The sequence below is a fragment of the Salmo salar genome, chromosome 03 (assembly GCF_965601325.2).
Source record: "Salmo salar chromosome 03, fSalSal1, whole genome shotgun sequence".
Lineage (NCBI taxonomy): Eukaryota > Metazoa > Chordata > Actinopteri > Salmoniformes > Salmonidae > Salmo > Salmo salar.
In genome coordinates this window covers 50,925,273-51,069,451 of record NC_138293.1, presented here as the reverse complement: position 1 = coordinate 51,069,451, position 144,179 = coordinate 50,925,273, and the positions used below count along the sequence as shown (strand labels likewise).

At 42.4% G+C, this 144,179-nt stretch overlaps 3 protein-coding genes across 5 annotated transcripts; all 3 read right to left on the bottom strand.

The window, feature by feature from the left end:
• Positions 1 to 11,047: 11,047 nt before the first annotated feature.
• On the bottom strand, positions 11,048 to 22,917 carry LOC100380866 (protein-lysine N-trimethyltransferase SMYD5). Its single transcript, XM_014192144.3, is given in 14 exon segments — positions 11,048 to 12,038; positions 12,040 to 12,138; positions 14,372 to 14,442; positions 14,934 to 15,028; positions 15,175 to 15,231; positions 15,520 to 15,626; positions 15,742 to 15,812; positions 17,560 to 17,622; positions 17,920 to 18,024; positions 18,299 to 18,368; positions 18,655 to 18,776; positions 21,515 to 21,654; positions 21,892 to 22,000; positions 22,779 to 22,917. Coding segments are annotated over 14 exon segments (1,251 nt in total). The 5' UTR covers positions 22,872 to 22,917; the 3' UTR covers positions 11,048 to 11,989.
• Positions 22,918 to 23,841: 924 nt separating this feature from the next.
• LOC106600641 (sideroflexin-5) lies at positions 23,842 to 48,565 on the bottom strand. 2 transcript variants are annotated; one of them, XM_014192143.3, is made up of 14 exons: positions 48,394 to 48,565; positions 34,257 to 34,325; positions 33,798 to 33,875; positions 33,580 to 33,606; positions 31,891 to 31,945; positions 31,769 to 31,794; positions 31,483 to 31,509; positions 31,290 to 31,346; positions 30,777 to 30,842; positions 30,383 to 30,473; positions 29,381 to 29,496; positions 26,713 to 26,798; positions 26,293 to 26,410; positions 23,842 to 26,089 (listed from the first exon to the last, which is right to left on the bottom strand). In XM_014192143.3, exons 1-14 carry the CDS (start codon positions 48,448 to 48,450, stop codon positions 26,012 to 26,014), a joined length of 951 nt encoding a protein of 316 aa, XP_014047618.3. In that variant the 5' UTR covers positions 48,451 to 48,565; the 3' UTR covers positions 23,842 to 26,011. The 2 variants fall into 2 exon arrangements, with proteins under 2 accessions (XP_014047618.3, XP_014047617.3); XM_014192142.3 differs by having other exon boundaries at positions 31,483 to 31,536; positions 48,394 to 48,564.
• Positions 48,566 to 77,809: 29,244 nt separating this feature from the next.
• Positions 77,810 to 130,316, bottom strand: LOC106600640 (rab11 family-interacting protein 5). Of its 2 annotated transcripts, XM_014192138.3 has the most exons (6): positions 129,268 to 130,316; positions 101,821 to 102,365; positions 100,939 to 101,560; positions 97,303 to 99,987; positions 96,180 to 96,330; positions 77,810 to 78,941 (listed from the first exon to the last, which is right to left on the bottom strand). In XM_014192138.3, the coding sequence occupies exons 1-6, from the start codon at positions 129,645 to 129,647 to the stop codon at positions 78,681 to 78,683; spliced, it is 4,644 nt and encodes a 1,547-aa protein (XP_014047613.1). In that variant the 5' UTR covers positions 129,648 to 130,316; the 3' UTR covers positions 77,810 to 78,680. The 2 variants fall into 2 exon arrangements, with proteins under 2 accessions (XP_014047613.1, XP_014047615.1); XM_014192140.3 differs by lacking the exon at positions 97,303 to 99,987 and having other exon boundaries at positions 77,811 to 78,941; positions 129,268 to 130,313.
• Positions 130,317 to 144,179: the final 13,863 nt, after the last annotated feature.

Sequence of the window (144,179 nt, the reverse complement as noted above, 5' to 3'; positions counted from 1 at the left end):
AGCCTGGAGGTGTGTTTTAGGTCATTGTCCGGTTGAAAAACAAATGATAGTCCCACTAAAGCATGCTGGTTAAGTGTGACTTGAATTCTAAATAAATCAATGACAGTGTCACCAGAAAAGCACCATCACACCTCCTCCTCCATGCTTCACGGTGGGAACCACACATGCAGAGATCATCCGTTCACCTACTCTGCGTCTCACAAAGACACGGCGGTTGGAACCAAAAATCTCAAATTTGGACTCATCAGACCAAAGGACAGACTTCCACCAGTCTAATTGCTCGTGTTTCTTGGCCCAAGCAAGTCTATTTTTCTTATTGGTGTCGTTTAGTAGTGTTTTTTTTGCAGCAATTCGACCATAAAGGCCTGATTCACGCAGTCCTCTGAACACATCGACCTGGCCCTGGTATCCTGGAAGGATATTGACCTCATCCCGTCAGTAGAGGATGCCTGGTTATTTTTTTTAAATGCCTTCCTCACCATCTTAAATAAGCATGCCCCTTTCAAGAAATTTAGAACCAGGAACAGCTATAGCCCTTGGTTCTCCCCAGACCTGACTGCCCTTAACCAACACAAAAATATCTTGTGGCGTTCTGAATTAGCATCGAACTGCCCCCGCGATATGCAACTTTTCAGAGAAGTTAGAAACCAATACACACAGGCAGTTAGAAACGCCAAGGCTAGCTTTTTCAAACAGAAATTTGCTTCCTGCAACTCAAACTCTAAAAAGTTCTGGGACACTGTAAAGTCCATGGAGAATAAGAACACCTCCTCCCCACTGCCCACTGCACTGAGGATAGGAAACTCTGTCACCACCGATAAGCCCACTATAATTGAGAATTTCAATAAGCATTTTTCTACAGCTGGCCATGCTTTCCACCTAACTACCCCTACTGCATTCAACAGCACTGCACCCCCCACAGCTACTCGCCCAAGCCTCCCCCATTTCTCCTTCTCCCAAATCCATTCAGCTGATGTTCTGAAAGAGCTGCAAAATCTGGACCCCTACAAATCAGCTGGGCTTGACAATCTGGACCCTTTCTTTCTAAAATTATCTGCCGAAATTATTGCAACCCCTATTACTAGCCTGTTCAACCTCTCTTTCGTGTCGTCTGAGATTCCCATAGATTGGAAAGCAGCTGCTGTCATCCCCCTCTTCAAAGGAGGTGACACTCTTGACCCAAATTGCTACAGACCTATATCCATCCTACCCTGCCTTTCTAAGGTCTTCGAAAGCCAAGTCAACAAACAGATTACCGACCATTTCGAATCCCACCGCACCCTCTCCGCTATGCAATCTGGTTTCAGAGCTGGTTATGGGTGCACCTCAGCCACGCTCAAGGTCCTAAACGACATTGTAACCGCCATCGATAAGAAACAATACTGTGCTGCCGTATTCATTGACCTGGCCAAAGCTTTTGACTCTGTTAATAATCACCACATCCTCATCGGCAGACTCAGTAGCCTTGGTTTCTCAAACGATTGCGTCGCCTGGTTCACCAACTACTTCTCTGATAGATTTCAGTGTGTCAAATCGGAGGGCCTGCTGTCCGGACCTCTGGCAGTCTCTATGGGGCTACCACAGGGTTCAATTCTTGGGCCAACTATTTTCTCTGTATACATCAATGATGTCGCTCTTGCTGCTGGTGAATCTCTGATCCACCTCTACGCAGACGACATCATTCTGTATACTTCTGGCCCTTCTTTGGACACTGTGTTAACAACCCTCCAGACGAGCTTCAATGCCATACAACTTTCCTTCCGTGGTCTCCAACTGCTCCTAAATACAAGTAAAACTAAATGCATGCTCTTCAACCGATCGCTGCCTGCACCTGCCCGCCTGTCCAGCATCACTTCTCTGGACGGTTCTGACTTAGAATTTGTTGACAACTACAAATACCTAGGTGTCTGCTTAGACTGTAAACTCTCCTTCCAGACTCACATCAATCATCTCCAATCCAAAGTTAAATCTAGAATTGGCTTCCTATTTCACTCATGCTGCCAAACATACCCTCGTAAAACTGACCATCCTACCAATCCTCGACTTCGGCGATGTCATTTACAAAATAGCCTCCAATACCCTACTCAACAAGCTGGATGCAGTCTATCACAGTGCCATCCGTTTTGTCACCAAAGCCCCATATACTACCCACCACTGCGACCTGTACGCTCTCGTTGGCTGGCCTTCGCTTCATAATCGTCGCCAAACACATTGGCTCCAGGTCATCTACAAGACCCTGCTAGGTAAAGTCCCCCCTTATCTCCGCTCACTGGTCACCATAGCAGCACCCACCTGTAGCACGCGCTCCAGCAGGTATATCTCTCTGGTCACCCCTAAAGCCAACTCCTCCTTTGGTCGTCTCTCCTTCCAGTTCTCTGCTGCCAATGACTGGAACGAACTACAAAAATCTCTGAAACTGGAAACACTTATCTCCCTCACTAGCTTTAAGCACCAACTATCAGAGCAGCTCCCAGATCACTGCACCTGTACATAGCCCATCTATAATTTAGCTCAAACTACTACCTCTTCCCCTACTGTATTTATTTATTTTATTTATTATTTTGCTCCTTTGCACCATATTATTTATATTAACTTTGAACTTTCTTCTAATTATAATTCTACCATTCCAGTGTTTTACTTGCTATACTTTATTTACTTTGCCACCATGGCCTTTTTTTGCCTTTACCTCCCTTATCTCACATCATTTGCTCACATTGTATATAGTCTCATTTTTGTCTACTGTATCATTGATTGTATGTTGTTTTACTCCATGTGTAACTCTGTGTTTTTGTATGTTGTCGAACTGCTTTGCTTTATCTTGGCCAGGTCGCAATTGTAAATGAGAACTTGTTCTCAACTTGCCTACCTGGTTAAATAAAGGTTAAATAAATAAAAATAAATAAAAAACAGTTGATGTTGAGATGTGTCTGTTACTTGAACTCTGTGAAGCATTTATTTGGGTTGCAATCAGAGGTACAGTTAACTCTAATGAACTTATCCTCTGCAGCAGAGGTAACTCTGGGTCTTCCTTTCCTGTGGCGGTCCTCACGAGAGCCAGTTTCATCATAGCGCTTGATGGTTTTTGCGACTGCACTTGAAGAAACTTTCAAAATTCTTGAAATCTTCCAGATTGACTGACCTTCATGTCTTAAAGTAATGATGGACTGTCGTTTCTCTTTGCTTATTTGAGCTGTTCTTGCCATAATATGAACTTGGTCTTTTACCAAATAGGGCTATCTTCTGTATACCACAACTACCTTGTCACAACACAACTGATTGGCTCAAACCTATTAAGAAGGTAAGAAATTCCACAAATTAACAGGCACACCGGTTAATTGAAATGCATTCCAGGTGACTACCTCATGAAGCTGGTTGAGAGAATGAGTTTCCATACGGCAAAGCTGTCATTAAGGCAAAGGTTGGCTACTTTGAAGAATCTCAAATATAAAGTACATTTTTATTTATTTAACACTTTATTGGTTGCTACATGATTCCATGTGTTATTTCATAGTTTTGATGTCTTCACTATTATTCTACATTGTAGAAAATAGTAAAAATAAAGAAAAACCCTTGCATGAGTAGGTGTGCCCAAACTTTGACTGGTACTGTATGCTAATAAATTGTATTTGAGTCACTTCAAACTGCCAGTGTAAACAAGGCTTTAGAACACTCAATCACACCCCAAACATTTATTGAAAAAAGCATGGTCCCAAAATGTATGCTCTCACAGAAATAAACTTAGACAGCACATACTACACATGGCCTTCAGGTACAAAATCTCTCACATCTACTGGGTGGTTATATGCTATTTTAAATGTTCCCCAATATTTAGGGTCCCACAGGAAACATTAACCCTGTCACAATACTGAAGTACAAATGTTTTTCTCAACTTCCAGCCCTTTGAAAACCATGTACCCATACTAGTGTAACATTTTCCATTTTCAAGCATCAATTTGAATGAATCACAACAATCCTTCCTATCCTGTTTCATTGGCTTAGAATGCACAATAAGATTTATATGATGCCATTGCAGTCCCAAATGTTTTCTCCAATGATAAATGAGAGGCCATTGAGCAGCCCACAATGTTTCCACAAGACAGTTATTCCGAATGACTTTACAGTTGAGGTACTTTTGACACATTTCAACCCCATTTTGACTTTGCCAGGGAAATTATTTGGAAAAACTAACCACAGATACAGTTGAAGTCGGAAGTTTACATAAACTTAGGTTGGAGTCATTAAAACTCGTTTTTCAACCACTCAACAAACTATAGTTTTGGCAAGTAGGTTCGGATATCTACTTTGTGCTTGACACAAGCAATTTTTCCAACAATTGTTTACAGACAGATTATTTCACTTATAATTCACTGTATCACAATTCCAGTCGGTCAGAAGTGTAAATACACTAAGTTGACTGTGCCTTTAAACAGCTTGGGAAATTCCAGAAAATGATGTCACGGCTTTAGAAGCTTCTGATAGGCTAATTGACATAATTTGAGTCAATTGGAGGTGTACTTGTGGATGTATTTCAAGGCCTACCTTCAAACTCAGTGCCTCTTTGCTTGACATCATGAGAAAATCAAAAGAAATCAGTCAAGACCTCAGAAAACAAATGTGGACCTCCACAAGTCTGGTTCATCCTTGGGAGCAATTTCCAAACACCTGAAGGTACCACATTCATCTGTACAAACAATAGTACGTAAGTATAAACACCATGGGACCACGCAGCCGTCATACCGCTCAGGAAGGAGACGTGTTCTGTTTCCTAGAGATTAACGTACTTTGGTGCTATAAGTGCAAATCAATCCCAGAACAACACCAAAGGACCTTGAAAATGCTGGAGGAAACAGGTACAAAAGTATCTATATCCACAGTAAAACGAGTCCTATATCGACATAACCTGAAAGGCCGCTCAGCAAGAAAGAAGCCACTGCTCCAAAACCGGCATTAAAAAAAGCCAGGCTACGGTTTGCAACTGCACATGGGGACAAAGATCGTACTTTTTGGAGAAATGTCCTCTGGTCTGATTAAACAAAAATATAACTGTTTGGCCATAATGACCATCGTTATGTTTGGAGGAAAAAGGGGAGGCTTACAAGCTGAAGAACACCATCCCAACCGTGAAACACGGGGGTGGCAGCATCATGTTGTGGGGGTGCTTTGCTGCAGGAGGGACTGGTGCACTTCACAAAATAGATGGTATCATGAGGGAGGAAAATTATGTGGATATATTGAAGCAACATCTCAAGACATCAGTCAGGAAGTTAAAGCTTGGTCACATATGGGTCTTCCAAATGGACAATGACCCCAAGCATACTTCCAAAGTTGTGGCAAAATGGCTTAAGGACAACAAAATCAAGGTATTGGAGTGGCCATCACAAAGCCCTGACCTCAAGCCTATAGAAAATTTGAGGGCATAACTGAAAAAGCGTGTGCGAGCAAGGAGGGCTACAAACCTGACTCAGTTACACCAGCTCTGTCAGGAGGAATGGACCAAAATTCACCCAACTTATTGTGGGACACTTGTGGAAAGCTACCTAAACGTTTGACCCAAGTTAAACAATTTAAAGGCAATGCTACCAAATACTAATTGTGTATGTAAACTTCTGACCCACTGGGAATGTGATGAAATAAATAAAAGCTGAAATAAATCATTCTCTCTACTATTATTCTGACATTTCACATTTTTAAAATAAAGTAGTGATCCTAACTGACCTAAGAAAGGGAATTTTTACTTGGATTAAATGTCAGGAATTGTGAAAAACTGAGTTTAAATGTATTTGGCTAAGGTGTATGTAAACTTCCGACTTCAACTGTATCCAAAGCATTCCATCTGAACCCTAAAAGTGTTATTTTACTACGGTACTGACAGTGATCATGATATTGCTCTCCATCATGTTTGTATTCATACATGGTGAGCTATGGTGCAACCGCCCTCCCTCAGGTTGGCTGGTCCCAACTCGACTGGTCATCTATCACTCCCCCTTGGAGTAGCCTTCCAAGGCAGTCATGGTATCCATTGCGGAAACCGATTTTTGGATGGGCCTAATGTGTATATAAATTGTAGATTGTTTCCATACGGTACCCATTTCAAGCCCAGTGACTCGTTCTGGTCTCAAACAGCTTCCATTTCAGCACTGACCCGTCAATCATGGTGTGCCCACTTCAAACAAGTTTTGGTAGAAATGTATAGTATTGGCAATTATTAGTAATATCACTGTCCACCTAGAGGAAAGGGACTGACAAAAGAGAAAATGTTTTCCAAAAATATAAGAAAAAGTAATCTGATGCCCAATCCAATCTGAACATAATCCAATATGTTACAAGTAGGTGCAAATTCAGTCAAAAAAGAATGGGAATCATAAAACCTACATCTGTAAGTGATTCATTTGAATGTTTGTGATTACTAGTGTGTGGGACTCCTGGTAATTGAAAATGTCAGTTATTTAGATGCACCATTGATCTCCATCAAAGAGAAAACTAATTTCACTGTGACAAAGAGAAAACTAATTTCACTGTGACAATCAGCATAACGCCATGCTTTTCATATAAGTGATGCGTATTATGGAATTTGGCTACGTTTCATAGTTACCTGTGAAAAGATGAACCTTTATGTATGAATATTTAATCAGATACTGAAGGGTTTATATTATGAATTACAGTTTGAATGTCAAGCCTGCACATGTAAGTCTGACATAATTTTATGATTTAACCATGTTTTAAATCATGAGATGTTAATTTTATAATTTCTCTCCATCTGCATGACTTCCTCTATCTGCATGGCTTGGCAATGATTATGTTCCCACTTCTCTTCCTTTCCAATCTCTTTATTGAAATGTAGATTATTAGTGTTTTGGCCTTGGTTAGATAGAATAAAGGCCTCTTTCTCTGTGTGCATAAAATTGCCTTTTATTTAGACACCACCACCCCCTTCATCATCCTCCTCCACCCCCCTCAACCCACTTCCTGTCCCCTTCTATCTTCAAATGAAGATCTGGGTCAGCCCCTTTCTCCTGGGGCGTGTCCATTGACCTTCACACTTTCTCCATTTGTAGGGACAATGCTGTGTGTTGTGTATGTGTGTGGCTGCCTGCATTCGACCCCTAATGTGGACAAAATTGGACCGCCCCGCCAAAAGCCCACATTCCAAAATTGCAATGTGTGGCACTGCCTGCACTCAAACCCTACAGAGGTCCAAACAAAGTTAAAGTGCTGTTGTGCATGTGTGTGGCTGCCGACACACCAATCACGAAAAACCTTATCCGGAGGGTTTTCAGTGGTTAGCTTTGCCCACAGTTGTCTGCATGTGAACAACCCCAATCCTGTGTTTTAACATTTAGAAATGTAAATAATGATTGCTTGCAAAACGGTTTTTGAAACATGTGCTGATATGTCCCTTATTTTTCATATCAGCGAGAAAGATATTTACTGTAGCAGTTTTGCACAGATCCATACGCTGTGTGTGCCTCGTTGATGAAACACACTTCCTCCCCAGTTATACGCTTACACCACAGGATGCTGCTGAAGGGTGGACAGCTCATAATAATGGCTGGAATGAAGTATATGGAATGGCATCAAACACATGGAAACCACTTGTTTGATACCATTCCATTTATTCCCGTTCCAGCCATTACTATGAGCCCGTCCTCCCCCAATTAATGTGCCGCCTGCCATCTGTGGCTTACTGTGGCTTACTTCACATGAATGGGCAGTTGTGCAGCCATGGGTGGGCCTGGGAGGGCATAGGCCCACCCACTGGGGAGCCAGGCCCAGCCAATCAGTATGAGTTTTTCCCCACAAAAGGACTTTATTACAGACAGAATGAGCCCTCCCAGACGATCCCACAGGTGAAGAAGCCTGATGTGGAGGTCCTGGGCTCGCGTGGTTACACGTGGTCTGCAGTTTTGAGGCCGGTCGGATGTACTGCCAAATTCTCTACAACAATGTTAGAGGCGGCTTATGGTAAAGAACTGAACATCCAATTTTCTGGCAACAGCTCTGTTGGACATTCCTGCAGTCAGCATGCCAATTGCACGCTCCCTCAAAACGTAAGACATCTGTGGCATTGTGTTGTGTGACAACTGCACATTTTAGAGTGGCCTTTTATTGTCTCCAGCACAAGGTGCATCTGTGTAATGATCATGCTGTTTAATCAGATTCTTGATATGCCAAACCTGTCAGGTAGATGGATTATCTTTTTTTCCCACCTTTATTTAACCAGGTAGGCAAGTTGAGAACAATTTCTCATTTACAATTGCGACCTGGCCAAGATAAAGCAAAGCAGTTTGACACATACTCCATGTGTAACTCTGTGTTGTTGTAAAACAAACATACAGTCAATAATACAGTAGAAAAATAAGTCTATATACAATGTGAGCAAATGAAGTGAGATAAGGGAGGTAAAGGCAAAAAAAAGGCCATGGTGGCGAAGTACATACAATATAGCAAGTAAAACACTGGAATGGTAGATTTGCAGTGGAAGAAAGTGCAAAGTAGAAATAATGGGGTGCAAAGGAGCAAAATAAATAAATACAGTAGGGGAAGAGGGAGTTGTTTGGGCTAAATTATAGATGGGCTATGTACAGGTGCAGTAATCTGTGAGCTGCTCTGACAGCTGGTGCTTAAAGCTAGTGAGGGAGATGTGTTTCCAGTTTCAGAGATTTTTGTAGTTCGTTCCAGTCATTGGCAGCAGAGAACTGGAAGGAGAGGCGGCCGAAGGAGGAATTGGCTTTGGGGGTGACCAGTGAGATATACCTGCTGGAGCGCATGCTACGAGTGGGTGGTGCTACGGTGACCAGCGAGCTGAGATAAGGGGGGACTTTACCTAGCAGGGTCTTGTAGATGACCTGGAGCCAGTGGGTTTGGCGACGAGTATGAAGCGAGGGCCAGCCAACGAGCGCGTACAGGTCGCAGTGGTGTGTAGTATATGGGGCTTTGGTGACAAAGCGGATGGCACTGTGATAGACTGCATCCAATTTATTGAGTAGGGTATTGGAGGCTATTTTGTAAACGACATCGCCGAAGGATCGGTAGGATGGTCAGTTTAACGAGGGTATGTTTGGCAGCATGTGTGAAGGATGCTTTGTTGCGAAATAGGAAGCCAATTCTAGATTTAACTTTGGATTGGAGATGTTTGATGTGAGTCTGGAAGGAGAGTTTACAGTCTAACCAGACACCTAGGTATTTCTAGTCTAAGTCAGAACCGTCCAGAGTAGTGATGCTGGACGAGCGGGCAGGTGCAGGCAGCGATCGGTTGAAGAGCATGCATTTAGTTTTACTTGTATTTAAGAGCACTTGGAGGCCACGGAAGGAGAGTTGTATGGCATTGAAGCTCGTCTGGAGGGTTGTTAAGTGTCCAAAGAAGGGCCAGAAGTATACAGAATGGTGTCGTCTGCGTAGACGTGGATCAGAGACTCACCAGCAGCAAGAGCGACATCATTGATGTATACAGAGAAGAGAGTCGGCCCAAGAATTGAACCTGGTGGCACCCCCATAGAGACTGCCAGAGGTCCGGACAACAGGCCCTCCGATTTGACACACTGAACTCTATCAGAGAAGTAGTTGGTGAGCCAGGCGAGGCCATCATTTGAGAAACCAAGACCAAGATCTTGACAAAGAAGAAATGCTCAACATTTGAGAAAAATTAAACATAGGATCAACACTTTACATGTTGCGTTTATATTTTTGTTCAATATAATTAACAAAGGTGGCTGCCTATTGATTTAATCTAACTTCCTTAAACAAGCACTGTAACATGGAGATATGTTCGTACCCGAACACTAACCCTATAAAAGGTGTGCAGTAATTTAACCTTTTGTTTTTTGAAAAGTATTTGTCGCTGATATGAAAACCTTACTGCAAGCGATGCGTTTAACGTTCAGAACTAGCATCGGGGCCCATAACAAAACTCCCCTGACCAGAATATACAATTATCAATAGGCACTAAAGGTAGTAAGGGTCTATGAATGGGTTATTAACATGACCTCTATACAGTGGAACAAACTAAGCAATAGTGCTGTGTGTTGTGCATGTGTGTGACTGCCTGCCCTCGGCCCCTTCAAATGGACAGCTCTGCCAAAAGCCCGGCCACATTCCAGAGCTGAAGAGGTCCCGTGGGGATACTGGCATGAGCTCTGAGGATGACGACCAATGGGTGTTGGACTTGTTCAGAGGTCCAGCCTCCCACCATGCCTGGCTCCAGCTATGTGCATCCTCTCATGGAAGAAAAACATGCGTTCTCTTCCATGGAAATTTGCATTTGACTCATCTAAACCATTCCCATAGGGAAGATAGGCTGACACTGATGAACATTTGTGTTACTGAAAAAAAAAAACATGGGAGCTTGTGTGAAATCACAAAATAGGTCACTCAGAAAAATGTGGCTATCAGTCACATTAATCTAGTATCAATTTGCCTGGCTACCCAAAATCTTTGCTTCGGCCAAACACTACGCCCATGGACGTTAGTTTCTTCTGAGTCTGGATCGGGTACTTCCCTGAAGATTTTTATAATGGAAATCCATTATGATAGAAAAAATGATGGGCTGGGCCAGAGCAAGAACACATTAAAATTAGTCATGGGCTTTGATACTCTGATTGGTTAAAGATGATCCACTCGCTGATTACTTTGTTTTGTACAACACCCCTCATTTTGACATCACCAAACAACTTCAATGATGGCAGTCTGACTAATGTATCAAACGATAGAGCAGCAGAATAATTCAGTTGAGTCATCAGGCAAATAGATAGCCTATAATAACAGGCACACAAATGAAACCATGATTAAAAGACCAACTAATGAAGTAGAAAATAACTAGAAAGGAATACTTGTCAAATCTTCATGCTCTCACAGATGTTGGCGACAACTCACAAATAAGACTTAATGACTTCAGAATATCTAGTTATCCACAGGGTATCGGTCTGCTTCAACAATGTTGACTTGTGGTTCATATTTGATGAAGACTGAGAAATTGCCAGTTGGCTTAACTTCTGCATAAAACCAAATTGTACTAAGGAGAATACAAATAAAGCAAATAAGAGACAAGACATTTTAATCTCAATAGTTTATGCCAGAGCAGTAAAAATTACAATTTCTAGGATTCTCATACAGTATTTACTGCTGTTCTTATATTGCAGCATTTCATTGTGACACCAAAGCAATTTGTTCTCATGCACCACTGCTCTGAAATGCCAACTGAGATAATTGAAGTTAGTCATTCGATGTTAGCCATATTTGTCCGGTAACATTGAAAATGTTGGCACTGAAGATTACAGTCATTGCGGTTGTACTGATTCATGTGTGGGCAGTAGCAGCAATTTCATTTGTCAAATAACAGTGAAAATCTGCTCTACTCAAAGGGCAAATAGTTAACTGACAAAAGCTTTCTACAGCTCAAGGTCTCAGAGTAATATCTTGGCTGATGGTTACCTCATAGCTTGCAATGACCGTTTCTAATCTCATATGAAAATATATGTACTTAATTAGGGTCAGTTACTTCTTCTACACTGTCCATATCACTACTAGGTTGGCCAAGTGAATTATCCTTCACAGAACAAGCACCACATATTCTGTCTGATTTAATCTATACCTAATGCACTCAACACGAGGAATAAATGACATCTTGCCAATTTAATGGTTTCTACCATTCTAGAGGTACTAAAAACTGTGATAAATGAAAAACATTAGTGAACTGGATGTCTTCCATGTAAACTTTTCTAATAAGCAGAAGATAAACAAGAGGTGACAGCCAAAACGTCTGCTACTGTACAGTAACATGAGCAAACGCTTTCAAGGGGGAGATCCAAAGCATAAGGCCAGTGAGTGACTTATTTTCCTTGAAAAAAATATTTAGTTACACAACGAATTTGATATGTTTGGTGATATGCAAGGTCTTCTTTAAGGTTGGTTTTCACTGTGCAGTTAACTTGCATGGCTGAGTGAGTGGATTAGGGAGGGGGTGAGAGGGAGCAGAGTGGGTCTTTTTACCCCCTCAGACGTCCGTCATCTCATCCTCCATGTCATCCCCCTCGGCCTCCCCCCTCCTCCTCCTCCTCCTCCTCCTCCTCGTCTGACGTCAGATCCAACTCATCCATCTGAGACACACATTTTGGACACGAGCAGATGAACAGGTAGTTATCCCTGGGAAGAGAATAACGATGTTACATAAGTCACATGGCTGCCTGTCTCGTTCTGGACAAAGATTGCCTTAGCGAGAGAGCAAAAGGAAGAATAAAGAATATAACGCAGACTGATGAAATAAATGTGTCAATCTGTGAGCTCCTCAAAAATAAATGCCATGATTCAACGCTGTAAACATACTGTTTATGTAAGCGTAATACAATCTGGGTCTGAATATGAAGAGGAAGCGAGACACCCTATTTGCTGTTTTTTTCTGGTTCAATGAAAGTCAATGAACTAAGTAGAACAGACTCAGCTGCTATTGCATTGGTATCTATGTGGGAGACAACCAGTTACAGGTTTAATGCAGACGTTTTAATCTCAATATCAAATAATTTCAGGGTAACAATTAAATACGTTACTGTGATTGTTATAAATTAAAACAATTGAAAAGAAGCAAAGAGCAATTTCTTAAGCAAGAATTTAGCTAGGACTGTCTGGGAGGGTCTGAGTTGGCAGGGGAAAACTGAAAACTAGCTCTTATTGGCAGAGGTTTAGAACTCTTTGTTAATGGTTTACTAACTAACCAATGTCACCAGGCAGGCCAAAACGCCATCCCACAAAAACAGACAAATTTCCAAACAGCTCTTATACCAAAGGGGCATTATCATAATTTTCAACATTTCACAGTATTATTCCAACTTCAGTGTGGGAATATATAATACATGCGAAAAGTATGTGGACACCTGCTCGTCGAACATCTTATTCCATAATCATGGACATTCATATGAAGTTGGTCCCCCCTTCACTTCTATAACAGCCTCCACTCTTCTGGGAAGGCTTTAATGTTGGGTGATGAGGCCTGGCACGCAGTCGGTGTTCCAATTCATCCCAAAGGTGTTTGATGGGGTTGAGAGTCTTACACACAGATCTCAACAAACCATTTCTGCGTGGACCTCGCTTTGTGCTCGGGGGCATTGTCATGCTGAAACAGGAAAGGGCCTTCCCCAAACTGGTGCCACAAAGTTGGAAGCACAGAATCATCTAGAATGTCATTGTATGCTGTAGCATTAAAATATCCCTTCAGGGGCCTAGCACGAACCATGAAAAACAGCCCCAGATGATTGTTCCTCCTCCACCAAACTTTACAGTTGGCACTATGCATTCGGGCAGGTAGTGTTCTTCTGGCATCCGCCAAACCCAGATTCGTCCGTCGGACTGCCAGATGGTGAAGCGTGATTCATCACTCTAGAGAACGCATTTCCACTGCTCCAGAGTCCAATAGCGATGAGCTTTACACCACTCCAGCCGACGCTTGGCATTGCGCATGGTGATCTTGGGCTTGTGTGCGGCTGCTCGGCCATGGAAACCCCTTTCATGGCGCTCCCGACGAACAGTTCTTATGCTGACGTTGCTTCCAGAGGCAGCTTGGAACTCAGTGTTGCAACCGAGGACAGATGATTTTTACACACAAAGCGCTTCAGCACTCGGTGGTTCCGTTCTGTGAGCTTGTGTGGCCTACCACTTTGCGGCTGTGCCATTGTTGCTCCTAGACGTTTCCACTTCAAAATAATAGCACTTCCAGTTGACCGGGGAAGCTCTAGCAGTACAGAAATTTGATGGACTGACTTGGAAAGGTGGCATCTTATGACGATACCACGTTGAAAGTCACTGAGCTCTTCAGTAAGGCCATTCTACTGCCAATGTTTGTCTATGGATATTGCATGGCTGTGTGCTCGGTTTTATACACCTGTCATAATTGCCGAATCAACTCATTTGAAGGGGTGTACACATACTTTTGTATATACAGTGTATATAAAGCACAGGAAACGTTTGACTGCACTGGGCCTTTGAGTAGACTGGAATGGACTTATTTTTTACGGTAAACCGCCTGAGTGAACCATCTTAATTTATCCACCATCTTTGGTTCTCATTTTCTGAGAAAAAAGACCGAGACCCGTCTTTGGTCAAGCTTCACTACCTTCAGTTTCTGGGAGTTGCAGATTTTCAAGGTGAAGTGCCTTTCAACAGGATACAGTGAATATGAACCCAAAATGGGTTCCCGGAGAGCAAACCAGCCCTGGGTTTAAGGGGGTAAAAATCAGTACCGTAGGTAGGCACCGGAATAAACGCCAGACCCCCTTGGCTGTGCTGGCCCAGGACTGCCTGGAAGGGTGGCCATTGATCTTAACTGAACTAGGAACAGTTTGAGTCTGTCAAAAGGATTGGTACACAGGGGATTTCAGTTGTTTACCTCAGGATTTTGTGTCTGCTATGACGACTCCTGTCACGCTGACAGCAGTCCAAGTAACTGATACCGATCTCCTGGAGATGTGAGGAAACAGAGTTTAACATGTTAGCAGATGAGGACATTCACATCAAAAGACCTCCCATTACAGTTACTATATCGTGATTAATTTACACAACAATGAATGACAGTCAGCCTCTTCAAACTACTGGAGTTATTGTTCAAGTTTTGTTACTTTCATGTTTCATGTTTATTCAGCAGCAGGCGCAAAATCTCGTCACTATCCTGCCAAGGTCATAAGAACGACACTAAAGCGCTCACATTTTTTGCCAGAATTTAATCGGCTGGCAAAACATTTCTCTGGCCCCTTCTGACGCTTCTGTAACGGGCAGATGCAAGCCTTCTCAATCTCTCTGACAGCCTGACACAACCGCTCTAATCCTTAAAGTCTCAGACCCCTAATACCGGCTGACAACAGAGCACACGAAGAGAGCAAGCCAGGATGTTCTGTTCCATCTATCCACGGCCAAAATTTATCACCCCCCCCCCCCCAGCATCCTCTTCTGACCTCTCCAGGGCTGATGTCACTTAGGGCACTGAGATGAAGCAAGAAGTTGTTGCTCGGGAAAGATGCCGCCGCATTCGGTATGCAGCTATGGTTACCTAGAGAGTAGAAGAAATAATCAAACAATCAAACTTTTGACCAGTGAAAACATTTATTTGTAGTTAATTTAATTGATTCTGTATGTTGTGCGAGTTTGAGGATTCTGGGAGCTGGGGTTAGAAACCATCTGATAGTGACGACTCACATGCGCTTTGCAGTAGGAAGAGCCCGGAACCCTCGCAGTTCAGAAAGTCACCGGTCTCTGCAGAGACAAATGTAATTCAGCTCTGACCTCCATTGTCAGTAGAAGAGATTCATTCCATATTAGTAACGATTTCAAATATGCTTGAGTCAAGCCACCCCAATTCAGAGGCGCCAAGTATTATTTACGATCCATCATAAAATGTGAGCTGTACAAAGCCTCTGAAGAACTTTCTTGGTAATGTAGGTTTCGACTATTTATCAGACAGTTTTCCGCAGTATTCCTCATAAACGGTACAGATGTCACAGGAAACGGCACTGTTTTTGAGTGTAGGGAGGGAATTGTGACCTTTCTCGACATCCTTGTATAGTTGGTCAATGAAGGAATCCAATTGTTCCCTCTGCTGGCTAGTCAGTGCCAAAGCATCACATGCATGAACCCATTGGCTGAGAGAACTACATAATGAGACATAAGAAAACAATGTCAGCACTTTAAATTGAATGATATTCAGACTAATGGCACTTTGTCAGTGCATTATTTATGAGTTGGAGATTTAGAGATTAACCTTACCTGGTACCTATACCCTGTCCATTGGTCCCCACAAGGGAGAAGAGAGAACGAAATCCCTCAGGTGTAAACCACTGTAACATGCAAGGACACACCTTATAGCATAAACTATCTGCATCATAATCACACATGTTCATAAGAAATTATTCAAACAAAGACATTTTACAGTCTTTTCTACTGGGAGCGAAGAGGTAGCCAAGAATCAGCTCGAAAAACATGTACAGTCATGTACAGTCATGGTCAGCAGACTTAATTTTCACAAAGTCTGCTGCCTCAGTTTGTATGATGTCAATTTGCATATACTCCAGAATGTTATGAAGAGTGACCAGATGAATTGCAATTAACTGCAAAGTCCCTCTTTGCCATGCAAATGAACTGAATCCCCCAAAAACATTTCCACTGCATTTCAGCCCTGCCACAAAAGGACCAGCTGACATCATGTCAGTGATTCTCTCGTTAACACAGGTGCGAGTGTTGACGAGGACAAGGCTGGAGATCACTCTGTCATGCTGATTGAGTTCGAATAACAGACTGGAAGCTTCAAAAAGAGGGTGGTGCTTGGAATCATTGTTGTTCCTCTGTCAGCCATGATTACCTGCAAGGAAACACGTGCCGTCATCATTGCTTTGCACAAAAAGGGCTTCACAGGCAAGGATATTGCTGCCAGTAAGATTACACCTAAATCAACCATTTATCGGATCATCAAGAACTTCAAGGAGAGCGGTTCAATTGTTGTGAAGGCTTCAGGGCGCCCAAGAAAGTCCAGCAAGCGCCAGGACCTTCTCCTAAAGTTGATTCAGCTGCGGGATCGGGGCACCACCAGTACAGAGCTTGCTCAGGAATGGCAGTAGGCAGGTGTGAATGCATCTGCATGCACAGTGAAGCGAAGACTTTGAGGATAGCCTGGTGTCAAGAAGTACAGCAAAGAAGCCACTTCTCTCCAGAAAAAACATCAGGGACAGACTGATATTCTGCAAAAGGTACAGGGATTGGACTGCTGAGGACTGGGGTAAAGTCATTTTCTCTGATGAATCCCCTTTCCAATTGTTTGGGGCATCCGGAAAAAAGCGTATCCGGAGAAGACAAGGTGAGCGCTACCATCAGTCCTATGTCATGCCAACAGTAAAGCATCCTGAGACCATTCATGTGTGGGGTTGCTTCTCAGTCAAGGGAGTGGGCTCACTCACAATTTTGCCTAAGAACACAGCCATGAATAAAGAATGATACCAACACATCCTCCGAAAGCAACTTCTCCCAACCATCGAGGAACAGTTTGGTGACGAACAATGCCTTTTCCAGCATGATGGAGCACCTTGCAATAAGGCAAAAGTGATAACTAAGTGGCTCAGGGAACAAAACATAGATATTTTGGGTCCATGGCCAGGAAACTCCCCAGACCTTAATCCCATTGAGAACTTGTGGTCAATCCTCAAGAGGCGGGCGGACAAACAAAACCCCACAAATTCTGACACACTCCAAGCATTGATTATGCAAGAATGGGCTGCCATCAGTCAGGATGTGGCCCAGAAGTTGATTGACAGCATGCCAGGGCAGATTGCAGAGGTCTTGAAAAAGAAGGGTCAATACTGCAAATATTGACTCTGCATCAACTTCATATAAATGTCAATAAAAGCCTTTGACACTTATGAAATGCTTGTAATTATACTTCAGTATTCAGTAGTAACATCTGACAAAAATATCTAAAGACACTGAGGCAGCAGACTTTGGGAAAATGTATATTTGTGTCATTCTCAAAACTTTTGGCCATGACTGTGTCTATAAATAATTTGGTTGTGAAAGGGGAAATGGTGCCACACTCACCCGATTGAGATGATCGTCGTAAAGTGCCGTTGTAAACAGGGTTCGTAGTAAGGTCAACTGCCCCTACAAACCCAATACAATATGTCAAAATGAAGGTAAGTCTATAAGTAACCGTTTTGAAATCTATTCCAATGGTGACTCAAAGCTAATACTGACCACATTTTTTTTAAACCAAATTTGAAGCTCAAACCTTGTTTCCTCAATTCTTCTCAAAGCACATTGGAGGAGTGTTCCAAGGTCCTTTCCTCAGACCTCCTCCAATGAGCCTTAAGGGGAATTTAGGCAACAAGGATGGGGGAAGCAAGGATTTAACAGCTTGTAGCTAACATTTTTAGACACAGCCATTATCTCTATGCTTACCTGGAACTTCTCTCCAAGCAGCTTATGTGCAATCTCCTCCTCCTCGTTGGCCGCACGGCTGCAGAATTGAGAGAACAACTTCTGCCAGTGCCCTTTGTCTTGGGCCTGCATGACACAAATGATTCAAACATTTTTATTATTTTTATTATTATTATTATGTTTGAGAAATACATATTATGCACAGGTATGCAAAGAATATAGGATTATTATAGCAAACTGACAGGTTAAATGCTTCTCCAGGCATTGTGAAGATCTTTCAATCCCCAAAAACCTTAATCTCAAACTAACATTCACTACAAAGACAAAACGCAAATACAAAGTGCAACGCACTTTGGAATTGGAGAAGCTCAACAAAAAAAGGCTGAGGCAGGAGGCTCACCTGTTTGACAGTGGCCACCATCCTGGCCATGAGCATGATGCTGGAGGTCTCAGGAGGGTAGTGCATGCTCCTAGGGGACAGATAAGGGACAATGTCAATTCATACTGCAGCAATCACAGACAAAATATTACTGGGGCTGGATCTGAAAACGTTACTAGCTGTCAAATCCTTGCTTTCTCGCCCTCATTTACTCAAATCTAATTGAAAGCGGAGTTGCAAGGGAGGGCGCTTTGAGAGGGAGGTGAGGAATTAGAGGAAGCAAGGATTTGACAGCTAGTAAAAATGTTAAATCCAGCCCAAGAAAAATATGGGCCCCATCTAGTGGTACTCAATTAAACAGAAATTCCATCACTCACTTCCAAGCATCCTTTAGTTTGCTGATGGGGTGGTTTGGGTCCTCTTGGGAGGAGCCTAGGCACAGGGCCCGATGGTACTGGTCTGCCGCAGCCTGCCGACATTCGTCGCTACAGTACATCACCTGCAGGGGGACACAAAGTCTCACTGAAACCCAAAGCGAGACACTGGAATAGATTGGAGGAAGTAGCTACAGTATATCAACACATCTCCATGTGGTGGTCACACGGGCATTGGGTAGGTGCATCTCATTTATCTTATTTAAGTGGCTTCTAATCCTTCATCTTTACCCCCCTCCCCTAATTGGAGTACACTAATGGACAACAATACTTAGGCCTCTACTTAAAGCTTATACATAAAATAAACAGTCACAGAATATTTGACATTCGTTTTTTTTTGTCCCACCCTTCTGTTACCCTCAAATCCTCCCATCAATCTCATTCCCAAATATTTTTTAACTCTGCTGTAATGTTTCACAAAAGTTCTGAACCTTTCAATTCTCATGGAAAGAAATTAAAGATTAACATTTTCACTAAGAATATTATTAGATTGATCGATTGACTATGGCTTTAAGTCACCCAGCAGTGCTATTTGCAGTGCTATCTCTTCCAGGTAAATATTGTAAATCTTCAGCCATTTCTGAACCTGTAACCAAAAACAAGCTACATGTGGACAGTACCAAAACAAGTGATCTAATGATTCTGCATCTTCACAGCAAAATCTACAAAAGTGGGATGGATGTTTCCCCCATATATATAAAATTCTAATGGTTGCAAGAATTTAGCAAAATAATTTAAAATGGGAAAACTATACATTTTGAATCCATCAGTTCATAAACCATGTGCCATGGAATCAGCACATTGAAAACCTCTTCCAACTATTTTGCAACCTTTATGGCGCAGCTGTTAATTTTTTGGTCCTTAAATGAAACTGGTATACTTTATTTATCACCATTTTTTCTTTAACCAATTTTGGTCAAATGTAGGGCCGACAGACAAGTTCCTTATTTTCTCCCCCTTCCCGCGGTAATGCTGCAATCAGTTGGCTGTAATTTTGAATATATTATTGTAAGCTGTATGTGTGACATAACTCCCCCAGCTGATATCATTAACAAAGTTTATACAATTAATAAACAATTTTTCCAAAAATGAAATATATATTTTTTGTATCAATTAGTATAGGAGTTTAACCATAATATTTGTTGTAATATTTGTTGTCTTTTATGGTGGATTAAACCAAAATTGCAACCAGCTTTCCATGGCTTGTTTCAAAAATAGGGATATTCTAGAGATTATTTCATTTTCAAATACCTGACAGTGAGAGGTGATGTTATCTGAATAAAGGGAAAAAGGGCGATTTCTGAACACGGGATGAGCTATTCTTACTAATCTGCTGGAAAACCAGTTCAGATTGAAGTACAACTTTTGTATGACTGAAGCCTTTAGTGAAAGGTTCAATATTTTAATATTTAAAATTTCAGCCCTCTGAATTCATATTAATTATATAAATAAGCACGTTTAATTTTGTCTGGCTTGCCGTTCAAAATAAAGTAGAATATTCTTTGCTCATATAATTTAAAAAACAAGTCGTTCAGTGTAGCCAGGGCCATAAGTAAATCAAAATCAAGGTGATTTTTCCACAAATAGACAGTTATTTACCTTTTCATGGTGCAATATATCTAATTTTGCTAACTTTCTATTAAAATGTATTGTGGTGAGAGTTTTTCTTTCGGGATACAAATACTGATTATGTCCACTTCACTGTCAGACCATTTTATTGGTAAACTACACAGTAATGTAAAACTTGTATTTTTTGGCGATCCAATATAGTACACTTTTCAATATTTGGTTGCAATCCAGAGAGGTTAGAGAAATTTTCTAGATCCTCTATGAGACTGTGCAGGGATCCAAATTGCGCATTTAAAAGAAAACATGAGTCGTCAGCGTACAATGACACCATTTTTTTACGCCCCGGATTTCTAGACCCTTATTATTGTTGGATCAAATTTTAATAGCTAACATTTTGATGGCCATAATAAATAGATATGCTGATAGTGGACAACATTGTTTCACTCCTCTTGACAGTTTAATACTTTGAGAAGTAGCCATTATTTACTCTTTTACAACTGGAGTTAGTATACATAACTTTAACCCATTGTATAAGAGATCCTTCAAAATTAAAATAGTCCATTTATATATAAATTCTAGTCGTACTTTTCAAAATGAACACTAGGCCCGGTTTCCCAGATTTTTCATAGTGTTCTATTGTTTCCAGTACTTGTCTTATATTATCTCATATGTATCGTCCATGTAAAAAAAAAAAACTTGTCTGACATCACTTTTTTAAATTCTATGCATTTTGCTAGAATTTTTGCATCACAACAGTGAAGTGTAAGGGGCCTCCAGTTTGTTAGGTGGGCTGGATCTTTACATTTACCACCTGGGTCCTGTTTCAGTAATAGTGAAATCAGACCTTCTTGCTGAGTATTCAATAGTCTACCATTTTTATAGAAGTGATCAAATCATGCTAATAATGGAAAAAGGTTTGATGTACCTCAACTGGTATGCCTTCCAGCCCTGGAGTTTTACTGAATTTAAAGGCTTTAACTGCATCAAGAAGTTCCTCCTCTGTAATTTGGCCTTTACATGAGTCTTTCTGTACATCTTAATTTTACGCTATTAATAGAAAAAAACATCCTTACAATTAAACTTCAGTTTGCGAAGATGCAGGAGACAAATGAAAATATATGCTAAAAGTACTTTGCTTCCACTTTCAAAAATTGGTTACAATGTGTTTTTAGATCAGTACTGTTCAGTCCTTAATTGGCAGTGCAGATGAGGAGGACTTGTGAGAGGCACACACCTGGCATTGTGGGCAAGCTTGGTGCAGTTCTGGATGCACTTTGCACAGCTCGGGGTGGGGTAGACTGAGGTCAGGGATGCCACTGAGTCTACGGGCATTATCCTCGGCTGTCTCCAGAGCACGCAAGCAGAACTCACAGGCTGGAGAAGAGACAGGGATGGTTGATAAATGAGAGAACTAAGGGTCATATCACTAAATATGAAAGACCATTCAAAGACTCAAAATGTGAGGTTTGCCCCTTGGCCTATGTTAATCTAAAAAGCAAAGCATGCAAAAGCAAAGCATGCTGGAACATTTTGCTCCACGATTTTAGGAACATAAAAGGAGGATGTGTTCAGTCTGTCAATCACCTAAATCTTGAACCTATAACACCTCACCTTTGTACTTGTACAGGGAATTCCACAAGAACTGGGCAGAGACAAGAGGGCGCTCAATAAAAATGGTGTCTCCTTTCTTGAAGGCCTTCTTGGCAAATAATCCCTTGCCCTAAAATAAAACCAAATGTTTAGATATAAAAAGCAATGTCAATTTCAGTAATATGCACCTACCAATACTTTATCCACACAAAGTGCATCCTATTGACTCAGAACAGGCTAGCCTTTGAACTTTATTAGCCGCCCAAAAGTTATCTCTGTACATACCTAGATAGCTAACGTTTCAAGATGCTAGTTGTTTAACTAGACAAAAAGCTTAGCTAGATTTTAAAGGAATCAGATAGCAATCCATGTGGCATGACGATGGTGACTAATTGGTGGTGAATGTAATTTGCTAGCTAACTACAATAAGCCATTGTAACAGTATACCTCTCCATCCCTCTCCTCGCCCCTACCTGGTCTCGAACCAGGGACCCTCTGCACACATCGACAACAGCCACCCTCGAAGCATCGTTACCCATCGCTCCACAAAAGCCTCAGCCCTTGCAGAGTAAGGGGAACAACTACTTCAAGGTCTCAGAGCAAGTGACGTCACCGATTGAACCGCTATTAGCGCGCACCCGCTAACTAGCTAGCCAATTCAGTTACACCATTCGGTTACACCATGATGAATCTAAAACATTAACACAGCTAGGAAGTAACCACGTAGCTATAGCCAGCCAGAAAACGTCAACAAAATGACAAGAGATTATGTTCTGCGCATAATTTTTTGATTTGCCCAGCCAGTCCACACAGATTGACAGCATGCGTTCCAATTTGGCATCAAAACGGTGCTAGATCCGAAAAACTTGAAATTAGCCTTTTTTAAATAATCATTGTCTGCACATTACCTTAATCTTGTCAATAAATCGGACTTCCACACAACTGCTAACTTTAGTAGGGTCGACGCAGAGAGAAAACATGTCATCTTCGGGGGCAGCCATCTTCAAAAGAACCTTCGCCCTTTCAACTCTGACGTTTTTAGAAGCGTCTACCCGTAGGCATTTGGTGGCCTCTAGCGGTTGATTTAGCTAGTATTTTTCTTGTATACAGATTGACTACAATTAGTGCCTTGCAAAATTCTGACATGATTTTATCTTCGATGAGATGTAATGAATTATATCATGAACGCCAAACTTTTTCCAATATTTTACAGCACCTGATAAATGAATGAATTATGCAGAAGCTGACCCTCATTGTCACGCAAAGGCAGATGGCTCACTGTCACAGATACATGCATTTGACAGAAGACAAATAAAAGTTTATATTATATAATATTACTAAACATTTTGATATGCCATTGAATCATAGATAACATTTAGTACATTTTGAGTAGCAGAAAATACATAGAATATAATCCTTAATTGAAACAATAAAGCGGTCACCCTACCTCTGATTTGGTTAAAAGCTGAGTGATGATGGGTCTGGAAAAATGTCACCACTTTCAAATTCATAGACAGAGCTATTGATGCAAGGACTGACCATCCATGATATAACAATTATAGTTTTAACCATGTTGAGGCTACACAGTATTTGTTAACATTTACATTGATTACAAACATTGGAGTAAAACAGACTTATATTTTGGGTTCTGATGGGGTACAGTTGAACTAAACTAATGAGGCATTTATAAGTTATATTCTTCAAGAATTAATGGATATATATAATTAAGTTATAAGTCCAAAAATGGATGTAGCAACTAAGGATTCCAGTTTTAAATATGTGCAGGAGGTAATGAATAACACATTGGTTAGTACAATATATTCTGGTAATAATGTTATATACACACACAAAAACATTTTACTGTGCAATATAACTGTGCACCAGTTATAACTTCTTCAATCAGTCAATACTGTATTGTACCCTTTCTCATACAATTATCATCGGGAAAGGAATGTACAAAAATCTAAAACGTAGAATAGAAAACTTTATATTAAGCAACCATGGTCCACAAACCAACTTCCTCTAGAAAGTCCTAGAATGGCCCTAGTCAAGAAACAGACCTAGGCTGCATCCCGATTCTCCACCCTTCTCCCCAAGTGTGCACTTGCACATTCCCCATCATAGTGGTGGAATCTTATTCCAGCCAACGCTTACACCAATCCAATTATTTTAAATCCATGATGGTGCACACCTAGGAAGGAGGGTGGAGAACCAGGATTCAACCATAGCCTGTGGTACAGGGTGTAGAGGCTAGGGGCTGTTTCTGGACAGGGCCCTCTTTGTAATCTTTACATCAGACTCAAGTAGCCTACAGAGTAGCCTAGCCTGCTCTTTCACATTATACAGTGCTTTCATAAAGTATTCACACCCCTAGACTATTTCCACATTTTGTTATGTTACAGCCTGAATTTAAAATGGATTAAATTGATATATTGTCTGTTTACAGACAATATATTTTGCCATGAACACAGAATTAAATAGAACAGTAGAATGGAGATGATTACAGGATGGCCATCTTTTGATATACAGTGACTTCATAAAGTATTCACACCCCTTGACTTATTCCACATTTTGTGTCACTGGCCTACACACAATACCCCATAACATCAATGTGGAATGTTTTTAGAATTCTTTACAAATTCATAAAAAATGAAAAGCTGAAATGTCTTGAGTCAATAAGTATTCAACCCCTTTGTTATGGCAAGCCTAAATAAGTTTAGGAGAAAATATTTGCTAAACAAGTTACATAATAAAGTTGCATTGATTCACTCTGTATGCAAGAATAGTGTTTAACATGATTTTTGAATGACTACCTCCTCTCTGTACCCCACAAATACAGATAATTGTAAGGTCCCTCAGCCGAGCAGTGAATTTCAAATACAGATTCAAACACCAGGGAGGTTTTCCAATGCCTCAAAATAAGGGCACCTATTGGTAGATGGGTAAAAAAAAAGAAGAAACAAAGCAAACATTGAATATTCCTTTGAGCATGGCGAACTTAATAATTACACTTTGGATGGTGTATCAATACACCCAGTCACTACAAAGATACAGGTGTCCTTCCTAACTCAGTTGCCGGAGAGGAAGGTGCTCGCTCAGGGATTACACCATGAGGCCGGCCAATGGTGTCTTGAAAACAGTTACAGAGTTTAATGGCTGTGATAGGAGAAAACGGAGGATGGATCAACAACCTTTTAGCAGGTCAATAACCTAAAACACAAGGCCAAATATATGCTGGAGTTGCTTACCAAGACAACATTGAATGTTCCTGAGTGGCCTACTTCCAGTTTTGACTTAATTAGGCTTGAAAATCTATGGTGATTCTAACATGTATTGACTCAGGGGTGTGAATACTTATGTAAATGAGATATTTCTGTATTTAATTTCCAATAAAGTTGCAAACATTTCTAAAAACATGTTTTCACTTTGTCATTATGGGGTATTGTGTGTAGATGAGTGAGAGAAAACAAATCTATCTAATCCATTTCGAATTCAGGCTGTAACAAAACAATGTGGAATAACTCAAGGGGTATGTAACAGTCTATCAGGATCTATCACTCAACACTGATTGATGTGATTGTAAAACTATTTTAGATTTGATCTTTTACTTAAAAAAAATAAAAAAAACTTTGGGTCAACAATAAAAACATCTCATAAAATTTTTAACAATTGGGTTGATCAGCACGGCCAATTGCGAAATAGCTGGTATGGGCATAACATTATAAAGTTCCATCATAACATATTACTACGATATTGTTCCGTTAACCTCCCTCAACCTTACTGATTTGCATAATTTTCACATTCCATGGAATGTGTTGTATTAACACCATTGATTAAGACAGTACATTATTTATGCTACACTATTTTAATGCAGCAAAAAGTGCCTGGAGCTGTTACCATGTTAGGCTATGGGAGACAGAGATCCAGGGTGAAGTTTCCCCTAGGTTCAGATCTGGGATAAGCTTCCCCTCCCCAATCCATTAGTGGGAAATTACAAAACTGAGCCAAGATCAGCGTCTAGGGGCAACTTCACCCTACACCAGAGAGAGACCTGGAGTGTCCGTTACAGCCAGTCAAAAAGGAGGCTAATTTGCACCGCTGTTCAGTGCCCTGTCCTCTCTCTCTCCTCGAGGGCCAGTCATCACAGTCCCTTATTGTAGGTCACCACCTTGCAATCGGTTGCCATTGCAATCTCCGGCTCAAGCTGAGACACCTCTATCTGTTGAAGTTGAACCAGAGAAAGATGTAAGCACACAATATGCATACCAACCACCTGCAACACCTAATAGCCCTTCACAGTACCTCTAAACCCAGAACCTTTATTGTTCGTTCTTAATTACAAGAGAGACAAGTGAAGTGTGTGTGAGGTTAATTCCTTCCAGCTGTCCAGCCAGCCTTCAGGGATAGCAGCAGCAGTAGTACCTGAGACATCTGTGGGAATAGGCTGATGGCCAGGGGCAGGGAGAGGCTGAAGGTAGCCAGACACACCAGGCTGTGGATGGGCAGCAACAGCCTCCGATTCGTCTGCAGCAATGGAAGTCTAACAGACATGAAGGGAAGCACACATTTGATATTGGCATTTGTATTGAGTACAATCTCAACACTAATACAACATTTCTTACACATGATTACAATAGTAATTGTCAAAACCTCCACCCTTCCAAAAAATGAAATGCCACAGAATGTTCATCTGTTGAAAACATTGTCCTATCCAGGACCCTATTTTTCAGGCTTTAGGTATTGGGATGACCATAACTCAACTGACACTATTCTGACATTAATGCAGGGACTAGACAAGGCAGTACACTAAATATTTCTGACCCATATAGAAGCATGACATACTTTTCTAGGTAGGACATAATGATGGGAGGAAGGACAAAGATTGGCATCGGGAGGACCACTCTGGTAAAGGCTGTCTCCATAATTGCCTGGGGGGAAAGAACAATATTGTGCACATGCTTCAATTAAAAATATTGCAATATGTTGGATTAAATCCCCCCCCCCCCCCCCCCCCCCCCCCCATGAGGTTTGAAGGATGCAGCATATGGACATATGAGGAAAAACATAAATATGTTAGACTAATAAAAAATTATTAAATAAACCTGTTCTTACTTTATTGAACCTCATAGGAAGAATTGTACTGACTTCAGTCACAGACAGACTATTCAGAAACTGATCCTCCACACATTAAAAATACACATTTTGCATAGAATATAAAATATCAACAGTTTGCAGACAAAATATTTGGCAGGAACAGAGAACTAAATAGAACACTAGAATGGACATGATTACAGGATGGCCATCTTGGTCAGGGTATCTTTCATTCTAAATACTGATTGAATATACTTAAACAATGAATCTGATATACAGTGCTTTCAGAAAGTATTCACACACCTTGACTTTTACACATTTTGTGTTACTGCCCGAATTTAAATTGTCTGGCATACACACAATACCCAATAATGTCAAAGTGGAATTATGTTTTCAGAATTTTTTACTAATTAATTAAAAATGAAAAGCTGAAATGAAATGTTATGGCAAGCCTAAATAAGTTCATAAGTAAATATTTGCTTAACAAGTCACATAAGTTGCATGGATTCACTCTGTGTGCAATAATAGTGTTTAACATGATTTTTGAATGACTACCTCATCTGTGTACCCCACACATACAGATAATTTTAAAGGTCCCTCAGTCGAGCAGTGAATGTTAAACACAGATTCAACCACAAAGACCAGGGAGGTTTTCCAATGCCTCACAAAGAAGGGCACCTATTGGTAGATGGGTCAAAATAAAAAAGCAGACATTGAATATCCCTTTGAGCACAGTGAAGTTATTAATTACACTTTGAATGGTGTATTAATATACCCAGTCACTACAAAGATAAAGGTGTCCTTCCTCACTCAGTTGCTGGAGAGGAAGGAAACCGCTCAGTGATTTCACAATGAGGTCAATGGTGACTTTAAAACAGCTACAGTTTAATGGCCATGATAGGAGAAAACAGGATGGATCAACAACATTGTAGTTACTCCACAATACTAACTTAAATGACAGAGTGAAAAGAAGGAAGCCTGTACAGAATACAAAATATTCCAAAAACATGCATCCTGTTTGCAGTAAGGCACTAAAGTAAAACTGCAAAAAATGTGTCAAAGAAATTAACTTTATGTTCTGAATCCAAAGTGTTATGTTTGGGGCAAATCCAACACATCACTGAGTACCACTCTTCACATTTGAAAGCCTGTTGGTGGCTGCATCATGTTATGGGTATGCTTGTCATCGGTAAGGACTAGGGAGTTTTTTTTAAATAAAAATAAATGGAATAGAACTAGGGGAAATCCTAGAGGAAAACCTGTTTCAGTCTGCTTTCCAACAAACACTTGGAGATAAACTTACCTTTCAGCAGGACAATAACCAACAACACAAGGCCAAATATACAATGGAGTTGGTTACCAAGACAATATTGAATGTTCCTGAGTGGCCTAGTTACAGTCTTGACTTAAATCGTCTTGAAAATCTATTTGCAAGACTTGAAAATGGCTGTCTATCGATGATCAACAACCAACTTGACAGAGCTTAAAGATTTTTGTAAGAATAATGTACAAATATTGTCATAGTAGGGGCACCCGCTGAAAAATCTAAATTCAAAAAATATATTAATAAAAATATACAGTACCAGTCAAAAGTTTGGACACACCTACTCATTCAAGGGTTTTTCTTTATTTTAACTATTTGCTACATTGTAGAATAACAGTGAAGACATCAAAACTATGAAATAACACATACGGAATCATGTAGTAAGCATAAAGTGTTAAACAAATCAAAATATATTTTATATTTGAGATTCTTCAAAATAGCCACCCTTTGTCTTGAAGACAGCTTTGAACACTCTTGGCATTCTCTCAACCAGCTTCATGAGGAATGCTTTTACAATAGTCTTGAAGGAGTTCCTACATTTGCTGAGCACCTGTTTGCTGCTTTTCCTTCTCTCTGCAGTCCAACTCATCCCAAACCATCTCAATTGAGTTGAGGTCGGGTGATTGTGGAGGACAGGCCCATAACCTGGAATGCATTTCAATTAATAGGTGTGCCTTAATGCGTTTCAGCCAATCAGTTGTGTTGTGACAAGGTAGGGTTGGTATACAGAAGATAGCCCTATTTGGTAAAAGACCAAGTCCATATTATGAGCTGTTGTTACCATAAATATTATTCTACAATGTAGAAAATAGTACAAATAAAGAAAAACCCTTGAATGAGTAGGTGTGTCCAAACTTTTGACTGATGCTGTATATTAGCGGACCGATTTAGTCATCTTTTTTTCTGGCTTTAACACAACAAAATGTGGACTAAGTCAAGAGGTATGCATACTTTCTGAAGGCACTGTATCTGCACAGTATGTTTGATAGCTAGCTAGTGGAATGACTCCATTCATTTTCTCTCTATGGCCAGGAAGGAAACAGTGTTTTTTATAAAGGCTTGTGTGAGAGGTCTCACTGATGACCAGCCACTCACATGTTTGGCAGCAATCTTTGAGGAGCCCAATATGTTCCCATTTTCGTCCAGCACGTCGATGCCCTCCGACAGCTCATTGTGCCTCATGAGGCCCACGTTGCAAATGTTGGCACTGGCTGAGTAAGCAGAGAATACTGGTTGTGACAGTGGCAATGCCTGACATTCAGCTGAGATTGAGACCTACACATTTGAATACTCTAAAAACGTATCTTTCCTTCCTCCCATTCTTGAAGTAATCACTAATCTGACACTACTAGACAACTAGAATAGTCGGATAGGTGCAGTGAAATGTTTATTTTTTTACAGGGTCAGCCATAGTAGTACGGCGCCCCTGGAGCAAATTAGGGTTAAGTGCCTTGCTCACGGGCACATCAGATTTTTCACCTCTTTTTGAACCACCGACTTTTCGGTTACTGACCCGACGCTCTAACCGCTAGGCTATCTGCCGCCAACTACTTTAGGGATGGCAGGAAGGAAGGATGCATTTAAGAGTATTCCAACAGGGCCAATGCATCTATTTCATCTTGATTTGTTTTGAGTATTCCACTTCAGCATGTGAGGTCTATAGACAGGCCCTTAGTAAGCACATAGGTTTCACATTTACAACTGGGGAGAGCTTATAGTACAACCTTGACAATATTGAACAGAGATCTATGTAGTAGGAGAATAGCTATTAGCTACACAATGCTAACCATACAACGCTTATAGAGGAGAAACCAGCAGCAAAACTCTGCCTCCTCTGACACCAATTTATCTGCAGCTCTGGTTAAAGGTGATTTATCCCTGTGATTGATGCATTTATAGCAAAGCTCTATTAATAAAAAGGAGGAAACCTACATACAGGACAGACGGAATATGAACCCAAAAGTAAACGCAGTGCAGCCTATTAATTTGCACCTGTAGCTCATATTACATTGTGATAAACTGATTTTAAATCAAGTCTAGATGTTCACATTAATACTATATTAATGTGTTTTTATTTAAATATTTACGAATACTTACCCACAGCTGGGAAAGGGATGAGTCTCTGTATTATCATTCGGGTTGCTGGACTCAACCTGTTGGCTTTCTGAATCAGTACATTCAGTCCTACCTAAACAACACAGCACACACTTTAGGATACACTCTAAACCACAGGAGGCTGCTGAGGGGAAGCCGGCTCATAATAATGGCTGGAATGGAATGGTATCAAACACATGGAAACCATGAATTTGATGTGTTCCATACTATTCCATTCCGTTTCAGCCATTACTATGAGCCTGTCCTCCCCAATTAAGGCTATTGGCCACCTGTGCTCTAAACCCATTTAAAACGTTACATATAGCAGAAATAGGCAGGACAGAATCGCTGAAACTGAATATTCCTAAGCATAAATGTATAATAATCATCAACTGACCGCAAGGGAGACAGCACTGGTCACAGCTCCGAAGTAACCTTGAAGAAACGTGGATGACGGTGTAGGCTAATATGAACAACAACATGAATGACTTAGTATCTCACAGCCTCTTACGTAAGACTAACACTGGCTAAAATCACTCTCTTGAATACCAAAACCGTGAATGGAAAATGTACACTTTGACATCAGTCATATGTTCAAAACACTTTCTATACTGTACATCTGGGTGGTGTTAATTAGAGCAAACCATAGCTAAACGTTTTGCAGCGGAAAACAAAAATGTGTGTTTCTTATTGCACGCTGTTTCAGTCCATTTTCTTCTATTTGGTGCCTAATGGACATGAGCCATGGCTAAATGGAAGGAAATCTACAGTACCAGATGCAGGAGATGCAGTGCTAGTTGCTATGGAGCAGCACAGTATGTGGACCAAAAACACTTACACAGAATTGTAATTCAATAGCTTTTCTGAAAATCAAGCCATAAATAATATAAATGATCCTCTCATACACTACCTTAGTAGCATTGCGGTTTGAGTAGTTGACACAGGCATTGTGACTCTGGTTAAGCCACTGAAAGGAGAAAAAAAAAAAAAACAGTGAAATTCAATTACATCACTTTACCTCACTGGGAAGGAGAGCGTATCCAATGTGGATATTAACAACATGGGACCGTTAATGTTGAAAAGGTTGCTTGTCATGTCTTTACCTGCCAGAAAATGGTGGATACCACAGTCTGATTTGGAAGAAGAAGGCCCACAACCTAGATTAGGCCAGATAAGGAGACAATAGTGCAACTGTTCTAGTCTTGCAAGGTCTCCAGAATGGCTGCTTCCCTCTAACCCAAAGTCAGTACAACCAACAGTGTATTATTAAACAAATGACCATACCAGATGTTACACGTATTTACATACAGTAATCAACTTCAGGACAAAGTTGAATATTGTATCCATAGATACATATGAAATACAGTAATAATTTCATATAAGACTTACAATTGGTGTTCCAAATGGGACATAACCTGTTTAGATGCAAAAAATATATATAAATCAGTGTAAAAATCAGCATTAACAAAATAAAAGTCACTCTGGTGAAAATCTTCACTTGAAAGTCATACCTGACATTCGAAAAGGCATGAAAATCTTCTCTCCTGTGTCAGGATGAATGATGGCCTGCATTCAGATATGAGAAAGAGTGTGACATCATCATCATGCTTCCAAGAGGAAAGGGAAAACGTATGTATGGCAATGCATACATTTGAAGTCGGAAGTTTAGATACACTTAGGTTGGAGTTATTAAAACTCGTTTTTCAACCACTCCACAAATTTCTTGTTAACAAACTATAGTTTTGGCAAGTCGGTTACGACATCTACTTTGTGCTTGACAAGTAATTTTTCCAACAATTGTTTACAGACAGATTATTTCACTTAATCACAATTCCAGTGGGTCAGAAGTTTACATACTCTAAGTTGACTGTGCCTTTAAACAGCTTGGAAAATTCCAGAAAATGATTAGAAGGTTCTGATAGGCTAATTGACATCATTTGAGTCAATTGGAGGTGTACCTGTGGATGTATTTCAAGGCCTACCTTCAAACTCAGTGCCTCTTTGCTTGACATCATGGGAAAATCAAAAGAAATCAGCCAAGACCTCAGAAAAAAAATTGTAGACCTCCACAAGTCTGGTTCATCCTTGGGATCAATTTCCAAACACCTGAAGGTACCACATTCATCTGTACAAACAATAGTATGCAAGTATAAGCACCATGGGACCACGCCACCGTCATACCACTCAGGAAGGAGACGCGTTCTGTCTCCTAGAGATGAACGTACTTTGGTGCAAAAAGTGCAAATCAATCCCAGAACAACATCAAAGGACCTTGTGAAGATTCTGGAGGAAACAGGTACAAAAGTATCTATATGGGGACAAAGATCGTACTTTTTGGAGAAATGTTCTCTGGTCTGATGAAACAAAAATAGAACTGTTTGGCCATAATGACCATCATTATGTTTGGAGGAAAAAGGGGGAAGCTTGCAAGCCGAAGAACACCATCCCAACCGTGAAGCACGGGGGTGGCAGCATCATGTTGTGGGGGTGCTTTGCTGCAGGAGGGACTGGTGCACTTCACAAAATAGATGGCATTATGAGGTAGGAAAATTATGAGGATATCCTGAAGCAACATCTCAAGACATCAGCCAGAAAGTTAAAGCTTGGTAGCAAATGGGTCTTCCAAATGGACAATGACCCCAAGCATACTTTCAAAGTTGTGGCAAAATGGCTTAAGGACAACAAAGTCAAGGTATTGGAGTGGCCATCACAAAGCCCTGACCTCAATCCAATAGAAAATGTTTGGGCAGAACTGAAAAAGCGTGTACAAGCAAGGAGGCCTACAAACCTGACTCCGTTACACCAGCTCTGTCAGGAGGAATGGGCCAAAATTCACCCAACTTATTGTGGGACGCTTGTGGAAGGCTACCTGAAACGTTTGACCGAAGTTAAACAATTTAAAGGCAATGCTACCAAATACTAATTGAGTGTATGTAAACTTCTGACCGACTGGGAATGTGATGAAATAAATAAAAGCTGAAATAAATCATTCTCTCTACTATTATTCTGACATTTCACATTCTTAAAATAAAGTGGTGATCCTAGCTGACCTAAGACAGGGAATTTTTACTAGGATTTAATGTCAGGAATTGTGAAAAACTGAGTTTAAATGTATTTGGCTAAGGTGTATGTAAACTTCCGACTTCAACTGTACATGGGGTCAGACTGCTTTATACAAACAGACGTGTGCCACAACTTACCTGCTTGACCTTTTGGGCTTCCCATAGCTAAATAGTAAAATAAAAACAGCTGTGTCAGTTCAGAGCAGTGAGGGGAAATGTTGGGCAGCTGAATGTATGGAGTGTGTTACAGCTACATATTGCAAGTGTCAAACATTATGCTTAAAATAAAATTACATTTTGGAAAAGTATATATTCTGTAACACTGACAAAGGAATTTCTGATAACAAAAAGCTAACCTGTAGATCAGAAACTCCAGGTGGTAGTGTTCCATGTTTAAATTCATCCAGGAGCTTAATGCATTCTGTCAATCGTCTCTGGAGAGATAAGAGTCATTTGAGTCAACAAGATAATTAATAATAGGTAGTTAGGTTCCGAGTTAATGTGTTATCTCATACAACGAAATAGGGCATCTTTAGCCAAGTGGGCCTGTCCCAAAATAATTTTGAGCAGAATTAACAATGGGCTAACAATGGGGCCTTTGAGGGAAAAATGGGCTGGTGTATGAGAAATTTGTGGGCCAATTTCTGTTCCCCTTCCGACCCTGTTATCTGATTTCATTCCAGATCTAAAGTATTGGACGGTATTCTCCTGTTGCCACAGTTCCCAAGTCTCATATATAAATCCGGTCTCTTACAAAAACCAATTGCTGAAGTAGTAAAACAGTACATGGATTGATGTTTTCAACTGTACCTTACCTCAGACACAAAGAGTGTGCTGGGGTCAATGATCTCTACAAAGTGTTTCAGCCGGCCAAAAAATGAACTCTGGAAAAGACAAAGCAAGTAGTTAATTGTTGATGAACTAGCCATAATGCAATACCAAATCTTAACACCCCATCTCTCTGTAAATAGGTAGCACACTTGTACGTGAGGGGGACAGAATGAGGGGGAAATCAGGGGAATGAGGGAGAGAACATCTTCAATGGCTATGTACGTTATCAGTGGTGGAGAGTGGGTGGGACCTCGCAGGACAAAATTCAAACCACCCAATTCATTCCTTTATTGAATACCATTAACTATAGTAACTAAATTGCTTATGCACATCTTCAATAATCCAGTCCCACTCTAAACAAAATATAACTTTTAAGGCTCAATGAAGCCTTCATAAACCCTTCATAAGGCAAATATGGATGCCTCAGAAATCCTCCATAAGCAAATCACATGTTATGTGAAGGGTGACAAAAAGGTTATGCCACATTTTCCAAAGCAGCAGACGTAAGGACAATTTATATCAACCTTTACGTAGTATTATATTACTTACAAATGATTTGTGAAGCTATGTAGGGCTTATGAATACTTTATGAATGCCTTAATACATTTTAGTCGTATAGTCATTAAGCAGATGATCTTTAATAACGTGTTGTTTGTGGTTCCCAAATTCAACTGTAATCGGCCTGTGTGTAGCTGGTGTGGAGGAGTCAGGCGCAGGACAGCAGAAATGAGTAAGGAACATAATTTACTCAAGGAATCAATAAATACAACACAATAAACTAGCCCACAATAACGGACCGTATACATACAAACAATCACTCAGAAAAAACCATGGGGGAACAGAGGTTTAAATAATGAACAAGTAAGTGGGGAATTTAAACCAGGTGTGTAAAACAAAGACAAACCAAATGGAAAATGAAAAGTGGATCGGCGATGGCTAGAAGGCCAGTGACGTCGACCGCCGAACGCCGCCCGAACAAGGAGAGGGACCGACTTCGGCGGAAGTCGTGACATCAACATTTAAATAATGAATCAACGTCTCAATTTCAAATGATGTCGATTGAAGAAAAGTGGTTAAGCTGCTAACTGTTGTTTAGAGTTAAATTACTTGAAAATATTTGAGGGATACAAAGTAAGACAGAACAGATGTATGGGTTGACTCTTAAGACACAGTGCACTTGAGCATGTTTTCGTCACCCCTCTATCGCAGAGTCCTTCTTACTTGGTTACATTCATGCCTAGTGTCTCTTGGTATCTTTCCAATATATAACTGTTATTCAGTGGTGTAAAGTACTTAAGTAAAAATACTATTTAATTCATTTTTTGGGGTATCTGTACTTTTTATATTTGATATCTTTTACTTCACTACATTCCTAAAGAAAATAATGTACATTTTACTCCATACATTTTCCCTGACACCCAAAAGTACTCGTTACATTTTGAATGGCTAGCAGGACAGGAATATTGTTAAATTCATGCACTTATCAAGAGAACATCCAAGGTCATCCCTATTACCTCTGATCTGGTGGACTCAATAAACACAAATGCTTCGTTTTTTGCAAATTATGTCTGAGTGTTCGAGTATGAACCTGGCTATGCGTAAATAAATAAAAACAAGAAAATGGTGCAGTCTGGTTTGCTCTTATTTTATATTTCTTTTTAGAATGAGATATACACTACCGTTCAAAAGTTTGGGGTCACTTAAAGAAATGTCCTTGTTTTTGAAAGAAAAGCACATTTTATGTCCATTAAAATAACATCAAATTGATCAGAAATACAGTGTAGACATTGTTAATAATGTTGTAAATGACTATTGTAGCTGGAAACTGCAGATTTTTTATGGAATATCTACATAGGCGTACAGAGGCCCATTATCAGCAACCATCACTCCTGTGTGCCAAAGGCACGTTGTGTTAGCTAATCCAAGTTTATCATTTTAAAAGACTAATTGATCATTAGAAAACCCTTTTGCAATTATGTTAGCACATCTGAAAACTGTTGTTCTGATTAAAGAAGCAATAAAACTGGCCTTCTTTAGACTAGTTGAGTATCTGGAGCATCAGCATTTGTGGGTTCGATTACAGGCTCAAAATGGCCAGAAACAAAGAACTTTCTTCTGAAACTCGTCAGTCTATTCTTGTTCTGAGAAATGAAGGCTATTCCATGTGAGAAATTGCCAAGAAACTGAAGATCTCGTACTGGCAGAGTTCCTCTGTCCAGTGTGTGTTCTTTTTCCCCTTCTTAATCTTTTCTTTTCATTGGCCAGTCTGAGATATGGCTTTTTCTTTGCAACTCTGCCTAGAAGGCCAGCATCCCGGAGTCGCCTCTTCACTGTTGATGTTGAGACTGGTGTTTTGCGGGTACTATTTAATGAAGCTGCCAGTTGAGGACTTGTGAGGCGTCTGTTTCTCAAACCACTCCACTTTCCATTCTGGTTAGAGCCAGTTTGTGCTGTTCTGTGAAAGGAGTAGTATACAGCGTTGTATGAGATCTTCAGTTTCTTGGCAATTTCTCACATGGAAATGCCTTCATATTTCAGTTTCTTGGCAATTTCTCACATGGAATAGCCTTCATATATATATACACACACACAGTGGCAAGAAAAAGTATGTGAACCCTTTTGTAGGGGTTGATACATTCTTCGTAAGGTAAAATCAAGTCTGAAATTTCGAAGTGTAAATTACTAACTTCAGAAGCCTTTTTCATCCTCAAATACACTACAAGTTATCCAGCAACAGGGTGATCAAATTAAGATCCTACATCTGTACACATGGGCTGTGAAGACATTTATATATGGGCTGTGAGGACACTGAATAACAAAATGATTCACAGATTACGCAGAAGTCCAGGTAATTCCAAAGGGTTCACATACTTTTTCTTGCCACTGTATATATAAAAATCCTTGTCTAACTGTTCTGTGTATTGTATTTGTATGTTTATGTGGGCCCCAGGAAGAGTAGCTGCTGCATGTGCAGTAGCTAATGGGGATCCTAATGAACTAAACTAAACTTGGTGGTGAAACATTTTGTTTTTCCCTTCCCCTTACTACATGGGCCCGGCCGTACATTGTGTGCCAACAGTTTGAAAAAGCCTGATGGCAGTGCATGCCAAGATTCAATTTGGCAAACCAGATGGACTGAAACATGGCAGCTTCAATCAAATGCCTTCAAGCCATGTATCACTTATGAAAGGCAGGACACGAAAGGCAAGACAGGAGAGCTCATCCCTCCATCTTCATTATCTTTCCTACATTCAGTTTTAATTGAAAACACTCTCCTCCACCTCTAATGACATGTAATTATGAAGAATGCAGTAGCTACCGTTCTGTAAATCTATGTATGCTTTTGTTATTCAGTGTCCTCACAGCCCATATATAAATGTCTTCACAGCCCATCTGTACAGATAGTTGTAGTGTATTTGAGGATGAAAAAGGCTTCTGAAGTTAGCAATTTACACTTTGAAATTTCAGACTTAATTTTACCTTACGAAAAATGTATCAATCCCGACAAAACTGTCCATTAATTATAGCCCACAAAATAATTCAAATTTCCTGTTGCTGCAGGATTGTTTTACTGCTGTAGCAAACTGGCTCAAATTAAGTTCCTACATCTGCAGTGCTGCTGTAGCTCCAGTTTTGTTTGGGAGAAGAGCACAGGCTGCATGTGAGAAGACTGCTTTAATTATGCATGTGCTTCAGTTCTCCAGAGAATACACAACACACAGCTAGCAGAGATGTATCACGGGCAGCAGCAAAAGGAGTCAGTGAGATTCAAGACCTGGCCTAATTTTAACTGGTATGATGCAACGAACTGAAAATGTTACTGAATATGCCTTTTTTACTGTAAGCCAACCTGTACTGAAGATTTTTGGCCCACAAAATATGGACGGATGCTCTATTCGTGAAACAATGAAACCTTCCATCACCCATTGATAAATGCCGCGTTTGACATATGACTGGATGCTTGTAATGATAAAAATCAAAATTGCTATTGCAGGATGATTCAATGTTTCACATGAACAAAATTATTTTTGTTTTGCAATTGCATCAGAGGTTGCGAAATGGAGGTTTAAATAGACTTAAGCCTCTTGGAGCTGTGAGAAGAGACTACTTGGAGCCATGCAATAGCCCAAGTAAATGACTATCTTTCAAGTATCAAGTTCATTAGTCTTATGTATGGGATACACATGGTATACATCGTCCTACGGAATTCATACTTGAAGGTTCCTTCCCGACAATACAACAATAAGAAAACAAAGTAATGGCTCAGTAGAATAAATATTTTAGCATAAGTATAATACAGGAAGGCACAATTTTGTCCAATATTTACACATGTTTTGGGGAAGGGGGATTGTGTGTGTGTGTGTGTCATAGTGCTGAGCGATTGGTGTTTTTTGAGGTCGATTCGGTGTTGGTTGGATTATTTAAAAATAATCACGGTTTTCGATTTCGATGTTTTTTTTCTCAACATTAAATGCACTATGCACTAATATAAGTCCCATGATGGTAGTGACGGCCCATTACTGCTTATCACTTATTAACTCCAGTCTAATTTATTCACATTACTTTAAAATATTTAAAATGTGTATATTACATTTGTTATATTTGATGACTTTATTATTTCATTCCAAGTCATCATCTCTATAGAGCTGCTAGCTATGCTGTCTGACAAAAATCACAATTTTAGTAGTTCTTCAATATATATAAGGCGTACTTTTATGACTGCTGAATACCATCTATTAATCACTTAGATAATGTATTTTCAGGTAAAGATACTTCATGAAGCAAATACTCTCTACCCTCTTATTATACCTGTGTCAATCCCTCTCGATCACGCATTCTGTCTCTTTTACATAGCAGGCATAAAAGAAACACAGAACGGACAAGTAGACGCGCAATGGATTATGGTCATTGTAATTAATTACCACATTTTCTGTGCAAAACTATGTAGAATATTGGCCTATTGGAATCTACAACTCCCTACTACATCACACAGTTCTGGTTTGATCTGATATATCTCTAGAGAAGCTGTCCATTGACCTCAGAAAAAAACGAATTGACATTTTGGTTAATCGCACTAGTGTTGCATGAATGTGTGTGTGTTTGTGCTAAGCAGGGTTGGGAAGGTTACTTTCTAAAAATGTAATCTTCTACAGTTATTAATTACCTGTCCAAAACTGTAATCAGTAATAACTTTAGGATTACCCAAACTCAGTACTGTAATCTGATTACTTTCAGATCACTTTCCCCTTAACCTGTTGGGGATAGGAGGCAGTATTTGCACGGCTGGATAAAAAAGCGTACCCGATTTAATCTGGTTACTACTCCTGCCCAGTAACTAGAATATGCATATAATTATTGGCTTTGGATAGAAAACACCCTAAAGTTTCTAAAACTGTTTGAATGGTGTCTGTGAGTATAACAGAACTCCTATGGCAGGCCAAAACCTGAGAAGATTTCAAGCAGGAAGTGGCCTGTCTGAGAAGTAGTGTTTCATCTTGGCTCTTTTTATTGAAGACTCAGGATCTGTGCAATAACGTGACACTTCCTACGTCGTCTATAGGGTCTCAGAGCCCGGGAAAACGTTGAACGATATCGAGGCAGGCTCTGGCTGAAACACTTTATCGCTTTTGGCAAGTGGCCACTCAGAGTACTATGGGCTTAGGCGCGTGCCCGCTTCGACCGAATGGTTTCTTTTCCTTTGTCTGTTTATCTAAACGCAGATTCCCGGTCGGAATATTATCACTTTTTTATGAGAAAAATGGCATAAAAATTGATTTTAAACAGCGGTTGACATGCTTCGAAGTACGGTAATGGAATATTTAGAATTCTTTTGTCACGAATTGCGCCATGCTCGTCACCCTTATTTAGCCTTTAGGATAGTGTCTAGAACGCACAAACAAAACGCCGCTGTTTGGATATAACGATGGATTATTTTGGACCAAACCAACATTTGTTATTGAAGTAGAAGTCCTGGGAGTGCATTCTGACGAAGACAACAAAGGTAAGAACATTTTTCTTATAGTAAATCTGACTTTGATGAGTGCTAAACCTGCTGGGTGTCTAAATAGCTAGCCCTGTGATGCCGGGCTATCTACTGAGAATATTGCAAAATGTGCTTTCACCGAAAAGCTATTTTAAAATCGGACATATCGAGTGCATAGAGGAGTTCTGTATCTATAATTCTTAAAATAATTGTTATGCTTTTTGTGAACGTTTATCGTGAGTAATTTAGTAAATTCACCGGCAGTGTTCGGTGGGAATGCTAGTCACATGCTAGTCACATGCTAATGTAAAAAGCTGGTTTTTGATATAAATATGAACTTGATTGAACAAAACATGCATGTATTGTATAACATAATGTCCTAGGGTTGTCATCTGATGAAGATCATCAAAGGTTAGTGCTACATTTAGCTGTGGTTTGGGTTTATGTGACATTATATGCTAGCTTGAAAAATGGGTGTCTGATTATTTCTGGCTCGGTACTCTGCTGACATAATCTAATGTTTTGCTTTCGTTGTAAAGCCTTTTTGAAATCGGACAGTGTGGTTAGATTAACGAGAGTCTTGTCTTTAAAATGGTGTAAAATAGTCATATTTTTGAAAAATTGAAGTAATAGCATATCTAAGGATTTGAATAACGCGCCACAGGATTCAACTGGCTGTTGAGTAGGTGGGACGCAAGCCCACCTAGCCCAGAGAGGTTAAGAGGCTCAGGTTAGTAGCTGGCACAGACACAAAGTCATACAATTTGATTTTAAACCTAACCTTAACCACACTGCTAACCCTAATGCCTAACTATAACCTTAAATTAATACCAAAAATACTTTTACAATATATCTTATTTTGACTTTGCAGCTGGCCCAACTAACAGAAATCGCTCAGTTCTGCCTTTATCATGGAGGACTGATTGGAAAATAAATGCTGCTCTCAGAATGGCATGCTTTAAACACTACCGAAAAAGTGCTATTTGCGCGTGAAAAACAAGATGGTAATTTTCCATGAAGAAAATAAAAGCCCCACTCCTGGTCTTCTTAAATTAAACGTGTTTTTGACAGTATGGAACTCAAACTTTCATTACATAGCCTGGCATCCGGACTATGCAGCTGTTGCAACAGCGTATTTTTTACTGGGTGTCCACCGGAGGCATATTCATTACTCTGATTCTGATGCAAAATGTTTCTTAAACAGAAGCAAACAGAATGAAACAGGGAGGGACCTACCTGAATTTGTTCAATAGAAATTATTGTTTCTCTTCTTGCTTCCGTGTGATTCTTAAACTGTAAATGGTTTCTCTAATAAATATACCCCTCGTCGCAAAAACAAGGGTTGATAGGCAGCTTAAACTTCTTCAATTCAACCATTATTGGGTTAAAATACACATACATTTGTGAACAGCAATCCACAACAACCACAATCCGTAAGGCGCAAATCAATGAGAGCAGCAGTGTGATTCACATCAATGTGCTATGTAGTCTAGATATCAATAATAAGAGATATCAGTATCGTCCGTCCGTTGGTTACGTACCACAGCTGTAGCCCTTATCTCCAAACGTTTATTCAAGTAGGATTATCTTTGGATGCTGACAGCAGTCACACCATTGGAATACAAAAGCTTGGACTGTAGCCTACAAAAGCCTATTCCTTCTCTTTTCCCGCAATCCATCAAACGCATTTGGTGCGTCGTCATAGTGGTCTCTGATTTGTGGTCAGACTCACTCAGGCAGAACAAACTTAAAACATGTGCCTTTTTTTAAATGCTGATTGGAATGTCATTGAGAAAACAGAATGGTGTCCTCAAAATAATTCTGAATTGAAAAGTTATCCTAGAAGTAATAATCTAGTTTTTCAAAAATATCTGTAATCTGATTACAATATTTTAGCTGGTAATGAATTGCAGTTAGTTTTTTTGTAATCCGTTACACCCCAACCCTGGTGCTGAGGTGAGGAGAGTCAGTGCAAGTGGTCATTCTAGTTGCTTGTAGATGGAAACTGTCTCTGAGCATGTTGGCATCAGACCTCATGGGCCGATACTGTCTGCCCAATGGTAAGGGAGTGAATAGCTCATGGCTGGGGTGTGTGGGTCCTTGATGCTGCAGGCCTTTCTCAGGCACCTTTTCGAGTAGATGTCCTGGATGGGTGGGAGCACGGTCCCAGTGATGTACACAGATGTCTTCACCACCCACTGGAGGGCCATGTGGTTGTGGATAGAGCAATTCCCGTATCAGGCCGTGATGCAACTGGTCAGGACCCTCTCGATTTTGAAGAGGTAGTATTTGGAGAGGACTGGGTAGCATGCCGATTTTCTTCAGCTGGATGTAGAGACGCAGTTGCACCCTCTTGACAAGAGTGGTGGTGTTGTTGGTCCATGTCAAGTCCTCGTGAGGTGGACGCCAAGGAACTTTAAACTGCTGACTCCCTCTACTGCAGTCCCGTTGATGTGGATCGGGGCATGTTACCTCCTCTGCTTCCTGAAGTCAACAATCAACTCCTTGATTTTGCTGAAGTTGAGGGAGAGGTTGTTGTCCTGGCACCACAATGCCAGTTCACATACCTATAGGCTGACTCATTGTTATTGGTTATCAGGCCTACAACCATGGTGTGGTCAGCAAACTTGATGGAGTTGTGTCATTCAAAACCACTCAGTTGTGGGTGAACAAAGGGTACAGCTTGGAGATCACAATAGTGTTGAATGCTGAACTGTAGTCAATAAACAGCATTCTCACATACAGTGCATTCGGAAAGTATTCAGACTAGGGATGCACAATATATCGGGTGAGCATATCGGAAATCGGCCAATATTAGTGGTACGTGCAACGTGCTAACGTCCAACCTCGAAATATACTGAACATAAATCTAAACGCAACAACTGCAAATAAGTAAATCAGTCAATTGAAATAAATTAATTAGGGCCTAATCTATGGATTTCACATGACTGGGCAGGGGCGCAGCTATGGGTGGTCCAGGGAAGGGCATAGTCTGTCTAAGGGTAGACAGACCATTAATCTTGCACACATTGCAACGGGATGACCCAGATTCTTAGGAGCTGAACTATCTGATGTTTGCCTGGATATCAAAACTCCTTGCTCCGGCCGAACACTACGCCACACCCATGGAGGATAGTTTCTTCTTCGCAATGAGTCTGGATAGTCCCAGTCGGTGTTAGATAGAACGTCGCGGTCCTGCCGCCTATGGGGAAAACAACCTGTGGTTACCCCATTGGCTACGTGTAGCCTAATTGGACACCGGGTCCCCACATTTCCCATGCAGAATAGCCTGAAGCCACAGGGCTCTTCTCACAGGCTCTATTTCCCTATGTGGGAGCATTGTGAACCATAGGTCGGGATTTTTGACCTGGTTACATTGAACAACACAGCAGCTTTTCGGTATGTTTTGTTATTTCTGTGTAACAAAAAATCAACAGAGAAGTTGGCTCTTTTACAATGCAGGGTCAATGGGAAAGAATGTTTGCTTTCTCCAATTTGGGGGAGTAGTCAAGGGGAATTCCTTCTTATGACCTGAATACCTCCCTGACGATTTCTAGAACGCTAACACATTCTAACCGTTCTGATTGGTCCCAGAAACCGGTTTTTCAGATGTTGCCCTACCGGAGTTAGATGGTAAGAGCATCACTGCTATTAGCTTCACGACATACACACTATGGACCGCCGTTTGGTTCTTTGCGTGTCAAAAAAGATACAATAGCACTGGCAAAGCTGTACAAAAAAGTCTGCAAACAAGCGAACACCGGCCACGAACGATGTGTTTACAATACCGCGTTGGTAATAAAGCATCATTTGTTCGACCGCAACTTCTGAGGTAGCTAGCTTTAGCTTGGTACCTACCTATACAACCAGCCTGAAAACAATGACCAGTAAAAACTGCAATCATTTTCATTATTTTTAGCAATGTTTTAGGAATCCTTGTGAGTAAGTATTAGCTAGGTTGCCACCTGTTGTTCGCCAATTGAAATTGAACTTCAGTTCATGAAAATAAATAGCTAGCTATCAATACTTAACCCTGTTGCCCAAAGCTAACGTTATATGCAGCCAGCCAGCTTCGTCTGGCTAATGAGGCGTGACCGGACCATGTCATGTGTTGTGAAGCTAGCCACAAAAAGGATTAGGCACAATAGTGGAAACATTGAACCAATGTAGTTTACATCAATTATCATTTCTAAAGTGGAAGTTGGAAAAGTTATATTTGAGTGTTTCAGTGAATGGTTAGTGAGGGAGGCCCTGCTCTCTCACTTCCCCAGTTGTTTAGTTAATTTTCATTCCAAGCTCCTTTGCATTAGCGTAGCCTCTCCTGTAGCCTGTCAACTATGTGTCTGTCTATCCCTGTTCTCTCCTCTTCCATCCTATCATCTCTTCCCTCTGCTCAATCCTTCTCCAACCAATCTCCTGATTCTGCTTCCTCAACCCTCCTCTCCTCCCTTTCTGCATCCTTTGACTCTCTATGTCCCCTATCTTCCCAGCAGGCTCGGCCCTCCCCTCCTGCTCCGTGGCTTGACGACTCATTGCGAGTTCACAGAACAGGGCTCCGGGCAGCCGAGCGGAAATGGAGGAAAACTAGCCTCCCTGCAGGACCTGGCATCTTTTCACTCCCTCCTCTCTATATTTTCTTCCTCCGTTTCTGCTGCTAAAGCCACTTTCTACCACTCTAAATTCCAAGCATCTGCCTCTAACCCTAGGAAGCTCTTTGCCACCTTCTCCTCCCTCCTGAGTCCTCCTCCCCTCCCCCCCCTCCTCCTCCCTCTCTGCGGATGACTTCGTCAACCATTTTGAAAAGAAGGTTGACGACATCCGATCCTCGTTTGTTAAGTCAAACGACACCGCTGGTCCTGCTCACATTGCCCTACCCTATGCTTTGACCTCTTTCTCCCCTCTCTCTCCAGATGAATTCTTGTGACTTGTGACGGCCGGCCGCCCAACAACCTGCCCGCTTGACCCTATCCCCTCCTCTCTTCTCCAGACCATTTCCGGAGACCTTCTCCCCTACCTCACCTCGCTCATCAACTCATCCTTGACCGCTGGCTACGTCCCTTCCGTCTTCAAGAGAGAGAGAGTTGCACCCCTTCTCAAAAAACCCACACTCGATCCCTCCGATGTCAACAACTACAGACCAGTATCCCTTCTTTCTTTTCTCTCCAAAACTCTTGAACGTGCCGTCCTTGGCCAGCTCTCTTGCTATCTCTCTCAGAATGACCTTCTTGATCCAAATCAGTCAGGTTTCAAGACTGGTCATTCAACTGTGACTGCTCTTCTCTGTGTCACGGAGGCTCTCCGCACTGCTAAAGCTAACTCTCTCTCCTCTGCTCTCCTCCTTCTAGACCTATCTGCTGCCTTTGATACTGTGAACCATCAGATCCTCCTCTCCACCCTCTCCGAGTTGGGCATCTCCGGCGCGGCTCACTCTTGGATTGCGTCCTACCTGACAGGTCGCTCCTACCAGGTGGCGTGGCGAGAATCCGTCTCCGCACCACGTGCTCTCACCACTCGTGTCCCCCAGGGCTCAGTTCTAGGCCCTCTCCTATTCTCGCTATACACGAAGTCACTTGGCTCTGTCATATCCTCACGTGCTCTCTCCTATCATTGCTACGCAGACGACACACAATTAATCTTCTCCTTTCCCCCTTCTGATAACCAGGTGGCGAATCACATCTCTGCATGTCTGGCAGACATATCAGTGTGGATGACGGATCACCACCTCAAGCTGAACCTTGGCAAGATGGAGCTGCTCTTCCTCCCGGGGAAGGACTGCCCGTTCCATGATCTCGCCATCACGGTTGACAATTCCATTGTGTCCTCCTCCCAGAGTGCTAAGAGCCTTGGCGTGACCCTGGACAACACCCTGTCGTTCTCCGCTAACATCAAGGCGGTGACCCGATCCTGTAGGTTCATGCTCTACAACATTCGCAGAGTACGACCCTGCCTTACACAGGAAGCAGCGCAGGTCCTAATCCAGGCACTTGTCATCTCCCGTCTGGATTACTGCAACTCGCTGCTGGCAGGGCTCCCTGCCTGTGCCATTAAACCCCTACAACTCATCCAGAATACCGCAGCCCGTCTGGTGTTCAACCTTCCCAAGTTCTCTCATGTCACCCCGCTCCTCCGCACACTCCACTGGCTTCCAGTTGAAGCTCGCATCTGCTACAAGACCATGGTGCTTGCCTACGGAGCTGTGAGGGGAACGGCACCTCCGTACCTTCAGGCTCTGATCAGTCCCTACACCCAAAGAAGGGCACTGCGTTCATCCACCTCTGGCCTGCTCGCCTCCCTACCTCTGCAGAAGCACAGTTCCCGCTCAGCCCAGTCAAAACTGTTCGCTGCTCTGTTCCACTGGATATCATAAGGTGAATGCACCAATTTGTAAGTCGCTCTGGATAAGAGCATCTGCTAAATGACGTAAATGTAATGTAAAATGGAATTTGCGGTTTTCCTTCTAAATAAAAGTATATCATTGACAGTTATGCAAATAAATACAAATAGTAAAATTATGCCATACTTTTATTTTGAAGGCTAAGCTCAAAGTCCACTATTGTGGCTAATCCTTATTGTGGCTAGCTTCACATAGATGGGTCCGACCATTAATCAAATAAGAACTGAATTATAAAAAAATTAATAAATAAAAAGAACATGGGGAAGAACATTGTTTGCATCCATGAGCTAGTAAGCTTTTATTTTATGACCAGCACTGTAGGTGCACGACACAACTTTACCAGCATCATAGCATGAATCGTTATGACATATGAAATACGAGTGATAGTGTAATCAATGTGTAATAACTACGTAAAAAAATGTATGAACGCGTTAAATTATGTGACGTGCAGTCATATTCAGGTCCTGATTGGTCAACAAGCTTATTTGACACGTCAAATAGTGTTAAATAGTATATTTTTTGACACGCAAAGACCCAAACGCCGTTCCATAGAAATCATGGTTGAGAATGAAATGACTGAACAACTGATCAACGAAACAGCACAGAAAGTGAAAAAAAATGGTTTTGATTATGTTTTACTGGTAATGGGGACATATACATAAATGCCAACAAAATAACTTTTTGGTCAGTGTGGTGTGTGTGTGTGTGTGTAACCTTTATTTAAACTAGGCAAGTTGGTTAAGAACAAATTCTTATTTACAATGATGGCCTACCCCGGCCAATCCCGGACGACGCTGGGCCAATTGTGCGCCGCCCTATGGGACTCCCAATCACGGCCGGATGTGATACAGCCTGGATTCGAACCAGGGACTGTAGTGACGTCTCTTGCACTGAGATGCAGTGCCTTAGACTGATGTGTCCGTGTGTGTGTGTTAACTATTTAAACTGTACTAGAATACCTAAAAGGCCACAACATTTTTTAATATCAGTTCGCTTCATCGGTATCGTTTTATTTGGCAAGGAAAATAACTGATATCGGTATTGGCCAAAAATGTCATATCGGTGCATCACTAGTTGGAAGGAACACATTTTTTTTAAACAAAATTATGAGGTTTACATAAATTCTTACTTGTCACTTTTTTATCCCTCATGAAAGTTTCAGATTGTCCCGAGAGATAAAAAGGCGCAAAAATAATCCGGATGTCACAAGTAATAATAAAGCTATTCAATTATATTTAGGCTGTTCTATATGCCTATTCAGTGCAGTCTACTCAAGTGTAATAAAGAACCTGAATTTTTAAAAAAACATTTTAGCAATTTTCCTTTAAGTAAGACTAATGCTGATTTACAGATCAGGCATGCAAAAAGTTTGGATCCATTATTAGGACCATAGGATGTTCGCAAAGTATTGTAGCCTCAGCATTTAGCTACAGTGGGGAGGCCAACCCTGCTATCATCTCCGAAACACATCCCCACCCCTCGTTTTCGCTACTTGTTAATTTCAAGAAAGTAGGATACTTTCTTGCATTTGCACAGAACATAAAGAGGATTGCACTACAAAGATTTTACAAACATGTATCGAGCGGACATCAGAGGCAACTTTCGCTACAAAGTCACATGCAGCGAGCATAATGATGTGATGATCGCAGGCAGAGGTCGGATCTATAAGTGTTTTTTTTTTGCACTCTTAGAGATACCAAACAATGGGATTAATGATACAAAAAAGTCCAAAAATATGCTTTACCTGATCATATCGAGGTCTTCCAAGCTGGAATGCAGGACAGGCTGCAGATTCCGCCATGAGAACGGATAAGTATTTGTTGAAATAAAGTCAATCATGAAACGGGATTTTTAAGTAGTGAACTAGCTATACTCCAGTGAAACTAGAGAAGCAATTAATCGCAATGTTACTTGGGAGGTGTAGTTTCTGTCATCTCCAGTTACACAGAGAAAGTTATACAAGATGACTACACATCCCAAATAATTAATCAGTTGAAAATAGGTTGCATAACTGTTTTTGTGTTATGGCAGAGAGGAAGAGGAGAAGCGAGAGGTTTTACTTCCCCCAAAATCTGTCCATGAAAATAAGGGACACACTCTTTTCACTGCATTTCGCCCGGTGTGCAAGGACTGCTCGGCGTTCAACCGAGAACCCTCGATGTGTAATGTCTAGCAAACCAAAAAGACCAATTCCGCTATCAAGCCAATATACTAGTTTACCTGAATGAAATAGGCCTAAATTAAAGTGATTAAATTAGATTGAATCTCATCTAACATGCAATAGTAGATATAGGCTACTGTCAATCACTGACTGAGATTAATTACACTAAATGGCCAAAAGTATGTGGACACCTGCTCGAATATCGAATATCTCATTCCAAAATCATGGGCATTAATATAGAGTTGGTCCCCCCTTTGCTGCTATAACAGCCTCCACTCTTCTGTGAAGGCTTTCCACTAGATGTTGGAACATTGCTACGAAGACTTGCTTCCTTTCAGCCACGAGCATTAGTGAGGTCGGGCACTGATGTTGGGCGATTAGGCCTGGCATGCAGTCTGCTTTCCAATTCATCCCAAATGTGTTCAATGGGGTTGAGGTCAGGGCTCTGTACAGTCCAGTCAAGTTCTTACACACCGATCTCGACAAACCATTTCTGTATAGACCTAGCTTTGTACACGGCGGCGTTGTCATGCTGAAACAGGGAAGGGCCTTTCCCAAACTTTTGCCACAAAGTTGGAGGCACAGAATCGTCTAGAATGTCATTGTATGCTGTAGCTTTAAGAACTTCACTGGAACTAAGGGGCCTAGTCCGAACCATGAAAAACAGCCCCAGATCATTATTCCTCCTCCATCCAACTTTACATTTAGCACTATGCATTCTGGCAGGTAGCGTTCTCCTGGCATACGGCAAACCCAGATTCATCCGTCGGACTGCCAGATGGTGAAGCGTGATTTATCACTCCAGAGAAGTGTTTCCACTGCTCCAGAGTCCAATGGCGGCAAGCTTTATACCACTCCAGTCTACGCTTGGCATGGAAACCTATTTCATGAAGCTTTCTGTTCTTGTGCTAACGTTGCCTCTGTGCTGACGTGGCTTCCAGAGACAGTTTGGAACTTGGTAGTGAGTGTTGCAACTGAGGACAGACAATTTTTACACACTATGAGCTTCAGCACTTGGTGATCCCGTTCTGTGGACTACCATTTCGAGCCATTGTTGCTCCTAGATGTTTCCACTTCATAATAACAGGACTTACAGTTGACCAAGGCAGCTCTATAAGGGCAGAAATGTGAATAACTGACTTGTTGGAAAGGTGGCATCCTATGACAGTGCCACATTGAAAGTCTGAGCTCTTCAGTTAGGTCATTTTTATTGTATTTTTATTTAACTAGGCAAGTCAGTTAAGAACAAATTCATATTTACAATGACGGCCTACCAGGGAACAGTGGGTTAACTGCCTTATTCAGGGGCAGAATTACAGATTTTTACCTTGTCAGCTCGGGGATTTGATCCAGCAACCTTTCAGTTACTGGCCCAACACTCTATCCACTAGGCTATCTGCCATTGTACTGCCAATGTTTGTCTATGGAGATTGCAAGTGTGAGTGCTCCATTTTATACACCTGTCAGCAACGGGTGTGGCTGAAATAGCCAAATCCGCTAATTTGATGGGGTGTCCACATACTTTTCTATATATAGTGTATTTGTGTTTAGATGAACAAGATCAGAGCTACCCTTTCCCGCTAACTTTTGAGTGACTGTGATGTACCCTAAACTACAAAAAATGCTAACCAATCCTTCAGGTCAGTATGATCAATGATTATGCCTAAATACATGTGCTTTACATTACTTTGCATGAATGATACACTATCTCTCAAATTTAAACAATGTGAAATTCCAATACAAAATCATTTGTTTAGCTTCTTTCTATTCTGTGGTTGCATGAAATAGCAAACATAACGTGAATTCAAAGATTACATTTGTTTACTTAATCTTTGTTTACTTCATCTTACTGTAGTTGGCAACCCAAGTGATTTTTTTTGGGCCCCCCAAAACATTTTTGTGAAAAAAATATAATTTTGTGATTATTGTTTTTGGTAAAAGAAAGACTAAAATCACCAGAAATTCAGCTAAAAACGAGTTTAATTTAGGAAATCTGTTCCCAAGTATTCCCATGAATAAAAAAAGAGAGATATGTGATTGTGCCTCAATGTAATCAAGGTAAGAAAATTATTGTTATTTTCAAATGCAATTTATTTTTGGGCTTAGTTGTGGTCAGTTTCTAGTGTACAAATTATTATAATCATGTTCTAGCCCGCTGACCATCGGCTCGGCCAAAAAGTGTCAGCAGCTGAATCTGGTTGCCTACCCCTGTTCTACACTGCACCAATGCATCCATATTGGCACTCCCCCAAGTTGTAAAAAATATTGTGGAAGCTATAGAAATGCATTCATAAATGTCTACCTTTGTTTTGTCACGTTTATTCTATTACAGACACTTAATGCATACTTTTTTTTTATTGTATTGTGTGAGCTAAACATAAACATTTCAAATAAAAAAATATATGAAAAAAAAATCCTTTAAGTAGCAAGTACTAATGTTACTATCCTCACTATAACAACCAAAATATTTAAATACATGTAATGTTGTCCTTGAAACATTTAAATGAAATGCTGTAGAATTCCATTCATTCCTATGGAGGACTGCTTTTCTGAGCAGTACCAATAAGGCCAACCAGTGGCTTCAAAGCCTCTCATTGCGTGCTAAAATCTACTCCCACGTGATGGATTCGACTTCCGCTTTAATTCCATACTGCAGCGCGCTGGTGGGAAACTTGCCAGAGTCAATTATTTGAAAGAGTCAATTTATAGAGACAGGGGTGGGTCTGTTGACACTGTGGCCCTGTCCGACGATAGCCCCAGACAAGGCCAACAAGGCAGGATATAACCCCGCCCATTTTTCCAAAGCACAGTGGTGTGGGGGCTGTGCTTTGGCGATGTGTGTATGTGGCACCGTGAAAGGCATGGGCATAGGTGTGGCTGAAGGACTCCCAGTGCAGTGTCATGGACAGAGCCACCCACCTCAACACAGGAAACAGGTGTGCTCACTTCAGCACCATGGACAGCAGCACTCAGTTCAGCACTGTGGAAGGCTGCACTACTTTCAGCACCAGGCCAGCTGAAGACAGTGTCACAGCTCTGCTCACCCAACACACCTGTGCAGGATTGCTAATCAGCACACCTGCAAGGCATTCCTTAATCAACTGACTAGCACAGAGTGCTGGCTGGAGCACATTCAAGTGGAGCAGTTAGGAAGACACAGCGTGCCTAGTCTCCCACAGACTCCTCAGAAGGAGAGTTATAGACACTGCCAAGTGAGGCCATGCCGACGCAAGAGACTACAGGTGGCTGTCATCTTTAAACACTCTCTTTCCTGAATGGCTTGTGGACTAGAACACCAGAGACAATAGAAGTAAAAGCATCTGAAACTTTAACTTTTTTGTTGTAGTTTGGCACACACCGCTCTTCCTGCCAGTGAATAAATTAAATTATGTTTGCAAGCTTATAACAAAATTTACTAAACTTGTGACGGGTGAATCAAAACTACATTCGCAGATGTCGAATCTGTGCGCTCAGTTTTGGCAAAAATTTGGTGACTTACCTCGGCCAAAAGTTTTGTATATAAAAAAAAAAAAAAGATATACAATCTCTGGTGGAGAGTTTTTTTTTTTTTCTGACAAATTCGGAGAGGTGTTGTCATTCTAGCACGCTTTCCACTGTACTAAATATGGATCACATTTGTAAAGATTACTAGCAAGCAAAATGATATTAACAGAATTTGGAAGCTACAACAAAGTGTTGGTGAAGAAGATGAAGTGAATTGTTTCCATATAACTGCTACAAATCTGACGCAAGCTAGCCTCTTCTATTGACATTACATGGCTGGTTAGCTAGCTAGCCTGTATCTAGTGGTTCTTGCCTTGTGTAACAGCGCAATAGGTCTAGATATGTACTTGTCATTTGGTTGAGACTAACATTAGAAAATAATTGTTTGCTCTATACTGGGTGTGTAATTGGTTGGCTTTGCTAGTTAGCAAGCTGAGATCTCTGCTCAAGTTGGCTAACATGATCTAGCTTGCTAATAATGTTTTTAAGCGTACAGGCTAGCTCCCTGTGGAATCAAGAGGGGATGGGGAAGAAAATTAGATGTGTAGTTGCTTCATCTGACTGACGCAGTGCCCAGACAAGATGAGCGCTAACTGCTACACAGGTAAAAAGGTGAGATCTCAGATTGTCTTGATTAGCTAGATGTCAATCTCAAACCAGTACAATGATATTACTTTTATTGGCTTGCTATTTGAGCTGCTTTTCCTGAAAAATATCTATCTGATATAGCTAGTTGTTATAGTGTCTGTTAAATGTTAGGACCACAACATCATGATCATGTAGTCATGCATCTGCAGACCAGCGAGGAAGAGAAAAGCCTGTGTTAGGTGAGCTAGCTAGAACAACATCAACTAGTTTGCTATAATATCAGAAGAAATAAAAGGAAAAACATGGATAGAGCTAGCTACCTGTAGTAATTGTATTGTTTTACAACACCTCATGCACATCTGTGTTACATTCCATATTGTTTTAAAATATTTGTACCGTATAGCTATGTCTCATTTTGTACAAATCATCAGCATGAAGAACACTGAATTCTGTTTGAATTGTCAAGTTGACTGAATTCTCATTCAAATGGTGGTGTGCCTCTTTCATATCTGCTAAGCACGCCTCTGCTAGCCACACAACCACTGCCTCATATTAGTTGGGTAAGCTCGTTCGGAACGAGGGTAAACACGTCTTGTCTGGACCTGTATTCACAGAGTGCTGCTCTAGGATTACTTTTTTGATCACAAGTAATACAATTATATTGACTGATAGGACCTGGCCCTAGATCAGGACTCCTACTCTTGTGAAGCATTTCCATACAGGATTTACCTCAGCATTTTACCCAAAAGGCTCAGACTTTTCTGTTTCCATCTACGTGTCTGCCTCTGCATTGCTTGCTTCAAGTTTTAATGTCACATGCACAAGTACAGAGAAATTCCTTTCTTGCAGACTCACAACCCAACAATGTAATAATGTATTACTAGAAATAAAACACACAAGGAATAAGAATGATGAAATACCCAACTAAGTAAGCATATATGCAGGAAATATTTAAAAAGTAAATTCCAATAACATACATGTGCAGGGATACTGTAGTGATGGAGGTAGATATGTAATGGGACAAGACAACAGGATATAAGATAAACAGAGTAGCAGCAGTTTGTGTGTGTGGAGTCAGCATAAATGTATATGCATATTATGTGTGAGTGAGTGTCTATGGGCCCTGTGAGTGTGCATAGTGACAGTGCAAATATTGAAATAAAAGGTCAATAAATATACAAGGTAAACTTGTTAGCTATTTATCAGTCATATTGCTTGGGGAGAGAAGCTGTTCATGAGCCTGTTGGTGTCAGACTTGACGCACCAGTACCTCTTGCTGTGCGGCAGCAGAGAAAATAGTCAGTGGATTGAGTGGTTGGGGTCTTTGAGGATTTTCCGGGCCTTCTTTTCACACTGCCTAATATACAGGTCCTGGATTGCAGGGAGCTCAGCCCCAGTGATGTACTGGGCTGTCCGCACAGTCCTCTGTATCGCCATGCAATTGAGTGTGGTGTTATTGCCATACCAAGCAGTGATGAAACCAGTCAATATGCTCTCAATGGTACAGCATGCCAAACTTGTTCAACCTCCTGAGAGGGAATAGGCACTGTTACGCCTTCACGACTGTAGGTGTGTGTGTGGACCATTTTAAATCTAGTGATTTGGACACCAAGAACTTCAAGCTGTCTACCTGCTCCACTGCCACCCCGTCGATGTGGATGCAGTTGCAGAGGGAGGTGTTCAGACCCAGAGTCCTAAGCTTGGTGACAAGCTTGGAGGGGATAATGGTGTTGAACGCTGAGCTGTAGTCAATAAACAGCATTCTCACATAGGTATTCCTCTTATCTAGGTGGGTGAGGGCAGTGTGGAGGGCAATTGAGATTGCTTCATCTATGGCTCTGTTGGGGCGGTATGCAAATTGGAGTGGGTCTAGGCTGGCTGGGATGGTGGAGTTAATGTGTGCCATAACCAGTCTCTCAAAGCACTTAATGATTACAGAAGTGAGTGCTACAGGGCGGTAATCATTGTGGCATGAAGCCAGAGTTCTTACAAACAGTGATGATTGTGCTCATTTTAAAACAGACTGGGACTAAGAGAGGTTGAAAATTACCGTGAATATGCCAGGCCAGCTGTTCTGTTCATGCTCTGAGAACGTGCCCTGAAATACAGTCGGACCCCATGACCTGATTAAAGACCGTTCTCACGTCAGCCTTGGAGAGCGAGCTCACCCAGTCCTCTAGGACGGTGAGGGCCCTCACACCTGGTTCGATGTTGTTGATGTCAAAGTGAGCATAAGATGCATCTGTTAGAGAGGCATCGTTAGGCAGATCACAGTTGGGTCTTCCTTTGTAATCAGTAATGGACTGTAGCACCTGCCAGATGCGGCGGGCGTCGGAGGCTGTGTAATAAACAGCAAAAAAAGAAACGCCCCTTTTTCAGGACCCTGTCTTTCAAAGATAATTTGTAAAAATCCAAATAACTTCACAGATCTTCATTGTAAAGGGTTTAACACTGTTTCCCATGCTTGTTCAATGAACCATAAACAATGAATGAACATGCACCTGTGGAACGGTCGTTAAAACACTAACAGCTTACAGACAGTAGGAAATTAAGGTCACAGTTATGAAAACTTAGGACACTAAAGAGGCCTTTCTACGGACTCTGAAAAACACCAAAAGAAAGATGCCCAGGGTCCCTGCTCATCTGCGTGAACGTGCCTTAGGCATGCTGCAAAGAGACATGAGCACTGCAGATGTGGCCAGGGCAATAAATTGCAATGTCCGTACTGTGAGACGCCTAAGACAGAGCTACAGGGAGACAGGACGGACAGCTGATCGTCCTCGCAGTGGCAGACCACGTGTAACAACACCTGCACAGGATCGGTACATCTGAACATCACACCTGCGGGACAGGTACAGGATGGCGACAACAACTGCCCGAGTTACACCAGAAATGCACAATCCCTCCATCAGTGCTCAGACTCTCTGCAATAGGCTGAGAGAGGATCTGAGGGCTTGTAGGCCTGTTGTAAGGCAGGTCCTCACCAGACACCACCGGCAACAACGTCGCCTATGGGCACAAACCCATCGTTGCTGGACCAGACCGGACTGGCAAAAAGTGCTCTTCACTGATGAGTCACGGTTTTGTCTCACGAGGGGTGATGGTCGGATTTGCGTTTATTGTCGAGGGAATGAGCGTTATACCGAGGCCTGTACTCTGGAGCGGGATCGATTTGGAGGTGGAGGGTCCGTCATGGTCTGGGGCAGTGTGTCACAGCATCATTGGACTGAGCCTGTCATTGCAGGCAATCTCAACGCTGTGCGTTACAAGGAAGACATCCTCCTCCTTCATGTGGTACCCTTCCTGCAGGCTCATCCTGACGAGATCCTCCAGCATGACAATGCCACCAGCCATATGGCTCGTTCTGTGCGTGAATTCCTGCAAGGCAGGAATGTCAGTCTTCTTCCATGGCCAGAGAAGAGCCCGGATCTCAATCCCATTGAGCACGTCTGGGACCTGTTGGATCGGAGAGTGAGGGCCAGGGCCTTTCCCCCCAGAAATGTCTGGGAACTTGCAGGTGCCTTGGTGGAAGATTGGGGTAATATCTCACAGCAAGAACTGGCAAGTCTGGTGCAGTCCATGAGGCGGAGATACACTGCAGTACTTAATGCAGCTGGTGGCCACACCAGATACTGACTGTTACTTTTGATTTTGACCCCACCCCCTTTTTTCAGGGACACATTATTCCATTTCTGTTCATCACATGTCTGTGGAACTTGTTCAGTTTATGTCTCAGTTGTTGAATTCATAGAAATATTTACATGTTACGTTTGCCGAAAATAAACGCAGTTGACAGTGAGAGGTTTCTTTTTTGCTGAGTTCATGATTCCACCTTATTCCTATAGTGTCCTTTTGCTCATTTGATGACTCTGCAGAGGTTATAGTGGGCCTTGTACTTATTCCTGTCTTCGGCTAAGGCATCAGGGTTGTCTACTGTAACTCTGTGTACGGTAGCCCTGCTCTTTAGTTTAGCACCAACCTCAGTGTTATTCCGAGGCTTTTGACTTGGGAAGCAGCGAACCCTCACCGTGGTTACAACGTTCTAATGAAGCCGGTGACAGAGGTGGTTAACTAGTTGACGTTATCGGCAGAGCCTCAAAACATATTCCAATCAGTGCTAGCAAAGCAGTCCTGTAGCATACCCTCTGATGCTGGTGACCATTTCTCAACGGAGCAAAACACAGGTACTTCCCGTTTCAGCTTCTGCTTGTAAACAGGAAACACTAGTAGGGAGTCCTGATCTGATTTGCCAAATGGTGGACGAGGGAGGGCCTTGTATGCTTGCTTATAAGTAGAATAGCAGTGGTCTAGAACTTTATTGCACCTAGTGGCGTTGGAGACATGTTGATGGAAGTTGGGCATCATGTGTCTTAGTGACGTGAAATTAAAATCGTCGGCAACCATAAATGCAGCCTCTGGGTATAGGGTTTCCTGCTTGTTTATAGCCTGGTACAGTTTGTTAAGCGGCAGCTTATTTTTATCATCCTGAGGTGGAATGTATACAGCAGACACAATAACAGCTGAAAACTTCTTCAGGAGGTAGAAGGGTCCTCATTTGACCATCAGATATTCCAAGACAGGTGAACAGTGGGTCGACACTTCCACCGCCCTGAAATTAGCACACCTGTTGGAGTTAATGAAGAGGCAAACCCCTGTCTCGCCAGGAGGGCCATACCTCAATACGTCATCATCGTCAATACGTCATCAGAGCGCGCAACAGGACATTGTACTGTCTACACTCGGTTTGTTGTTTACATTAAAACAGTTTCATTAAATCGATTTTAATCCGAACTAAAGTTTTGTTGCTAAGGATTCCACGACGCTGTTAGCCTTTACAGCAGGGACTGCAAGTTTGTGTTCCTTTTTTTGCTTGGATTCCGCGAGTGCTTAGCTGGCTGTACTACAGACACCTGTCGTCATTGTGGGAAAGACTCATTGTTATCTTTTAATAAAACAACTGGTTGCAGTAAAGAGCCAATCTGGATACTAAGGAGATCCTGAGGTAAATCGACGAGTACCAACAGCTTTACGCTATGGAGGAACAACATGCTCCTTCATGGAAAGATCCGACCACCACACAAAATAACTTTAACCTTAACCCGACCAAAAAAAAGATAAACAGATTCATCTACAGACACAGACGATTTACTTAACATTGAGGTAGAGGCTAGTGCTCTGGCTGGAATCCATGCAACACTGGAAAAGTTGTGTGAGGAGGTAGCAAGGCTAAGGGGGAGTTTGGAGTTCAGCCAGAGTGAAAATCTCACGCTCCACAGAGAAAACAAGACACTCACAGCCAAGGTAAAAATCCATGATTCCAACATGGATTGTCTACTCAGGGAAAACAGGGTGATGAAGGAGTCGCTACTAGACATACAAAGTCGTAGCATGTGTGAAAATCATTTTTTTTTCTGGGATTCCTGAGGACGCATCCAATAATCCAGAGGGCGCGATCAGAGAATTCATGCAATTCACCTTGAAACCTCCTATAGAGACTGTAAACAAGGTGTCTTTCCACCAAGGGTCCCCGTCCGATCATCGCAAAATTTGAAGACTACCAACAAAAGGAGCTGATCAAAAGCAGAGGAAGGGAGCTTAAAGGGACCAAATTAGGTCTCAATGACCAATTTCCAAAGGAGATAAACGAACGTCGTAAGAGACTGTATCCGGTACAAAGACAACAAAGGAAGGATGATAGGCATGCCTTTATCATTGTGGACAAACTCTTTGTAGATGGACAGCTATTCCGAGACAGCTCCATAACACCGTGGCTGTACTAAATTCTACAGGGACTTCAGGTTCCGAAAAAAAAGAAGGAATGGGAACTGTAAAATTATCTGAACATTATGAAGAGATATTTTACATTTTAGTCATTTAGCAGACGCTTTTATCCAGAGCGACCTACAGTAGTGAATGCATACATTTCATGCATTTTTTTGTACTGGCACCCCGTGGGAATCGAACCCACAACGCTGGCGTTGCAAACACCATGCTCTACCAACTGAGCCACAGATATGAACACACACGTACTCAATTACATGCGTGCTTACACATACGGACTTATACATACACACATACACACACCTGATCTCGCTCTCCCTCTCTTTCTCTCTTCTCTCCCTCTCTATTGTCGAGAACTGTTTTATAATTTAATGTGTTTATTGTTTGTCTACCTTTTTTATGTATTTCTCTACAAGTTTATATGTGTTTACAACAAGCAAGGGGAAGATATCAGAATAGGGGCATTGGGGAATAACATATTGTATGGAATACATTTGTACTGTAGTGAAGCCGTCTCTAGAGTAATACAAGGTCTCTTTCATGATCATGTCAATTGCTATGGAAATGCTGGGATGTGTTTTTCAATTATGTTTAAGGTAATTATGATGCAACTATGATGGTGATACGATATGGATTACAATTATCATCATGAATATCAAGACTATATGCACTACATGTTACACACATAGACACTCAACCATGCAAATTGGCAGAGTTATTATTTATTTGGACATCACAGATAATAGTCTTACTCTTATACAGACATCGTACACACTCACTATATCACATCCAATATCATACACATCAACCTACTCAGATTTGCTACACACATAATGTCTTGTCTCAATTTTCTAACACCTGTGGCATTGGCTCACAGGCAAACAGGCAAGGGAATAAATCAAATATTGCTAGAACCTATTTCTTGAATTCTAAATTTCAGACATTTGAAAGCTCTAGTTTTGACTTTCATAATACCTCTGATGGCAGTAACTTTACAAGCACTAATTATGGTCAGTTTAGACTGTGAATAGTATCTAGTTATGGTAAGGGGTGAAATAAGTATAGCCAGTTATAATTGTAATGGTTAAGCAGATTAAAAAAAAATAAGATCAGTCTTTACATGGCTAAAAGAAAAGGAATATAACATATACTGTTTACAGGAAACTCACTCTACATCCTTAGATGAAGTTGCGTGGAAAAAGCAATGGGGTGGTGAAATCATTTTCTGTCATGGACAAAGGAACTCAAAGGGTGTGATGATATTAATTAACATAAATGTCGATCTGAATGTGCAAGTAGTCAGGAATGATTCGCAAGGAAGGTGGATCGTTTTGAATATGAAAGTGGACGAAAAAGAGATTTGGCTCATTAATTTATATGGTCCAAATCAGGATGATCCACACTTCTTCGAAAACATTTATACCAATTTATTGAACTTACAGGCAACAAATGATCTAATCATTATGGTAGGAGACTATAACACAGTGTTAAGTACCTCAATGGACTCTCACCGTGCCCTTAAGGAAATCACAAATATTATGGACACATTAGAAATAGTGAGATATACACGGAGGAGACTTAATCAAGCTAGTCATCTTGACTACTTTGTCTCTTTCTCTCTTGCATCAAAGGTTAAAAAAGTTTTAATAGGAGACAGAATGCGATCGGATCATCATCATCTAATTGGCTTTCACATAACTCTTATAGATTTTCCACGTGGACGGGGATATTGGAAATGTAATCAAAGTTTACTGGAGGAGAACTTATTTTTAACTAAGACCAAAAAAATTATAACTGAATTTTTCCAGTATAATATACACTGCTCAAAACAATAAAGGGAACACTTAAACAACACAATGTAACTCCAAGTCAATCACACTTCTGTGAAATCAAACTGTCCACTTAGGAAGCAACACTGATTGACAATACATTTCACATGCTGTTGTGCAAATGGAATAGACAACAGGTGGAAATTATAGGCAATTAGCAAGACACCCCCAATAAAGGAGTGGTTCTGCAGGTGGTGACCACAGACCACTTCTCAGTTCCTATGCTTCCTGGCTGATGTTTTGGTCACTTTTGAATGCTGGCGGTGCTTTCACTCTAGTGGTAGCATTAGACGGAGTCTACAACCCACACAAGTGGCTCAGGTAGTGCAGCTCATCCAGGATGGCACATCAATGCGAGCTGTGGCAAGAAGGTTTCCTGTGTCTGTCAGCGTAGTGTCCAGAGCATGGAGACGCTACCAGGAGACAGGCCAGTACATCAGGAGACGTGGAGGAGGCCGTAGGAGGGCAACAATCCAGCAGCAGGACCGCTACCTCCGCCTTTGTGCAAGGAGGAGCAGGAGGAGCACTGCCAGAGCCCTGCAAAATGACCTCCAGCAGGCCACAAATGTGCATGTGTCTGCTCAAACAGTCAGAAACAGACTCCATGAGGATGGTATGAGGGCCCGACGTCCACAGGTGGGGGTTGTGCTTACAGCCTAACACCGTGCAGGACGTTTGGCATTTGTCAGAGAACACCAAGATTGGCAAATTCGCCACTGGCGCCCTGTGCTCTTCACAGATGAAAGCAGGTTCACACTGAGCACATGTGACAGACTTGACAGAGTCTGGAGACGCCGTGGAGAACGTTCTGCTGCCTGCAACATCCTCCAGCATGACCGGTTTGGCGGTGGGTCAGTCATGGTGTGGGGTGGCATTTCTTTGGGGGGCCGCACAGCCCTCCATGTGCTTGCCAGAGGTAGCCTGACTGCCATTAGGTACCGAGATGAGATCCTCAGACCCCTTGTGAGACCATATGCTGGTGCGGTTGGCCCTGGGTTCCTCCTAATGCAAGACAATGCTAGACCTCATGTGGCTGGAGTGTGTCAGCAGTTCCTGCAAGAGGAAGGCATTGATGCTATGGACTGCCCCGCCCGTTCCCCAGACCTGAATCCAATTGAGCACATCTGGGACATCATGTCTCGCTCCATCCACCAATGCCACGTTGCACCACAGACTGTCCAGGAGTTGGCGGATGCCTCATCAGGAGCATGCCCAGGCGTTGTAGGGAGGTCATACAGGCACGTGGAGGCCACACACACTACTGAGCCTCATTTTGACTTGTTTTAAGGACATTACATCAAAGTTGGATCAGCCTGTAGTGTGGTTTTCTACTTTAATTTTGAGTGTGACTCCAAATCCAGACCTCCATGGGTTGATAAATTGGATTTCCATTGATTATTTGTGTGTGATTTTGTTGTCAGCACATTCAACTATGTAAAGTAAAAAGTATTTAATAAGATTATTTCATTCATTCAGATCTAGGATGTGTTATTTTAGTGTTCCCTTTATTCTTTTGAGCAGTGTAGGTTTCAGCAAATCCCCTTATTGTTTGGGATACCTTTAATAAATGTACCTTCAGGGGTCATTCAATTCAATATTCATCAATAATAAAATAGCCGTTTCTGGCTAAAGAGACAAGAATAATAAGGGAAACCCATGAACTAATAGTACAGGTAGATAGCAATAAAAACGATACTAGAGAAACAAAATAAGTTAGAGGAAAAACAAAAAGAACTTGAGGAACTTATTCAAGAACGATCTAAAGTAAGCTATTAAAAAAATGAAACAAACTGGATGGAATATGGAGAGAAATGCACAAAATTCTTCTTGAATCTCCAATACAGCAACGCTTACAAAAAGAATTTGCAGAAACTCGTTCTTGATGACTCCATCTTCAGTCATTCTGCGAATTATATTTTAAAAGAGGAATCTAATTATTTTAGGCAGATGTTCTCTTTTCCGTCTCATCCTTTCCCACTGAATGAAGATTATGGTAAGGAATTCTTTCCAAATAATATAAAAAATTGAAAATTAACAAATGTACAGAAAGATCAGTGCGAAGACCAAATTACAGAGGAATAACTTTTTGAGGCTATTAAGTCCTTTCACTCTGGAAAAACCCCAGGGCTTGACGGCATACCGGTAGAGGTATATCAAGTATTTTTTGATATACTAAAAGCTCCATTGTTAGATTGTTTTAACTACTCCTATAGAAATAGTAGTCTGTCATGTATTCAGCAGGAAGGTCTGTTTTCTCTATTATTAACCTGTTGGGGCTAGGGGGCAGTATTTTCACGGCCGGATAAAAAAACGTACCCGATTTAAACTGGTTACTACTCTTACCCAGAAACGAGAATATGCATATAATTAGTAGATTTGGATAGAAAACACTCTAAAGTTTCTAAAACTGTTTGAATGGTGTCTGTGAGTATAACAGAACTCATATGGCAGGCCAAAACCTGAGAAGATTCCATACAGGAAGTGCCCTGTCTGACAATTTGTTGTCCTTCAGTTGCATCTCTATCGAAAATACAGCATCTGTGCTGTAACGTGACATTTTCTAAGGCTTCCATTGGCTCTCAGAAGGCGCCAGAAAGTGTAATGGGGTGTCTGCAGTCTCTGGGCGAAGTACAGCAGCTCTGTTTGTGAGTGGTCAGGCTGGGGACAGTGACACTGGAGATGCGCGTTCATGAGAATTCTCATTTTTTTTCGCCCGGTTGGAATATTATTGCTATTTTACGAGAAAAATAACATAAAAATTGATTTTAAACAGCGTTTGACATGTTTCGAAGTACGGTAATGGAATATTTTGAAAAAAAAAAATCACGAAAGCACTCGTGCGTCACCGTTCGGATAGTTAACTGAACGCATGAACAAAACGGCGGTATTTAGATATAACTATGGATTATTTGGAACCAAAACAACATTTGTTGTTGAAGTAGAAGTCCTGGGAGTGCATTCTGACGAAGAACAGCAAAGGTCATCTAATTTTTGTTATAGTAAATCTGAGTTTGGTGAGGGCCAAACTTGGTGGGTGTCAAATTAGCTAGCCGTGACGGCCGGACTATGTACTCAGAATATTGCAAAATGTGCTTTCGACGAAAAGCTATTTTAAAATCTGACACCGCGATTGCATAAAGGAGTTCTGTATCTATAATTCTTAAAATAATTGTTATGTTTTTTGTCAACGTTTATCGTGAGTAATTTAGTAAATTCACCGGAAGTTTGCGGTGGGTATGCTAGTTCTGAACATCACATGCTAATGTAAAAAGCTGGTTTTTGATATAAATATGAACTTGATTGAACAAAACATGCATGTATTGTATAACATAATGTCCTAGGAGTGTCATCTGATGAAGATCATCAAAGGTTAGTGCTGCATTTAGCTCTGGTTTTGGTTTTTGTGACATATATGCTTGCTTTGAAAATGGCTGTGTGATTATTTTTGGCAGGGTATTTTTGGCAGGGTACTCTGTAAAGCCTTTTTGAAATCGGGCAGTGTGGTTAGATTAATGAGAGTCTTGTCTTTAAAATGGTGTAAAATAGTCATATGTTTGAGAAATTGAAGTTATAGCATTTATGAGGTATTTGTATTTCGCGCCACGCGATTCCACTGGCTGTTGACTAGGGTGGTTAACCTCCCACCTTGCCCAGGGAGGTTAAAACAGCAACATTGTCTCTTCGGTCAAGAGGACAGCCTCTCCAATTTTAGATCAGAGGCTTGGCCATTGGCCACGCCCACCCTCCCCTTAACTTTGCCACTGCTGCTGAACAAAAATCCTAGGGGAGACAATGGACTCTGTAGTGGAATGGTAATCTTTCAGAAAACTGAGAAACAGATATATCACTTCGATTAAGAGAGCTAAATCAAGTTTAAAGCTCCATCTCTGATTGCTGGTGATCCTTCAAAATGTTGGAAAACAGTAAATGCACTGAAGAGTACAAATTCCTCTTATGTGCCTAACAAGTTCTGTCTGACTCTGGTATCATAACTGAGAATGGGATAAGTGATGATTTTAATCATAATTTTATCTCAGCAGGCTTTTTATTTGAGAGACAGTGGTTTTATTGACCCTGGTCAGTCAATCGACTGCTCTACCCTCTACCAGCCTCTATCCGACTGCCCATTTAACACGTCTACTTCTAGTCAATTGGTTTTCATTTCAACAATTTACTAACTGTGATGTACTAGATGCAAAACTTTTTTGTTTTTTAAATCCACTGGGGCTGATATGCTTGATCCATTTTTGCTGCAGCTCTACAACAATTGTGGAATCATTAACTATGTGGTGACCCTTGTGACCTAAATAATTATTGTCCTCTTTTTAAACTTTGCCTAGCTAAAAGATTACAATCATTGATTCATTCTCAACTAAGATCTTTCTTATCTTTGAAATGTATTCTAAATGTACATCAGTCAGGTTTTAGACCAGGTCATAGCACTATCTCTGCTGCATCCCTAGTTACATGTATAAATGATGTGGGTAAAGGTATGGATAAAAGGCAACATTGTGCGGGCTCTTCATTGACCTGTCAAAGGCCTTCGATACTGTTGATCACTCACTGCTAATTGCAAAGCTTTCCTCAATTGGCCTAGACAAGGCTGCATGTAACTGGTTTAAAAATTACTTGAAAGACAAGGGTCGATTCTGGGTCTGTACTTTGTAATATGTTTACATTAAGAATATTGACTTTTCTGTAAAAAAATAAATGTACCTGCACTTGTATGCCGCACCAATGATACTGTCATGTATGCCATTGCCCCCACGGTTGACCAGGCGCTATCGGAACTACAGTATGCTTTCATTGTATTACAGAAAAACTGTCATGAAATTAGTATTGAATACAGGTAAAACTAAGTACAGGTTGATCTCTAGAGTAAGCATATGATTTAAGCATATGTACTTTGGATGGTGCTTATATTGATCGTGTCCCTGCTTACAAATATCTGGGCATCTGGATAGGTGAAAAGCTGTCTTAAAAAGCATATTGATGACTTAGTTAAGAAGCTGAGAATACAAATGGGCTTCTTCAATAGAAAGCGGATTATTCAGTCGACGTTCCTATCGATCCTAGACTATGGCGACATCTATATGAATGCAGCTGCCACTTTACTAAAGCAGCTTATAATAGAGCACTGCACTTTGTTACCGGCGACAGTTTTAGTACTCATCACTGCCTTCTCTACCAGACAGTTGTTTGGCCCTCTGATGTGACGTAGTTTGAATCATTGCTATGTTTTCATCTATAAAGCTCTTTTACAAAAACTCCCTTGTACCAAACCTTAGACATGAGTTACCACACCTCGCCGTGAAAATACTGCCCCCTATCCCAGAAAGGTTAACCCATGGTCGTGGCATTCCGTCAAGGAACTGAGCCCTCACAAAAGGCCGTGTAACAACTCCTCATGTCTCCCAATGGTGGCTCCCTGCAGGGAGACAGCATGGCGGAGCTGGTCCAAGTCTGCTAGGTGTGTCATGGGCAAGTTTGTGCTATCATGACACAAGGTAAGACCCAGATGCCAACACAGGAGGCAGATGGTTGGAGTCTTACAATGTTTAATAATCCAAAAGGATTGATTTCTCTATTATTAAAACAAGACCCAGATGGCAAATATTAAGACCCAGTCTATCTAAAAACCTGGATGCCCCTTACACTTCAATGTTGTGATGCAAAAATACTAGCAAAATGCATAGCACTCAGAATGAAAAGGGTTTTACCAGGTATTGTTCATCCTGATCAGACAGGTTTTTTACATGCACAATACATTGGAGATAATATATGACAACTACTAGAAATAATAGAACATCATGAAACATATAAGAAGCCAGGAATGGTATTTATAGCGGATTTTGAAAAGGCATTTGATAAAGTAAGACTGGATTTTATTTATAAATGCCTGGATTTTTTTCAATTTCGGTAATTCTCTTATAAAATGGGTAAAAATAATGTATAGCAACCCCAGGAGTAAAATAATAAATAACGGCTACTTCTCAGAGTTTTTAATTGTCAAGAGGGGTTAAACAAGGGTGTCCTCTGTCACCATATCTTTTTGTTATGGCCATCAAAATGCTAGCTATTAAAATCAGACCCAATAACAACATTAGAGGATTAGAAATCCAAGGCTTAAAAACAAAGCTGTCCATGTATGCCGATGACTCAAGTTTTATATTAAGTCCACAAGCTAGATCCCTGCAATGTCTCATTAAAGATCTAGATTACCTTTCTGTACTCTCTGGACTAAAACCTAATTATGATAAGTGTACAATATTACATATTGGATCCTTAAAAAATACAACTTTTACATTACCCTGCAGTTTACCTATAAAATGGGCTGATGGTGAAGTAGACATACTCGGTATTCATATCACAAAAGATATAAATTAGCTCTCCACCATGAATTTCAATAGAAAACTTGTAAAAATAGACAAGATCCTGCTACCATGGAGTGGTAAATACGTGTCTATTTATGGAAAAATTGCCCTGATTAACTCCTTAGTCATATCTCAGTTTACGCACTTACTTATGGCGCTGCCTACTCCTGATGTTTCGTTTTTCAAATCATATGAGCAAAAAACATTTTGCTTTATCTGGGACACTAAACTAGACAAAATAAAACGTGCCTATCTATATAATGAATATGAATTGGGTGGGTTGAGATTATTAAATATAAAAGCACTAAACCTCTCTCTAAAAGCTTCACTCATTCAAAAGTTTTATTTGAACCCTAGATGGTTCTCAAGTATATTACTAAGAAAAGCTCATCCATTGTTTAAAAATGTCCTTTTTGCCTTTGTGCAGATTGCCATGTCTCATTTTCGATTAATTGAAAATTATACTTTTTTCAAAGTCTCTCTCTTTTTCAAACAAGCATTGCAGAGCTGGCTACATTTTCAATTTCATCCCCCTGAAAAGATAGAACAAATATTATGGCTGAACTCAAATGTGCTGGTTGATAAAATACCTGTATTTATGGGAAAGATGTTTGAAAAGGGTATTTTGTTCTTAAATGATATTGTAAATTGGAATAGTAGAGTTATGTCCTTCATGGAGTTATCAGAATTGTACGGAAAGGTCTGCTCAATCCAAGAGTACAACCAATTGATTACAGCATTGCCCCAAAAATGGAGGAGGTGGGTGGCAGTGGGAGGAGGTAGGGAACTGGTCTGTCTGCCCAATATAAAGGATCAAAACTGACAGAGGAATAAAAATAGCATAAATAGGAAAGTATACCAGTTTCATTTGAGGACCAGGATGTTGACAACTGTGCCATACAGATTGCAAAATAGTTGGGAAGAGATTTTTGATGTACCGATTCCATGGTACAGGGTGTATGAGTTGATATATTAAACAATGCAAGACTTCGTGCTTTTCAGCTAAAATTATTATATAGAATTCTTGCCACCAACAAAATGTTGAATATTTGGGGCATGAAATCATCGAAGCTCTGCAGATTTTGTTGTGAGGATACAGAATCAATACACCATTTATTTTGGTATTGCCCTCAGGTAGCCTGTTTCTGGTCGCAGGTTCAGGAATGGCTGAAAATGGATAGCATTGATCTAAAATTGACCCTAGAAATAGTATTGTTAGGAGATCTGGAGAGACCAGGTCAGTCAATTACTAATACTCTTAGTAAAAGTATTTATCTTCAACTCGAAATCTGTGGATTCTATTTGATTAGATAGATTGAAATTGTACATTAAACATCACAGTATAGTTGAAAGATATGTGTTGCGTAGAAACCCGAAGTGGGTGGCCAGCAGAGATAGATGAGGGAAGCTGAGGGTTGGTATGTGGAATTGGAGACATGTGCGAGAGATAGAATAATGGCCAAAGATAAAAGTTTTTAAAAAATAATTTAAAAGTCAAAATAAATCATAATAAAAAGTACATTTGAATGACACTAAGTGGCAATGTTTTTACAACTAATGCAGGTTTGCCTGAGGCTGATGCCGTGCAGGTGTTTGTACACATGCATATTACACACACACACACTCATTCAAATAAACACATACAAGAACACACACATGTTATAGTGCCAGACATGCACACAAAAAGGGGGGGGGGGGGGGGGGGGGGTTTATCTTGTCCGAGAGCCATGTTTCTGAAAAGCAAAGAATATCGCAGTTCCGATGTCCTGTTGGTAGCAAATCCACGATCGGAGGTACTCCATCTTAATATTTTTTTTAAATGTTTTATTTAACCTTTATTTAACCAGGCAAGTCGGTTAAGAAAAATTCTTATTTACAATGACGGCCTACCCTGGCCAAACCCGGACGACGTTGGGCAAATTGTCTGCCTCCCTATTGGACTCCCAATCAAATCAAGTTAAATGTTACTTGTCACATGCGCCAAAAACAACAGTTGTAGACAGTTACAGTGAAATGCTTACTTACAAGCCCTTAATAACCAACAATGCAGTTATAAGAAAATACCTAAAACAAAGAAGAAGAAAAAAGTTACAAATAATTAAAGAGCATCAGTAAAATAACAATAGCGGGGATATATACAGGGAGTACCGGTACAGAGTCAATGTGCGGGGGTACCGGTTAGTCGAGGTAATTGAGGTAATATGTACATGTAGGTAGAGTTTTTAAAGTGACTATGCATAGATAATAAACAGAGAGTAGCAGCAGCGTAAAGGGGTGGGGGCAATGCAAATAGTCTGGGTAGCCGTTTGATTAGCTGTTCAGGAGTCTTATGGCTTGGGGGTAGAAGCTGTTTAGAAGCCTCTTGGACCTAGACTTGGCGCTCTAGTATTGCTTGCCGTGCGGTAGCAGAGAGAACAGTCGATGACTAGGGTGGCTGGAGTCTTTGACCATTTTTAGGGCCTTCATCTGACTCTGCCTGGTATAGAGGCCCTGGATGGCAGGAAGCTTGGCCTCAGTGATGTACTGGGCCGTACGCACTACTCTCTGTAGTGCCTTGCATTCAGAAGCCGAGCAGTTGCCATACCAGGCAGTGATGCAACCCGTCAGCATGCTCTCGACGGTGCAGCTGTAAAATCTTTTGAGGGGAATAGGTTTTGTCGTGCCCATTTCACAACTGTCTTGGTGTGTTTGGACCATGTAAGTTTGTTGGTGACGTGGACGCCAAGGAACTTGAAGCTCTCAACCTGCTCCGCTACAGCCCCATCGATGAGAATGGGGGCGTTCTTGGTCTTCCTTTTCCTGTACTCCACAAACATCTCCTTTGTCTTGATCAAGTTGAGGGAGAGGTTGTTGTCCTTGCACCACACGGTCAGGTCTCTGACCTCCCTATAGGCTGTCTCATCGTTGTCGGTGATCAGGCCTACCATTGTTGTCATCAGCAAACTTAATGATGGTGTTGGAGTTGTGCCTGGCCGTGCAGTCATGAGTGAACAGGGAGTACAGGAGGGGACTGAGCACGCACCACTGAGGGGCTCCCGTGTTGAGGATTTGCGTGGCGGATGTGTTGTTACCTACCCTTACCACCTGGGGGCGGCCCATCAGGAAGACCAGGATCCAGTTACAGAGGGAGGTGTTTAGTCCCAGGGTCCTTAACTTAGTGATGAGCTTTGAGGGTACTATGGTGTTGAATGCTGAGCTGTAGTCAATGAATAGCATTCTCACATAGGTGTTCCTTTTGTCCAGGTGTGAAAGGGCAGTGTGGAGTTCAACAGAGATTGCATCATCTGTGGATTTGTTGGTGCGATATGCAAATTGGAGTGGGTCTAGGGTTTCTGGGATAATTGTGCTGATGTGAGCCATGACCAGCCTTTCAAAGCATTTCATGGCTACAGACATGAATGCTACGGGTCGGTAGTCATTTAGGCAGGTTACCTTAGTGTTCTTGGGCACAGGGACTTTGGTGGTCTGCTTGAAACATGTTGGTATTGCAGACTCAGACAGGGAGAGGTTGAAAATGTCAGTGAAGACCCTTGCCAGTTGGTCAGCGCATGCTCGCAGTACACTTCCTGGTAATCTGTCTAGCCCTGTGGCCTTGTGAATGTTGACCTGTTTAAAGGTCTTACTCACATCTGCTGCGGAGAGCGTGTTCACACAGTCGTCTGGAACAGCTTGTCCTCTCATGCATGTTTCAGTGTTATTTGCCTCGAAGCGAGCATAGAAGTAGTTTAACTCGTCTGGTACGCTCGTGTCACTTGACAGCTCTTGGCTGTGTTTCTCTTTTGTAGTCTGTAATGGTTTTCAAGCCCTGCCACATCCGACGTTCATCGTTGCCAGTGTAGTACGATTCGATCTTAGTCCTATATTGACACTTTGCCTGTTTGATGGTTTGTCAGAGGGCATAGCGGGATTTCATATAAGCTTCCGGGTTAGAGTCCCGCTCCTTCAAAGCGGCAGCTCTAGCCTTTAGCTCAGTGCGGACTTTGCCTGTAATCCATGGCTTCTGGTTGGGGTATGTTCGCACGGTCACTGTGTGGACAACATCATCGATGCACTTATTGATGAAGCCAATGAATTATGGTCAGATTTGCCAAATGGAGGGAGAGCTTTGTACACGTTTCTGTGTGTGGAGTAAAGGTGGTCTAGATTTTTTTTCCCCTCTGGTTGCACATTTAACATGCTGATAATACATTTGGTAAAACAGATTTAAGTTCCCTGCATTAAAGTCCCCGGCCAATAGGCGTGCCGCCTCTGGATGAACGTTTTTCTGTTTGCTTATGGCGGAATACAGCTCATTGAGTGCAGTCTTAGTGCCAGCATCGGTCTGTGGTGTGATGTAGACAGCTACGAAAAATACAGATGAAAACTCTCTAGGTAGATAGTGTGGTCTACAGCTCATCATGAGATGCTCTACCTCAGGCGAGCAAAACCTTGAGACTTCCTTAGATATCGTGCACCAGCTGTTGTTTACATATATGCATAGTCCGCCACCCCTTGTCTTACCAGATGCCGCTGTTTTATTGTGCCGATACAGCGTATAACCAGCTGTATGTTGATAATTTATTTATATGTTCTTATTTAACCTTTATTTAACTAGGCAATGTCATTGTACAGCCCCGACTCCATGAAGCATAAGATATTACAGTTTTTAATATTCCATTGGTAGTTTAATCTTCCTCGTAGGTTGTGCATTTTATTTTCCAATGATTGTACGTTAGCTAGTAGAATGGAAGACGGGGGGGTTTATTCGATTGCCTACAAATTCTCAGAAGGAAGCCTAACCTCCGTCCTCTTTTTCTCCGTCGTCTCTTCACGCATATGACAGGGATTTGGGCCTGTTCCTGGGGAAAGCAGTATGTCGTTCACATCGGGCTCGTTGGACTCGTTAAAGGAAAAAAAGCTTCTGCCAATTCGTGGTCAGTAATCGCTGTTCCGATGTCCAGAAGTTATTTTTGGTCGTAAGAGACAGTAGCAGCAACATTATTTACAAAATAAGTTCAAAAATAAGTTACAGACAACGGAAAAAAACAAACATAAAAACACAATTGGTTAGGAGCACGTAAAACGTCAGTCATCTTCTCTGTCGCCGTCAGTCAAAGAATCTCCTGTCTCTTCTATAAATGTCATATCCTTGTATTGCTACTGCAATCATTGAGAGAGATAGACGTTCATATTATACAAACACCCATGCATCCACCCCTCTAAATAACCATCTGTCTTATGTAACCATACCAAACGTAACATTATACAAATTTTGTTGTTCTGGATTTACATTTACTATGAATTACTGTATCATGAAATACTGTATCATGAATTACCTAAGTGAGTCTCAAAAATGGCTAATATATGAATGTTATCTGATGTTAGCAAGTAATTGATTTCATTAACCTTATTTCTAAGGCTACATATATTAATATGGGCTATTTTCAGCCCTTTCCTGTGTACCTTATCAGAGATGATCATAATATGGAAAAGAGCAAACAAAGCAAGAGAAAACATATACATTCAGCAGTGCATTAATCAGTTGGTGTGTGTGTGTGCTGCAGGGTTGACACTCTCTCATCCCTTCCAGGCTTTTGAGAGGGATGGTGAACAATGAGCCTGTCATAGCAGATGTAAGCAATGTCCTCACACGTTCTGGCAGCTTGCATGGCTGGGATAAGTTCTTTCTTCTGGCGCACAGCTTCAGGATAGATGTTCAGGATATATGATTTACGTTCCTCTGAAGTTATTGGCTCTTTCCAGAACAGCTACCTTGTCCTTGAACCTCAGGAACGTGACCATTATCGGGCCTGTCACCTGGGCCGGTGGTGGGTTTTCCAGTCTTGTGGGCGTACTCCACCTCAATCTTCCTGTGGTCCATCTTCAGTTTCCATCTGGAGATTCTGCAATTCTGGCCACAACCATGTTCCACCTTGATTGTCCCTCGAGATAATCTGATTTCTCTGTCATTGTTATCATGGATTCACATACAGAACGGATGTCCTCTCTCAATGATTGCTACGCCAAGCAGCTCCTCAGACCCGGCCTTGGTCGGCTGGATCACTGGACAGATAGAGGTCCCAGCAACTGATGCCAAGTTGCTAATTAGTGAAAATACTAAATATGAGATTTGAACTCACAACCTTTGAGTTGATAGACGTTCATATTATACAAACACCCATGCATCCACCCCTCCGTCTTATGTAACCATACCAAACGTAACATAACATTTTGTTGTTCTGGATTTACATTTACTATGTTATGTCATCTATGAGACCAGGTTGCAACTATAGGTAGCCTACACTGTGCTCATAAGGCTGTGCTGAGTGCGCTCCCTCCCAGTCCCTGGGTACTCAGCTCAAAAAGCTTGTGATATTGTTTCAGTTTTTTAGGGACAAAAAAATGTACCATGTTGTTTAGAATTGTTTTCAAGTTAGTTCAAAACTATATTCTAGGCTTTACATTGCAGTGAATAGCCTATGCCATTTGAATAACCGCCCCAAAGCCTGCCTGATAGAGCAACCATTTGGGTCATTTATGGGGTTTTCTCAAATGTTTAGCCCACAAGGTCCAGTCACATTATCAGGTCAGTAATATGGTGTATTTTGTCAGGATGTATAGGTACGGAAGTTGTATCCATAGTTTCCGCATTGGCTTCCGTGTTCTAAAAGTGTTCAAAATGTTGGTGGATATCACCGCCCACCGGGCAAAATGGCGTGAAAAGAGTGTCTCCGAAAATAAACATGATGTCACGGCTATCGTCGGTGAAGGAGGACCAAAATGCAGCAGGACTGTGTTTGTTCATTTTGAACATTTATTTAAATCAAAACGAACACAAAAACAACAAACAAGAAAACGAACGATCCACTGACAGTCTGGCAAGGCACAAGGCTAACACAGAACAATTTCCCACAAACACACAGACAAACCCACCCAACTAATATAGGACTTCCAATCAAAGGCAACACCACACAGCTGCCTTCAATTGGAAGTCCACCCCAATTAACTCCACATAGAAACACACTTACTAGACTACACATAGAAATACATAAACATAGACCATAAACCCGGAAATACTAAATCAAACACCCTTTTACCAAAACACCACCCCGGACCACATAAAACGAACACCCTCTGCCACGTCCTGACCAAACTACAATAACAATTAACCCTTATACTGGCCAGGACGTGACAGTACCCCCCCCTTAAAGGTGCTAACCCCGGAAGCACAATAAAAAAAAATATATAAAAAAAAAAACAACCCCAAACAAAACTACAATTCCCCCCTACTAAAGGGAGGGAAGGGAGGGTGGCTGCCGTCAACGACGGCACTGTGCTACACCCCCCCTCCCCAACCCACCTATATCTGGAGGTGGCTCCGGTTCTGGCCGTTCTGGGCAGTCTGGCAGCTCGGGGCGGTCTGGCCGGTCCGGCAGCTCGGGGCGGGCGGGCCGCTCCGGCAGCTCGGGGCGGGCGGGCAGCTCGGGGCGGGCGGGCCGCTCTGGCGACTGTTGACTGGCGGGCGGGCCGCTCTGGCGACTGTTGACTGGCGGGCGGGCAGCTCTGGCGACTGTTGACTGGCGGGCGGGCAGCTCTGGCGACTGTTGACTGACTGGCGGGCAGCTCTGGCGACTGTTGACTGACTGGCGGGCAGCTCTGGCGACTGTTGACTGACTGGCGGGCAGCTCTGGCGACTGTTGACTGACTGGCGGGCAGCTCTGGCGACTGTTGACTGACTGGCGGGCAGCTCTGGCGACTGTTGACTGACTGGCGGGCAGCTCTGGCGACTGTTGACTGGCGGGCAGCTCTGGCGACTGTTGACTGGCGAGGCTGGGTTTACGCACTTGAAGCCTGGTGCGTGGTGCTGGTACTGGGCGTACCAGATTGGGAACACGCACCTCCAGGCTAGTGCGGGGAGCGGGAACAGGACGAGTCGGACTGGGTTGACGCACTTCCGGGTCCGCACGAGAGACAAGAGCTGGAAACCCAGGGCTATGGAGGCGCACAGTCGGTCTTGATCTTACCTCCTGCACAACCCATCTTGGCTGGATGGAACTAGTAGCCCTGTACGAGCGGGGTGCTTGTACAGGGCAGACTGGGCTGTGCAGGGGCCTGATGGTAGCCGTGCGTAGAGCGGGAGTTGGGTAGCCTGGTCCTCGGAGGCGTACCGGCGGCCAGATGCGCTGCGCAGACATCCTCCTACCAGGCTGGATGCCGCTCTAGCACGGCACCTGCGAGGGGCTGGAATAACGCGCACCGGACTGTGCGTGCGTATGGGTGAGATAGTGCGCTCCTCAGCGAAACATGGCGCTCTCCACCTCATACGCTCCTCCATATAACTACGGGTAGCTGGCTTCCGGCTCTTCCTATGCCTAGCCAAACTACCCGTGTGCCCCCCCAAAAAAATGTATTGGGGGTGCCTCTCGTGCTTCAACGCCAGTCGTGTTCCTCGGAAACGTTCCCGGTCCATACCAGCCTTTCGCCTTTCCTCTCTCTCTCTTACTACCTGTCCCCATGGAAGGCGATCTTTTCCGGCTTGGATCTCCTCCCAAGTGTAGGAGCCTTCTCCCTTCAAGATCTCCTCCCAAGTCCATCTCTCACCATAGTCCAACTCAAAATCCCACTGCTCCTTCCTCTGCTGCTTGGTCCTGGTTTGGTGGGAAATTCTGTCACGGCTATCGTCGGTGAAGGAGGACCAAAATGCAGCAGGACTGTGTTTGTTTTGATTTAAATAAATGTTCAAAATGAACAAAAACAACAAAACGAACGATCCACTGACAGTCTGGCAAGGCACAAGGCTAACACAGAACAATTTCCCACAAACACACAGACAAACACACCCAACTAATATAGGACTTCCAATCAAAGGCAACACCACACAGCTGCCTTCAATTGGAAGTCCACCCCAATTAACTCCACATAGAAACACACTTACTAGACAACACATAGAAATACATAAACATAGACCATAAACCAAAAACTCGGAAATACTAAATCAAACACCCTTTTACCAAAACACCACCCCGGACCACATAAAACAAATACCCTCTGCCACGTCCTGACCAAACTACAATAACAATTAACCCTTATACTGGCCAGGACGTGACACATGAAGTAAGGAGATTTTGTATGGCGGTCAATGAGAATTTGCTCCACAAAAAATAGAATTGCTAATTTGCTACAGTATGTGAGGCTTATTTGATCGAATATAAGTTTCGTAATTGTTAGGTTGTTACAAATGATATAAGCTGATGCACATTACATTTGGGGAATTTTGAAAATATCGGAGTTGTGCCTCTTGTCATTGAGAGAGAGGAGTCATCATGAATATAGCCCATTTTGGCATGGAGATTGCCACTGAGGGCTTCAAACATTTTAAAGTAGTCAACTGGGTGGGGATTCCTATGAGTTGGGAGCAAACAGCCAATGAAGAAAAATGTACTATGCGTAAACTGATACTAAACTGATATTAGATTATGTGAACCTGTTTTATTCTTCAGAAATTCACATCTAAATGGCTTCTTTTATACTCTGAGACATACAGGTAACTGTCAAAATAAAGGAAACGCAAACATAATGTCTCTTTAATTGAGCATTGGACCACCAAGAGCCAGAACAGCTTCAATGCACATTGGCATAGATTCTACAAGTATTTCCATTATTTTGGCAGTTACCTGTACATGTAATTACTGGGGGAAATGAATGATATTGTATCTCATAGAGCTTTTCCTGCCGAGTTTGGATGGAAGTGATGGAAGTCACAGGGCATGGGGTAAAACAGCATGCAGATTCCTACTGTACGTTCATTTTGATAACGTGCTCAAACCAAAATGGAACAAGGGGAGTGGAAATCAATACTAAGCAGACATAGCAGTGCCCTGCAGTGGAGAGAAAGTAATGTTGCCATTAGAAAGAAGACATTTGCAATACTTAATTGTCAGCATAATATTATACTGTGAGCAATCAGCATTCCTTTCATTATATATGGACTGTGAAAACAAGGGCAGCTTGGACTTTCACAATATTTAGACTACTCATGCATAAGGACGTAGAAGTATAATGTAAACAAGTTTGAGGATAAAAAAAGTATGAATCATTTGATAAGCAATTTTCTTTATTTTACATGTTACAGTGCTTAGGTCATGAATAGCATTTAAATTATAGTACTGTATTGACGTACTGTACTAAATAATACCATAATACAAGCAATGTCATATAAAAAATGATTTGGCCAAAAAATATCTGTAATTGTATACATTCTCTTTGCAAATTAAACCAAAATGTGAAAATATACCTAACTTAGCATAAATCAATGCCTTTGAATTCATTGTAGTACCTACCTTATCACGTGAACATTTCTCACTTTATTCTTTGCAAACACTTCATCAATGAATAGTAAATTATATCAAAGCCGAGGATATTTCAACTTACATATATTCTCAAATTCATGTTGAGAGAAAGGTGTCATGCGTTGCATATGTTGCAAAATTAATTATTAATATTTTTCTTAAATAGGAGAAAAAAATCATTAGCGCTTGTTAGTTTTGGCTTTTCATACAGCAGCTTCGTATAAGAAATCATTGTTCTCTTACCAAATGTTTGTATATATTTTCACGTGGTTTTCCTATATATTATTTTCACACACACACATATACATATACATATATATATATATATATATATATACATACATATATATATATATACATATACATATATATACATATATATATATATATATATACATATATATATATATATATATATATACATACATATATATATATATATATATATACATACATATATATATATATATATATATATATATATACATACATATATATATATATATATATATACATACATATATATATATACATATATACATATATATATACATATATATATATATATATACATATATATATATATATATATTTATAATCATTTACAAAATATGACACTAGCTCAAGTTAATCTTTCTCCATTTTAACAAATTTGAGTTCAGCGGAATTTCCTTCAAAGCAGTCTGCTTAAGACATCTGTCTTCATGCATTTTAATTTTTATATATTTTTTATAATAATTAACACAACATGACACTAGCTGAAGCTCACATTTCTCCATGTAAACAAATTTAAGTTCAGTGTAAGTCTCCTCGGGTCAGTCTGTTTTTGAGTCTTATGCCAAATAATGACAGTATTTACCATGATGAAGACAATTTGGGTCATTATTATACTAATTCAAACACTTCAATGTTTTCTGAATTTGAGGCAATGTCATATCACGTAAGAACAATTTATACCACTGAATATTACATTTACTGTACACTTTATGAATAGGAAGACATTTTCTATATTCTTCATCAATGCACATTTAAAAGAATTCTTGCAGTACATTTGATAAAAGCTGTCACTTTCCTTATCCTAAGTAGCGAGTATAAAGCAATAGCAAGCATGCACATGGGTAATATTGTGTCTATATCAACAGGGCAGGGTATCAGCAGTGAAACCTGGATGGTTGTGAGATTTAGTATTTGCTTAGGGATGTGTTTGACTACACCTGACCCTGGAACATTGGTAACCAACCCTGGTCCGCAAGAACTACTTGGATGTGCAGGCTTTTGTTTCATGCCCTGCACTATAACACCTGATTGACTAAACAACTGACCACCAAATCTAGTTAAATGCACTATTATAGGGACTGAGCTGGAACAATAGTCTGCTCATCCTAGGAGCTCTCTAGGACCAAGGTTTGATGGTGACCATGGCCCTATATTAGACTGATTATAAGTGCACACACTAGCACTAGTGGTCACTTGTGCCGGGAGCGCACTTGGAGGAGTGTGGGTGTCTGCTCCATGATCTGGACCAGCAGCTTGTCGATGTAGTCCTCTAGGTCGCGCACCTGTGCCTTGATCTTCTTCAGCTCCGCCTCGTGTTTCTCCAGCATCGCCGCCTGCTGGTCGGAGGCCACCTGCTGCTTCTCCATATCCATCTCCTGCTGCAGCAGAAGGGAAATCAGCTCCATGTTTGTCAGCTGCTCGTACTGGGCAGAGCTGTCTGCTAACGATTCCTGAGAAGACAAACACAGGCCCTGTATGAATACTTTGAGAATACGTCATTCATTCATATCTTGAAGTAATCACTGAACTGGATCTGACTGGATCTGTGACATAGAATGGGGAAACACAGATTAACAAGAGGAGGGACCCAATTAATTAAATATATTGCTGTCAGGTAATAGAACATGACCAAAACCTTTTCCATAGAATTTTGAACTGCCCAGTTATCCCAAAGTAGACAATAATGTTTCATTATGTGAATTCATGGACTTTTTATTCTTTACTATATTCAATGATTCATTTGTAATGTGTGGATACTGTTTCTATACTGAACAAATATAAACGGGGCATATAAAGTGTTGGTTACATATTTAATGAGCTGAAATAAAATGTTCTATACACACACCCAACGCTTATTTCACTCAAATGTTGTGCACAAATTTGTTTACATGATGTAAACGTTGTGAACAAAGTGCCCCATGGTGGCGGTGTTTTTTTTAAATATATTTTTTCTTTATTTCACATTTATTTAACCAGGTAACCCAGTTGAGAACAAGTTCTCATTTACAACTGCGACCTGGCCAAGATAAAGCAAAGCAGTGCGACAAAAACAACAACAGAGTTACACATGGGATGAACAAACGTACAGTCAATAATGGGTTATGGTATGGGCAGGCATAAACTACGGACAACGAACACAATTGCATTTTATCAATGGCAATTTGAATGCACAGAGATACCATGACGAGATCCTAAGACCCATTGTCGTGCCATACATCTGCAGCCATCACCTCATGTTTCAGCATGATAATGCATGGCCCCGTATCACAAAGATCTGTAAACAATTCCTGGAAGCTGAAAATGTATTTTTCCATGGCCTGCATACTCACCAGGCACGTCACCCATTGGGATGCTCTGGATCGACGTGTACGACAGCATGTTTCAGTTCCCGTCAATATCCAGAAACTTCGCACAGCCATTGAAAAGGAGTGGGACAACATTCCACAGGCTGCAATCAACAGCCTGATCAACTCTATGCAAAGGAGATGTGTCGAGCTGCATGAGGCAAATGGTGGTCACACCAGATAATGACTGTTTTTCTGATCCACGCCACTACCTTATTTTTTAAAGGTATCTGTGACCAACAGATGCATACAGTGGTTGCTCCACTAAAAGTTTTGCGATTATGCTGCACGATTTAGAGGTAATTTGTGGTTTAGTACAGTACCCTGTGTCACCACTTCATTGCACCAGACCAGCGCAAGGGGGAGTTAGAGCACTGATTATGCTTTTGGGTCCTACTGTGTCTCTAACTGACAATGAATGGGTGACATATACCTCAATAGGAACTGATACTAAAACTGATTGTTACACTAAGGTTTTTATTATTTTATTTTGTTAGGATTATTTTGCTCTTACTGTAGTACTGTAGCCCACTCCCGACCAGTCACATGTACAGCGCCTGAGTGGTGCAACGGTCTAAGACACTGCAAACTGTGTTGCTACAGATGCTGGTTCCTCTCCCTCTAAAATCAGAAATAAATAATTCTAAATAACAAACTGGTTTTATTTACAAATTAGCAACAATGTCTCACCCCGTGTTCAAGAATGACCTTTTCTCGCTCATTTTATGTTATTTGAAAATGAAATCATTTCCAAAGTATTATTTTTTAAACAAAGCAATTATTATTATTAATTTTGAATTACATAAAAGCCCCTTGGATATTCTCACAGATATATTATTAACTCTGTTATTAGCAGGACAATTGGTCATGGCTCCCGAGTGGCGCACAATGGGATTGCCTTGCAGTTCTCCAGCTGTATCCCCTGAAAGTGCGCAAGGTTCAAGGCACAGAGGCACGGGATGGGCCACAGAGCCGCACACAGAAGACAGACCTAGCCCATGGGGCAGGGAGGAGGAGGAAGGGGGAGGGGGAGTGGAACACCACCCCGCCACACTGGGTAGCACAGAGCAAAACTTTAAGGGGCATTGCACTAATAATGGCGCTGACTAGGGAAACGTTCCCGCTGTTCTTAGTGCCAGTCTGCACGTTCAAACTAAAACAATGTAACTAATAATGGCATCTTTATGCTTTCGTTAATAAAATAATGATAAAAATACTCTTTCAAATGCCAATGTTTATTTAGTTATGTATCCATAACAAATTACTACAGAAATATCTTCCAATCCTCTATATGTAATTATTGGCGGAGAGTCACGTCATATTTTTCGATATACTTTAGGCCTACCGTAGGCGACATGAGTCTCACTAGTGTTGAGTAATGTGCTGCTAAAAGTGGTGTAGGTCTTATTTATTTAAAGAGCATATTGCAGTTAAAAGCAATAGGATTTGAAGCAATAGCCTACAACTATTTTAGCACCGTTTCGCACTGCTCTGAGACAAGCATTGGGAATGGTCTTGATAAATCAATGAGATTTTTATTTTCACTGAATCTCTATTTGGGTATTGGTTAGACTACAATTATGGTGTAGAAATGTTATGCTCTTAGTGTAACCTTTATTTAACTAGGCAAGTCAGTTAAGAACAAATTCTTATTTACAAGTGTAACCAATGTGAAATGGCTAGTTAGTTAGTAGTGGTGCGCGCTAATAGCGTTTCAATCGGGTGACGTCACTCGCTCTGCGACCTGAAGTAGTTGTTCCCCTTGCTCTGCAAGGGCTGTGGCTTTTGTGGTGTGATGGGTTTGTGGGTGACTGTTGTTGATGTGTGCAGAGGGTCCTGGGTTCAATCCCAGGTTGGGGCGAGGAGATGGACGGAAGCTATACTGTTACACAAGGACAGCCTACTCCTTCCACCCCGTCGGGGAATTGGAAAAGAAACCCCATAATATTAATCAAATTATTTTAGCAAAATTTCCTAATATCAGTCCCACATACTATGTTCTTACAAAAAAAGGTTTGAAATTCTCTAGTACAGCCACTATTGAAGGCTATCAAATGCTTCTCAAAGATGCCCTCTGGTGGTCAAACTAGCACTAACTAGCATTAACGGTAACAGTGGTTGACATTTAAATAACATGCCATAGAATTCTGCGGCACCATGCAAGCTGTGCCGCAGTACACTGCAAATTTTAAAGGATGAACCACTGTATCTGTATTCCCTGTCGTGAAATCCATAGATTAGGACCTAATGAATGTATTTCAATTGACTGGTTTCCTTATATGAACTGTAACTCAGTGAAATTTTTGAAATTGTTGCATGCTGCATTTATATTTTTGTTCAGTACATAAACAGGGTCCCTTGTGGGACCACAATTGCTCTGCAGCATGTTCAGAATTTCTTTCAAAAGTGAATCAGTATACCGAATAAACTAAAAATCATGAATAGTGTTGTGTTTGCATTGGCTCAAATATGCTATACAGCCAGCCAGGAATACCTGTAGGTGAGGATGGGGGAGAGTGACTAATCAATTGTTTCATCCAGGAGACAGGTTTCATCTGAGCAGGGGTTCAAAATCATCAGTAAAATAGAAAAAATATATAAAAAAAGCTCATAAAATGCCATAAATCCAGCACAGGTCTACACAATATGTGCAGAGTAACATCCATGAAAGTGTGGTAGCATTAGCCAGCCCTAAGCCAGATAACATTATCATAACAACAACATGTTATGGGACAGAGAGAAAAATGTGCAGTTTTATAGCTAATCTTATGCTATTTTACACATTTTGCTATGAGGCTAAGAGAAAATGCTGTCGTTTTAGAGGTAATTTCCTGCTATTTTACACATTTTGCCATGAGGTTGAGAGAAAAGTTTTAAAGCAAATTTCCTGTAATAAAAAATAAATATCATGTTAATGATGTATTTGTTAAAGGTCCCAGGATTGAGACCAGGAAAACAGAACATATGTTTTCTGTAAAACAGGAGAAATTATGAGACAAGAGAAAGTTGGCTGGTTTCAGGAAAAACTCTCTCATTAGTGTCAAGGGTCAATTATCTGGTTTATCACAATTGCTTTGAAGAATAATATAAATTCACAGTTGTCATTATCAATAGAAAAATATATTTAAAAAAAATGCATTCACATACAGTTGAAGTCGAAGGTTACATACAACTTAGACAAATACATTTAAACACAGTTTTTAACAATTCCTGACATTTAATCCGAGTACAAATTCTCTGTTTTAGGTCAGTTAGGATCACCATTTTATTTTAAGAATGTGAAATGTCACAAGAATAGTAGAGAGAATGATTTAGTTCAGCTTTTATTTCTTTCATCACAATCCCAGTGGGTCAGAAGTTTACATGCACTCAATTAGTATTTGGTAGCATTAACTTTAAATAGTTTAACTTGGGTCAAATGTTTCACGTAGCCTTCCACAAGCTTCCCACAATAAGTTGGGTGAATTTTGGCCCATTTCTCCTGACAGAGCTGGTGTAACTGAGTCAGGTTTGTAGGCCTCCTTGCTCGCACACGCTTTTTCAGTTCTGCCCACAAATGTTCTATAGGATTGAGGTCAGGGCTTTGATGGCCACTCCAATACCTTGACTTTGTTGTCCTTAAGCCATTTTGTCACAATTTTGGAAGTATGTCCATTTGGAAGACCCATTTGTGACCAAGCTTTAACTTCCTGACTGATGTCTTGAGATGTTGCTTCAATATATCCACATCATTTTCCTGCCTCATGATGCCATATATTTTGTGAAGTGCACCAGTCCCTCCTGCAACAAAGCACCCCCACAACATGATGCTGCCACCCCCGTGCTTCACGGTTGGGATGGTGTTCTTCGGCTTGCAAGCCTCCCCCTTTTTCCTCCAAACATAATGATGGTCATTATGGCCAAACAGTTCTATTTTTGTTTCATCAGATCAGAGGACATTTTTCCAAAAAGTACGATGTTTGTCCCCATGTGCAGTTGCAAACCGTAGTCTGTTTTTTTATGGTGGTTTTGGAGCAGGGTCTTCTTCCTTGCTGAGCGGCCTTTCAGGCTATGTCGATATAGGACTCGTTTTACTGTGGATATAGATACTTTTGTACCGGTTTCCTCCAGCATCTTCACAAGGTCCTTTGCTGTTGTTCTGGGATTGATTTGCACTTTTCGCACCAAAGTACGTTCATCTCTAGGAGACAGAACGCGTCTCCTTCCTGAGCGGTATGACGGCTGCGCAGTACCATGGTGTTTATACTTGCGTACTATTGTTTGTACAGATGAACGTGGTACCTTCAGGCATTTAGAAATTGCTCCCAATGCTGAACCAGACTTGTGGAGGTCTACAATTTTTTCCTCAGTTCTTGGCTGATTTCTTTTGATTTTCACATGATGTCAAGCAAAGAGGCACTGAGTTTGAAGGTACACCTTCAGAAGCTATCAGAAGCTTCTTAAGCCATGACAACATTTTCTGAAATTTTCCAAGCTGTTTAAAGGCACAGTCAACTTAGTGTATGTAAACTTCTAACCCACTGGAATTGTGATACAACTAATTATAAGTGAAATAATCTGTCTGTAAACAATTGTTGGAAAAATGACTTGTGTCATGAACAAAGTAGATGTCCTAACCGACTTGCCAAAACTATAGTTTGTTAACAAGAAATTTGTGGAGTGGTTGAAAAACGAGTTTTAATGACTCCAACATATGTGTATGCAAACTTCCTACTTCAACTGTACTTCATATCCTGTGTTCAATTACATTAACAGTACATAAACTCAGCAAAAAAAGAAACATCCTCTCACTGTCAACTGCGTTTATTTTCAGCAAACTTAACATGTGTAAATATTTGTATGAACATAGCAAGATTCAACAACTGAGACATAAACTGAACAAGTTCCACAGACATGTGACGAATAGAAATGTAATAATGTGTCCCTGAACAAAGGGGGGTCAAAATCAAAAGTAACAGTCTATATCTGGTGTGGCCACCAGCTGCATTAAGTACTGCAGTGCATCTCCTCCTCATGGACTGCACCAGACATTCCAGTTTTTACTGGGAGATGTTACCCCACTCTTCCACCAAGGCACCTGCAAGTTCCCGGACATTTCTGGGGGGAAAGGCCCTAGCCCTCACCCTCCGATCCAACAGGTCCCAGGCGTGCTCAATGGGATTGAGATCCGGGCTCTTCACTGACCATGGCAGAACACTGACATTCCTGTCTTGCAGGAAATCACGCACAGAACGAGCCGTATGGCTGGTGGCATTGTCATGCTGGAGGGTCATGTCAGGATGAGCCTGCAGGAAGGGTACCACATGAGGGAGGAGGATGTCTTCCCTGTAACGCACAGCATTGAGATTGCCTGCAATGACAACAAGCTCAGTCCGATGATATTGTAACTTTAATGGGTTACAGAGTTAATGTTTAAGTTAATTCATTGAGCTGTATCTAAAGATATTTTCATTAGAGTTATCTACATATGTAATTGTATTAGAATTTGTGTGTTGGAGATTGAAAGAACTACATACATATTGTGTTGTATTGGTTAGTATTGGATTACGCTTTTGACTGCAAGTTTCAGAATGCCTTGCGACAGGAGGTAGAGAGAGATCACGCCAGTTATGACAAGCGATTATCCTGACTTTTCGCTAGCAACTTACTTTTATTGTTTGTAGAATCTAAAGTTGTTAAATGTAACATGAACCAGTATTATTACTAAAAGAAGCTTTCATTTCAAACCCGACGTCCCGAGTCATTACTTTGAAGATAGTTATTCTATAGATGATGCTGTGACACGCCGCCCCAGATCATAATGGACCCTCCACCTCCAAATCGATCCTGATCCAGAATACAGGCCTTGGTGTAACGCTCATTCCTTTGACGATAAACGCGAATCCAACCATCACCCCTGGTGAGACAAAACCGCAACTCGTCAGTGAAGAGCACTTTTTTTTATTAAAAAATATATATATTATAGGGGTGGAGAGCACTTTTTGCCAGTCCTATCTGGTCCAGCGATGGTGGGTTTGTGCCCATAGGCGACGTTGTTGCCGGTGACGTCTGGTGAGGACCTGCCTTACAACAGGCCTACAAGCCTTCAGTCCAGTCAGCCTCTCTCAGCCTATTGCGGACAGTCTGAGCACTGATGGAGGGATTGTGCGTTCCTGGTGTAACTCGGGCAGTTATTACCATCCTGTAGCTGTCCCGAAGCTGTGATGTTCGGATGTACCGATCCTGTGCAGGTGTTGTTACATGTGGTCTGCCACTGCGAGGACGATCAGCTGTCCGCCCTGTCTCCCTGTAGCGCTGTCTTAGGCGTCTCACTGTACGGACATTGCAATTTATTGCCCTGGCCACATCTGCAGTCTTCATGCCTCCTTGCAGCATGCCTAAGGCACATTCACGCAGATGAGCAGGGACCGTGGGCATCTTTCTTTTGGTGTTTTTCAGAGTCAGTAGAAAGGCCTCTTTAGTGTCCTAAGTTTTCATAACTGTGACCTTAATTGCCTACCGTCTGTAAGCTGTTAGTGTCTTAATGACCGTTCCACAGGTGCATGTTCATTAATTGCTTATGCTTCATTGAACAAGCATGGGAAACAGTGTATAAACCCTTTACAATGAAGATCTGTGAAGTTATTGGGATTTTTACGAATTATCTTTGAAAGACAGGGTCCTGAAAAAGGGACGTTTCTTTATTTGCTGAGTTTGTCGCTACTGCGATTCAATGAATTAGTATCTGTACCAAAATAAAGGCTAATCACTTACAAATAGTGCAAAAGGTATGCTGTCTAGCATGTAAAACCAGCGAATTGTATGTTTGTCCAACACATCACAACAGATTAACGACTATAATCATAAATGTAACCGAATGCTACACAATCGACCACAATGACCCCCACTAGCCTAGCCACAGCTAACAGTAAAATACATGAACCGCTAAGCATATAGACTGACGTTTCGCCTTCCAAAATAAAAAGTGATTCAAACGTACACAAATATTGGATTCATGCCATATCTGGACTACATAATGCTAAACAAGGTCGGAATGTTATACAGTGCATTCGGAAAGTATTCAGACCTCTTAACTTTTTCCACATTTTGTTACGTCATTCTCAAATGGATGAAATAGTTTTCCCCCCTCATCAGTCTACACACAATACCCCATAATTGCAAAGCAAAAACAGGTTTGTAAAAAACATGTTTATAAAAAACTGAAATAACACATTTACATAAGTATTCAGACCCTTTACTCAGTACTTTGTTGAAGCATCTTGGGCAGCGATTACAGCCTTGAGTCTTCTTACATTTACATTACATTACATATAAGTCATTTAGCAGACGCTCTTATCCAGAGCGACTTACAAATTGGTGGATTCACCTTATGATATCCAGTGGAACAACCACTTTACAATAGTGCATCTAAATCTTTTAAGGGGGGGGGGGGGGTTAGAAGGATTACTTTATCCTATCCTAGGTATTCCTTAAAGAGGTGGGGTTTCAGGTGTCTCCGGAAGGTGGTGATTGACTCCGCTGTCCTGGCGTCGTGAGGGAGCTTGTTCCACCATTGGGGTGCCAGAGCAGCGAACAGTTTTGACTGGGCTGAGCGGGAACTGTGCTTCCTCAGAGGTAGGGAGGCGAGCAGGCCAGAGGTGGATGAACGCAGTGCCCTTGTTTGGGTGTAGGGCCTGATCAGAGCCTGAAGGTACGGAGGTGCCGTTCCCCTCACAGCTCCGTAGGCAAGCACCATGGTCTTGTAGCGGATGCGAGCTTCAACAGGAAGCCAGTGGAGAGAGCGGAGGAGCGGGGTGACGTGAGAGAACTTGGGAAGGTTGAACACCAGACGGGCTGCGGCGTTCTGGATGAGTTGTAGGGGTTTAACCTCTATGGGCTAGGTGGGACGCTAGCGTCCCACCCGTGGTGCACTCCATCAACAGCAGGTGCATTTCAAGAGCGGCAAATTTGAAACCAAATAAATGTCAAAATTCAAATTTTTCAAACATACAACTATTTTACACCCTTTGAAAGATAAACATCTCCTTAATCTAACCACGTTTTACGATTTCAAAAAGGTTTTACGGCGAAAGCATAAATTTAGAGTATGTTAGGACAGTACATTTACAAGAGTTGTGTGTAATGTTTTGTCAATTCAAAGACAGGGTCACCAAAACCATAAAACCAGCTAAAATGATGCACTAACCTTTTACAATCTCCATCAGATGACACTCCTAGGACATTATGTTAGACAATGCATGCATTTTTAGTTCTATCAAGTTCATATTTATATCCAAAAACAGCGTTTTACTATGGCATTGATGTTGAGGAAATCGTTTCCCTCCAATAACCGGCAGTCAAGTCAACACCACAAATTAAATAATTAAAATTAGAAAACATTGGTAAAATATTATATTGTCATTTAAAGAATTATAGATTTACATCTCTTGAACGCAATCAACTTGCCAGATTTAAAAATAACCTTACTGGGAAATCACACTTTGCAATAATCTGAGCACTGCGCCCAGAAAAATACGCGTTGCGATACAGACTAGACGTCATGTTGGGGAGATCTAAAATCGAAAATACTATGTAAATAATCCATTACCTTTGATTCTCTTCATCAGATGTCACTTCCAGGTATCACAGGTCCATAACGAATGTAGTTTTGTTCAAAAAAGCTCATCATTTATGTCCAAAAATCTCCGTCTTGTTAGCACATGATCTAAGCCAGCCGGACTTCTCGTCATGAACGAGGGGAAAAAATATATTTACGTTCGTTCAAACATGTCAAACGTTGTATAGCATAAATCATTAGGGCCTTTTTTAACCAGAACATGAATAATATTCAAGGTGGACGAATGCATACTCTTTTATAACGTATTGGAACGAGGGTACCCAACATGAACTCGCGCGCCAGGTGTCTAATGGGCCATCATCGTTCCATGGCTCTTGTTCGGTCAGATCTCCCTCCAGAAGACTCAAAACACTTTGTAAAGGCTGGTGACATCTAGTGGAAGCAATAGGAAGTGCCAAAATATTCCTCAGCCCCTGTGTTTTTCAATGGGATAGGTTTAAAGGTAATACAACACATCAGGTATCCACTTCCTGTCAGAAAATGTCTCAGGGTTTTGCCTGCCAAATGAGTTCTGTTATACTCACAGACACCATTCAAACAGTTTTAGAAACTTTAGAGTGTTTTCTATCCATATATAATAAGTATATGCATATTCTAGTTACTGGGTAGGATTAGTAACCAGATTAAATCGGGTACATTTTTTTTATCCAGCCGTGCAAATACTGCCCCCTAGCCCTAACAGGTTAATGGCACAGGCAGGGAGCCCAGCCAACAGCGAGTTGCAGTAATCCAGACGGGAGATGACAAGTGCCTGGATTAGGACCTGCGCCGCTTCCTGTGTGAGGCAGGGTCGTACTCTGCGAATGTTGTAGAGCATGAACCTACAGGATCGGGTCACCGCCTTGATGTTAGTAGAGAACGACAGGGTGTTGTCCAGGGTCACGCCAAGGTTCTTAGCACTCTGGGAGGAGGACACAATGGAGTTGTCAACCGTGATGGCCAGATCATGGAACGGGCAGTCCTTCCCCGGGAGGAAGAGCAACTCCGTCAAGCCGAGGTTCAGCTTGAGGTGGTGATCTGTCATCCACACTGATATGTCTGCCAGACATGCAGAGATGCGATTCGCAACCTGGTTATCAGAAGGGGGAAAGGAGAAGATTAATTGTGTGTCGTCTGCATAGCAATGATAGGAGAGACCATGTGAGGATATGACAGAGCCAAGTGACTTGGTGTATAGCGAGAATAGGAGAGGGCCTAGAACAGAGCCCTGGGGGACACCAGTGGTGAGAGCACGTGGTGCGGAGACGGATTCTCGCCACGCCACCTGGTAGGAGCGACCTGTCAGGTAGGACGCAATCCAAGCGTGGGCCGCGCCGGAGATGCCCAACTCGGAGAGGGTGGAGAGGAGGATCTGATGGTTCACCGTATCAAAGGCAGCAGATAGGTCTAGGAGGATGAGAGCAGAGGAGAGAGAGTTAGCTTTAGCAGTGCGGAGAGCCTCCATGACACAGAGAAGAGCAGTCTCAGTTGAATGACCAGCCTTGAAACCTGACTGATTTGGATCGAGAAGGTCATTCTGAGAGAGATAGCAGGAGAGCTGGCCAAGGACGGCACGTTCAAGAGTTTTGGAGAGAAAAGAAAGAAGGGATACTGGTCTGTAGTTGTTGACTTCGGAGGGATCGAGTGTAGGTTTTTTCAGAAGTGGTGCAACTCTCACTCTCTTGAAGATGGAAGGGACGTAGCCAGCGGTCAAGGATGAGTTGATGAGCGAGGTGAGGTAAGGGAGAAGGTCTCCGGAAATGGTCTGGAGAAGAGAGGAGGGGATAGGGTCAAGCGGGCAGGTTGTTAGGCGGCCGGCCGTCACAAGACGCGAGATTTCATCTGGAGAGAGAGGGGAGAAAGAGGTCAAAGCACAGGGTAGGGCAGTGTGAGCAGGACCAGCGGTGTCGTTTGACTTAGCAAACGAGGATCGGATGTCGTCAACCTTCTTTTCAAAATGGTTGACGAAGTCATCCGCAGAGAGGGAGGAGGGGGGGGGAGGGGGAGGAGGATTCAGGAGGGAGGAGAAGGTGGCAAAGAGCTTCCTAGGTTTAGAGGCAGATGCTTGGAATTTAGAGTGGTAGAAAGTGGCTTTAGCAGCAGAGACAGAAGAGGAAAATGTAGAGAGGAGGGAGTGAAAGGACGCCAGGTCCGCAGGCGTCCTTTTGCTACAAGCTTGGCACACCTGTATTTGGAGAGTTTCTCCCATTCTTCTCTGCAGATCCTCTCAAGTTCTGTCAGGTTGGATGGGGAGCTGCACAGCTATTTTCAGGTCTCTCCAGAGATATTCAATCGTGTTCAAGTCCGGGCTCTGGCTGGGCCACTCAAGGACATTCAGAGACTTGTCCCGATGCTACTCCTGCGTTGTCTTGGCTGTGTGCTTAGGGCCGTTGACCTGTTGGAAGGTGAACCTTCGCCCCAGTCTGTCACGGTTGTCGTAAGGATTAGACCAAAACGCAGCGGAAATATGTATACTCATCTTCTTTTTATTTTGAAGAAGGAGAAACAAATAAATACGTATACAAAAAAAAAGAACAAAACGAAACAGTCCTGTCAGGTGCACAAACACTAAACAAGGAACAACTACCCACAAAATCCCATAGAAAACACACCCCTCTTAAATAGGACCTTCAATTAGAAGCAACGAGGAGCAGCTGCTTCCAATTGAAGGTCAACCCCATTAACTAAACATAGAACTAGACATACTAGATAAACATAGAAATATACTAACATAGAACATAGCCCAACAAACCCTGAAACACTCTAAACAAACACCCCTCTCAAAACAGAACATAGCCCAACAAATCCCGAAACACTCTAAACAAACACACCCCTGCCACGTCCTGACCAAACTACAATAACAAATAACCCCTTTACTGGTCAGGACGTGACACAGTCTGAGGTCCTGTGCGCTCTGGAGCAAGTTTTCTTCAAGGATCTCTTTGTAATTTGCTCCTTTCATCTTTCCCTCAACCCTGACTAGTCTCCCAGTCCCTACCGCAGAAAAACATCCCCACAGCATGACGCGGCTACCAGGATTTAGGCCAAAGAGTTCAATCTTGGTTTCTCATGGTCTGAGAGTCCTTTAGGTTCCTTAAGGCAAACCAAATGGGCTGTCATGTGCCTTTTACTCTACCATGAAGGCCTGATTGGTGGAGTGCTGCAGAGATGGCTGTCCTTCTGGAAGGTTCTGCCACCTCCACAGAGGAACTCTGGAGCTCTGTCAGTGACCATCGGGTTCTTGGCCACCTCCCTCACCAAGGTCCTTCTCCCCAGATTGCTCATCTCTAGGAAAACTCACGGTGGTTTCAAACTTCTTCCATTTAAGAATTATGGAGGCCTCTGTGTTCTTGGGGACCTTCAATGGTGCAGAAATATTTTGGTACCCTTTCCCAGGTCTGTGCCTCGACACAATCCTGTCTCGCTCTACGGACAATTCCTTCAACCTCATGGCTTGTTTTTTTTGCTCTGACATGCACTGTCAACTGTGGGACCTTATATAGACAGGTGTGTGCCTTTCTAAATCATGTCCAATCAATTGAATTTACCACAGGTGGGTGCAATCAAGTTGTAGAAACATCTCTAGGATGATCAATGGAAACAGGATGCACCTTAGTTCAATTTCGAGTCTCATAGCAAAGAGTCTGAATACGAATGTAAATGAGGTATTTCTGTTCTTTATTTTTAAATATACCAAACAATCTAAAAATGTAACGTCCTGGCCATAGAGAGGGGTTTTTTGTTCTTTATTTTGGTTAGGCCAGAGTGTTACATTCGGTGGGCGCCAGGGCCGCCCGCCAGCCCGGAGCCGCCGGAGCCGCCAGGGTCGCCCGCCAGCCGGGCGCAGCCAGGGTCGGTTGCCAGCTGGGCGCAGCCAGGGTCGGTCACCAGCCGGGCGCAGCCAGGGTCGGTCGCCAGCCGGGCGCAGCCAGGGTCGCCCACCAGTCCTCCGGCGCAGCCAGGAGCGCCACCTAAGTGAGCGAAGCCGAGGGGGGAGTGGAGTCCACGTCCCGCACCTGAGCCGCCGCCGTAGGAAGGCCCACCCGGACCCTCCCCTTCAGAGTCAGGTTTTGCGGCCGGAGTCCGCACCTTTGGGGGGGGGGGGGGTACTGTAACGCCCTGGCCATAGAGAGGGGTTTTTTGTTCTTTATTTTGGTTAGGCCAGGGTGTTACATTGGGTGGGGGTTCTATGTTCATTTTTCTATGTTGACTGGTTTCTTTGGTTTGGCCGTGTGTGGCTCCCAATCAGGCACAGCTGTAGTTTGTTGTTGCTGATTGGGAGTCACACATCAGTAGCCTGTTTTTCCTTTGGGTTTTGTGGGTGATTGTTTTCTGTTGAGAGTTTTTCCTGACAGCACTGTTTTGCTGTCGTCTTTGGTTTATTTTTGTAAAGTGTTCTCTTTTTCATATTACATTTCTAAGATGAACACACATCCTCCGCTGCACCTTGGTTTCATTACTACAACAGCCGTTACAAAAAACCTGTTTTCACTTCGTCATTATGGGGTATTGTTTGTAGATTGAGGAGTATTTGTATTTATTTAATCCATTTTAGAATAAGGCTGTAACGTAACAAAATGTGAAAAAAGTCAAGGGGTCTGAATTCCTTCTGAATGCACTGTATAAATTCAACAAAATACAATAATTACTTAATTTGAAACAAACAAATCGCACTGTGGCTGTATTAGTGTTGCTAATACAGGCCTTGCGGGGGTGTGTGCTACGCCAGTTACCAAGACGTTGTGAGTTCAAATTGCAAGTGAGGTTGACTCCAAAGGAGAGGTCGACCGATTAATCGGAATGGCCGATTAATTAGGGACGATTTTCAAGTTTTCATAACAATAGGTAATAGGCATTTTTGGACACCGATTATGGCTGATTATATTGCAATCCACGAGGAGACTGCGAGGCAGGCTAACCACCTGTTACGCAAGTGCAGGCAGCAAGGAGCCATGGTAAATTGCTAGCTAGCATTAAACTTATCTTGTAAAAAACAATCAAACTTATCTTGTAAAAAACAATCAATCTTAACATAATCACTAGTTAACTACACATGGTTGATGATATTACTCGTTTAACTTGCTTGTCCTACTAATCAATGCGGTTGCTGAAATTGTGTCACTTCTCTTGCGTTCAGTGTAAGTAGAGTCAGGGTATATGCAGCAGTTTGGGTCGCCTGGCTCGTTGCGAACTGTGTGAAGACCATTTCTTCCTAACAAAGACTGTAATTAATTTGCCAGAATTTTACATAATTAACATTGAAGGTTGTGCAATGTAACAGCAATATTTAGACTTAGGGTTGCCACCCATTCGATAAAATATGGAACGGTTCTGTATTTCACTGAAAGAATAAACGTTTTGTTTTCGAAATGATTCTTTCCGGGTTTGACCATATTAATGACCTAAGGCTCGTATTCCTGTGTTTATTATATTATAATTAAGTTTATGATTTGATAGAGCCGTCTGACTGAGCAGTGGTAGGCAGCAGCAGGCTCGTAAGCATTCATTCAAACAGCACTTTCCTCTGTTTGCCAGCAGCTTTTTTCGCAATGCTTGAAGCACAGCTCTGTTTATGACTTCAAGCCTATCAACTCCCGAGATTAGGCTGGCAATACTATAGTGCCTATAAGAACAGCCAATAGTCAAAGGTCTATGAAATACAAATGGTATAGAGAGAAATAGTCCTATAATAACTACAACCTAAAACTTCTTAACTGGGAATATTGAAGACTCATGTTAAAAGGAACCACCAGCTTTCATATGTTCTCATGTTCTGAGCAAGGAACTTAAACGTTAGCTTTTTTACATGGCCAGATTGCACTTTTTTTTCTCTTCTCCAACACTGTGTATTTGCATTATTTAAACCAAATTGAACATGTTTCATTATTTATTTGAGACTAAATTTATTTTATTTCTGTATTAAATAAAATGTAAATAAAAGTGTTAATTTGTCACGGTTGTAGTAAGGAGGAGCGGACCAAAGTGCAGCGTGTGTCGTTCCACATTTTATTTACACTGTGAAACTATGCAATACATATAAATAAACTGAATGACAAAAACAACAAACCGTGATGCAGAGGTGAAACATACACTGACTCAAAGATAATCTCCCACAAACCCAGGTGGAAAAAAACCCTACTTAAGTATGATCTCCAATTAGAGACAACGAGGACCAGCTGCCTCTAATTGGAGATCAACCCAAACAAAACCCCAACATAAAAATACAAAACTAGACCCTGACAACATAGAAATAGAAAACATAGAAAAGACCCCCCCGTCACGCCCTGACCTACTCTACCCTAGAAAATAACATCTTTCTATGGTCAGGACGTGACATCATTGTTAATTCAGTATTGTTGTAATTGTCATTATTACTATATATATATATATATATATATATATATAGCCGATACAAATACCGATTATTTGATGACCATAAAAAGCTGATACTGATTAATCGGGCAATTTTTATATATATATATATATAAAAATGGCCGATTAATCCGTATCGGCTTTTTATGGTCATCAAATAATCGGTATTTGTATCGGCGTTGAAAAATCTAAATCGTTCAACCTCTACTCAAAAGTAATCAGAATTTTGCTGGTCTGCAAAACCCCGCCCATCATTAGGATATTTCCCAGCATGCTCTATTGCAGTTAGATTTTAAAATTGTTTCTGTCAATATCTGTGTTTTTGCATGTACATTGATTGACAGTGACGTATCACAGTTTCACGGGCCCCGTGGTCTCAGCAAGGTATACTGTAGGTGTGAGCAAGGTATAGCTAATCTCATACTTTTCATTTTGCCATGAGGCTGAGAGAAAATGTTGCTGTTTCGAAGCGAATTTCCTGCAATTCTACACATATTACCATGGGGCAGAGAGAAAAATGTGCAGTTTTAAAGCTAATCTCATACTTTTCTACATATTTTGCCATGACGCTGAGAGAAAAGACCCCCATGGGCCCCCCGGCCTGCGGGGTATGTTGATAAATAACATACATTTTTATAAACTAATCCAATCTGTTAGTTGGACTTATTGCACCCATTACTGAAATGGTTGTTCTAGTTTAGATGGTTTAGCTAGTCTAATTCATTCATTTTTCTAACCCTGCAAGTCATTCTGAATGCAGATTGTGGGAATCCACTCTGGCTGAATTCCAATAGGATTTAAACATCAGTTTGCAAGCCAGCATAATGGGACTTGATGCTGGTTTTGCTTTAGCTTATGCTGGTCACCAGTGTCCAAAACATAGCAAAGGCTGGTCACCAGCAAAAACACAGTGAAGGCTAGTCTCCAGCAATACAGCAAATACCAATCACCATAAAAAACACAATTTAGGCTGGTATGCCAGCATAACCAGCCAGACCATTCTGGTCAGACCAACTTGACCAGCTAGACCACACTGGTCTGCCAGAAGAACCAATTAGACCATGCTGGTCAGACCAGCTTGACTAGCATCATACCAGCACTGACCACCATGAACCAGCATAAACCAGCATAGACCAGCTTGAAATGTATGCTGGTCTATGCAGTTTTTTTTCTGCAGTGATAGTTTGGCTGCGTTTAGACAGACAGCCCAATTCTGCTATTTTTTTTTCAGTAATTGGTATTTTGACCAATCAGATCCGCTCTGAAAAAGAGCTGACGTGAAAAGATCTGATGTGATTGGTCAAAAGACCAATTAGTGGAAAAAATATCAGAATTGGGCTGCCCATCTAAACGCAGAGTTTGTGGCCTTTCCATACCTCAATCTTCTTCTCAGTCTCAGCCACGGCCAGTGTCTGCTGGGCAGAGCGGCCTGGATGGATGGAAGACTTCAGCTTTTCCAGAACTGACCGGCCCTCTTTCTTCTCCCCCTGGCTGGCTGTGGTGGTCAAGGGCTTCACTGGGTGGGGGCTGCAGAGGAAACATCACCATCAAAGGTTCACTGCATTGGATTATGTGTACATATACATTTTCACATTAAAATCAGTACAGTACAATATGAGGCACTGGCATTGTATGTGGGAATATTCATAACAATGCTCTGGCTTGGGTTTAGAATTTTCAGTATATAATACACACCTCAAATCAGTTCTCTACATGATAACAAAATGTGTTTAGCATCAGGTTTCAGCAAGAGAGCGTAAAAAGAGCTCATGTTGTCTGATTTGTGTATATCACAGAGCAGGTATGCCGTATCAGTAATGACAGGCTTCAGAGTGAAGTTTCCCCTAGGTACAGATCTAGGAACAGCTTACCCTCCCCCAATCCTAACCTTAACCATTAGTGGGGGAAATCAGCGTATAGAGGCAACTTCACCCTACACCTAATGAGAGAGTGAAGGAAGGCACTTCCATTTTGCTTTAATTTACAGATGGTCAGAATGGCAGCACAGAGAGCTAAAGCAGTTGTTTAATCAAGATTAGGCTGAGATTCTCATTATGATGACTTTGATTGTGGACTCCTTGATGTGATGGGACAGTCAGCAACACAAATGTATGACACATAAATTAACAACACAGAAGTGAGATGAGCAACATAAAAGATTAAGCAATTCACAAAACAATGCACTGTCGCAACCAATGGGTTTGCATGGGCAGGTGGTACTGGCAGGGGAGATATACTGATTAATTTAGAGAACCCCTCTTAAGGAAGCTACTTGAAAAGATTAAATCAAAGGAACCAAATCAATGTCTTTTGTTTGGAAAAATGAGAATACAGTCTAACAATATGTAGATTTTCAAGTTATGTCATCCCATTGTTGACTACAACCTGGCAACCCAGTTTGGTAACTCAAACTGGCAACCCAACCTGGTATTTGTATTTTCTCAAGAGGAGTTTGAGTGGGTACACTCTGCAGAGCTTAAGTGTGAGGAGAAGTCTCACCTGCTCTCCTGTCGGGGCAGGCTGCTAGCTGGCTGTGTCTCCTCGGGCAAAAGTGTGTGCCGTGCATCGACCAAGGGCTGGGCAGTGGTGTAGGAGGAAGAGGAGGAGAAGGAGGAAGAGGTGTAGGGGGCCACAGCCAAGGTGGCACTGACTCCGGTACTGGGCCTCACGGTCGGGGGGTGGTGTATGGAGGGGGGGACAGGGGTGGGGGGCAGCTTAGCCTGGCCATTAGTTTCAGTTGCCAGGGAGGGGGTAGCAGAGGAGGGGTTGGAAGCACAGGGGTTGGAAGCATGCACTGTGATGCCAGGCCTTAACCTGGCACTCATGGGACTTCTCACGTTCGGGGCTACTTTGGCGTGGAGGTCTTCAAAGCTGATTGTCCCAGCATATTTGGATGAGGAATGTTCCGTTAAGCAGTTTTCTTTTGAAATTGACTGAGTGGAACTATTTGTGTTTATTTTTTGCAAGGAAACAAATAATGTAGCTGCCTTGAGCGTTGTCTCTCTATTCGGTGACAAAGGTGAGGAAAAAGGAGATTTGGTGGGTTGATATGAGAACGGTCCTTCAATGCTCTCTGAGATTATTTGCCCAGGAGACGGTGATTGGTGAAGAGGGCTCTCACCTAATCCTTTGCCAAGGCTATTTGCACCACTGTTGCCATGGAGCTCTCGTATCATTCCCTTGAGACTTCTGTGAGAACTAGTGCCCCTTGGTGAAGACTCATTGACAGGATTGGTTCGTTTGGCCAGAGGCTGACTCACTTCCTGTTTATTGCATGCAACTTCCTGTTGCATTTCCATCTGTTGCGAAACTGGAAAAGATCTAACATGACATGAAGGGTCTAGTTTTGAACTGTCTATCTTTGATTTTGTAATGTTGCCATTTCTATCCATTGGAGATTGAGTGTATTTTAATTCTACAGTCTCTCTCTCTATGTTAAGACTGTCAGGCGTAAAAATGCTCATGCTCTTCATATTTGTTGCAGAATCTCTGCGTGATGTATTCAATTCACAACCTCCATCTTGACAATTGTCTTGACAAAGCGAGGAGACTTCTGGTAAATTCACTTTTACAACAGAGTTGACGTCTATATTACTAGTCTTCTGAAAAATTAACATATCTTCTGCATATAGCATCATCTGCTCATGAGATAATGCTATGGGAGTATCTTGTGGAGGTTGAGGAAAAATGCCACCTAAACTTTTGAGGGTATGCACTGTCATCATGTCAGATGGAGATGGGGAAGCATCAGAAGCAGAGTCAATAAAACTAAAATCTGAGTTACTTTTGTTTTTATTAAGATCTTCTAAGGTTAGCGGAGGGGATTCATAATTGTTGTTTCTGGACTTGGTGGGTTTATCTGGGTGAATTGAGAACGAGTCCGTTGTTGGGTCTGGTGTAGTTGAAGCAATGTCTAGCGTCTCAAGACCTGATTTTGAGTGTTTTGGGGAAGACTTATTCAGTAGATCGGCAACAGTCATTTCACTATTAAGAAGCATTACTGGCAGAGATAAGTCTTTGAGTTCAGAATGTGAAGTGTTCTTTACAATAGCATATTTTCTTACAGTGGGACTGGCGTCCGTCGTATCCTCTGAGGCCAACGATATTATTGAATCTGTTGCATCTGGCCATAAGTCCTGCTCAGTAAATATAATTTTATCATCTTCATCTCGTAATGGTTCATAGTCAAACTTCTTAAACTCATCTTCAGACTTGAATGGAGATGGAGACTCTGGAGACATGTTGGCATAATGTTGTGAGTGTACGGTATGAAAGTCCAACAGGTCACTGCTGACAAGGTCTTTGCCTGGGCTTGGGTACAGGTGGGGACTTGGTGTGTGTCTCTTGTGCCCCCATTCTCTTGTGTGCTGTAGGGAAGCTGCGCCTGTTTGTGACAGGAGACAGGCCTCTTTCTGCACAGCCAGTTCCTGACCCCTGTGCAACCAGCTGTCAGAGGGTCTCTCGTTCACCAGAGTCCGTATTATGGGCCTCCGTGGAGGCAATGGTGGAGGCTTTTCTTCTTCACTCATCCTCATCTCCTCAATGGGTGGAATAGTGTAACTCTCATATGGAGGAGTGCTTCTTACTTGAGCTTGCCTTGAGGTTGCTATTGAAGGGTGATTGGTAAGAGAGCCCTTTGGCGAATTCAGCCTGCTGGAGGCAAAGGCGTCAAAGGACTCATCCCATTCTCCTCCCCCACTCTCTGATATGGAGCGAGACGTAAACGGATTGGGGGGGCTAGCCGTCGCTGCTGTCGGAAGTAAGGCAGGGAGGGACGTCTGCCTGGCTACAGGCCTGGGCCGGTCTCGCCATATGGCGGCCATTTCAACTTGCACGGCGGGATCGTGGGCGGGACTGGGGACGCAAGGCAAAGCTGTGGAATGACAGAGGGGTGTGATGGGGGAGCAGGTAGCAAGAGGGGGGGACCTCTGGCCCTCTTCTGCAATGAGGTCCTCAAAAAAGGGGTTACACTGCATACGCGGGAGGAAGGGGTTGAAGGGAGAGATGGGGTCAGGGGTCAGAGAGGGAGAGGGAGTGAAGGGGTTAGTTGGATGGGCACTGTCGGGCGAGGCATGGCCAGTGAAAGAAGCAGAGGGAGACGAGCACTGGAGGGGAATGGGGGAGCGAGGGGGGAGAGGAGGAAGGGTGTCTGATTCGCTTTCTACCTTAGGAGAAACTTCCAGCCTGTGGAGGGAAGGCACAAGCAGTCCTCTTTGTTAATTCTGTGCCAGCTGGCCCATTAAAAATATGGGTTCCATTTGTCTAATACAGAGAGAAAAAGGCAACCCAGCCAACTACTGTCTATTGTCTATTCGAGGACTATCTTGTGAATATGCCAACAAAATGTAAACAATAATGGGTTATGGAAAACAGCAACAAGAGTTTACTACAAAAAAGCAAAACTGCATTTAGCAAATTACTGAAGCAAGGTGAAGTGCAAGATGTACTGAGTTTAGTATTTCAGGAATTACTGTCAGCTTAGAGACAGTAATACTGCAGAATGATCTAAAGGCAAGAACAGGTGATTAGTGTACTGAGCCAGTATTCATAAAGAATCTAAGAGTAGGAGTGCTGATCTAGGACCAGTTTTGCCTTTTAGATCATAATGAATGAGGTTACATTGGGTGGGGGTCAGCACTGCTATTCGGAGACATTATGAATACTGGCCCAGATGATTAGTCCACATCTAGATCAATGTTCCACAACATACCAAACCTAAGTTCAGGTAGATCTTCTGGCATTAGTACTTGAGAACCCCAAGCAATTTTAAGAGTGAAATATACATATGCCAACATTTCCTTTCCAACTTCAGTCACATAGACTCTTTGAGTCTTTGATTTTCTTTTGATTGGAAGTACAGTACATTTTTATACAAATGGCCTAGATGTCAACTATTATGCTGTGTTATGAGGACAGTATGAACATTAAATTATGGCCTGTATGAGATTGCTGTAAAATGGTGGATGAACTTGCCACATTTCCGTTTTAAAGGAACAGGGGGCAGCATAGACACTGAAAACAAGGAAATCAAAACCTTCCAAGATGTAGATGTCTATTGTGTGCTTTCGTTGGAAGGCAAAACTGTATGAAGCCCTGGAGTGTGGAGACACAGAGCTGAAATGACCCTCTACTCACCTTGGCTTGTTCTGGGAGTCACTGGAGCCAAACCAGCCTCGCAGTCTCCCCTCAGGGGGAGGAGAACCCTGGCTCAGCTCGGACTTGGCAGGTAGAGAATCACTCCTCCCTCCGGAGAATAACGTTTTTCTGAGCTTTTTCCCTTTGTCTGCTGAGTCCACCGTGGTAGTAGAAGACAGCATCGGGGCTGCTGCCTGCACCGGCCGACCCCCCACCCGAGCACTTTGAAAGTGGGAGACTGGAGGTTCAGCCTCCTTCTCCTCATCCTTCTCGTCCTTCTTTACCTTGTCGAAGGACCAGCGCCGGCCCTCGCCGGCGGAACCCTTGTCCTCGCTCCGCTTTGTGAGGTTCTGCAGCGAACGAGAGAGAGGGGAGCACTTCTCGAGCAGGACCAGCTTGGATGGAAGGGTGCTTGAGCCCTTGGGACCCACCGGTTCAGATCCATAGACGTGGCTTCCGTTGATGCACAGAGAGGATTGGGAGAGAGTCATACCTTGACCCTTGAGGGACTCCACAGCAGGACAGGGCCGGGGAATGGCAGTCGTGGTGATCCTACTCGCCTCGTCGCTGAAGGCTCGCTTGTGGGTCAGTATCTTTGGGGAAGACTGTGTGGTGGTAAGCACTGTTGGGAGGGGGAAAAATTATAATAATAACCTCTATTCCAAAACAATTAATTAAAATGCATAAGCATGCCATATCCTTGAGATATAGTAAATGCTTTTTCCATGTCTGGTAAACATTCTGTCAGCATATCATCTAAATACAGTTCATGAATTACTGTGCATATTAGACATTTAGGGCAACTTCGAAAGAAAATGAAAACCTTGGACAAAAATAGAGCAAATCTTTTATCTAAAACACAGAGGAAATCTGCAGGCTTACCTTTTTTAGCTAGGTCTGTATCTCCGTGGTGGGTGTCTACTTTGACCTTGCTGCTGTAGATGGGAGAGCTGGGGGGGTCCACCAGGAGGCCTAGACCCAGAGAAGGGGGGCAGTGGCTCTCACTGGTCGTGGACGACACACTGCTTTCTGAGGCCAGCGACGAACACGACCTTGTGTCAGAAGACCTCCGCAGCTTTCCCTTACCCAGGAAAAAATCCTTCACCTTGCTCCGCTTCTCCTCGGCTACCTCTACCTCCCCGGGGTCCTCTCCCCCTCTCCCTCCGCCCCCCTCCCCGAATGGCTGCCCCAGGGAACTCGACAGGGCGGCGAAGCGTCCCGGCACAATGGCCGAGGAGGACTCCACGTCGCCCCTCTTCCTCCCCGTCACGCGGTCCTTGAGTTTGCCGAAGGTAGAGCGCGGCTTGTCCTTCATGGTAAGGTCGAACATGCTGGCCGTCATGTTGTTGCGTGTAAACTGGACCGTTACCTGTATCTCGCCACGCTCCTTCTCCTTCCGGCTGGCCTTGGAGTTGAGTTTGAGCCATCTAGAGCCACAGAGAGAGAAGACTGTCAGGGGTCAAACATCCCCAGCGCTCCATACATGCGTACCTGTGACCAACATTATTTTATATAAAGGTCTATAAAAGAGTAACATGATTTAACTGACCACATTGGAGACAAACAAAACAAAAAACGCCACTGAAAGAAAATAACAAAACATTCACTGTTCTGCCTGGCAGCCAGTAGCATATTGCGTAATGTGGCAGTAGCCAATTCAAAGAGGGGAGGGTGTTACATTTTTTATTTGACCATCGTGTTTCTCCAAGTTTGATAACAAACTGTTTCTTTAGCATCCGGGAACTAATTCCACATTCCTGGGGTTCCTCCCACCCACCACTCCTGTTGTCTGTGACGTGCTGAAGGGAAACCTAGGAAATCCTTTCACTGCGTCCCTTCCCTAGCCCCTTCTGAGAGGACTTGAAACCATGTATTCTGGAGCCAAAACAAAGCTGCTACTCAATTGGAGTTTCACTGCATACAGAGAGCTGGAAGAACAGTGGGCACACAATTAAAGCCAGATGTGTGGTGTTGCTTTTCTCTACTACTATACTCAGAGCTGTTGACTATGGACATTGTTTGCATATAGCAGTCTGAAGGGCAGATGTTTCAGTTGCAAGAGATGTTTCAGGTACAAGTGCAAGAGAAATTCTAAACATTGAAACCCTATAATAACATACTGGATATCGCATGGGACTGACAGTAGCTAAAATGCACATGGAAAACCCTCAGGTGTTTTGTGTCTCCTTATTCTGTTTTCCAGGACTGACAGCACAGACACTGTTGTATTTGCCTCCTTCGGCTCCTACCCATTGACCCACCCTGTTTTCAAGAGCATGTTGCATCACAACCGATGGCGGGCACAAGACAAAAACCTCTGAGTGTACAAAACATTAAGAACACGTGCTCTTTCCATGACATACACTGACCAGGCGAAAGCAATGATCCCTTATTGATGTCACTTGTTAAATTCTATTTAATCAGTGTAGATGAAGGTAAGGAAACTGGTTAAAACCTCTTAGTGATCACTTCATGCGCCAATCCCTTTAGCAGGATCGATTTGACAACATCCAGTGAAATTGCAGAGCGCCAAATTCAAACTACAGAAATATCAATATTCAACATTCATGAAAATATAAGTGTAATACATCAAAATAAAGCTTAACTTCTTGTTTGATCCAGCCGCTGTGTCAGATTTCAAAAAGGCTTTATGGCGAAAGCAGACCATGCGATTATCTGAGGACAGCGCCCCGCATACAAACACATGAAAATCATTTTTCAACCAGGCAGGTGCCTGTCAGAAATAACGATATAATAAATGCCTTACCTTTGAAGATCTTCTTCTTTTTGCAATCCCAAATGTCTCAGTGACACAATGAATGGTCGTTTTGTTCAATATATTCCTTCTTTATATCCCCAAAATGTCCATTTATTTGGCACGTTTGATTCAGAAATACACCGGTTCCAACTCGCCTAACATGACTACAAAGTATCTAATAAGTTACCTGTAACCTTGGTCCAAACATTTCAAACAACGTTCCGAATCCAACCTCAGGTATCCTAAAATGTAAATAATCGATAAAATTTAAGACGGGATAATCTGTTTCCAATACCGAAGACAAATAACACGGAGCGCGCTCCTGTCCACCCGCACCAAAATAGTAGGGACCTTCAGAGTGACACATGGAACGAATAGCACGACTTCTTCATTTCTCAAAAGAAAAACATTGACCAATTTCTAAAGACTGTTGACATCTAGTGGAAGCCATAGGAACTGCAACCAGGTTCCTAATAAATAGGGCTTCCCATAGAAAACCATTGGGAAATCCTATGACCTACATTTTTTTCCCCCTGGATGGTTTTTCCTCAGGGTTTCGCCTGCCAATTAGTTCTGTTTTACTCACAGACATTATTTTAACAGATGTAGAATCTTTAGAGTGTTTTCTATCCAAATCTACAAATTATATGCATATCCTAGCTTCTGGGCCTGAGTAGCAAGCAGTTTACTTTGGGCACGCTTTTCATCCAGACGTCAAAATACTGCCCCCTAGCCTTAAGAAGTTTAAAGAAGGATTTTTAAGCCTTGAGACAATTGCGATGTGTATTGTGTGCCATTCAGAGGGTGAATGGGCAAGACAAAAGATTTAAGTGCCTTTTGAAGGGGGTATGGTAGTAGGCTAGGTGCAAGGCGCACTGGTTTGTGTCAAGAACTGCAATGCTGCTGGGGTTTTCACGCTAAACAGTTTCCTGTGTGTATTCAAGATTGGTCCACCACCCAAAGGACATCCAGCCAACTTGACACAACTGTGGGAAGCATTGGACTCAACATGTGCCGGTATTCCTGTGGGGGGATGTACTTCAATATTAGGAAGGTGTTCTTAATGTGTTGTACACTCAGTGTGTAGTAGGGTCTAAGCTATAGCATATGCCCGAATATGAAAACAAAAACATATATAATTGACATTAAAGGTTAAAAGAAATGTCAACAATTTAATAATCAAAACATATTTTTCAAGAAATCATAAAATAGTTTGACAACCCTGTTTGTAAGTGATATCAAACTCAACCGTTTATCTTTTCCAGTGATAAAGACATGGATGTCTCATGGTATGGTGGGCAATGTTCCCTCTAAGCTGTGCACGGGCGTGCAGTAGCCCCGAGACACAGCACAGAAGAAAGATCAGCCCACAGAAGCACGAGATTGAATTTCACTCAACTTTCTAGAGCAGTGGTCACCAACCGGTCGATCACGATCGACTGGTCGATCTCCAAAGCATTCCTAGTTGATCGCCAAACATTTCTGTAAAAAACCCAACGATAAAGCCTTATGTCCCTACTTTTTTAAATTTGTCTCGGGCTGTTGGCGGTATGTGCACCCGATGAGCGCCGGGTAGGCGAATTGTTGCCATTTTGAACCATTTCACGTCTGAAGGTACAAACTCTGCCTTCCCGACGGGCCCAGAGAGCAAATCAAGTGCACTATAGGCCTACCGCTGGCCAATCGGATGGCTCAGATCAGTGGAGGCTGCTGAGGGGAGGACGACTCATAATAATGGCTGGAACGGAGCAAATAGAATGGCTTCGAAACCATGGAAACCATGTGTTTGATGTATTTGATACCGTTCCACTAATTACGCTCCAGCCATTACCAATTAAGGTGCCACCAACCTCCTGTGGTCTTTTGGTCAGTGTCAGTGGAAGAAAGGGAGAGAGGGATGTTGAGAGGCGGACCCTCAGTTTGATGCTCTCTTCCTCCACTGAGACTGACCATCAGGTGCAGTCACCATCAGCCCAGTAAAATAAAAGTAAAAAGCAAATTATTTAAATGTATGCTCACTCAGCTGTAAGTAATACAACAATGGATCTATTACCGCTGTGATCATATAGCTTACCTCAAATGTTTAAATATAAATGGCCAGAACAACAATGCATTGGCAGGGCAATTCAAGCAAATCCAATATGCGGTGATAATGTATTGGGCCTGTAGCTTACTGCACAAACATCACTGCTACAGTACTGTTTTTAATAGGTTAATCTTGCATTGGTTTAAGTTTTTTAAGTCATGTTAAAAAAAAAATCTGAGCGGTAGATCTCGGCTTGAAATTTGACTCAGAAAGTAATCTTGAATCAGAAAAGGTTAGTGTCCACTGTTCCAGAGTTTTCCCTGTTAACACTATCAACATTTCCCTTTAATGTGGCAATTGTGATTGAATAAACGCAATATTGGCCACTTTCAATGCAGCATACTGAAACAAAACTAACTATGCAAGAGATTTTGTTGTAGGCAGAACGTATCGGAGTAGGATTCTATTGCACTGACACGCACCACTACTCAGCCGGTACTCTACACAGACCGGTGCAGCATAAACAATCAGAGCTGCAGTAGGCCTATATGCAAATAGACCATTGCCATATATGGATCTGTGCCATTTACTTGGAACTGGACTGGGTTTACAGCATGAGTGTTTGTGAGTAGATGCGCTTGTTTTGAGATCAAAGCGAGAGCTGCATGTAGCCACGTGTGCATATTTTGTTCATATCCTTTGCTAGTTAGTGCATTATTAGCTCAGTTATATAAAATTTGTAGTCAGCAATAGGGGAGTGATTGCTTCCTACAAGAGCACAAAACGTGTACATTTCTAGACAGCTTTGAAAAGTGAGTCAGCTAAAAAGCTTTTATTTGTCTTTAAGGGGCAGTGTTGTATTTTGAGACAGGCTTGAATAAGCTAAGTAGCCAATAAGTAGTGGGTAGCATAATTTGTCTAATTCTCTGTAATAATGGTATGGGAATCATAATCCATTTTATTTTGCAAACTGGTTTCTTGCATCAAACAAAACAACAACATTTTCAGTCACCCCCTTTCTGAAGGACAAGTGGAAAAACAGGTTAATGTCAAGCCCTGTATGTTTTTTCAAGTCTCGTGGAATATAGGCCTACATTAAACACCACACATTGGCTGCTAATGTAGGCTGAATGATAGAACAGCTATTTCCATGTTAAAATGTCAAGGGATGCTTTTTCTCCATAGGTTTTTGATGGTAGTCCACTCTGGTAGGCCTACATTATGATCACATAGACACAGTAGCCTACTTGGCCACTGTTAAAACTGTAACTTAAAGCAGGTACAGCCTCAGTGTTCACAGGAAACGCGCGCTGGAAGTTGCACCGAATTTTCACAATGTTCAAGTTTGCGCTCTGCAGACCTGAAATTTGCTCACTGCTGCAAAAGTTTTGTTTAAAGGTACAATATCCAGAAAACACTTGGCATTTCCTGGTTGCTAAAATTCTAATAGTTTGCCTAATTTCAGTTTACGTGACAAAACAAGCAATGCATAGCGTAGAGAATCATTGTACCATCTAAACCGCTGTGAAATACAGTAACAGTCAAAAGTTTGGACACATCTTCTCATTCAAGGGTTTGTCTTTATTTTTACTATTTTCTACATTGTAGAATAATAGTGAAGACATAACTATGAAATAACACATATGGAATCATGTAGTAACCAAAAAAGTGTTAAACAAATCAAAATATATTTTAGATTTGAGATTCTTCAAAGCCACTTCTGTAGCCTCTCTATCAAAAATACAGCATCTGTGCTGTAACGTGACATTTTCTAAGGCTTCCATTGGCTCTCAGAAGGCGGCAGAAAGTGGAATGAGATGTCTGCAGTCTCTGGGCTAAGTACAGCAGCTCTGTTTGTTACTGGCCTGCCTGGGGACAGTGACACTGGAGATGCGCGTCCACGAGACTACTCCATTTTTTTCTTCCAGTCTTTGAATGAATACAACGTCGCCCGGTTGGAATATTATCGCTATTTTACGAGAAAAATAGCATAAAAATTGATTTTAAACAGCGTTTGACATGCTTCGAAGTACGGTAATGGAATATTTCGAACATTTTTGTCAAGAAATGCGCTCGCGCTCGCGCTTCACCCTTCGGATAGTGACCTCAATGCACGAACAAAACGGAGCTATTTAGATGATTTAGATGCACTATTGTAAAGTGGTTGTTCCACTGGATATTATAGGTGAATGCACCAATTTGTAAGTCGCTCTGGATAAGAGCGTCTGCTAAATGACTAAAATGTAAAAAAAAATGTAAAAATAACTATAGATTCTTTCGAACCAAAACAACATTTGTTGTTGAAGTAGAAGTCCTGGGAGTGCATTCTGACAAAGAACAGCAAAGGTAATCCAATTTTTCTTATAGTAATTCTGAGTTTAGTGAGCACCAAACTTGGTGGGTGTCAAATTAGCTAGCCTGTGATGGCTGAGCTATCTACTCAGAATATTACAAAATGTGCTTTCGCCGAAAAGCTATTTTAAAATCTGACACCGCGATTGCATAAAGGAGTTCTGTATCTATAATTCTTAAAATAATTGTTATGTTTTTTGTGAACGTTTATCGTGAGTAATTTAGTAAATTCACCGGAAGTTTGCGGTGGGTATGCTTGTTCTGAACATCACATGCTAATGTAAAAAGCTAGCGGAACGTCTGTCCCTAAAAGGTTAAACAATATGTCCATTTTGGAGAATGTGTAAACGGTCGGTTGAGAAGCCAGCTACGACCGGTCCGTTTTGATTCATGTTTGTCACCTCATGAAAGACACTACAGACACATTACCCTAACTCTGTTTATACAGGTGCCGCAGTTATGAGGTTTGCATCTAATTCTTGTATAAAATGAATGAGTAAAGATGAAACTATTTGTGAAATGATGTAATGTGAGGTTAACCTTTAATTTGAGAGAATTGTATTCCCTGTAAAGTTTAACTAGTCCGTGGCCACACCCCCGTGAGCACAGTTGGTAGAGCATGGTGTTTGCAATGCCAGGGTTGTGGGTTCGAGCACAGTTGGTAGAGCATGGTGTTTGCAACGCCAGGGTTGTGGGTTCGATTCCCACGGGGGACCAGTACGAATATATATTTTTTTTAATGAAATGTATGCATTCACTACTGTAAGTCGCTCTGGATAAGAGCGTCTGCTAAATGACTAAAATGTAATGTAAATGTTAATACTTTGATCTGGAAATGCAACCAGAGAGACTCTGATGAACTCTCTAGCTGACGGACCGGATTCCAACAGAGAAGACAACAATGACATACGGGCGTAAACATATACTCGAATGAGCGGCCGTTCATGTGCGAAGGATTAGCTTTTCAATGTATATAATTATAGACTGTGTGTAATGAATCCATTCGTCTTTCCCGCACCTTTATCAGTCCACAGCCCCTTTCCTTTGTATACCAAGCTGTCATATCGATTTAGCCCACTTGGTGATTTTCCCTATTATTGTTAGTAACAAATATCTATATCTAATATCTACTGTTTGTTATGCATTTCTGTGATAATTTAGTTAGTTAGTAAATAAATGATTAAGCCAATTGGTGTATGAATGATTCATGGTGTAGGCTGGGTTCGTGCAGATAACCAAGAATTCTATGACGTTTGAAATGAGACTGACGTAAGGTAAAGAATAATTCATTAATAGAAGATATTAAAATATCTGAAGAGTTATATTCAGAAAATTCTAACTTTGTAATCTAAAGATTTTCCGTGGTGCCCCGACTTCCTAGTTAATTAAATTTACATGATTAGTTTAATCACGTAATAATAATTACAGAGAATTGATTTGATAAAATAACAGTCTTGACCTTTAATGATACTAAAGACATGACATGTTGACACCCAGTGCGAGGAGTCTAAGACAGAACGAAACTTCACTGTGAATTAGATATATATTAACTGTGCAAACAGAATTGTACAAACAGACTGCGTTTTATACAGATATTGGTTGTGTGTGTGTGTGTGTGTTTCCATTTGAACACAACTGGAAGTGCCTTCGGTGTCGCGTATCAAATGATGTCAGAGTGTCTTATGAGTTGGAAAGTAGTGATTACATTTCTAAGTGCTAGGACACGATCCAGCTACTTATCGGAATTTGACAAATAGACGCGTTGGGCCAAACGTGCTATTTCTATCTCTCGTGTTTCAGAACCGGGTAGACTCGGTCATTATTAATTTCTCGAGCGAGGACAAAGAGCCAGCCGATTGAAATTGAGGATATATTAGCTTGACAAGTGATAATTCTCTGTCCCACGCGTTTTCAGTAACGCGAGGAGACCACGGTGCATTTCGATGTTTGCCGTGCGTTCCGGTTAAAACATTGTCAAAATAACGCCGAAAAGGGTTTGAACATAATACATTATAAGTAAACCCATTCCCTTGCTGAAGGGGATCATATGTTATGCTTGAAAGTGTACAAAGTAGGATTAGCTTGCACGAGATACTAAGCTAACAAATCGAAAACAGCCATTTGGTTTTTCCTGTGTCACGTTCAAATTCCTCCGCCTTGCGTGACGGAAGTCCCGCCCTTTGTACTTCCGTTGATTTTAGCTTTCTGCGATCAGTAACCCCCAGTGGTGAAAAATCGTCAGTGCATTTTCTTCAAAGGGAATTAGGTAATACCCAAACGTGGATCACGTTTAACAAGTGGTTACTTATGATATCCAGCCAATCGCAATTGATTGGATATCGATGTCTCATTCAATTTAACTAATTAGAATTGCCAGATTTTCCTTTTCAGGTGGATCTTTTAACCTCTTACATCTAGACGTTCCGCTAGCGGAACACCTGCTCCAATATCCAATGATAGGCGTGGCGCGAATTACAAATTCCTCAAAAATACAAAAACTTCAATTTTTCAAACATATGACTATTTCACAGCATTTTAAAGATAAGACTCTCCTTTATCTAACCACACTGTCCGATTTCAAAAAGGCTTTACAGCGAAAGCAAAACATTAGATTATGTCAGCAGAGTACCAAGCCAGAAATAATCAGACACCCATTTTTCAAGCTAGCATATAATGTCACAAAAACCCAGAAGACAGCTAAATGCAGCACTAACCTTTGATGATCTTCATCAGATGACACACCTAGGACATTATGTTATACAATACATGCATGTTTTGTTCAATCAAGTTCATATTTATATAAAAAAACAGCTTTTTACATTAGCATGTGACGTTCAGAACTAGCATACCCCCCGCAAACTTCCGGGGAATTTGCTAACAATTTACTAAATTACTCACGATAAACATTCACAAAAAGCATAACAATTATTTTAAGAATTATAGATACATAACTCCTCTATTCACTCGATATGTCCGATTTTAAAATAGCTTTTTGGTGAAAGCACATTTTGCAATATTCTAAGTACATAGCCCAGGCATCACGGGATAGCTATTTAGACACCCGGCAAGTTTAGCACTCACCAATATCAGATTTACTATTATAAAAGTTTGATTACCTTTTGTTGTCTTCGTCAGAATGCACTCCCAGGACTGCTACTTCAATAACAAATGTTGGTTTGGTCCAAAATAATCCATCGTTATATCCGAATAGCGGCGTTTTGTTCGTGCGTCCCAGACACTATCCGAATGGTAAAGAAGGGTCGCGCGCATGGCGCAATTCGTGACAAAAAAAATCTAAATATTCCATTACCGTACTTCGAAGCATGTCAACCGCTGTTTAAAATCCATTTTTATGCCATTTTTCTCGTAAAAAAGCGATAATATTCCGACCGGGAATGTCCATTTAGCTAAACAGAGGAATGAAAACAAACCTTTCGGTCGACGCGGGCACGAGCCTGAGTCTCACAGTACTGTAACCAGCCACTACCCAAACGCGCTACTTTGTTTCAGCCAGAGCCTGCAAAGCCACGATTCCGCTTTTTGCCGCCTTCTGAGAACCTATGGCAGCCGTAGGAAGTGTCACGGGACAGCTAAAATCCTCACTCTTCAATAAACAGAGACAAGAAGAACGACACCTTGTCAGACAGGCCACTTCCTGCATGAAATCTTCTCAGGTTTTTGCCTGCCATATGAGTTCTGTTATACTCACAGACACCATTCAAACAGTTTTAGAAACTTTAGGGTGTTTTCTATCCAAAGCCAATAATTATATGCATATTCTAGTTACTGGGCAGGAGTAGTAACCAGATTAAATCGGGTACGTTTTTTATCCAGCCGTGAAAATACTGCCCCCTAGCCATAACAGGTTAAATAATACCCAAATTGATTGGGTTTCTTCAATGAGACAATTTAAAACTTTTTCCACATTAACCTAGATGAAGCAACGCTCTCAGGTTAATTTAAGTTTAATTCCCAAATAGCCTTTCCTCTGCCTCTAGTGGGAATCCCATGTGGCTTTGGCTTTAGGGACATGTGAACCAAGTAGTGAATCTACCCTTTGAACTACTGTTTACACTTATGATAATCCTGACAATCCCAATTGATTGGATATCATCGTCTCAGTCAATCTAATAAATTAAATTGTCGAACATACCTTAATGTTCTTCCAAATAAATGAGATATTTTAAACTTTCCAATAGTAACCTAGATGAAACAACTTCTCAGGTTAATTAAAGTTTCATTCCCAGCCTAATTATTGTCATTGATGAATCAATTCAATTTTCTTTTGCAAATTCATTCACGTCCAACTCCCACATTACTGGTACAGTACTGATGGTTCATTAACGTCTACAAATAGATTAAAATTGTCTCTGCAGCGTCCAACGTATTCCAAAACCAAACTTTGGAAAAATATGAAAAACATTTTTTCCTTTCAAATGTTCTAATAATGTGCAAGCTATCAGAGGGGGTAGTCCCCACTCGCCCGCTAATTAGTGAACCTCCACCCATAAATGGATGGATCTCTGATCTCAGCAGCGATACCAACCCTAATTATGCCATTAGCAGAAAAACAGCAGACATTGTGAACAACGCTCTCCAAAATCAACCATCAGGAGCAGGCCTTGTAAAGCTTCTCTCCAGTCTAGGCCTGATGTCTTGGCATCCGAGATTGGCATCGGCCCAATACCGCAGTGCACAGCTGAAGCGCGAGCAGGTAACAGTAGACATAAAGGGACAGGAGGAGAGAACTGGGAAACTGATAACAAATGCAGAAAAGGAAAAAAATTCTGCTAGCTATGGAACTGCGTTTGAAAACTGAACAATTTAATGTAATTGCAAAAACTTATGACGAACGAGCACAAACTCTTAAACAAAATCGTATTCTACAGGAACAACTTGATTTAGCCAAAAATAAATACGATGATGTCCATGCCAAACTAGATAAATCTGACGAGTTATCTACAAACAGGAGCGCAAAACTTGATAACATGCATGTAGTTTTGTTGAACGTTACTCAAAGTAACACTGTTCTACTACAAATGCTGCATACCAAAGACGATCAGTTAATGAACACAATGACTAAGTTGGATGACAGGTCAGCAGAACTCATTGAAGTCACTGACCAAATTAATGACGAGAGAACTCAGGTGTTGAAGATAGAAATATTGATTTCTAAGCAAGCAGATGAAATCTCATCACTGAATCTCTCGCTCTGTACTCAAGACCTCTATCTGCAAACCACGACAGATAAGTTTGACACCGAAAGGAGCAAGTGCAACACTCACATGTCCAAAATCAGTACTCTAAGCTCTCAAGTGGACTGTTGAATGCAGCAGAATACCACCCTTAGGTACAGTCTGGTGGAATTCCAGAACGGTCACGCGCTATAGCATAACGACTCATCCAAGCAACCGAAGCCCGGCACTCAAAGGAGTGAAGACGATAGGTTTCAGACTTTGCCTCTCTCATGTGTCCCTCACTCTTCTCCTCTTGGCCTTTCGGCACTGAGTAATATGGCGCCTCTTGGCCAACAAAACCAAAGCTCGGCTTCTCTTCTTGGCCTTACGGCCCCAATTTCCCCACAGGATGAAGCCAAACCTCTCCGCCCGCTTGGCGCGGAATACCTTGACAAACTTGTCAAGAATTTCCCCCCCTTTGACCCCGTTCCAGGTCATCCAAACAATACTGAGATGTTCCTAGCTGACATAGAGGATGCAATGGATGGCTACCCGAATGCTACGGGTTCTGACAGGGTTTACCTGTTGAAGTGAATGTTGAATAGACACGTGACGAGGTTAATTTGTCTACAACAGCAACACATGCTTAATGACGACACTAAACTTGCCACATCTTTCAAAATAAAATTCTGTGGTTCTGCGACTCGCAAACACAATAGCTCACTGGCTAACACTGTCAAACAAGCTCAGAATGAACACCCACAAGCTTACTATCATATGCTGCTTTCAGCTTACTTTGGCCTACTCACTGAAACAGGTATGGAAGAGCTGTTACCATTCAAATAAATGTTTCTGTCGAACATGTATTCCACCTTCATTACCTACTTGGGCCCTACAGCCCACGTTGGCTTGCCTATCTTACAACTCAGAGAGCTTGCAAGCACAGCTTTTGAAGCATCAAAAGCTCACAGCGCTAAGAGCCCTGACCACTCGGTTTTGAAGTCTGATCAGGAGCACTCACTCCAGTTAGAGGGTGCATTATCAGGTATTGGAACATTGAGAGATGACGCACAACAACGGTTTCTACCATGAAAGCAAGATTCCAATAACCTCCGCGGTCGAAATAACTGAAAAAGTACGTAGCCATCGAAACGACTACCGCTACAATCGACCTGTTCGCTACGTTCCTGCATCCAACCCACACAAAGTGTCAGAGCACAAAGGTAACAAAGGGTTAAAGGACGATTAAAACGTAGACCAATATTCTCTAGAAGTTCCACTATGTGAAGAACTAAAGCGAGAAAAATTTGAGAAAAGGGTAAAAGAAAAATCACAAGGACTAAACAGGGAACTACCGGACACCAGGTCCGCAGGAATTAATACCCTTAGCAAGGATGTTAAAATTCAAATTTCTCTCACTCTAGACCTTATCCAGGACCCGCTTGATCAAGAAACAAGCCCACAGGCTTTGTCTATAGACTCTGATACAAAGGTTGCGAAGAAAAAAGTCAAAAGCTTTGTTAAAGCCAAGCCCACTCAAAATCCGTAAAGTCGATCTGCTTTCACCTTGAACAGGAATGGCACATCACGTCGTTGCGAACAACCACTCCACTTTGTGGGGAATATGTCCACTAAACGAGACTCTAAACGGCCATACCTGGAAACAGTCCTGGAGGACTGCTTATCTTATCATACGCTAATTGATTCGGGCGCGACAATATCACTCATCTCTCAAACATTGTTCAGTGATCTCAAAAGGGCTTTGAAGCCAACTAAACGTTGGTTAAAAGTGGAACGATGCAACACTACACTTCGAGGTTTCATTCAGACTACCTCGCCTCTCACATTGAAAGTCATGCTGAAACTACAGTTCCAGGACGTATAGCTTGTTCACCCTGTGTATGTTACCAGCCTCGAATCTGAACCCCTGCTACTTGGAGCAGAATTGATGGATTGGTTACTTCCACTGATGGATTGGAAAACCAACCATGTATGGTCACAGGCCACAGTGACTTCTCCACTGGCCACACTGTTGTCCCCTAACGCTAGCTGCAACGCAGTCATCCACGAGGGGTATCTGTCGAAAACACCCCTTGGGAAAAAGACGTTTCAAAACCTCTTGGTGCATAATCCGATCCAGAGATATTACGATATCTCGACACATTCCATCAGCAAACCTGATTGAACATTCTTTTCATGATTTCAAGCCAACCGTCTCTGTGAATGAGCAACTTCCCTCCTCCTTGCAGTCGTGCAATACTGTAGTTAAAATAAACTTCACTTGCCCTTCGGACACTTCCGAAAGCACTGTGGCCGACTCAGCAAGAAACACATTGATGTGCAGAGCGTACTCTGCTTCCGATGATACACCTTCCGCTTTGTGGTGGACTGTCACCTCTTACAATGACACTAATGGCGTCAGTCCAGCAACTGACCCAATGACTCTCACTGGTGAAACACTTTGCGATAGCACAGACAGATATCCTCGTCTCAGTTCGCAGGTACTGAAGAGGTTGCCACGCGTGGACGCGGTGGTGACTGACAGGCCTCGACAGCCACTGAGCGTTTTGAAGCACAAACACCATGAGATTTGGTTGAAAGGTTACAGCCATTCTTATAACAACGCAGATGCTGACAACTCGTACATAGGGTCCGACCTTTCCGTTTGTGCCTTGAATACCAACACCACCCGCTGGTGGGTGGCCCAGACCCATGATGAGCCTCATCGAGGCCTGTGGGGTGGTCGAGACTATGTGTAACACCGTACGAGGCCGCCAGAGCATAAAACAAAAGTAGTTGTAAACTCCCCTATGAGAACAGTGAGGAGCAGACAGGCCCCTTAGACGGGGATAATCTTAGAACACATCTTAGATATTACTGTGGTGTACCACAGGTCGTAGAAGTCTAGTGGACTTCCACCTCAAACAAATGGCAAAAATAGTCATGCCATGCCATGTGTAGGTTCAACTACAATACAACTAGTAAAATGCTCTAATCATGCGTTCCGATAGGATAATATTTCAGAATAAATCGGTAGGATAACTGGTCCCCTTGAGTACCAGTACCAATGCCAGCAACAGTCAGTCCAGCTACAATCAGTAAGAAGGTTAGACCTAACAAATCAAATTGCCCTTGACGACAGCGACAGAGTAGTTAGGAGTCACTCAGAGTGCAACACGGGGAAGGGAATCTCCAGAGCACTCTTCCAATGGTTAACACACATGCCACTAATACATAGAACCCTCCATTCAGGAGGAAAGTTATTAGAAGTCATGAACCATGATCACACCACGTACAACTGGTCCAATGCTTAAAGAGTACTTCCGTCGTGAGGTTAGCTCCTCCGTGGATAACATGGCTATGAAATAAGACTTCTTCATACCTATCGCCACTACAATAGTGGAAGACAGTGACTCATAGTAAAACCACTACAGACTCCCTCGACACCAATTCAGACTGACCTTCAGGTATTGACCTGAAAATTACTTGATGATGTCAGACTCATTCTGAACAAGTTCTAGTCTGCCAGGATACTTGGTTTTGACATGTGCGCTTGTGTAAGCATGATTCATTTTGTCTTTCCCGCTCCTTTATCGGTCCACACACCCTTTTCTTTGTATAACAAGCCGTCATATCGGTTTAGCCCACTAGGGGATTTTCCCTATCATTGTTAGTAACCAATATCTACTGTTTGTTTGTTATGCATTTCTGTGATTATTTAGTTAGTTAGTAAATAAATGATTAAGCCAATTGGTGTATGGATGATTCATAGTTTAGGCTGGGTTCATGGAGATAACCAAGAATTTTACGACGTTTGAAATTAGACTGACGTAAGGTAAAGAATAATTCATTAACCTCTTGATGGTCGCCTAGGATAGGGGGCGCCACAGCGCATTTTGAAAAAAAATGTGTGCCCATTTTAAACGGCCTACTACTCAAACTCAGAAGCTAGGATATGCATATAATTAATACTTGTGCATAGAAAACACCCTAAAGTTTCTAAAACTGTTTGAATGGTGTCTGTGAGTATAACAGAACTCATATGGCAGTCAAAACCCCGAGACAGATCGAAACAGGAAGTGGAATTCTGAATCGCGAACTCAACTTCATCACATTGCCTATTAATCACACCGTGAGCTATGGTTCATTGAGCACTTCCTATTGCTTCCACTAGATGTCCCCAGTCTTTACAAAGTGATTTGAGTCTCCTACTGTGAAAACTGACAGAATGACACGCTGTGGAACGTGGTCACACGGAGAGGGCCATCACCATTATGACGCCGGCGCCCCTGGTTACCCTCCCCTTTCGAAACGTTTTGAAACACAATGCAGTCGTCCCCCTCAAATCTTATTGGAGCTCTGGTTGAAAAAGGCCCTAAAGATTTATGTTATACAACGTTTGACATGTTTGAACGAACTTAAATAAGAAAAAAATGCATTTTGTTGAAAGAGTAGCCCCGCGCACGTCGGAACTTTTGGTGCAGCCTTCAGAACGCGCTAACAACAACAAGCTAATGGAACATAAAGGATGAACTTTTTCGAACTAAAATACATTTGTTGTGGACCTGGGATTCCTGGAAGTGCCTAAGGATGAAGATAATCAAAGGTAAGGGATTATTGACAATAGTATACAAGACTAGATTTGATATGCGATTGTTCCAAGATGGCTAGCCTATTGCTATTGCTAGCCTATTGTTCTGAGTATCGCATCCCCTTTTATCGCAAAGTGTGATGACCCAGTAAAGTTATTTTTAAATCTGGCATTACAGGTGCTTTCAAGAGATATTCATCTATAAATCTTAGAATGACAATATTACATTTTAAAAATGTTTTCGAATAGTAATTTAGTAAATTGTAGCGCTGTTTCATCGGATGCATTTGAGGGAAAATAGTTAGTCAATGTTACGCACCGATGTAAAATGCTGTTTTTATATATAAATATGAACTTTATCGAACAAAAGAATGCATGTATTGTGTAACATGATGTCCTAGGTGTGTCATCTGATGAAGATTGTCAAAGGTTAGTGCTGCATTTAGATGTTTTTTGGTTATTTGTGATGCATGTGGTTGGTCGGAAAATGGCTATGTGGCTACTTTTACGATATACTCCTCTAACATAATCTAATGTTTTGCTTTTGCTGTAAAGCCTTTTTGAAATCGGACAACGTGGTTCGATTCAGGAGAGGTGTATCTATAAAACGATATAATTGGAGAAAAAAAAATGTTTTTTTTTTTTTTATTACATTTTGTTATGCTAATGGCGATAGGATTTTTCGCTTACGGGACGGAGGCCGCACAGGGGTTAATAGAAGACTAATTGATCAGATATTACAATATCTGAAGAGTTATATTCGGACAATTCTAACTTTGTAATCTGAAGTTTTTCCGTGGTGCCCCGACTTCCTAGTTAATTACATTTACATGATTAGTTTAATCACGTAATAATATTACAGAGAATTGATTTGATAAAATAACAGTCTTCACCTTTAATGATACTATAGACACTACAGGGTGGTATACAGAAGATAGCCCTATTTGGTAAAAGACCAAGTCCATATTATGGCAAGAACAGCTCAAATAAGCAAAAGAGAAACGACAGTCCATCATTACTTTAAGACATGAAGGTCAGTCAATTTGGAAAATGTCAAGAACTTTGAAAGTTTCTTCGTGCAGTCGCAAAAACCATCAAGCGCTATGATGAAACTGGCTCTCATGAGGACCGCCACAGGAAAGGAAGACCCAGTTACCTCTGCTGCAGAGATTAAGTTCCTCAGAAATTGCAGCCCAAATAAATGCTTCACAGAGTTCAAGTAACAGGCACATCTTAACATCAACTGTTCAGAGGAGACTGCAGGAATCAGGCCTTCATGGTTAAATTGCTGCAAAGAAACCACTACTAAAGGACACCAATAAGAAGAAGCGACTTAAGTGGGCCAAGAAACACGAGCAATGGACATTATACCGGTGGAAATCTGTCTTTTGGTCCAACCTCTGTGTCTCTGTGAGATGCAGAGTAGGTGAACAGATGAACGCCGCATGTGTGGTTCCCACCGTGTAGCATGGAGGAGAAGGTGTGATGGTGTGGGGGTGCTTTGCTGGTGACACTGTTGGTGATTTAATTAGAATTCAAGTTACACTTAACCAGCATGGCTACCTCAGCATTCTGCAGTGATACGCCATCCCAAATTTTGTGAGCATTTCTCATTTTCCAAGATAATCCATCCACCTGATAGGTGTGGCATATCAAGAAGCTGATTAAACGACATGCTCATTACACAAGTGCACATTGTACTGGGGACAATAAAAGGCCACTCTAAAAGGTGCAGATTTGTCACACAACACAATGCCACCGATGTCTCAAGTTTTGAAGGAGAGTGAAATTGGAATGCTGACTGCAGAGCTGTTGCCAGATAATTGAATGTGCATTTCTCTACCATAAGCTGCCTCCAACTTCCTTTTAGATAACTTGGCAGTGCGTCCAACTGGCCTCACAACCACGTGCATGGCATTGTGTGGGCAAGAGGTTTGCTGATGAACAGAGTGTGAACAGAGTGCCCCATGGTGGTGGTGGGGTTATAGTATGGGCAGGCATAAGCTGCGGACAACGAACACAATTGCATTTTATCGATGGTAATTTGAATGCATATGATAAATCTGAACTATTAATTATGGGTGATTTTTTTATATTAATTGGAGGATGCCAGTGTCAGATTTGCTCTGAGCTAAACTCATCTCAGCTGATAACAGAGGCTACATGGCCAAAACCTAAAGATCCATCGAAATATACCCTGAGTGATCTTATTTTGACAATAATCCAGATAAATACACTATATATTGTCACGAACCGGCTCAAAGTTCGTAACAAAAACGGAGACAACGTGGAGATGATATGATATTTATTAACTAAAGTAAACTAAATACAATTAACAATGGTGTAGTCAGTAGTGTAAGTGAGTGTGTGTTTGCGTGCATAAATGTGATAATAAATGTGATAATGAGGGGTGTTGAAAGGTGCCAACGCAAACAAACCGGCCACAACCAAAATCTATTAGTATCTGCATAGAGAGAGTCTCCTCAATGAATGCTGAGGTGTATTTATCCCGGGACACACCCGAGCCCAGGTGTGTCCCATTTCGCTGACGACCCTCCCGGCTCCACCCACTGACATCCTATTAAGGAAAACAAAGCAAAGAGAGAATACGGTAGACAGAGTGGGAGAGTCGTCAACCCCCCCCCCCCCCCCCCCCCATAAAACTGGGGACCAACAAGGACCCCGGAACACCATACCAGTCACACAAACAAATTGACCCAGCCTCTGCGTCCCAAATTGATGAGGGGTTACGTGTTCACACTTCCACTTGCCCCAGCCAACCTCGTCCTCCCCAGACCTCAGCAACCTTTGCACACAGGAAGCAACCTTTAAAAGAAAAGAAGAAAACGAGACTAGAAGGGAACAGACAGGAGAAATAGAACAATACCAAACAAAAATAACAGTGGTCAGTCACGTGGACATTCAGGAACAGGGCGCACGAGAGAGCGCATCAGTCCCCCGGATGTGCCGCACATCGAGATGGAATGCTTGTAAAAAATAAACACCATCTCATTATCCTCTGGTTAGGACACATCATGGACCTCAAAAAGGTGAGAGGGTTATGGTCGGTGTAGACAACAATAGGTACTACTCCCGACCCGACATACACCTCGAAGTGTTGTAGCGCCCATATGAGTGCTAGCGCTTCTTTTTCAATGACCGAGTAGTTCAACTGATAATTGTTAAACTTTTTGGAATAGAAACTAGCAGGCCTCTCAACACCAGACACATCTGCTTGCAGCAAAACTGCACCTGCCCCCACATGACTAGCATCCACCTGCAAGGTAAATGACAAATCCACACGAGGAGCAGCCAGCACTGGAGTTGAGGTAAGCAACCTCTTTGCATCTTCAAAAGCCTGTTGACAACGAGAAGACCACACGTAAACAGCCTTAGCTTTCAGCTTATCTGTCAAGGGAGTGTTCCTACAAAGTTCCTACAAAAACGACAGTAATAACCAATCATTCCCAAGAAACGCATCAGTTCCTTTTTAGTAATTGGTGGTGGAAAAGCATCAATAGCTACCACCTTAGCCGGAACAGGACGCACTTCACCCTGCCCAACCACCTTTCCAAGGTATGTAACAGTCGCCTGAGCAAACTCACATTTAGGCAGATTGATCGTATGGCGACCCGCAGCTAGGCGGTCAAACAAGGCTTGAATACGGGACAGATGTTCCTCCCAAGTATCTGCATATATCACTACATCGTCCAGATAAACAGCGCACCCGGCCAGACCGGAGACAACCCTGTTCATAAGTCGCTGAAAAGTGGCAGGTGCATTACGCAGGCCGAAACTCATAACCAAATACGAGTACAGACCAGAAGGTGTAATAATGGCAGAGATTTCAGCCCTTTAACAGGTCAAATCTGCTCACAAACTTAGCTGCTCTGACTTGATCAACGCAGTCCTCCATCCGAGGAAGAGGAAATGAATCTGGCTTAGTGACACTGTTTACCTCACGGTAGTCCGTACAAAATCTGTTTGTCCCATCCGGTTTGCTGACCAAGATATATATCACTCTCCAGCATGTACCTGACCTCAGCATCCAGACAACGTAGTTTCTCTGAAGAAACTCTATAGAACCGCTGACGAATGGGGTCAGCATCTCCAACGTCAATATCGTGTTCTATTAAGTCTGTAGGTGTATCAGAAAACAAACCTGGAAATCTCAGAATCAGACCGACCATCTCTTCCCGCCAATCAACAGGTAGATGAGCAAGAAGGCTGTCTAAAATATCCAGTGTCTCTGAATTTTTCAATCTACCCTGCAGTATGCAATCGTCGGGACCAAGAACATCTTCCCCCTCATGCACGAACCCATCATGACAAGAACCCAGCGAAATAACGGTATCGACCAAAATAACAGGTTTACCGTCCTCTGTAGACTCCCACTGTTCAGCCTCAGAGGAACGTGCATAATAGGGTTTTAACAAATTTACGTTGCACAGTTGGTGTGCTTTTCTCCGTTCGGGAGTAGCAACTAGATAGTTTTGCTCAGTGCACTGGCGCACAACCGTATGTGGACCTTGAATATTGGCTTGAAAAGGAGAACCAACAATTGGCAGCAGAGCAAGAACCTGATCACCTGGACTAAAGTGACAAGGCTCAGTTTGCCGATCCAATATGCCCTTCATCCTCTCCTGTGAAGATGATAGCTTCTCTTTAACCATTTCACCAGCGGCGTACAGGCATCGCCGGAAATCACACACATAAGATAACAGGGACTGAGGGGGCTCGGGAGACTACCAGTCATCCTAGAGAACAGATAGGGTGTGTGGAATTCTATGTCCAAACACAAGGTCATTTGGACTGAAACCCGTGCTCTCCTGTGAAACCTCCCTAGCAGCTAACAGTAACCAAGGCAATCCCTCCTCCCAATCCTTATCCATCTCAGTCTAATAAGCTCTCAACAAAGACTTAAGTGTTTGATGGAAACGTTCCAGCAGTCCTTGACTTTGCACATGATAGGCGCTAGACAAATTGTGTTTAATATGGAGCTGTTGGAGAACCTGACCAAACAGATTAGAGGTGAAATTACATCCTTGATCACGCTGAATGACCTTAGGGATTCCAAACAGTGAGATAAACTGAGTCAAAGCTTTTAGCACAGACTTAGTCGTGATAGACCGGAGAGGATAGGCAGCAGGTAACCTAGTGGTCTGACACATCAGTGAACAGGTAACTACTACCTTTTTTAGAACGAGCCACAGTCAATAATCAGATACTCAAAAGGTTGGCTGAGTACAGGAATAGGAAACAGTGGTACCGGCTTAATAGCTTGATTAGGTTTACCAGTTAATTGACAGGTGTGACAAGTTGATGAACTCAGAAACATCCCTCTTTAACCTAGGCCAAAAGAAATGTCTTAATATGCGGTTGTAGGTTTTCCTCAAACCCATATGTCCAGCAACATTGTTGTGGGAAGTTGTCAACACCAACTCACGAAGCTTAACTGGTACAACCTGACTAATTGCCTCCCCCAGAAAACAACTACCATGAGACACCCACTTTCTCATCAGGACATCCTCTTGGAGAAAATAGCCATGGGCGACATCTCCCAACTGTTCTACAGGCACAATTTGGTCATGCAACTCTTCTAACGTGGGGTCAGCCACATTGATTAGATTAGTTCGGAGCGGGATACAGTTAACAGGATAACAGGGAAAGTAGTGACAGATTTCTTTGTGGCATTCTTGTTAGCCGGCGCAGTGACGTGTTCTATGAGCCGTGGCGACCTGGTCACTGCCCCGGCTATCAAGAATGCGCACACGCAGAGAACACCTCTGGGAAACTCTGCGCACTCTCATCAGGAATCCCTACAAATGACGGCTTAGCGGAAACCACTAGAGATGGAAACACGACAGGCCATACACGCTCACCAGCAAAGTTATTCCCATCGATACCCTCAAATAGGCAACGAAGGACGCACCCCCACAACAACCTCACCTTTCACCAGTCCACAATCCAACATCAATTTATGCAATGGAACTGACAGAGTGTTCAAACCTATTCCCCTAATTAGAACACTATTCCCCGAATCAGTCTCATTAGAGAAGGGTAACACAGACTCCAACACAAATGATTCAGAGGCACCTGTGTCTCTTAGGCTCTTCACTGACACTAGGTCCTTACTTCCTAACAGACACAAAACCCTCCGTAATGAAAGGTAAATAGTCTGGGTCAATATGGACTTTCACATGCCCCTGGGCATGAGACAATGTGTCAGGAGTGAACTGATGTGGAACAGGCGCAGCTAACGCTGTAGGCTTAGATTTGATGTAAGCACTGAATTTACCCCTAGCCCTGAGAACCAGACATTTGTTTTTCCAATGACCCGAACCTTGACAGTAGTGACACTCTTGACCAAAATCAACTTTACCACGGTTGTCAGGCTCAACCCTAGTTAAATCAAACTCTGCCCGTGAACCAAAGTATTTCGGTGAGCGAGGCCTAAATCTCTCCAAACGCCCCCACTCACTCCGAATGCGCGGCTCCACAAAGATACTTTTGTGAGTCAAAACATACTCGTCCGCCAAAACCGCAGCTTCAGCGACAGTCTTTACTTTTCGTTCGTTAATGTACATGGCTATATGATCAGGGATTGTGTCCTTAAATTGCTCTAGCATAATCAGATCACAGCCCTTGGAAAGTTATAACTGCAGAGACGGAACACCAGCAATTAAACTGTGAAGATAACTCTCGCGCAAACTCAACATGAGTCTGTTTATTATCCCTTTTTAAAGTTCTAAATCATTGGCGGTAAGCCTCAGGGACCAATTCGTAAATCTGTAACACAGCCATTTTAACCTACACTAAGAGCTGAATATGCTTCCTGCGCTTTACCAGTCAACACACACTGCAACATTAAAGTGCGGTCAGAATCAGGCCACTCCTAGTGCCAGCAACACGCTCATACAACGAAAAGAATGTCTCAGGGTCCTGCTCATTAAATTTAGGCAACAACCGTAAGTTCCCAACAATATCAAATGTGTCCGGGGCACGACCAAAAGAGGAACGACCCCTAGGTAAATCTGGGTCACCTTCCCAGAGTAAACTCTCCCCTGAGAGCTTTCCTTCCCTAACCAGCTCTAGCCTCTTGTTGCAGCTTGATTTTAGCACGCTCCAAATCCTGTTTAAATTCCAATTCCTTTTCATACTTTACACGGTCATGCCCTAGCTGTAACAGAAGCAGTTCTTTCTGCTGTTCAAAAAGAAGACTATTAGGACTAACAGATGGAGCGGCCATTGTAACGTTACGGGGAGACGGCGAGTCCTCAGCAGAGGCTGCCCCAGTGGTAACTTCAAGAATACCACTCTCCATCAGATTGGCCTTCAATATCAACCTCATTTAATTCTTTAGACGTTTATCACTAATTTAAACCTTGTAGTGTTCAGCAATCTACAACAGCTGTTCTTTAGTACATAATTCTAACAGTTCCTCTGATGGAAAGACGCCATAGTCAAAAGTAAATACAAAGAAAATTATCCTGCTCTTCCCCTCTGCTAAACACACCAGACCACAAGAAACATGACAATCACACTGAGCACCACAGAAGAGAGATGAGATATATATGGAGCTTCCCCAAAACCTACAGTAACTCAACCCTAGTCTTCGTGCAGATATCGGGTGGGTAATTATGCACTGTAGCCCGCTGGCAAGGAAATAAACCACCCAGCACACTAGCAGATTCCCCCAAGCCACAGATGTGCCCCTGAGACAACTGCTCAATCCACAGACAACACACAAAAATAACCATGCCCAACGTATTCCAAAATGAAACACGTCGCTAAGCCTAAAAGGGGAAAAAGGCTATAGCTCCGGGTAGTAAGTGTCACTACCCTACCCAAATCTCTCACTGAGGTACACAGCCGACTGTACTCACCTCCTCGGACCGATGTCCCAACAGCGAGTAGATCAAGTCTATTATTATTATTTGACCCTGCTGGTCACCTATGAACATTTGAACATCTTGGCCATGTTCTGTTATAATCTCCACCCGGTACAGCAAGAAGAGGACTGGCCACCCCTCATAGCCTGGTTACTCTCTAGGTTTCTTCTAGGCTGGGTTTCTGTACAGCACTTTGAGATATCAGCAGACGTAAGAAGGGCTTTATAAATACATTTGATTTGATGTGACTGGTCTGCACTGACCTGCCCTCAACCCCATTGAACACTTTGAATTGGAATGCGGACTGCGAGCCAGGCCTAATCACCCAACATCAGTGCCCGACCTCACTAATGCTCTTGTGGCTGAATGGATGCAAGTCCCGCAGGACTGTTCAAACAGCTTGTGGAAAGCCTTCCCAGAAGAGTGGAGGCTGTTGTAGAGGTAAAGTGGGGACCAACTCCATGATTTGGGAATAAGATTTTTGACGAGCAGGTGTCCACATACTTTAGGTCATGTAATGTATGTTTCTAGTGGGGTTTTCCCCCTGGATTTTAGTGACCATTGCCCAGTTGGCTGTGTCAGAGATGTGAAAATGCATAAATCTATGCCTCGTGTCATCACTAAGAGGAACTTTAAAAAAAATTGTGAACAAGCTTTTTTTCATGATCTTTATTTTAGTGTCTTCAATACAATTGTAGATAGTCATGTCCCCTTCAAAACTCTGAAAGTTAAAGGTAGAACGAATGTCTGGTTCCTTCCTGAATTATACAAGGTCACCAGTAACACAGGCTTAGGCCTGAATTGTCAATATTTTAGCCAACTGAGGAATCAATGTGTAAGACTGATCAAAAAGGCTAAATATGATTATTATGTAACTACTCTTTCTGATTGTAAGGGATTTTGTGTATATTGTGTATATTTATGTTTGTCTGTGCAATATGTGTTGTGCTGTATTTGATTTGTTTTATATTGTTTTTCATATGGTATATTGGATTTTATGAAATTGTATATGCAGGGCTCCCTTGTAAAAGAGAAAATTATCTCAATGGTGACTCCCTGATTAAATAGGTAAATAATAATAAATAACCTGTTAGGGCTAGGGGGCAGTATTGACACGGCCGGATAAAAAACGTACCCGATTTCATCTGGTTACTACTCCTGCCCAGTAACTAGAATATGCATATAATTATTGGCTTTGGATAGAAAACACCCTAAAGTTTCTAAAACTGTTTGAATGGTGTCTGTGAGTATAACAGAACTCAAATGGCAGGCCAAAACCTGAGAAGATTCCATGCAGGAAGTGGCCTGTCTGACAAGTTGTGTTTCATCTTGGCTCTTTTTATTGAAGACTGAGGATCTTTGCTCTAACGTGACACTTCCTACGGCTCCCATAGGCTCTCAGAGCCCGGGAAAAAGCTGAACGATATCGAGGCAGCCTCTGGCTGAAACACATTATCGCTTTTGGCAAGTGGCCGATCAGAGTACTATGGGCTTAGGCGTGTGCCCGAGTCGACCCTATGCTTTATTTTCTTTCGTCTGTTTACCTAAACGCAGATTCCCGGTCGGAATATTATCGCTTTTTTATGAGAAAAATGGCATAAAAATTGATTTTAAACAGTGGTTGACATGCTTCGAAGTACGGTAATGGAATATTTACAATTTTTTTGTCACGAATTGCGCCATGCTCATCACCCTTATTTACCCTTTCGGATAGTGTCTTGAATGCACGAACAAAACGCCGCTGTTTGGATATAACTATGGATTATTTTGAACCAAACCAACATTTGTTATTGAAGTAGAAGTCCTGGGAGTGCATTCTGACGAAGACAGCAAAGGTAATAACATTTTTCTTATAGTAAATCTGACTTTGGTGAGTGCTAAACTTGCTGGGTGTCTAAATAGCTAGCCCTGTGATGCCGGGCTATCTACTGAGAATATTGCAAAATGTGCTTTCACCGAAAAGCTATTTTAAAATCGGACATATCGAGTGCATAGAGGAGTTCTGTATCTATAATTCTTAAAATAATTGTTATGCTTTTTGTGAACGTTTATCGTGAGTAATTTAGTAAATTCACCGGCAGTGTTCGGTGTGAATGCTAGTCACATGCTAATGTAAAAAGCTGGTTTTTGATATAAATATGAACTTGATTGAACAAAACATGCATGTATTGTATAACATAATGTCCTAGGGTTGTCATCTGATGAAGATCATCAAAGGTTAGTGCTGCATTTAGCTGTGGTTTTGGTTTATGTGACATTATATGCTAGCTTGAAAAATGGGTGTCTGATTATTTCTGGCTGGGTACTCTGCTGACATAATCTAATGTTTTGCTTTCGTTGTAAAGCCTTTTTGAAATCGGACAGTGTGGTTAGATTAACGAGAGTCTTGTCTTTAAAAGGGTGTAAAATAGTCATATGTTTGAAAAATTGAAGTTTTTGCATTTTTAGGTTTTTGAATAACGCGCCACGGGATTACACTGGCTGTTACGTAGGTGGGACGATTTGGTGCCACCTACCCTAGAGAGGATAAAAAAAGAACTTCTGAGATGTTGAAAATATACTGAACAAAAATATAAACGCAACATGCAACAATTTCAAAGATTTTACTGAGTTACACTTCATATAAGGAAATCTGTCAATTGAAATAAATTCATTAGGCCCTAATCTTTGGATTTCACATGACTGGGCAGTGGTGCAGCCATGGGTGGGCCTTGTAGGGCATAGGCCCACCCACTTCGCAGCCAGGTCCACCCACTGGGGAGCCAGGCCCAGCCAATCAGAATACCTTTTCCCCCACAAAAGGGCTTCATAACAGACAGAAATCCCCCCCAGTTGTGAGGCCGGTTGGATGTGCTGTCAAATTCTCTAGAACGATGTTGGAAACTGCTTATGGTAATTGAATGTTCATTTCTCTATCTGGCAACAGCTCTGGTGGACATTCCTGCAGTCAGCATGCCAATTGCATGCTCCCTCAAAACTTGACACAGCTGTGTCATTGTGTTGTGTGACAAAACGGCACATTTTAAAGCAGCCTTTTATTGTCCCCAGCACAAGGTGCACCTGTGTAATGATCACGCTGTTTAATCAGCTTCTTGATATGCCACACCTGTCAGGTGGATGCATTATCTTGGCAAATGAGAAATGCTCATTAATAGGAATGTAAACAAATTTGTGAACAACATTTTTTGAATGAAATATGTTTTATGAAAGATGGAACCAACACTTTACATGTAGAATTTATATTTTTGTTCAGTGTAGTTCAACTATGCACCAGTAATCCAGGGGTGGCCCGGCCCACTGATCTTCACCGTAAATAAACGCCCAGTTGTTCTCATACTTGTGTGAATTCCCCACCCTACCAACATACCATAGTTTGGCCTACAAATGCTACTGTCAATCACGTCAAATTAATGGGAATAAAAGGCTATAATTTGTGGGATATGATCATTTAGCCTAGGCCTGCATGTAGCCTAATCAGTGGAAATACGTTCCTCATCACTAGCATATTAAATGAGTAAGTGAAAAGAACCTACTCATCTCTAGGACACATTCCATCTTGAAATATTTTATCCAGAGGGACGATTGCTTGACCAAGAAACACGTCAAGTCCGATAAGCACCCGGTGCATGACGGTGAGGACCAAGTCGCCGCTCCCTGTGGGAAATGCACTGCGACCCCCAGCCTCCAGTATTCCGGGGAGAAGTTCGAAACAACATTCCTCATTCCACTCTGGCACAGTCGCCTTTTCGACCAAACCGGTGGTGTATTTCTCCTTCCCAACCTGAATGATGGTGTAAACATAACGGCTCCCGTGCTTGCCCTTCGTCCGCAAACCCCTTGCACGAAGGACAGTTACATTCACATGTGTAGGCACCCATCTCTGGTCATCGTTCAACTCTATAAGTGACATCATTTTAAATTCCGTTGCCTGGTGTGGGGAAGCGTGATTGCGTAAAAAGTCCTAAATAGACATCCTTTGCCACTGCTTTTTTGGAACCTGACCCATCTGATGACGATGCTATCCAATGTCTTCGCCTCGCCCTTGCGGCTGGATCCCCCGTTACTTGGGCTACTATGTTTGATTGCTCAAACAGACGCAGGACCTCTGCAGAATTTCTCCAAAATGCTCCGGCAGGTCGCCGACGTCAGTTTGTGGAAATGCTGGATATGCCGCGCTTGATGCACTCGCATGTCATTATTCTGCTTTGGTCAGTCCTCATCGCATTACTAGTTTACTATATGAAAAGTCATTGTGCTCCTGCGGCCCGCCCTCCCTAACAAAAGAGCTCCGCATACAGTACGAATACCGAAAAATGAAAGAGAAACACGCCCCTCCCTACCTACATGGTGGATGAGATAGCTAAACTAGAACTATCAAAATCATTATTGTGGCATTATTGTGACTGTGAGACTACCATTTTACAATAATCCATGCAATTACAATATGAGTTTTTCATTGTCGATATCGCAAAAGTTGGATAAAAAAGATCCCACCCAATCATGTTGTCCTAGTCTAGCGGGAAAGCTACTCTGGGCGACTGCGCAATGTAGGCTAGATATAACGTCCCATACAGAAACGGTTATAAACTGAAAACAAGTGCTTAACAATTGAGTTTTGACTGTTTTGCAGCATCAAGATGACACGTGCAATCATGTACGTACATATCTGGAGGATTAGAGTTTATAGTTTAAAGGCCCCCACCAGAGGGCAATGCCACCCTATTTCGACGTAACTCCTGGCCTATAGCATACATTGTCCTTTAGGTTCCACATCTGAAGGATGATGCAGGTTGCTAATACATATTCACGAATTGGGGATGTGAACATTGTGGGTGATTTCCATGTGCAGTGGAGAAATAACAACAGCTGTCAGTATAGCTAGCTAGCATGCTAACCTTATTTAGCTAACTAATGTTATCTGTTGTTGCTACATAGCGTAGGGAAAACGTAGCCACAGATGGATAAGGGAAACCTGTATCTTTGACGTGTAAGTATTGTTGGGTTTTATTTCACTTATTAGATGTGATGCATTACCATTTACAGTAGATGTAGGCCTAAGTATGAACGGACTGTAATGCACTAAGAGGTTTATATTGTATTAACATAGATTGAGCAACATATAATAGACATGACTAACTGGAGGGTTGCTGGCTAGTAGGAGTGTAGGCTGAGTAGACTCTTGACACACACACACAATGCCTGGTTGTGGGGCCGCTCAAGGACAGGTGTACGGGAGGGGCTGGTAGAATGGAAGCAGAAACTGTCCTAACGTAGCATAAAAACAGGCACTGTCCTTGGGTGTCTGACTCTCGGGTACACACATGAAGATAAGCTAGAAGACAACTATGCTTGGCAACAAAGATGCGTCTAGAGGCTGGGACCAGCCTGCACGCCAACAATAGGATGAGTAAGTTTAAACCACGCTCATCCTCCCTCTGACAGGCCAGCAGTGAGCTGGAACTATCTCTGTCAGATTATTTAATGAAGAACTTATGTCATTTTCAGTTCTCTGTTTGCCCTGCGAGGTGTTACAGTGAACCCGTATATACGAAGATTGCATTTACCATTTATTCTGCTTGACTAATTCTATTAATAAACAGCTGAAAATATATTCAGTAGCCTAGTGTTAAATGTTGTTCTGATACCAGAATTGAATTGACGCAGCTCTAACAGTATTCATTTGTGGATGTCCATCAGCAATTTCTTATGATATGTTTTGAATTACAATTTGTTGTGGCTAACATTAGCTAAGTGGCTAATGTTAATGTTAGCTAGTTGGCTAACATTAGCTTGGATAGGGGTTAGGAATTAAGGTTAATGTTAGGAGTTAGTTAGCTAACATGCTAAGTAGCTAAAAAGTAGTAAGTAGTTGAAAAATTGCTATTCAGCGAAAATGCTAAAGCCCACCTAGCAAATTTTGTTGAAAAGACAAATATGCCCCATGTCCAATCTACTTTCAGATTCACAAATCCCTCCATGTGTTAGACACAATATCAAATATTTGTCTATGAACAATTATACTAAGCAAGCTGGTCCTGGGGCTCTGTTCACAAACACAAACAGACCCCACAGAGCCCCAGGACAGCAACACAATTAGACCTAACCAAATCATGAGAAAACAAAAAGATAATTACTTGACACATTGGAAAGAATAAACAAAAAAACTAAGCAAACTAGAATGCTATTTGCCCCTAAATAGAGAGTACACAGTGGCAGAATACCTGACCACTCAGACTGACCCAAACTTAACTATCATACATTACCCCAATATTTACACAGCATTTATTTACAAAATTCAAGTGCTTATTGTCATTATTCCACTACTGAAGCATGACTCAAATCAACTCTTCATATTTTAAATATCCAGCGTGACAAAATATAAATTTATTATTGTGCCATGCCTCAACATTAAGTGAATTATTGCAAATACATACAGTATTAACAAAGGAGTTTCCATTCGGTTTTAATATTTAATATTTACAGAATTCTTCAACAAGATGGGACTACATTTTTTTTATTGAACCTTTATTTAATTAGGCAAGTCAGTTAAGAACAAATTCTTATTTACAATGACAGCCTACCGGGGAACAGTGGGTTAACTGCCTTGTCCAGGGGCAGAACAACAGATTTTTACCTCGTCAGCTCGGGGATTTGATTCAGCAACCTTTCGGATACTGGCCCAACGCTCTACCTGCCGCCCCAGGTAGCCTACATGGACAATTCCCACAACAAAACACTCAGTTGTTTTCATAAGATTTTTTTTTTTCATTTCTCAAATGAATACAACCCGGAGGTGGACAGGTCAGAAAATAGTGTGAACAGCTCTGATCGTGTGACACAATACAAACTAACATGGTCCAAGCACACCAGGACAGTCGTGAAGAGGGCATGACAAAACCTATTCCTGCCTAGGAGACTGAAAATATTTGGCATGGGTCCTCAGATCCTCAAAAGGTTCTACAGTTGGGGATGTTCCTGAGCGTAGCTCCTGTAGCTCTGCATCACTCAGTAGTCCAGAGGGGGTTGGCCCAGGCATGGTACATCGCTCGCAGCACCTGGACACACACAGTCACACACACAATCAACAACATTGTCATAAATACACATATCATCACAACGCTAAACACATTGTTGTACACTCACCTGTATAAGTAGTGGTCTCTCCCTGTCCTGAGCCAGGTACCCCAGAAGAATCCTCAAAACACCAGTCTGCGAATGAAGTTAAACACTTCAGCTATAACAGAGGCTTTTTCAATTCCAACAATGATAGATTGAATAGACGCATAGTACAGAATGAATGACTGACTGCCCAGTTCAACATCAGTTCACAGTCTCACCTCATTCTTGTATTGGAGCAGCAGCAGTTTATGGGCGACGACAAACCGGGCCTTTTTGTTCTTCAACACCAGGTTCCCCATGATCCTGGATCTCTGTCAGACCTAGAGGAAAAATAACACTTACATTATGAGAGAAGGAGATGGGACAAAGACGCAGACAGTTTGACACCTTTTTATAACCTCAAGCTATCTCCCCTTCCCTTACCTGTTGACAGCCTTCACCGGCCCAGTGAGCACTCTCCAGCCAGAACTCCGGGACATTCTCCAGCAGCTTCTAGCACACCCTCTGCCACACCCTGTCTGAGTGCGTGCAGGAGGAGAAGTGAGGGGCCAGCACATTAACCATGCAGAAAGAGACACACAATTATGTAACTCTTCTGATGAATGGAAAAGTGTTGCAGTTGACAATGATCAATGCAGGATGAAAACATGTTGAATGCAGCCTTGCTTACCACTGAACACAAGCCTTCCCCAGTGTATGGGCCACAAAAGTCACGGAGCAGTCTTTTCCATCAGGTAACAACATAGTGCATTTGCAGTGAGTGACTCACAATAACATACATGTTTTATGTAGACAGTTAAAGGGAAAACAGCCATACATAGGCTATTAATCAGAATGTACTATATTGAATTAAATCATTTGTGTCTTCTGCATGGACATACAAACCTCAGAGCCTAACACATTCTCTAGCCAGCGCATTCTAAGGATGTTTATAAAAGCTAATTAAATGCTTAGTCCAATGGTTTTTCATCCCAAATCTGTTGGTGACCACTCACATGTTGTGGTCTATAATGTGAACATTACTCATGTCCACTCTTACAAATGCTAGGATCCAACAACGCCTTTATTTCCTGTGTAGGTTCCAGATTTTTGGAGTCAAACAGAAGGTCATGCTCCTATTCTACCAGGCTGTTATAAAGAGCATTCTATGGCATTTCAGCTTGGTTTGGCAACTTGTCAGTTACCTTAAAATCACAAATCAATTGCCTGGTCCAGACAGCCATACAGATGATGGGAGTGAGGTAGCACCCGTCACTGTCGTCTGTCTTTGAACAATCATGAAACACTACAAGAATATAATTTCCCCTCCCATGTACTCCACCCAGAGTTTCAGCTTCTCCCCTCAGGCAGACGCAACAGGGTTCCTCAGCGTAAGCTGAACAGATATAAGCCCTCCTTCATCCCCCTGTCAGTCAAACTTCTATACAGCAGTATGTAGGTGGAGACCATGTGCAATGTGATATATACTGTATGTAGGTCTGATTAAATCATCTGTGATTTGGTGGACTATCTATGATATGAAAGACAGAATGAAACTATGAAAGAGCGCATTTTAATGTGAGATATTAATCTAACAAAGTACAGCCCAAGCATAATAGCATTTGGAGTATACATGAGGAGGTACTGTAGTTCTTGAGATGGAGGAGTTTATTTGTCACATGCGCCAAATACAACAGGTGTAGATCTTACAGTGAAATGCTTACTTACAAGCCCCTAACCAACAAACAATGCAGTTTTAAGAAAATACCTAAAAGAAATAAGAAAAAAAAGTAACAAATAATTAAAGAGCAGCAGTAAAATAACAATAGCGAGGCTGTATGCAGGAGGTACTAGTACAGAGTCAATGTGCGGGGGTACCGGTTAGTCGAGGTAATTGAGGTAATATGTACATGTAGGTAGTTATTAAAGTGACTATGCATAGACAATAAACAGAGTAGCAGCAGCGTAAAAGATGGGGGGGGGGGGGGGGCAATGCAAATAGTCTGAGTAGCCATGTGATTAGATGTTCAGGAGTCTTATGGCTTGGGGGTAGAAGCGGTTTAGAAGCCTCTTGGACCTAGACTTGGCGCTCTGGTACCGCTTGCCGTGCGGTAGCAGAGAGAACAGTTTATGACTAGGGTGGCTTTTAGGGCCTTCCTCTGACACCGCCTGGTATAGAGGTCCTAGATGGTAGGAAGCTTGGCCTCAGTGATGTACTGGGCCGTACGCACTACCCTTTGTAGCGCCTTGCGGTCGGAGGCCGAGCAGTTGACATACCAAGCAGTGATGCAACCAGTCATGATGGTGCAGCTGTAGAATCCTTTGAGGATCTGAGGACCCATGCCAAATCTTTTCAGTCTCCTGAGGGGAAATAGGTTTTCTTGTGCCCTCTTCATGACTGTCTTGGTGTGCTTGGACCATGTTAGTTTGTTGGTGATGTGGACACCAAGGAACTTGAAACTCTCAACCTGCTCCACTACAGCCCCGTCGATGAGAATGGGGGCATGCTCGGTCCTCCTTTTCCTGTAGTCATCTACATCTTTGTCTTGATCACGTTGCGGGAGAGGTTGTTGTCCTGGCACCACGCGGCCAGATCTCATCGTTGTCAAAATCAAATCAAATCAAAATGTATTGGTCACATACATATGGTTAGCAGATGTTAATGCGAGTGTAGCTAAATGCTTGTGCTTCTAGTTCCGACAGCGCAGCAATATCTAACAAGTGTTCTAATAATTCCCCAACAACTACCTAACACACACATATCCAAAGGGGTGAATGAGAATATCTACATATAAATATATGGATGAGTGATGGCCAAGCGGCATAGGCATGGTGCAATAGATGGTATAAAATACAGCATATACATATGATATGAGTAATGTAAGATATGTAAACATTATTAAAGCGGCATTTTTTAAAGTGGCATTGTTTATTAAAGTGACTAGTGATCCATTTTTTAAAGTGGCCAGTGATTGAGTCTCAATGTAAGCAGCAGCCTTTCTGAGTTAGTGATTGCTGTTTAGCAGTTTGATGGCCTTGAGCTAGAAGCTGTTTTTCAGTCTCTCGGTCCCAGCTTTGATGCACCTGTACTGACCTCCCTTCTGGATGGTGGCGATGTGAACAGGCAGTGGCTCGGGTGGTTGTTGTCCTTGATGATCTTTTTGGCCTTTCTGTGACATTGGGTGCTGTAGGTGTCGTGGAGGGCAGGTAGTTTTCCCCCGGTGATGCATTGTGCAGACTGCACCACCCTCTGGAGAGCCTTGCTGTTGAGGGCGGTGCAGTTGCCGTACCAGGCGGTGATACAGCCCGACCGGATGCTCTCAATTGTGCATCTGTAAAAGTTTGTCAGGGTTTTTGGTGACAAGCCAAATTTCTTCAGCCTCCTGAGGTTGAAGAGGCGCTGTTGTGCCTTCTTCACCACACTGTCTGTGTAGGTGGACCATTTCAGTTTGTCTGTGATGTGTACGCAGAGGAACGTACAACTTTCTACCTTCTCCACTGCTGTCCCTTCGATGTGGATAGGAGGGTGCTCCCTCTGCAATTTCCTGAAGTCCACAATCATCTCATTTGTTTTGTTGACATTGAGTGAGAGGTTGTTTTCCTGACACCACACTCTGAGTGCCCTCACCTTCTCCCTGTCGGTGATCAGGCCTACCACTGTTGTGTCATCGACAAACTTAATGATGGTGTTGGAGTCATGAGCGAACAGGGAGTACAGGAGGGGACTGAGCATGCACCCCTGAGGGGCCTCTGTGTTGAGGATCAGCGTGGCGGATGTGTTGTTACCTACCCTTACCACCTGGGGGCGGCCCGTCAGGAAGTCCAGGATCCAGTTATAGAGGGAGGTGTTTAGTCCCAGGGTCTTTAGCTTAGTGATGAGCTTTGAGGGTACTATGGTGTTGAACACTGAGCTGTAGTCAATGAATAGCATTCTCACATAGGTGTTCCTTTTGTCCAGGTGTGAAAGGGCAGTGTGAAGTTCAATAGAGATTGCATCATCTGTGGATCTGTTGAGGCGGTATGCAAATTGGAGTCGGTCTAGGGTTTCTGGGGTAATGGTGTTGATGTGAGCCATAACCAGCCTTTCAAAGCACTTCATGGCTACTGACGTGAGTGCTACGGGTCGGTAGTCATTTAGGCAATGTACCTTAGTGTTCTTGGGCACAGGGACTATGGTGGTCTGCTTGCAACATGTTGGTATTACAGACTCAGTCAGGAACAGGTTGAAAATGTCAGTGAAGACACTTGCTAGTTGGTCAGCGCATGCTCGGAGTACACGACCTGGGAATCCGTCTGGCCCTGCAGTCTTGTGAATGTTGACCTGTTTAAAGGTTTTACTCACATGAGCTACGGAGAGCATGATCACACAGTCATCCGGAACAGCTGATGCTCTCAGGCATGTTTCAATGTTACTTGCCTCAAAGCAAACATAGAAGTAATTTAGCTCGTCTGTTAGGCTTGTGTCACTGGGCAGCTCGTGGCTGTGCTTCCCTTTTGTAGTCTGTAATAGTATGCAAGCCCTGCCACATCCAACGAGTGTCGGAGTCAGTATAGTACGATTCAATCTTAGTCCTGTATTAGCGCTTTGCCTGCTTGATTGTTCGTCTAAGAGCATAGCGTGATTTCTTAAAAGTTTCCGGGTTAGAGTCCCGCTCCTTGAAAGCGGCAGCTCTACCCTTTAGCTCAGTGAGGATTTTTATTTTATTTTATTTCACCTTCATTTAACCTGTTAGGGCTAGGGGGCAGTATTGACACGGCTGGATAAAAAACGTACCCGATTTAATCTGGTTACTACTCCTGCCCAGTAACTAGAATATGCATATAATTATTGGCTTTGGATAGAAAACACCCTAAAGTTTCTAAAACTGTTTGAATGGTGTCTGTGAGTATAACAGAACTCCTATGGCAGGCCAAAACATGAGAAGATTTCAAGCAGGAAGTGGCCTGTCTGAGAAGTAGTGTTTCATCTTGGCTCTTTTTATTGAAGACTCAGGATCTGTGCAATAACGTGACACTTCCTACGGCTTCCATAGGGTCTCAGAGCCCGGGAAAAAGTTGAACGATATCGAGGCAGGCTCTGGCTGAAACACTTTATCGCTTTTGGCAAGTGGCCACTCAGAGTACTATGGGCTTAGGCGTGTGCCCGCTTCGACCGAATGCTTTCTTTTCCTTTGTCTGTTTATCTAAACGCAGATTCCCGGTCGGAATATTATCGCTTTTTTATGAGAAAAATGGCATAAAAATTGATTTTAAACAGCGGTTGACATGCTTCGAAGTACGGTAATGGGATATTTAGAATTCTTTTGTCACGAATTGCGCCATGCTCGCCACCCTTATTTACCCTTTAGGATAGTGTCTAGAACGCACGAACAAAACGCCGCTGTTTGGATATAACGATGGATTATTTTGGACCAAACCAACATTTGTTATTGAAGTAGAAGTCCTGGGAGTGCATTCTGACGAAGACAACAAAGGTAATAAAAATGTTTCTTATAGTAAATCTGACTTTGATGAGTGCTAAACTTGCTGGGTGTCTAAATAGCTAGCCCTGTGATGCCGGGCTATCTACTGAGAATATTGCAAAATGTGCTTTCACCGAAAAGCTATTTTAAAATCGAACATATCGAGTGCATAGAGGAGTTCTGTATCTATAATTCTTAAAATAATTGTTATGCTGTTTGTGAACGTTTATCGTGAGTAATTTAGTAAATTCACCGGCAGTGTTCGGTGGGAATGCTAGTCACATGCTAGTCACATGCTAATGTAAAAAGCTGTTTTTTGATATAAATATGAACTTGATTGAACAAAACATGCATGTATTGTATAACATAATGTCCTAGGGTTGTCATCTGATGAAGATCATCAAAGGTTAGTGCTACATTTAGCTGTGGTTTGGGTTTATGTGACATTATATGCTAGCTTGAAAAATGGGTGTCTGATTATTTCTGGCTGTGTACTCTGCTGACATAATCTAATGTTTTGCTTTCGTTGTAAAGCCTTTTTGAAATCGGACAGTGTGGTTAGATTAACGAGAGTGTTAACTTTAAAATGGTGTAAAATAGTCATATTTTAGAAAAATGTAAGTAATATCATATCTAAGGTATTTGAATAACGCGCCACAGGATACAACTGGCTGTTGAGTAGGTGGGACGCAAGCGTCCCACCTAGCCCATAGAGGTTAACCACTTAGGCTGGTTGAGAACAAGTTTTCATTTGCAACTGCGATACTGGCCAAGATGAAGCAAAGCAGTTCGACACATACAACAACACAGAGTTACATATGGAATAAACAAACATACAATCAATAATTGTAGGAAAATCTATATACAGCATGTGCAAATGAAGTAGGATAAGAGAGGTAAGGCAATAAATAGGCCATGGTGGCAAAGTAATTACAATATAGCAATTAAACACTGGAATGGTAGGATGTGCAGAGGATGAATGTGCAAGTTGAGATACTGGGGTGCAAAGGAGCAAGATAAAAAAATAAATACGGTATGGGGATGAGGTAGATTGGATGGTGTAACGGGGTGAGTGACTGGTTGCCGGGAAGTCAGGCGCAGGAGAGCAGAGATGGGTGATAACTGGAGAACTTTAATATACACCCTGGCCCAAAGGCACAGGCGAGGCAGCACAAAGCACAACCACGGTAACATGAACCGGATTAAACAAAACAAACAAACCTAGGTTTGAAATAAACCTTGAGCAAGCCAGTCTGTAGCGTAACACCCTACACAAAGAACAATTCCACACACAGACATGGGGGAAACGGAGGGTAATATACATTTAGTCTGATGAGGGAATGTGAACCAGGTGTGCGGGAAAACAGACCGGTGGTGGAGCGGCAATGGCTAAAAGACCGGTGACGTCGACCGCCGAATGCCACCCGAACAAGGAGAGGGACCGACTTCGGCGGAAGTCGTGACAGTACCCCCCCCCCTTGACGCGCGGCTCCAGCAGCGCGCCGACACCGGCCTCGGGGACGACCCGGAGGGCGAGGTGCAAGGCGATCCGGACGAAGACGGTGGAACTTCCGCAGCACAGAAGGGTCCAAAACGTCCTCCACCGGGACCCAGCATCTCTCCTCCGGACTGTACCCCTCCCAGTCCACGAGGTACTGAAGGCCCCTCGCCCGACGCCTCAAATCTAGAATGGAGCGAATGGAGTATGCCGGGGGCCCCTCGATGTCCAAAGGGGGCGGAGGAACCTCCCGCACCTCAGACTCCTGGAGCGGGCCAGCCACCACCAGCCTGAGGAGAGACACATGGAATGAGGGGTTAATACGGTAATCGGGGGGAAGCTGTAACCGGTAACTAACCTCGTTCAGTCTCCTCAGGACTTTAAATGGCCCCACAAACCGCGGACCCAGCTTCCGGCAGGGCAGGCGGAGGGGCAGGTTTCGGGTCGAGAGCCAGACCCGGTCCCCCGGTGCAAACACCGGGGCCTCACTGCGGTGACGTCTGCGCTGGCCTTCTGGCGCAGAACGGCCCGCTGGAGGTGAACATGGGCGCCGTCCCAGGTCTCCTCCGCCCGCCTGAACCATTCGTCCACCGCAGGAGCCTCGGTCTGACTCTGATGCCAAGGCGCCAGAACCAGCTGGTACCCCAGCACGCACTGGAAGGGCGAGAGGTTAGTGGAGGAGTGGCGGAGGGAGTTCTGAGCCATCTCGGCCCTTGGCACGAACGCTGCCCACTCCCTCGGCCGGTCCTGACCGCAGAAACCTACCCACATCCTGGTTCACTCGCTCCACCTGCCCATTACTCTCGGGGTGAAAACCCGAGGTAAGGCTGATCGAGACCCCCAGACGTTCCATGAATGCCCTCCAGACCCTCGAAGTGAACTGGGGACCCCGATCAGACACTGTATCCTCAGGCACCCCGTAGTGCCGGAAGACGTGTGTAAACAAGGCCTCCGCAGTCTGTAGGGCCGTAGGGAGACCGGGCATAGGGAGGAGACGGCAGGACTTGGAAAAATGGTACACAACAACCTGGATCGTGGTGTTACCCTGTGAGGGAGGAAGATCGGTGAGGAAATCGACCGACAGATGTGACCAAGGCCGTTGTGGAACGGGTAAGGGGTATAGCTTACCTCTGGGCAGGTGCCTAGGTGCCTTACACTGGGCGCACACCGAGCAGGAGGAAACATAAACCCTCACGTCCTTTGCCAAGGTGGGCCACCAGTACTTCCCACTCAGACAGCGCACCGGCTGACCGATGCCTGGATGACCAGAGGAGGGTGACGTGTGGGCCCAATAGATCAACCGGTCACAGACAGCAGACTGAACGTACAGACGCCCAGCGGGACACTGGAGGGGAGCGGTCTCTGCATGTAACGCCCGCTCAATGTCCGCGTCCAGCTCCGACGCTACCAGGCAGGAGGCCGGGAATATGGGGCTAGGATCCATGGGCCGCTCCTCTGTGTCATACAGCCGGGACAGTGCATCTGCCTTAACATTCTGGGAACTTGGTCTGAAAGAAAGGGTGAAAACAAAACTGGTAAAAAACATGGCCCACATTGCCTGACGAGGATTCAGTCCCTCACTGCCCGGATGTACTCCAGGTTGCAGTGGTCAGTCCAGATGAGAAATGGTTGTTGAGCCCCCTCAAGCCAATGTCTCCACGCCTTCAACGCCTTGACCACAGCCAACAGCTCCCGATCCCCAACATCATAGTTTCGCTCCGCCGGGCTGAGCTTCTTCAAGAAGAAGGCATAGGGGCGGAGCTTCGGTGGCATACCCGAGCGCTGAGAGAGCACGGCTCCTATCCCAGCCTCGGACGCGTCCACCTCCACCGTGAACGCCAAAGAGGGATCCGGATGCGCCAGCACGGGAGCCGAGGTAAACAGAGCCCTTAGGTGACCAAAAGCCCTGTCCGCCTCAGCCGACCACTGCAAATGCACCGGGCACCCCTTCAGCAGTGAGGTAATGGGAGCCGCTACCTGACCAAAACCCCGGATAAACCTCCGGTAGTAATTGGCAAACCCCCAAAAAACGCTGCATCTCCTTTACCGTGGTGGGAGTCGGCCAATTACACACGGCTGAAATGCGGTCACTCTCCCAGCAGTCCATAGACTGGACGACGCGGTCCATGACAGCGCCGAGATGGTGAAGCATCGCCGCATGCTCCTGGACGCGCTCCTCTACCCCCACAACGGGGGTACCCGCTCCTGGTGACTCCATTGATTGGTGTGGAATTTCTTAACGGGGTGAGTGACTGGTTGCTGGGAAGTCAGGCGCAGGAGGGCAGAGATGGGTGATAACAGAAGAACTTTAATATACACTCTGGCTCAAAGGCACAGGCGAGGCAGCACAAAGCACAACCACGGTAACATGAACCGGATTAAACAAAACAAACTAACCTAGGTTTGAAATAAACCTAGCGCAAGCCAGCCTGTAGCGTAACACCCTACACAAAGAACAATTCCACACACAGACGTGGGGGAAACGGAGGGTAATATACATTTAGTCTGATGAGGGAATGTGAACCAGGTGTGCGGGAAAACAAGACAAAACAAATGGAAAATGAAAGGTGGAGCGGCGATGGCAAGCAGACCGAGGAGAGGGAACAAGGAGAGGGACCGACTTCGGCGGAAGTCATTACAGTTGGGCTATTTACAGATGAGCTATGTACAGGTGCAGTGTTCTGTGAGCTGCTCTGACTGCTGGTGCTTAAAACTAGTGAGGGAGGTAAGAATCTCCAGCTTCAGAGATTTGTGCAGTTCGTTCCAGTCCATTCCAGTCATTGGCAGCAGAGAACTGGAAGGAGAGATGGCCAAAGGAAGAATTGGCTTTGGGGTGACCAGTGAGATATACCTGCTGGAGCGCGTGCTACGGGTGGGTGCTGCTATGGTGACCAGTGAGCTGAGATAAGGCGGGGCTTTACCTAGCAGAGACTTGTAGATGACCTGGAGCCAGTGGGTTTGGCGACGATTATGAAGCGAGGGCCAGCCAACGAGAGCATACAGGTCGCAGTGGTGGGTAGTATATGGGGCTTTGGTGACAAAACGGATGGCACTGTGATAGACTGCATCCAATTTGTTGAGTAGAGTGTTGGAGGCTATTATGTAAATGACATCGCTGAAGTCGAGGATCGGTAGGATGGTCAGTTTTACGAGGGTATGTTTGGCAGCATGAGTGAAGGATGCTTTGTTGCGAAATAGGAAGCCGATTCTAGATTTAATTTTGGATTGGAGATGTTTAATGTGAGCCTGGAAGGAGAGTTTACAGTCTAACCAGACACCTAGGTATTTGTAGTTGTCCACATATTCTAAGTCAGAACCGCCCAGAGTAGTGATGCTGGACGGGCGGGCAGGTGCGGGCAGCGATCAGTTGAAGAGCATGCATTTAGTTTTACTTGCATTTAAGAGCAGTTGGAGGCCCCGGAAAGAGAGTTGTATGGCATTGAAGCTCATCTGGAGGTTAGTTAACACAGTGTCCAACGAAGGGCCAGAGGTATACAGAATGGTGTCGTCCACGTAGAGGTGGATCAAAGAATCACCAGCAGCGAGCGCGACATCATTGATGTATACAGAGAAGAGAGTCGGCCCGAGAATTTAAACCTGTGGCACACCCATAGAGACTGCCAGAGGTCCGGACAACAGGCCCTCCGATTTGACATACTGAACTCTATCGGAGAAGTAGTTGGTGAACCAAGCAAGGCAATCATTTGAGAAACCAAGGCTGTTGAGTCTGCCAATAAGAATGTTGTGATTGACAGAGTTGAAAGCCTTAGCCAGGTCGATGAATACGGCTGCACAGTAATGTCTCCTAAAAGCCAATCGATGGCGGTTATGATATCGTTTAGGACCTTGAGCGTGGCTGAGGTGCACCCATGACCAGCTCAGAAACCAGATTGCATAGCGGAGAAGGTACGGTGAGATTCGAAATGATCGGTAATCTGTTTGTTAACTTGGCTTTCAAAGACCGCAGAAAGGCAGGGTAGAATAGATATAGGTCTGTAGCAGTTTGGGTCTAGAGTGTCTCCCCCTTTGAAGAGGGGGATGACCGCAGCAGCTTTCCAATCTATGGGAATCTCAGACGATACGAAAGAGAGGTTGAACAGGCTAGTGATAGGGGTTGCAACAATTTCGGCAGATAATTTTAGAAAGAGAGGGTCCAGATTGTCTAGCCCGGGTGATTTGTAGGGGTCCAGATTTTGCAGCTCTTTCAGAACATCAGCTATCTGGATTTGGGTGAAGGAGAAGTGGGGGAGGTTTGGGCGAGTTGCTGTGGGGAGTGCAGGGCTGTTGACCGGGGTAGGGGTAGCCAGGTGGAAAGCATGGCCAACCGTAGAAAAATGCTTATAGAAATGGTCAATTATTGTGGATTTATCGGTAGTGACAGTGTTTC

Excerpts from the sequence above, each read along its gene's own strand:
- LOC106600641 (XM_014192142.3), bottom strand. The coding sequence starts at position 48,450 with ATGGCGGAATCTGCAGCCTGTCCTGCATTCCAGCTTGGAAGACCTCGA. Across the intron at positions 33,876-34,256 it reads GCACACTCTTTGTGTCTGAG|AGACGATTGACAGAATGCAT; the intron begins GTAAGGTACAGT and ends TTATCTCTCCAG. Across the intron at positions 29,497-30,382 it reads CATCCCTTTCCCAGCTGTGG|CCAGTGCCAACATTTGCAAC; the intron begins GTAAGTATTCGT and ends CTGCTTACTCAG.
- LOC106600640 (XM_014192138.3), bottom strand. The coding sequence starts at position 129,647 with ATGATGTCACTTATAGAGTTGAACGATGACCAGAGATGGGTGCCTACA. Across the intron at positions 99,988-100,938 it reads GACTCCCAGAACAAGCCAAG|GCTGGAAGTTTCTCCTAAGG; the intron begins GTGAGTAGAGGG and ends TTCCCTCCACAG. Across the intron at positions 78,942-96,179 it reads AGACTGAGAAGAAGATTGAG|GAATCGTTAGCAGACAGCTC; the intron begins GTATGGAAAGGC and ends TTGTCTTCTCAG.